The sequence below is a fragment of the Carya illinoinensis genome, chromosome 13 (genome assembly GCF_018687715.1).
Source record: "Carya illinoinensis cultivar Pawnee chromosome 13, C.illinoinensisPawnee_v1, whole genome shotgun sequence".
In the NCBI taxonomy this organism is placed as follows: domain Eukaryota; kingdom Viridiplantae; phylum Streptophyta; class Magnoliopsida; order Fagales; family Juglandaceae; genus Carya; species Carya illinoinensis.
Window position 1 is genome coordinate 8171057 of NC_056764.1, and position 142334 is coordinate 8313390.

At 35.5% G+C, this 142334-nt stretch overlaps 15 protein-coding genes across 32 annotated transcripts in view; 4 read left to right on the top strand and 11 right to left on the bottom strand.

Annotated features, from left to right (window-relative positions):
- LOC122291801 (protein SMAX1-LIKE 6-like) overlaps nt 1-5230 on the bottom strand; it is a 5797-nt gene extending 567 nt beyond the window's left edge. The window contains exons 1-3 of one of the 2 annotated variants that reach the window (XM_043099781.1): nt 3558-5230; nt 1744-1996; nt 1-1551 (exon numbers count right to left, since the gene is read on the bottom strand). The exon at nt 1-1551 is cut by the window's left edge and continues 567 nt beyond it. In XM_043099781.1, the coding sequence (XP_042955715.1) occupies nt 1-1551; nt 1744-1996; nt 3558-4708 (2955 nt within the window). In that variant the 5' untranslated portion in view covers nt 4709-5230. The remainder of the gene's footprint in view (nt 1552-1743; nt 1997-3557) is intronic. The other variant, XM_043099782.1, reaches the window with a different exon arrangement.
- Nucleotides 5231-11930: 6700 nt separating this feature from the next.
- On the top strand, nt 11931-15751 carry LOC122293020. The gene is made up of 5 exons (XM_043101630.1): nt 11931-12170; nt 12458-12810; nt 13681-13776; nt 15161-15220; nt 15327-15751. Exons 1-5 carry the CDS (start codon nt 12065-12067, stop codon nt 15525-15527), a joined length of 816 nt encoding a protein of 271 aa, XP_042957564.1. The 5' UTR covers nt 11931-12064; the 3' UTR covers nt 15528-15751.
- Nucleotides 15752-20995: 5244 nt separating this feature from the next.
- LOC122290862 (putative serine/threonine-protein kinase-like protein CCR3) lies at nt 20996-25019 on the top strand. The gene has a single exon (XM_043098531.1). The coding sequence runs from the start codon at nt 22531-22533 to the stop codon at nt 24937-24939; it is 2409 nt and encodes an 802-aa protein (XP_042954465.1). The 5' UTR covers nt 20996-22530; the 3' UTR covers nt 24940-25019.
- A 5931-nt stretch (nt 25020-30950) lies between these two features.
- LOC122290907 lies at nt 30951-31325 on the bottom strand. Its single transcript, XM_043098586.1, has one exon. The coding sequence runs from the start codon at nt 31323-31325 to the stop codon at nt 30951-30953; it is 375 nt and encodes a 124-aa protein (XP_042954520.1).
- Nucleotides 31326-32759: 1434 nt separating this feature from the next.
- On the bottom strand, nt 32760-41343 carry LOC122291450 (phosphoinositide phospholipase C 2-like). The gene is made up of 9 exons (XM_043099170.1): nt 40830-41343; nt 40370-40566; nt 38746-38881; nt 38469-38645; nt 38096-38298; nt 35286-35403; nt 33554-33709; nt 33349-33435; nt 32760-33137 (listed from the first exon to the last, which is right to left on the bottom strand). Exons 1-9 carry the CDS (start codon nt 41316-41318, stop codon nt 32835-32837), a joined length of 1866 nt encoding a protein of 621 aa, XP_042955104.1. The 5' UTR covers nt 41319-41343; the 3' UTR covers nt 32760-32834.
- A 2874-nt stretch (nt 41344-44217) lies between these two features.
- Nucleotides 44218-45600, bottom strand: LOC122292567 (probable pyridoxal 5'-phosphate synthase subunit PDX1). The gene has a single exon (XM_043100979.1). It carries the CDS (start codon nt 45486-45488, stop codon nt 44556-44558), a length of 933 nt encoding a protein of 310 aa, XP_042956913.1. The 5' UTR covers nt 45489-45600; the 3' UTR covers nt 44218-44555.
- A 2128-nt stretch (nt 45601-47728) lies between these two features.
- LOC122292934 (O-glucosyltransferase rumi homolog) lies at nt 47729-51968 on the bottom strand. The gene is made up of 6 exons (XM_043101501.1): nt 51639-51968; nt 50925-51499; nt 50199-50388; nt 49979-50043; nt 49256-49466; nt 47729-48254 (listed from the first exon to the last, which is right to left on the bottom strand). The coding sequence occupies exons 1-6, from the start codon at nt 51738-51740 to the stop codon at nt 47907-47909; spliced, it is 1491 nt and encodes a 496-aa protein (XP_042957435.1). The 5' UTR covers nt 51741-51968; the 3' UTR covers nt 47729-47906.
- A 3488-nt stretch (nt 51969-55456) lies between these two features.
- Nucleotides 55457-66469, bottom strand: LOC122291727 (E3 ubiquitin-protein ligase APD2-like). 3 transcript variants are annotated; one of them, XM_043099648.1, is made up of 11 exons: nt 66310-66469; nt 65828-66171; nt 65157-65266; nt 64932-65057; nt 64646-64742; nt 64080-64154; nt 63898-63980; nt 56948-57094; nt 56742-56811; nt 56307-56658; nt 55457-55865 (listed from the first exon to the last, which is right to left on the bottom strand). In XM_043099648.1, exons 2-11 carry the CDS (start codon nt 66168-66170, stop codon nt 55790-55792), a joined length of 1479 nt encoding a protein of 492 aa, XP_042955582.1. In that variant the 5' UTR covers nt 66171; nt 66310-66469; the 3' UTR covers nt 55457-55789. The 3 variants fall into 3 exon arrangements, with proteins under 3 accessions (XP_042955582.1, XP_042955583.1, XP_042955581.1); XM_043099649.1 differs by lacking the exon at nt 66310-66469 and having other exon boundaries at nt 65157-65263; nt 65828-66303; XM_043099647.1 differs by lacking the exon at nt 66310-66469 and having other exon boundaries at nt 65828-66303.
- Nucleotides 66470-66800: 331 nt separating this feature from the next.
- Nucleotides 66801-72584, bottom strand: LOC122291729 (protein EARLY FLOWERING 4-like). 7 transcript variants are annotated; one of them, XR_006236745.1, is made up of 4 exons: nt 71971-72579; nt 71619-71674; nt 69563-69713; nt 66801-67366 (listed from the first exon to the last, which is right to left on the bottom strand). XR_006236745.1 is itself a non-coding variant. In XM_043099652.1 (4 exons), exons 1-3 carry the CDS (start codon nt 72419-72421, stop codon nt 71140-71142), a joined length of 549 nt encoding a protein of 182 aa, XP_042955586.1. In that variant the 5' UTR covers nt 72422-72578; the 3' UTR covers nt 67458-69761; nt 71139. The 7 variants fall into 7 exon arrangements, 6 of the variants coding, with proteins under 6 accessions (XP_042955584.1, XP_042955586.1, XP_042955585.1 ...); XM_043099652.1 differs by lacking the exon at nt 66801-67366 and adding an exon at nt 71139-71181 and having other exon boundaries at nt 67458-69761; nt 71971-72578; XM_043099653.1 differs by lacking the exon at nt 66801-67366 and adding an exon at nt 71139-71181 and having other exon boundaries at nt 69671-69777; nt 71971-72578.
- A 21754-nt stretch (nt 72585-94338) lies between these two features.
- LOC122292432 (SMR domain-containing protein At5g58720) lies at nt 94339-102866 on the bottom strand. Of its 2 annotated transcripts, none has more exons than XM_043100788.1 (11): nt 102038-102866; nt 101275-101300; nt 101018-101095; nt 99861-99946; nt 98102-98334; nt 97452-97528; nt 97321-97377; nt 95915-95982; nt 95708-95814; nt 95538-95608; nt 94339-94774 (listed from the first exon to the last, which is right to left on the bottom strand). In XM_043100788.1, the coding sequence occupies exons 1-11, from the start codon at nt 102588-102590 to the stop codon at nt 94652-94654; spliced, it is 1479 nt and encodes a 492-aa protein (XP_042956722.1). In that variant the 5' UTR covers nt 102591-102866; the 3' UTR covers nt 94339-94651. The 2 variants fall into 2 exon arrangements, with proteins under 2 accessions (XP_042956722.1, XP_042956721.1); XM_043100787.1 differs by having other exon boundaries at nt 101018-101140.
- A 3375-nt stretch (nt 102867-106241) lies between these two features.
- On the bottom strand, nt 106242-108825 carry LOC122292878 (inositol 3-kinase). Its single transcript, XM_043101422.1, has 3 exons — nt 108709-108825; nt 107690-108594; nt 106242-106841 (listed from the first exon to the last, which is right to left on the bottom strand). The coding sequence occupies exons 2-3, from the start codon at nt 108563-108565 to the stop codon at nt 106584-106586; spliced, it is 1134 nt and encodes a 377-aa protein (XP_042957356.1). The 5' UTR covers nt 108566-108594; nt 108709-108825; the 3' UTR covers nt 106242-106583.
- A 1137-nt stretch (nt 108826-109962) lies between these two features.
- Nucleotides 109963-112733, bottom strand: LOC122291388 (nudC domain-containing protein 2). Its single transcript, XM_043099081.1, has 5 exons — nt 112574-112733; nt 112290-112438; nt 112119-112167; nt 111738-111880; nt 109963-110275 (listed from the first exon to the last, which is right to left on the bottom strand). Exons 1-5 carry the CDS (start codon nt 112620-112622, stop codon nt 110189-110191), a joined length of 477 nt encoding a protein of 158 aa, XP_042955015.1. The 5' UTR covers nt 112623-112733; the 3' UTR covers nt 109963-110188.
- Nucleotides 112734-117257: 4524 nt separating this feature from the next.
- LOC122292944 (vacuolar cation/proton exchanger 3-like) lies at nt 117258-120952 on the top strand. 7 transcript variants are annotated; one of them, XM_043101519.1, is made up of 12 exons: nt 117258-117634; nt 117873-117940; nt 118049-118077; nt 118187-118383; nt 118526-118738; nt 119424-119543; nt 119659-119775; nt 119873-119926; nt 120172-120288; nt 120372-120462; nt 120548-120610; nt 120695-120952. In XM_043101519.1, exons 1-11 carry the CDS (start codon nt 117344-117346, stop codon nt 120604-120606), a joined length of 1356 nt encoding a protein of 451 aa, XP_042957453.1. In that variant the 5' UTR covers nt 117258-117343; the 3' UTR covers nt 120607-120610; nt 120695-120952. The 7 variants fall into 7 exon arrangements, with proteins under 7 accessions (XP_042957453.1, XP_042957454.1, XP_042957457.1 ...); XM_043101520.1 differs by having other exon boundaries at nt 120706-120952; XM_043101523.1 differs by having other exon boundaries at nt 120551-120610.
- Nucleotides 120953-123543: 2591 nt separating this feature from the next.
- On the top strand, nt 123544-125138 carry LOC122292785 ((S)-8-oxocitronellyl enol synthase CYC2). The gene has a single exon (XM_043101293.1). It carries the CDS (start codon nt 123619-123621, stop codon nt 124750-124752), a length of 1134 nt encoding a protein of 377 aa, XP_042957227.1. The 5' UTR covers nt 123544-123618; the 3' UTR covers nt 124753-125138.
- Nucleotides 125139-125494: 356 nt separating this feature from the next.
- LOC122292778 (ABC transporter G family member 31) overlaps nt 125495-142334 on the bottom strand; it is a 17382-nt gene continuing 542 nt past the window's right edge. Inside the window, exons 2-24 of one of the 2 annotated variants that reach the window (XM_043101284.1) lie at nt 141608-141728; nt 141424-141512; nt 140436-140520; nt 139407-139569; nt 139226-139302; nt 138973-139117; nt 138291-138592; nt 137935-138216; nt 137321-137637; nt 137077-137237; nt 136843-136946; nt 136562-136718; nt 136396-136458; nt 136113-136234; nt 135687-136019; nt 135303-135593; nt 135116-135199; nt 128617-128750; nt 128275-128502; nt 127214-127385; nt 127037-127124; nt 126454-126620; nt 125495-126167 (exon numbers count right to left, since the gene is read on the bottom strand). In XM_043101284.1, coding sequence (XP_042957218.1) covers nt 125901-126167; nt 126454-126620; nt 127037-127124; nt 127214-127385; nt 128275-128502; nt 128617-128750; nt 135116-135199; nt 135303-135593; nt 135687-136019; nt 136113-136234; nt 136396-136458; nt 136562-136718; nt 136843-136946; nt 137077-137237; nt 137321-137637; nt 137935-138216; nt 138291-138592; nt 138973-139117; nt 139226-139302; nt 139407-139569; nt 140436-140520; nt 141424-141512; nt 141608-141728 — 3952 coding nt within the window. In that variant the 3' untranslated portion in view covers nt 125495-125900. Of the gene's footprint in view, nt 126168-126453; nt 126621-127036; nt 127125-127213; nt 127386-128274; nt 128503-128616; nt 128751-135115; nt 135200-135302; nt 135594-135686; nt 136020-136112; nt 136247-136395; nt 136459-136561; nt 136719-136842; nt 136947-137076; nt 137238-137320; nt 137638-137934; nt 138217-138290; nt 138593-138972; nt 139118-139225; nt 139303-139406; nt 139570-140435; nt 140521-141423; nt 141513-141607; nt 141729-142334 lie in introns of both variants that reach the window. The other variant, XM_043101283.1, reaches the window with a different exon arrangement.

The following is a 142334-nucleotide window of genomic DNA, read 5'->3' on the forward strand; positions in this document are numbered from 1 at the left end:
AAACAACTCCTCTAACCAAGCTTCCGAGTTTTCAGAGATAGAGTCACTGTCACAGTCTCCATAATCAATGTCCTCCAGATCGTCTACGGGTAGATTCAAATCCAAATAGGACCTGGACAACTTGTGTGCCCGCTTCGGCATCTCGAATATTTCTCCCTGAACCATAGAATCACGGGTCTCGGTCAGCCTCCTTTTATTTACAGACTTGGGATTCAAGAATCCTTTTCTTGGAGTTACTCTCACATTCATCCCATTGCTTCTGTCGCTATCCCCAGCAATGCATTCCATCAAGATTTGCATCTGATATCTTCTGGCTTTGAGTATTATTTCCTCAGGGAATTGCTTGGGTTCCTTACTTGAAAGGAACGTTCTATCTCCCTTTGTGATCATTGAGGCCATCACGATGACCGTATTGTTGATGCTGATTTCTCTCCCATAGGAGTCTGCAAATTTGCCCGTCCTAATCGCCTGGGACAAGCTCCTTTGGGCCAAATTATCAGCCTTATCTACATTTTGAAGGAAGACAACTGAATGGGGCTTCTTTCTCAACTCCCCAGCAATGTAGTCAATAACAGTCTTTCCTCTAAAGTTCGTACCAGAACATCCAAATTCATTGTGTCCAAATATCATGTTTGATTGGTAAACCCTGTCTTGGAAGCCCAAATCCACAGAGATTAGGCTTTCCTTGGTGCCAAACATTAGCTCAGCTAGTGCTGAAGCAATTCTCTTCTTTCCAACTTTGTCAGGTCCAAGGAAAGTAAGCCAAATATCTCCTCTGAGACTTGAGCCACGGTGCCTTCCATTACCAGCTCGGCAACAGGATATAGCTTTACTGATAGAACATATGGCTTCATCTTGCCAGCAAACCTTTTCTGCAAGAAATCTCCTAAGTGACTTAAAATCTCTTATATCAGACTGACCTCCCATATTTGGACCAGAGCAGGAAGAGGACGGGGCAACTTGGTGCGAAGTACTTTCACTCACTGCATCAACCTCAGCAGAAACAGAACCTGAAAAATTTTGAAGACATTCCTTGTCACCTGATATTTTTGAACTGTCAGGCTCCTGACTGGCCGATGCATAGAGTGTTCCCAACCCCAAATCTGTGGTCACAGAAGTGACAGGAGAAGATGATGCACAGTCGGGGGGTAGACTCAAATTGGGGGTAGGATACCTAGCAAACCAGGGGCTCTTCATCTCAATTTGCTGACTCTTTGAAACCTTATCCAGTAGCTCAGATTGAAAATTACGATTTTCAGCAGCAGAAGCCACTGGTATTTGAATGTCCTGTTCAAATGGGAAAACTTTTTGGAAGTCTGTTGGCATACTGGAGCTTGGGTTGGCATGTTGGCTTTTGATTACAGATGAATCTTTACTGCTTCCTTCCTTCCGATTTGCACTCAAAAGGAAGTCCTCAGCAGATGGGACTTGGAACCTGGCATGGGAAATATCTAATTTAGGTTGTACTTGATGGATTTGCCAGCAGATGTCGTTCCATTTCTTTTGCAGCCGCAAAATTTTGGCATTCAGTGCTTCTGGATCATCTGTGGTCTGCACTGATTAAAAACTCTTACATACACATTGTCTCAGCGTAATTAATGAAATATGGCAAACAATAGATTTTTTAACTGTTGCAACAAAAGTGCTAAACTCTGTGTGCATGTGCATGTGTTTCAGTGTTCATACGTCAGCACATATGTGCATGTAACTGAGTTAGAAATCAAACATCAAAGAGTTACACACCTTTGCCACATCCACTAATTTCTCCGCATCAAGTTCAGCCATTCTCAACCAAGAAGGAAGGCTTTCTGAGTACTGATCAGCAACAGAACTAGTTGATCCTCCCTTCTGAATGAGAGCAGCTTCTTGCTCATATTTTTCAGTGCATAGCTTACAACGTGTAAAGGATTGATTTGTGCGGCTTAATGGAATTCTGAAATCAGATGTTGTAGAGAAGAACCCACCAAATGGAACAAAGGAACCCATCAAGCTGAAAGTGTATTATGAGCATGAAACTGTGAGATCCAATGAGCACAAAAAAGTCAGAAGCCAGAGTATATATTAACTAAAACACATACATGCATGACTTGGAGGAGCACCAGACACCTAGATAACCCATATACCCTAAAAGTTAGAAATCTGTAGAGTAAAACTGATATTGTCTTCACAAAGAGGAATCAGCAACAAAAACTTTATTACTATTGCCTTTCACTCATTGTAAGATGACCTCAACTAGCTGTTGCTTTGGATTGGAAACCACACCAGCTAGAGCAGAAGACAAAAAAAAAAAAAAAAAAAAAAGATACTGTGACAAAATCATATTGGCTGTAGTAGTTAAAACAAGTGCAACTTATTCTGATATTTTTCATTAAATTTGACCGAAACCCCCTTTGGAGTGAAAAAGGAGATAAAGGCCATCTTGAAGCAAGCAGGAACACATATCAAAGTATGGTTGAGATTTGATACTTGGTTAGAGAGGGATTCCATCCAAATTAACGATTCATGAAAGCATACCATGAGATCATGCTTTTCTATCTTCTTCTTCTTCTTCACTATTTTGGTTGGGATGAATGGAAAGGTAGTTGGCATCCCTTTCCTTGAATGAACGTAATATATTTTAACGAACATAATAGATTTTATTGTCTCAGGCATTGTTTTGAGCTCGCAGATAAAATCTTTGTTCTTTTTTTTTTTTTTTTTTTTTTTTGAGAGAGAGAGAGAGAGAGGAAAGCCTACTGACCTGAAATATACAAAGAAGGCATGGATTTCATCTTAAAAAAACTTTGAATTCAGAGAAAGATTTAGGCCTGTTTTGGACAGCAAGACCTTCACATCTCATCTCATCTCATCTCAATATTCAAACACCATAAATACAAATACTTTTCAATTTCAAATATTCAACTTTTTCATTTAGTCATTACCTACTCATTACAATTTTACCAAACTTCTAAATAAAGCATAAAAAACAATTCAAATTTTTCAAATTCCAAGTTAAAAATTATATTTTAATAATATTTTAACTTTATAATATTTTTATTCTAACTTTTTATCTATTTTTTTCCAAAACTCTATAAATTATCTAAACTCAAACCATTTCACTGCTATTCATAAATTATTTCATCATTATTCATAAATTATTTCTTCTCATCTCACTATCCGAAACAGGCCTTATCATTTACAACATATATAAATAATGATCTAAAAAGCAATAAGAAGATGAACAACCATAATGCAATAAAAGAAAACAATCCAGAAGAGTAAGGAAAGAGCAAGAACAACACGTCTTTGACTGTTTATTTCCTTGCATGACATATTAGAAAGCCTCCACTCTTGTCATTTCAATTACCACTTGTGAATACAAAAGCAAGTTAGAAAGAAGACGTGCACTAGTAGTCTGTGCCTGTAAGTTTCCATAAAAAATGTATTTTCACGACGAACATCCAATTGCAGAGCCCTCGTAATCGATTATTTCCCTCGTATTAAAAACTAGTGAATCCTCGAAACAACAGACACGTGAGGAAAGAAAAAATATAGAGGAACAAAGAATGGCTTCGCACCTAGACTTGGAGCAAAATCCATCGTTGAAAGGCACAGAAGTGATGGGCAAGGGATGCAAATCCCAGTCTTTCTCTATGCTCGGAAACCGACCCAGAAGCTTTGAGTACGTCTCGTTAGTCCCCGCCGCACCCATCAGCCACAATTTCTCCCCGTGAAGCTCCAACAACCTCGTCAACTGCGAAACCACAAAGCTGACAGCCACACCCGACACACTTTCTTCGATCAACGCCTTCAAATCGCCGAAGTTGACGACAATTCCGGGCCCCGAGCATTGCTCAGCAGCACTACCCAACTCCTTAAACTTCAATCCCAACTTGTCCTCGCTCCCACCTCCATTAACAAACTCCGAAATATCATTCTCTGCGCTGCTTACACTCAACCCAGCTAGCTCAGCTGGCAAAGAACTCCCTTTACCTTTGTTTATACACTCGGTGAAGCTCCGAAGGGCGTCGATGGCGCAAGTTCCGACTAGCAACGGGTTTTTCCCAGTCTTTTTGAGTAAAACCTGAGCGATTCTTCTGGAATTCTCGTCCCCAGAAACCTCCAAGCTGAAACTACGTTGTACCGGGTCCGAATCCGTCAGGTTACAGAGGAAAATTGGCGGGAATCGAGTCCTTGAGAACCGGGTTACTGGCGGCTGGATAATTGCTATCTTTATGTCGCAGCTCCGGAAACCTGCCTCCCCTAAAACCCGACTGACGATCGGGTCGTCGAGAATGGAGAGGATAAGGTGCTTGAGCTCGACTTTTAAAAGCGATGTCGTCTGCTGCTGGCCTTGAATGATTTGGTGGTGCAGGTGACAGCTCTCGGGGTGGCGCCTCTGGTTCGCCTGGGACCGCTTGATCGCGGCCATGAGGGAGTTCGAGACCGGAGGCTCTTCGAGGGCTCTGGAAGAGGAGGGCAAGCGGTCCAGGGAGACCCCCACGGAGAGCTCAAGTGCCCGAAACTGAAGCCGTGGTGAGTACGCGCCGCTGCGTGCTCGTGCGCAGGCGTCCCGGAGAGCCGAGGGCAGGGCCAGCAAGGCCGAGATGGCGTGGAGGGACGTCGTTTGCGCGTGGCTGCGCCGACGCGCCACTGCCACCGCATCATCCAGAACACGCGCGGCCTCCTCTGTTAAGCATTGCCTGGCTGCGCTAACCGGCGTCGGCATCGCCGGCGAGCATATACTATATTTCGCACCCTATTTATAAATCTATATGTACGCGTGAGCATACGAATGAATGTTTATTTGTGAAAGCAAAGCTCTAATAAAAAATTTCCAAAGAGGGGTTTACTTCAGAAACTTTTGGGTATAGTTTACCCATAGTTTATACAGGCAGGCCAGGACAAAGATAAAGGCAGTTAAAAAAAAAAAAAAAAAAAAACCAAACTCACAAAAACATTTCCGTTTGGAAATAGAGAAAAGATAGGTTGTTTAATGTTCCTGTTGTGCATCTTTTCATTGTTGCTTTGGTTTGCATTGTTTGCGTGTGGGTCCTGTCTCGTTGGCAGAAGAACAAACGCATGGCGAGCAAGCATAGATTCTCTAATCTCCTGAGGTATATGTACCTGCTTCTTTGCTACTTTCACTGCTCCATTCTTTCACAGTGCTAACTCACCTTTTTCCCCGAGAGAGAGATGCTGTGTCCACCGAAGCAGATGGGCCAACCATACTGGTGGCACTCGGGATCAGTGTCCAGCTCTGAGAAAGATACGCATGTGGATTTTGAACACATATACATAGATATTTTCCATGAATTTTATTGTATTTAATATTAATTGTATAGAGCTCTTAATTATGATTGTCCTGTCTTTATTAGCCATATGTTGGTGCCGTTGTGCACCATTATTAGACTTATTTATGGGTTTCTGTCGATGACTTATGTTTCCAAGAATGGTGTGTTGTATTTAAGCTCAAGAAAAAATCTTCACAATCTCTCAATATTTTATACTCTATATTTTTTATAATTTTTATTATTTTATTTTTTATTAAATATTTAATATATAAATAATAAATAAAATAATTAAATTAATTTAAAAAGAATAAATTCAAAAAAAATATTAAAAAAATATCAAAAAATTAAAAAAAAATAGAATATAATGTGTTAGGAAGTTATGTAGCATTTCCCTTTCATATGCTCCCTTATGTTGTAAATTGATTTATATTATTAATTCTTCAAAAAAATAAAATAGAATGGTTAAAAGTCGAGTCTTTCTACGTCTACACACCATATCTATTAAATTAAATTAAAATTATTTTAAAAAATAAATAAATATAAAATTCATATAAAAAAATTAAATTTTTAATAATAAATTTATATTTTTTTTAAAAATAATTGTATAATATTTCTACGCATGCAACAACCAAAACAGTGTATCAATGGTGGCCCACTTCACAGTGTGGTTTATGCCTTTCTATTTTGATTTGACCAAGCTGTCAAGAGCTGATGAGTCACGAAAGGGGACAAAACTTATGAGAAACTTCCATAAATTATTCTCCTTAATCCTTATCTTCACTAAATTAAAATAATAAGTTTGGATAATGTTAGAGTCCCAACAACCTTAAATCTAATTAATTAATTTACTATATTTATCAAACTTTAAATAATGAATAATATTGACCATTTAATATAAAAATAATAATTTGGCCTTCTCCAACTCTTTTGTATATATAGTTAGACAATACTTTAACTATGAAGTAGTTTTATCAAAATAAATTTATAAATTTAACGTGATATATCAGATTATAATATATATTTTTTAAAATAAATCTAATATAACACATAAAAATCTATCAATTTATAGCTTACTTTTATATTAAAAAAAAATGACTATAGCACATCTCATATTATTGTTATAATTATTAATATATATTTATAATTTTTTAAAATGTCAAAAATAATATTAAATAGAGGTTTGAATAGTTAGTTTAAATTAGATGAATTGAGATGAAAGTTGAAAATTAAATAAAATATTATTTTTTAATATTATTATTATTTTGATAATTGAAAAAATTAAATTATTTATTATATTTTGGTGTGAATTTTAAAAAAATATATATAATAATTATGTGAAATGAGATAAATTAAGATTTATGCTCTGTTTAGAACTTAGATTAAACTAAGATTCTAATTTAAAGTTGAGTTTAATATTCAAACATATAACTCTTTAATTACTAAACTCATCTCAACTTAAAATATTTTTATATATTAGACCTATAATTTTTTTAATTCGGTAACTCTTTACACACATAATCTATAACATTTTTTAAATTTTGGTGGATATATCTTAATTTATAAAATTCACTTTATCAACTATTATTTAAGAAGAACTTCAGTGGAAAGTTGAAGATACAAACTGAGCCTAACTCTGAATACAAACAGGCCTTAAGGAAACCTAGCATCGTTAGCTACCAAATGGCAGCCCCGTACAGATTAGATTAAGCCAAATTGGCTTCTCTCTCTCCCTCTCTCTCTCTCTAGACTCTCACCGTTCAGAAAAAAAAAGAGGTTTTATGATTTGACTGCGTTTTTGTTCTGTCTTGCTGTCTATTCCCTCAACACTCATTATTTCATTTTATTTTCTTTTGTTGTTTTGCATTCTCGATCAGAAAGTTAGATATCGTGGAATATTAATAATGATCGAATATATCGTTTGGAACAATGATATTAGATTTGCATATCTATCAAATAAACCAATACCATTTGTACTTTAACATTGAATTCAAATATATTTAATTTTTTTTAGGCAAGATTACCAAAAAGAATAATATCCTCTTTTGTCACGTCTCATTGTTTGATTCTTTTTATTTATAAAAAAAAAAAAAATTATTTACAAGTTTGTATGGTTGAAGTATGAACACCTACATTTCTAACAAATTATTTACATAATATAATATAATTTAAAAAATAAAATTTAAAACTCACAGGTCAAATTTTGTATAGACAATATGTCACACACATCAACTTGCAAATAGAAGAACTCTTCACCATTATAGCGAATATATGTAGATCAATTTCATTTTTTTCTTTACAATTTTTTATTACCCTTTTTTAAACACCATTAGTTATTAGTTGTTTAAGTTTAAAATATGTGAAATAAATTTTTAAAAGTTCAAAATATTTGATATTTATTTATTGAGAATTGCTATAGTTATAAATAAATTTTATAAAAATAAATTTATAAATTAATGAAATAAATTTATTTTATAATAAAAATAATTTTATAATTTACTATATATGTCATGTGACGATGATGTAAATACATAGAAGGAAAAACAAATAGTTGACCATGTACGCATTCAAATCTCTCTCTCTCTCTCTCTCTCTCTCTCTCTCTCCTATAATGTTAAGTTTGGAAGTTTGCATGGGCATTGATGGGAGTTGGAGATAATCTTCCGTCGCTTTCATACAAAGATTACCTACCTTCTTAATGCCCTAAAAGTGTCAAACTCAGTCTCTCCAAAAAGCTCTATGCTCGTGACAGCTTGTTTTGGACTTACACGAATCAACTTGCAAACTAAGCACCCAATAATGGAGATGAATATGGGTACGTACGTTGGAAGAGAGAAACGCATCATGAATCTCCCTTTCCACAAAAAGTTGTCTATATTTGGAATTCCCAGAAGCTCCCTCCCACTCCTCCAGTCTTTAATCCAACCTGCGTCTCTCACTCCTTTAGGCCCAGACCAAACATCTCATGCTTTGGGACAGTGTTTGCTGCCATCTCCTTTGCTGTCTAATATTAAGTACTGTATGGAGTAAGAATTTCGGTTTGAGCTCAGAAAAAGGTGCTGGGCCTACTCTATTTGTTTTAAAATGAATTGACATAAAGATATCTAAGTTGATTGTCATTTTGACTCTGGTTTTCGGCACAAATAAAATGGTTTGATTCCTGGAAATTGCCATATTATGATGTAAACATGTGGAGCAGTACTTGGGATCATTAGTTTTTTATTATTATTTTTTTTTTAGAGAAATACAGTATTTTTCATGATTATTAATACTAATAACTCCTAGTCTGGTATATAAAAATGCTTCCGTCTCTTTCTAGAAAGAGTAGCTCTAGTTTCTCACTTGAAAAATAAAAAATAAATCATTTCGAGTGTTGTTATTGGAGAAAAAAGTATGAGTCTCGACTTCACATTATTCTTCATTTCTTTTTCTTATTTTGTTTCATTTCTATTATCTTTTTGTATATATACTTCTATGACAGTATTTTTTCACCCGTTCAGATTTTCTTAAATCTACAGCTCTCCAGCCATAAATAGTTGACCCGTGCCCTACCACAAAGTTTCCCTTCTGCCGATCTACTAGGATAACGCAGAATCGCGCTTAAAATGTTGAGACGTGGCTCTCACACATGGCTTTCATGCGCCGCCGTGTTTCGACAACTTCGCTGGCACACATGCCGTACTACCAGACTTCCAATCCTCTGATCTTTCAGATCGGCATGACCCCACCTCTATTCCACTGGCGCGTAGTCCTCACGTGCCACTCTAGAGGCATGGGTTGACTATTCCGTCATTGCATATCTACTCTTTCAATGCCAGTCTATTCAAATTATTATTTTTCCTAACTAGTGATCTTATGAAAGAGACTAAGGACCTCATCAACAAATATTTTAAGACTTTTAACTATAGTGCATCCGCTTGCACCGCCTCCAGTAGTGCCTTACCTTCAAAACGTCTTTTAAGACGATATCCTCTTTATAGGACTTGGATAGAGACCAAGAAATTAGTTTCAAAATATTTTTTTTTTTTTTCACCTCTTTTGCATTGTGATTGTTGTTTTGGAATGTTTTGTTGAGGAACTTCACTCTCTATAACTTGTATTATCTTTTATTTTAATAAAATTTGCTTGCTTAGAAAAATAAAAATAAAAAAAACTACTAGTCTTGTATTTCCATATATTTAAATTACTTTCTTTAAATATTCCACGAAAAATGTCCCAATATTAACTTGATTCCCCATGACTTTGGGTTCCACCTGCTGTTTCTTTTTATAAATAACTATTAATTTAATTATATTTAAGTTGTTTTTTTTTTAATATTTATGTTGATTGATTTTTTTTTTTGTTGTAAATGATTGTGTATAAACATAATATGTGTCATCTTTTAATTGTTTATGGTGTGCCATATCATTATTCTTTATCAATGAATTAGGGGACGTTTGGACATAATATACATAGATACAGAATTATTAAAAATTTTAAAACCTTTCATAATTTAATTCTAAACATAACTTAAAGATAACACTTTTCAAATTTCAAGTTATCAACTTTTTATCTAATCGTTACTTAATCATTATCTTAATACAAAAATAAATATAATTTTTACAAATTTAAAAGCAAAACATAAAAATTAATACAACTTTAACCATCTTCAAATAAAAAATTATATTCAAATAATATTTTTTATTTAATATTTTATCTCTTATTTTTTAAAACTTAATAAAATATTTTAACTCGAACAATTTAATAATTATTTACGAAATTATGAGATATTTCAAATGTCTAAAGAGCATTTAGTGTAGTCCTGACAAATATATCAATTTGAAATATCATCCTAACCCTAAGGACCAATAAACCATGAGAAATCAGTCTTTAAAAGATCAAAATACTATGAACTTAAGCAATAATTAATTTAAAAAAAATACTAAAATACATATATATTTCTTGATAGAAGAACACTATATATCTCCACATTCACTGACGTATTTGGTGTGTCAGCAAGAATATTTTGTTAAAAACAAGTAAATTGTTGTTTAAACCACCAATATTTTGTTACCGTTGACAAGTGGGGACCAAAAACTCTCACATTCGAAAGTGTCAACTTCAACCAAAAAAAGAGTGTATTATTGGCCTCATCTCATCCTCTCGAGTGGGGAAGAGGATGTGACTTCCCCCAAACAACGGGTAAGTTTTGGGGTTAACCATTAAAGGAGAAGCAAATCTCTTTTCTTGTTTTGGGATCTAAAGGTTTTATTCCATTAAAAGTTTTGAGAGACTTTGATCGATAAGATAGGGCACTTGATCATGATATGACCCCATTTTCCCTGTAAAAAGTGGACTTCAATGTTGACATAAAAAAGTAGTGAGAGAGAAATCCCACCAAAATGAAAAATGGGTCGGAATGTGGGGGGACCGATCTCTGATATTTTTCCTTTTCCTTTCGAGGATGAAATTTAAGAAGGCTGTCGTTGGATGTTGAATTGAGTTAAATTTTTTATAAATAATAATTAGTTAAGATGATGAAATAATTTTTATGAGATCTATTTAAGATATGTTTGGATATTAAAATGAATTTAAATTTATTTATAGAAAATTGAAAAAAATTATAGATTTTGCATGTAAAAAAGTATTGAGTTGAAAATGGTTGTGTGTCTGAAAGTTTTGAACTGAGACGAGTTTAATGATTTGAGAATTATGTATTTAAATGTTAGACTCAACTTAAAATTAAAAGTTGATTTTAATGCATTCGAACAACCAAATGAGACCTTTTAAGTCTCTTCAAGATTTTGCGAAAGATTCTTTGCGAACATATTCAGCCTTCCACTCACTCTATTTCTGAAAACTACTTCTCCAACTTGCCTTCTCCACGCCAATAACATATCCTATCTATATAGTACATGCTCATTTCTAATCAAACTAATTTTAGAAAATCATACAAATATAAGGAATGCGGGTTTCGCCCAAATTTTTTTAAAAATTCTTAAGATATTTTATCGTAAGGAGTCTTTAGATTTCAATCGTCGTCTTTATATTATACAATTGATATTTAACCATATCACATATAATATATTTATCACATTTACTAATCCAAACTTTAGCATCTCTCTATCTACTTTACTTTTCTATGTTGAAAGAAATGATGAATGTTGTCATATTGATGTGACAAAATACTAACTATTTGTTCTAAGAGTAGTGGTTAAGATTCAATGAATTCTAAATGGTAGAGCACATTAGGGGTTTCAAAATATTTTGATAACATTTCTGAAAATGGTTCAAGAAATTGAGATATTTCATGTAAAGTGAATAATCTATTATTCAACCATTAGAGGGACAAATTCTTTAGGAAAATGCTTTATCTCCCGATAAAGTATTCTATGGTGTGTCCTGATAAGTTATTTTATTTTAATTTTTTATTTATTTAATGATTAAAAATTATTTTTAAATGGCGTTGTGAATTTTTTATTTTTTTAAAAAATATTAAAAGTGATTAAAAAAGCCTACGAGAAAAATGATTGCACACTCTCTCTCAATAGGTCTAGTGCTACTCAATTTTGTAACCAAGTGATGTGGTAGTTTTTTGGGTCAGCTTTAGAACTCATTATCTTTTGGGCTTTGGAAGACTCGTCTTGATCCATACGAGTAAGGCCTGTAAACGTCCTTAAGCCCAATTAGCTACCTCTGCCGAGTGTTTCCAGTTCCCCATCTCTGCCCAAAACCCCGAAATACCCAAAACCCTGAGAACTTCAAGAGAGAGCGAGAGAGGGAGAGAGAGGGAGCGAAAAGCTCAGAATCTGGAAATGAAAGCCGTTCGTTTAGCTGTTCATTCCTGTCGAATTGGGTTGTTGAGTCGATTTCCGCGACCATATACAGTACGAACTCTCTCTACAAATGCGACTTCAGGAGGTAGTATCTCCTTATCTTCTGGGTGCAAATTTGTATGAAATTATTGTGCGTTGGCGAGAGAATTAATCGAATTTTTTCAATGGGTTATGTTCTTCCGAGGTGTACCATAACTGGTTCCGAGTTTTTCCATTTCTATTAGCGTTTGGCTTGATACTGATTTATTTTTCTTCTGAGCTATACCCTCACTGGTTTTGTTCTGTGATCCCAAATTTTTCTTGGTGCATCCTTCTGAGCTTCTCAAATATATATATATATTTTAATTTTGGTTTCTTGAACCTTTTGAACAGGCAGTGGGATTGCTGATAATAAGCAATCCAACTCATTTGAGTCGGCCGATGAATTTGAGCGGCGCATTTTCAGTGACTTTTCTGGGGGCGATGCTAAATCCAATTCCTTTTTCGAAAAGTTTGATAGACTTGTAAAGGGTCGCGACAGATCGGGTTACAGAGTGAGCGAAGGAAGTAATTCCCAGACATTGGATGGCCTGGATGAGAGCTTCAACACATTATCTGATGGAATGGATGGGAAGTTGAAGAAGGCAGCCACATATTTTTCGTTTGATACGGAGGAAATAGAGAAAGATGATTATAAGTTTAGACCAGATATGAATTTTAAAGAGGGAATGACTTATGAAACCAAGGTAATCTAGCATACCCAGCCTCAGGCCTCTGTTATTTTCGTATGGTTTTACCATGTTTTGGAAATGTTAAAGCTTACTCTTGAGCCGATCCTGTTTGTTCACCTGTTTTATATATTTATTTTGCCCAAATATCTTGTGAACACAAATATGTTCGTGTGTGGATATTTTTCTCTCATTTTTCTTTGGGTTATAAATTGAATCAAATGGTTATATGTGCTGATTCTTGATACGCAGGATGATGTTTGTTATATAAGATCCCATGTTGTTTTTCTTTGTAAGGTTAAACAGATAATTCCGAGCTTTTAGATGATTAGTTGAGAGGGAAAAACACCAAATCCACTTGTTATTCTTCTTGCTTTCTTTATTTTTTGTTCATTATTCGACACTTGTTATTTATCTAGGTTCTTGCTTTGATAGTAGTTCTTTCTCCGAAAACATTTGTTGATGTAGTAACAGCATAAATTAAAGGGTTTCAAATAATGAAAGCTGTAATTGCTGAACTTACCCATTAAAAAAATTGTTAAAGGGCGTCAATCCATTGGGCATTTCTATAATTTCCTTTGCTATGCGCTACTAAATATGACCACTGTATACATTGTATATATCTTTAATTTCAGTTTAGGCGTGTACATAATGAAAACTTCATTCTCAATTTTACAAGAATTTTTATGAAAGCCTTTTATTTGCTTCGCTTTGATGAAAATTCTGTTTTCCCAGAATGTATCCCAATATTTGGCCTAATCCTTCTCCTGTTGATTGATTCAACCTCTGATAAAAAAGTAATGCTGTTAGTGTTGCTATTCTGGTTTTCTTTCTACCATTATTCATCTTTAAGTTTGTCTCATTTAAGCACCACATGTATTTATACAGGATCTTGATCTTAGAAAGCCCGGAGTATGGAAACCTTCCAAAAGGCCCGAGTTTCAAGTTACTACAAAGGAAGTTCTTAAAAAAGCTGATTTCAGGGTGAGCTTTTCTCGGTTTAATAAGTTCTATCTCTTATGATGTGTATATAAATACATTATAAAATATTTACTCTTTCAAATGCGATCATGGAAGTAGGATTACTTTTGTTTTACATTGCTAGGTCTAATTATATTCCATGCTTCTGACTGATATTGATCAATATCCAAATCACAAGTGGTGAATTTGTGATTATTAGGGTTTCCATTATTGATTTTGAAGTAGCTACCCCCTTAGCAGCTCTGATCACTGATTTGGATGGACAGTGCATTTCTCTGTCTTATGTCCATAACACTGTTTTTTTTTTGTTTTCCCATCTCTTTCTTATATTGAGTTTAATTAACTATCAGTGATAGGTTCATTCCCTCGTACCATCCTTCATTGCCTCAACCCTTCCCTTCCTTTTATTCCATACTATCTTTGTTTTAGAGTTATGTCATGTTGAAAGGGATCCACTAAGAAGAATGAAGTAAAGTTAGATGGTATCAAGCTGATTGGGCTCACAAAATCTTATCCCTTTTATATTGAAGCACACAAAATAAATAATACTGGTCATTTTCCATTGGGCGTAATGAACCTAGAAATTAGTTAGAAATGTAAGTAAATAAGCCACACTGAAAAAAATAAAAGAAAAAGTACTCATATCCTTGCTGTTGCTACTAGAAATTCAGGGAACACAAGCACCTGCTTGTTTGGTGGTTACACATTTAATTTCACACGTTGGATGTGTTTGAATGTCATTATTTTTAAACCTTAAAATAACATTAAAAAAAAATTTTAATACCTTAAAATAACATAAAATATTCTAAAGAATATAAACACGTGTCCGTATTGTATCACGTTTTAGGTTTTTTTTTTTTTTTCCTGTAATTATCAAGTCATCATATTTGTATTGTACCTACGTAGGTCCGGGGTTTAACAGGGTAAAGGACATGTTTTGTTTGCATAGTCTCTAGAGTTCCTTTTCATATAAAAATAAAGGGTTATACCTTATTAGAGTTTTCAATTACATATTGGCGTGAGTTTTGTTGACCTTAAAAATATTTCTGAGTTCGATTTACCATATTCTTGGAAAACTTAATATTTTAGAACAGTAAAACATTATGTGGAGGTGGTTGTAATATCATCATGGCATGGTTATATTCAATTTGAATGCTATGGCTTTTCTCATGTTTTCCAAATACTGTTCAAGAGTAGATTTTGGCCTTTCATTGGGTCCTCTGAGTGGCTATTGAGGTTTTTCCATGTTGCCCTTTGAAATGAGTTTATTTTTATAATATTGGTTGGCAAGTTTTTGTTTCAAACCATAGTGCATACTGCAGTGTATTTTTAACGTTAAGTTAAGCAGAGTCTATCTCTTGTTGTCTTCCTTGTCTGTTCTACGCAGAATGTCAGATTCCTTGCAAACTTCATAACGGAGGCTGGAATTATTATTAAGAGGAGCAAGGTAAAATTCAAGTATTAAGAACATCATTTGGCTTCCTTCTATTAAATTTGATTGAACTTTTGTTGACATGTGCATCTTTATTTTATTTTCCTTGTTTATTGTGCAGACTGGCATCAGCGCCAAGGCCCAGAGGAAGGTTGCTAGGGAGATCAAAACAGCCAGAGCTTTTGGTTTAATGCCTTTCACAACCATGGGGACGAAATCGTTTGTGTATGGACAAACTATGGAAAGTCTTGATAAGGATTTTGAGTACGAATCATATAATGCCCATGTAGGTGATGATGCAGATGGTGCAGACCCTCTTTGAGCCGAGATTACGAGGTGAATGTTAAATTTCTATGTTCTTTTTGTTTGACAGCATCATTGAACATCCTGTATTGGGGAAAAAAAACAGAAAATGGAAAAGGATATCTGGATAATTGAATGTGTTGAATGCTTCAAACATCGTTTATGGCTGTTAGGAGATGTTCTATTTGTTATTTCATAAATTCACTGCAGTAGCAATCAAATAATGCCGTTTTAGATTTTCTATTTGCTATTGACCTATCCATCATGTAAACGCACTTCATTGATTGTTTATTTTTTTTGGTTGATTTGAATGAATGGATGCTCCTAGCAAACAGTGATCTGCGAGAACACTCGCAACTATCTCGGCTATTTCAATGTTAAAGACAATTTTATTTTTTTATTTTTGAAAAATAATAGTAAATAATAATAAAGAAAAATTCTATTGTAAATTACATAAGAAAATTTTATTTAAAAATAAAACCAGGGCCACTCATGAGGGGTGGCCCTGCCCTCACTGACCACCCAAGCGGGTTGCTCAAGGGGTGGCTGTTATCTAAAGAAGATTGCACTTTAGGTGTTTGGAGAAAATTCTCACTCAACGTGAGAGTGTATTGAGAGTCCTCTTTCTTATATATCTATTACCGAATACATGAAATTAAGAAAATATTACATAGAAAAAGAGATTTTTCTCTATTATGGAAAGAAAATAAAAGGTTTCCTAAAGTGAGATTGAGATAGCCGTTGGGAGTGTTGAGAGCTTGCGGTAGATAGTTATGGTTAGTAGCCGTTGCTTGTAATCTTTCCATATGTACATGGACTAGCCGTTGGGCACCTTGCCTTGTTTGGCTTCAATAGATACATTGCTCTGTTTATCTTCAATATGCCCCCGCAAACTTTGCCGAGAGAGAAGGCCAAGTTTGGATCGCATCAAGTGAAGGGCAGGTCGTCCAAGAGGCTTGGTGAAAACATCAGCTAGTTGTAAAGCGGCAGGAATGTGTCGAGTCTGAAGTAGTCCAAGAGCAACACGTTCACGTACATAATGATAGTCAATCTCGATATGTTTACTACGAGCATGAAAAACGGGATTGACGGTCATGTAAAGAGCACTGAGATTGTCACAAAATAAAAGTGGTGGAGAAGGGAGATGAACACCAAGATCTCGCAGAATAAAGGAAATCCATGTAAGCTCAGCGGTAGTATGGGCCATGGCACGATACTCAGCTTCAGTGCTAGAACGAGACACAGTATGTTGTTTCTTAGCAGACCATGAGATACAGTGTCCGCCGAGAAAAATACAATATCCAGTGGTAGATCGTCGGGTGTGAGAACAACCAGCCCAATCTGCATCTGAAAAAGCATAAAGATCAAGTGTAGTGAAATGAAGACCAAGGTCAAAAGTGCCATGTAAATAGCGAAGAATGCGTTTTACCATTTTATAGTGGGAAATGGTTGGTGCATGCATAAATTGTGAGACAAAATTAACACTATAGGCTAGGTCAGGTCGTGTAAGAGTGAGATATTGAAGGGCACCAACAATACTACGGTAATGTGAAGGGTCGGGAAACGGGATATCACTAGTAAGGCCTTTAGTGTGGGCCATCATAGGTGTGCCCATGGGCTTGCTATCTTGCATTTGCGCTCGTTCAAGAATTTCAAGAGCATATTTTGTTTGAGAAAGAGTGAGCCCAGCAGAAGTACGGGTAATCTGTATGCCTAAAAAATAATGCAATGGACCAAGATCTTTCATAGCAAATTGCCTACCAACAGTGTATGTAAAGTCATGTAAAAGGTCATGATTAGAACCAATTAAGAGAATATCATCAACGTATAATAGTAAAACAAGAATACCACGAGAGCAATTACATATAAAAAGAGAGGGATCTGCCGTACTACATGTAAATCCATAAGAAATAAGGAATGTACTAAATTTATCAAACCATGCACGAGAAGCTTGTTTTAAACCATAAAGAGCTTTATTTAATTTGCAAACATAGGAAGAAAGAGTGGGATCGATAAAACCTGGAGGTTGTTCCATAAAGACTGACTCCTTGAGATCACCATGCAGGAATGCATTTTTTACGTCAAGTTGGCGAAGATCCCATTGATTTACAATGGCTAAGCTGATGACAATTCTTATGGTGCCAGCTTTGATAACAGGGGAGAACGTCTCATTATAGTCGACACCATCGATTTGATGAAAACCTTTAGTGACAAGACGTGCTTTTAGACGGTCAAGAGTGCCGTCTGCCGTAAGTTTGGTCTTGAAGACCCATTTACATCCAACTACTTGCATGTCAGGAGTTCGAGGAACTAGAGTCCATGTGTTGTTTGCATGAAGAGCGTGTAATTCATCACGCATTGCCTTAGACCACCCGGCATGATTTAGTGCGGAGCGAACTGTTTTTGGTTCTTTGGGTAGGTCGAGAAGAGTATGGATATTGGCATATTTAGGATTAGGTTTCCGAATCCCATCTTTTGCACGAGTGACCATGGGGTGATTTGTAGTAGCCCGAGGGGAGAGAGGTGTAGGTGGTGGAGTGGGCGAGGAAGAGATAGGGGATTCATCTAAAGTGGGGGACACATCATTAGTGGGTGTGGTCATGGGGGGAGGGAGGGAACTAATCGCGTGAGATGTTAAGGGGATGGGGATAGGAGGAACCTGCATAGGAGTTGCACTAGGAATATCATCAGCATTAGTCATAGGTGAGCGCCAATCAACAAAAGTTGATAAAACTTGATTATCAGAAAAAGGTAAATGAAGATTACCGGGTTGTTTGAAAGGAAAATTTGTTTCATCAAAAACAACATGGCGAGAAATGAAAGTCTTGCGAGAGGTTGGATGATAACATTTATAACCATGGTGTTTATCACTATAACCCAAAAAAATGCATGGAATAGTTTTGGGATCAAATTTATTTTGTTTTGAATCCCAAGTGTAAGGGTAACATTTTGAGCCAAAAACACGTAATGAAGTATAGTCGGGATAATTCCCATAAAGCAAGTAAAAGGGAGATTGAAATTTGATGGATGCAGAAGGGAGTCGATTAATTAAGAAAACAGCTGTAGAAAAGGCTTCAACCCAAAAACGTTTGGGTACACCACTATGAAAAAGCATAGTCATACCTAATTCACGGATTGTACGATGACGACGTTCAACGGAACCATTTTGTTCAGGTGTATGTGGGCAAGAGTAATGATGAAGAATACCTTGTCTTTGAAGATGCAAGTTAAAATCATTACCGGTGAATTCACCACCACCATCAGTTTGAAAAATTTTAATTTTCTTATTAAATTGACGATCAACAAATTTTTCAAAGAGTAAGAATGCATTAAAAAAATCAGATTTTTTTCTTAAAGGGATAAACCACATATATTTAGAAAAAGTATCAACAATACAAGCATAAAACTGAAATTTACCAACAGATAAAACGGGTGCAGGACCCCATAAGTCACAATAAAGTTTATCAAAAATACCATGAGGAGTACTAGTAGAAGGTAAAAAAGGAAGTTTACTCATTTTTCCCAATTGGCAACTCTCACATAGAGAGGTACCTTTATTTTTTCCTAAAATATTAATAAAACCTTTAGTACGTAAAAAATGAACAGTAGAGGCTTGGGGATGTCCCAGCCGTTGATGCCACACTTCTTCGGGAACCGATCGAAAACGGGTGGAGAAGTGTGCTTCAGTAGGTGGGGTCAAGATGTAGAGATTACCCTTCCGATGTCCCGTTAACAATGTGCGGTTGGTTGCTCGTTCCTTAATAGAAAAACCAAGACCATAAAATTCACAAGAATAAGGATAATCAGATGTTAATTGACTAATAGACAAAAGATTTTTTGCTAAATCCGGGACAAGTAGAACATCTTTGAGCATAATACAAGAATCACCATTGCCAATAAAAGTATCACCAATATGAGTAATTTCATGAAGACTACCATCACCAATAATTACAGCATCATGTCCAAGGTAGCGACGAATATTATTAAGCATACCTGAGTTACCTGTCATATGAGCGGAAGCACCCGTATCGGCAGTCCATTCAGCATCAGTGGACGGATCATTGAGGGTCATTGCAGCTAAAGCCTGCGGGATATCGTCTGGTTGCAAACTATGGTTGAATCGTTCCCAACACTTTAAAGCGATATGGCCATGTTTGCCGCAGATTTGACACACCTCGGAACGGGTTGAATCACGTCCAGTCCCTTTGTAAGAATTATTATTTGAGCCTCCAGGATGAGTTTTAGGGCCATTGGACCGTGGGGCATGGTTAGCTGGTGGGAACCCACGACCCTTGGAATTAAAAGATTTTTGGAACCCTCGTTCCCGTGTTTTGGAGAAGGGTTGAGACCCTTTGTGGCCATAGAAGGCAACTGGCTGAGAGGAGAGTTGTTCGTGCAGCTGGGTCCTCATCTCGAACCCTTGGAGGAGCGGCACCAATTCACCGTATGTCGGCATAGGAGGTTTCAACATGGTGGTTGTAAAAGTCTCATACTTGGGGCCGAGACTATTGAGAAGAGAAAATACCTGCATCTTGTCACTCACCGGTCGGCCGATTGCAGCAAGATTGTCACAAATTCCTTTGAAGATTCGAAGATGATCAGCCAATGGAGTGGAAGAGTCCTTCCGCATGTAGGACAGCTGCTGGGTGAGTTGAAATTCCCGTTCTGGGGAATTTTGAGCATAAGCAGCTTGGAGAGATTGCCATACTTGATATGCCGTGTCCATGCCGACCACCAAGCTGAGAGATTCTTCAGAAAGAGTGCCAAGAATCCACCCACGAAGGAGTCGATCATGTTTCCGCCATTGGAGGTAAGTCTCACTCACCTCTTTGTCGTGGGTCTCATCTGGTTGGGGGGGTGGGTTCGCTTCCGTGAGGTGGGATAGAAGGTCTTGGCTTTCAGCCAAGGCCATAATCTGTTCCTTCCATAAGGGGTAGTTCCCCTGTGTTAATTTCAGTGTAACAAAGTTGTTTACTGAAAGGGAGATGCAGGCCATCGGTGGAGAAGACTCTCTTACTCTCACTTAGGCTCTTGATACCATAAAGAAGATTGCACTTTAGGTGTTTGGAGAAAATTCTCACTCAACGTGAGAGTGTATTGAGAGTCCTCTTTCTTATATATCTATTACCGAATACATGAGATTAAGAAAATATTACATAGAAAAAGAGATTTTTCTCTATTATGGAAAGAAAATAAAAGGTTTCCTAAAGTGAGATTGAGATAGCCGTTGGGAGTGTTGAGAGCTTGCGGTAGATAGTTATGGTTAGTAGCCGTTGCTTGTAATCTTTCCATATGTACATGGACTAGCCGTTGGGCACCTTGCCTTGTTTGGCTTCAATAGATACATTGCTCTGTTTATCTTCAATATTATCAACACCAATATAGGCTATTATCAACCACCTAGGCTATATATTGGTGTTGATAACTTGATGTGGCATCTCGAACGGCATGCTACGAGATTTGGACGCAAAGATCAATTTTTATCAACCTTACAAATGTGTTTTGTATAATTAGTACATATTATTGCGAACTGAATCCAAAGCCTCCTGTGTCTCCATTTGCGAAATAATTACGCTGCTCCATGTGAGCTGCCCTTTCGAGCAACGAAATGACATGGAACTTTAGAAAAATGATTGTGAGTAGGGATTGGGAGGAAGGTAAAGAAGGGACAAGCATGGCGAGGAGGCAGATCTCCGATCGCCATGCCCTATCCTGTGAAGCTCACGAGATGGAGACACTTTACTCTCAAAACAACAATGCTAAACAAGTAAAAAGAGAAAACAAAGAGTTTATAATATAGTATGTCATCTTTATCCCTAGCCGTTGTCTTTATGCTTAACACCTCTCTCTTGTAAATAAATTTTGGTCCAATATCAATTTTTAATCAAATTTGCCGATAAAGTACTCTAGAAACAAGCTGCAATCAATCCAAATTCCAGGTTGTCGCGTCGAGGAATGTCATGACAGGCAACAGTGACTCTCTTCTTCTGTGTATGGTTTTCTAACGTAGGTGTAGTTGAAAAGTTGTTCTCAGGATGCTTGGAAACTTTTCAGTAGGGTTCATACTTGCAACAGTTCGGCGAGTTAATTAATTAATTATCAAGTATTGCAATATATTATTAATGAGTAATTATCAACAGGCATATATCTAATCAAGTTGAATACGACAAACATTAAAAATACCTCCACAAAAGTCTATACGATTCCAAATGATTAGTTTAAAAGCTCAAACCACCCGTGATTTCACAGACCAAAGAAACAAAGCACCACAGTAGCCATCCCAAACAGCGATGAAGCCTTGTCGTGTTCTAGTTAAGTTGTAGTTTACAATTTTTAGACAACTCTACCTCATTTGATTTATTGAACTTAATTTCAAATTAAAAAAAAAAAAAATTGGGGTTTACGAGTACTAATGCAGGTGAAGCATCGCTGTTATGGACAGCTAACAAATGGTTCAAAGAAATCCAGGTTAGAGCATTTGCAGCATATAGCGTACCCTTAGAAACTTTCAAGTGTCAAACCAATTATCCAATCCAAACTAGCTAGCTAGCTAGGCTGGTTTCCAACGACGTTTTCTGCATTTTTTCTCATGCGGCTACTTCATAACTCTTGAGAGAGCATTGACTATTGCCACTGGAATTTTGCTGGCTAACACTACCACCACTTATTATTGTTGCTGGCTTTATACTTTATGTACCTTTTTTAAGAGCTTAAATGGGTATGAGATAGGGTGGTGTAGTATGGCGTCCAGCTTTAACCACTCCGTGCCCGCTATTAAAAATTTCTAAAAGGTCAATATTTGTTAGATTATTTGCATACTGTTTGTATTATTTTGTAAAAACATTTTTTCTGATGTGCTTTGTTATTATACATAGTTAACTTTTTAACTTCGATACAAATCTGTCCGTCACTTTTATCATTTCCGATCTCTTCTTCTTCTTCTTCTTCTTCAATTGATAGATCTTCTTCCTCATCTCTCTCTCAATGAAGAAGAAAAAACCGCTACTGTCACAATCTTTCAAATGACGATTCCACCCGCCTTCCTCGCCATCACCATCACTCTCATCCACGTATCTCTTTTGCCTCCAACCGTCGTTTACGGCCTTGGCACGGCGTCCACCACCGCAGTCGCCTACGGCACTACAACAGTCTGTGGCATCGTGGCCGCTGAGCCCACCCAGAGAATCCAATGCTACCAAAATGGCCAAATCATTTCAATCCAACCCAATATTTCCTTTGAAGCCATCTCAGGTGGCGGCAGCTTCTTCTGCGGCCTCATGTCCGGTGGCCTCAGCCTCCTCTGTTGGGACACTAGCTCATCCAACTCCAGCTTTAAACCAAAACGTATATATAATAGTAACACGGTCAAACTCACGGACCTAACGGTGGGTGATGCTCAAGTTTGTGCCCGAGAGGTCAACTCTGGAATGGTCAAGTGCTGGAGAGGAAGTAATAATGGTATTTCTAAATTCCAACCACCCGGTGAAGCATTGAGGTTTCGTGCAATCACATCTGGGAGTGGGTTTTCATGTGGGATTTTGAAGCTCAACAGCAGAGTTCTATGTTGGGGAAGTGGTTATCTCGGATACGAGATTCAGGTACAGTTTGCCAATTTGTCAATGTCGAGCTTAGTTGCTGGAGAGTATCATGTCTGTGGTTTGACAACGACTGGGAGTTTGGTTTGTAAAGGGCACAATGATTCGAATCAACTGAATGTTCCTTTTAGCTCCGCTTATCAGTTTTCTGGTCTGGCGTTGGGAGCAGACTTTACATGCGCTATTGGGGTAAGAAATGGAATGGTGGTATGCTGGGGAGGAAAAAATGGAAACGAATTTGAGAGCAATGCGATTGAAAACATTTCATTTGAATCTATTGTTGCAGGTTTAGATTTTGTATGCGGGTTGACAACGAGTAATCTGTCGATTATTTGTTGGGGACCAGGGTGGTCTAATCTCCCAAGTGAGATTCCACTGAGAAGGATGATTCCGGGTCCATGTCTTCAGGCTTCTTGTAGCACATGTGGTACGTATCCAGATTCTGAAGCTCTGTGTAATGGGTCTGGGAATATATGCAAGTCTTGCGAGATTGAACTCCCAGTTGCAGTGCCAGTGCCGCCGGTAGCATCATGGCCAGCTTCTCCACCAACCAAAGCGAGGAACAAGGTTTCATTGGCTTTTGTGGTTGTTGGATCAGTTGGCATTTTTGCGGGCATTTGCACAATTATCTTTTGTTTACGGGCTGCCCTATGCGGTTTCTTGCCCATGAATGTGCGTAATTCTGTGCAACGCCCGAGTGCTGAGGCCAATGCGGATAATGCTGCTGCTATGCCTCACTTTGGTTCTAGTGTCCCAACTTCAAGATCATATTCCATCAAGCGCCAAGCCTCTGTCACTTTGAGGAGGCAGAGAAGTGGGTCATCTATATCATCCAAAAATGGGGACAGGACCCAGACATTTTCTTTCTCAGAGCTTTCCACTGCCACCAACAACTTCTCATTGGAGAACAAAATTGGTGCTGGCAGCTTTGGCAGTGTTTACAAAGGTAAGCTCGAGGATGGCCGCGAAGTGGCCATCAAAAGGGCAGAAATTTCCGTCAAAACCAAGAAATTTCAGGAAAAAGAAATCGCATTCGACTCTGAATTGGCATTGTTGTCTCGGCTCCACCACAAACATTTAGTGGGGTTAGTCGGATTCTGTGAGGAAAAGAACGAGAGGCTTTTGGTTTACGAGTACATGAGCCATGGTGCACTGCGTGACCATTTGCACGACGAAAAAAATGTTGAAAATACTAGCAGCATTTTGAATTCTTGGAAAATGAGGATCAAAATTGCCTTAGATGCCGCTAGGGGAATTGAGTATCTACACAATTACGCAGTTCCACCCATAATTCATAGAGACATTAAGTCTTCAAATATACTTTTAGATGCGAATTGGACTGCGAGAGTGTCCGATTTTGGATTGTCTTTAATATTGGAGCCAGAATCTGAACATGAACCCATGTCAACCAAGGCTGTTGGAACAGTTGGCTACATAGATCCTGAGTACTATGTCTTAAACGTTTTGACAGCAAAGAGTGATGTCTATGGTTTTGGGGTGGTCTTGTTTGAGCTTTTGACAGGGAAGAAAGCTGTGTTCAGGAATGATCAAGACAATGGGACGAGTCCCATGAGCGTGGTGGAGCATGCCGGGCCACTCATATTGGAGGGAGAGCTGCAAAAGGTATTGGATAGAAGGGTTGGGCCGCCGGAAATGAACGAGTTGGAGGCAGTTCAGGTGGTGGCTTACATTGCTACTTCTTGTGTGAACTTGGAGGGAAAGGAAAGACCTAGCATGAGTGATATTGTTACCAATTTGGAAAGGGCACTGGCACTTTGTGAGGACCATGCAGACTGTAGCCTCTCTCCTACTACATTGTCCTTTCATTCAGACTGAAATTTCTAACCCAAAAAAGAACTCCATGTAATCTTTCTTTTTCGTCCATTTTTTTAATGGTAATATGTTTTTAACTATAATCTCCCATTTGATTCGTAGCAGATCCTCAATCTCAAATACAATATATGCAAAATGTAACCAAAGTTGCAGGCGTTGTTAATGTGTTTTGAACCTTGGTGCAGGTCAGTCATGACTAGCTAACATATTCATTGTCCTCATTATCTTGTTTTGGGGTTAAAAGGCGTTCTTCTTTTGCACCTAAAAGGTAGTGTAATGTATATCTTGTTCTTGGCGTGGAAGACCTGGGGCCATGAAGATTTATCAGAGATTCCAAGCACATTCGCTGCTAAGCATTAGTACTCAATTGGGTCAAAGATCGATCTGACCTACGTTTGCGCACATTCATACGTGGAGGATCATGATTGATTTTGAAATTTGGCTTGTGAGAGGGATGAGAGGTTGAAATTAGTGGGTCCATGCACGGGGGATCGATCAATTACAGCCTGTGCGATTAGCTGTGGGTATAATTAGTCAACTATGTGGTGATCAACGTGCGTGAGATTTTTAAAGAAAAATTCTATTCATATTTCTACACTACTCGCGTTTTTTATTTTTTATTTTTTCTTATTAAATATACAGTATATAGATAACGAGTAGAAAGTTTAGTAAAAATAAAAAAAAATATTAAATGTGACGCCCCCAAATCCCTACGCCCAAACACGGGGAAATTGAGACGTCCGGATGGTGACAACCCGGGTCACCATCCCCTCGACGGGTGCCGGGTGTGTGCAAGGCAACAGATGTGTACAGATAAACACGCAGCGGATAAAGAAGGTCATAACTAAGTACCAGAATTTCTTAACGTAATACAAGCTGTTTAAAACATACATAGATAAAATATTGCAAAACACAAATGCAGTTTTAAACAAATATAAAAGATAGCATCAGCAACCCGGCGGAGCCGCATCCTCGGGCTCAACCTCTTCCTCCTCATCCTCAACTCCTGCACCAAAAGCTACGGAACCACAAATGGTTCCGCAGGTAAGTAAAACCCCAAACACTACCAAATAAAAACACATATAACTCAAACAAGATGCATGAAACATGCCCAATGCACAAAGCCCAAAAACACCAGTTTTCCACACACGCCAAAAACCCATTTGGCCCAAAAACATATCCTTTCCGAAAAACACGCCAAAAGCCACATTTGGCCCAATATCTCGCCGGAAGTCCATCCGGCCCAATATCTCGCCAGAAGTCCATCTGGCCCACGCCAAAAGTCCCATTTGGCCTCATAAACCATTATCCAATTTTAACCGTATACGCCATGACCTCCCCTAGGGGTCATCCGCACACCCTGGCTCCAGTGTCACACCGCAGAGTACCACCACGCATGTGACACCTAACGAGCGATGCCCAGTTCCGCGCCTCCCGCGCGTGCGTAGCCAAGCATCCTCTAGCCCTCGCCAGCGAAGGGCCACGGAGTCGGTGAGTAGGGTGATGCCCGGTTCCATGCCCGGCACGTTCGTAGCCAAGCATCCCCTAGCCCCGCTCCCGTCATCTCTCTCGACGACTCAGGGGACATCACTCAGTTTATTCCGCTCCCGAGTGACCAGAGGAGCTCCACCGAGATAATAACCCATCCCGGCTTGGGCTCGTGATACACACGCACCCGTAAAACCACTCACGCCAATACACAGGCTTTTCACACAAAACCCACAAACACACGTGCATGCACCATGTAATGCCATAACAATGCATAATAAAATAATCCAATAATATAAAACAAATAAACAAGCAACTCCGTCCTCCATCCATCCGACCCCCGAAACTCCTCGGACTCAGTCCGGAATCAACAACCAACAACAGTAAATAAATTGAATGAGCGATATATATTAAAATCTGAAAATAGGGTTTGGAAAATACTTACAGCGCTATATGGCAATTTTAGAAAACAAGCGGCGTTGCAAACGGCGGAAAAACAGCAACGTCACAGTGAAAATTCACTGTGGCCGTGGGTCTGAAAAACCCACTTTTGAACGGGGACAAACTAGGACACGGGATTGATAGGGAATGGTCTAGAGGTGGTTGTGAAGCTATTGGAAGTGACGGACGGCCGTGGGTGGCGGCGGAATGGCCGAAAATGGCCGAAAATGGCAAATCGGAAAACAAGCTCGTGGGAGCTGCTCCGGTGGTCGTTGGAGGCCGGAAATGGATGGGTTAGGACGGCAAGGGACCGGTGATGAAGTGGTGAAGAAATGGTGGCCGGAGGTGGAGCGACGGCGGCGGATCGGAGTGAAATCCGTGCGCCCTTTGGAAGCTTTTTCCGGCCAAATGGCCGGCCGGTTGGGGGTGGGTTTTGGAGGGGTGGTGCACCGGAGGGAGAGGAAGAGAATGGGACCGGTGGGGGTCCGGTTGGTGGCCGGACGGCGGCGGTAAGGTAGAGAGAAGGTGGCGCCGGCGTGAGGGAGAGGGAGGAGAGAGAGAGAGCTCGGGGGGGGTCCGAATCGGGGAGAGAGGAGAGAGAAAAAGAAAAAGAAGAAAAAGAAAAGAAGGAAAAAGGAAAAAGAAGGGAAAAAGAAAAAGGGAAAAAGAGAAAAAAGGGAAAAAGATGTGAAAAGAGATGAGGTCCAATCCTCACTCCGGGAAAACGAAACAAACCGCCAAAAAGATTAAAACCACTAAACAGCTTAAAGAAATAAAACACAACCTCAAATAAATTAAATTAAATTAAAACCCAATTTTAAAAACGCAAATACATTAAAATAAAATAACTAGTATATTAATTAAATAAAAACAAATACTTCAGCGAAAATACACTTAAAAGCGGGTCATCACATTAAAAAAAAGTATAGTGTATGAGATAATGAGTAAAATAGCTTTTTATCAAATAAAAAACGTTTTTAAGTCATTCTATATTTTTTATTGTACGTGGTTTATATAATTAGATATAAGAAATGAGAAATGATATTTACAGTTATAGAGTGTACAAGTCTTATATATTTCTTTTAAAAAGTGAGTAAATATGAAATTTATATAAAAAATAAGTTTTTTAATAATGTACCACGCTTTTTTTTTTTAAGGGAGCCCGCATTTTCAAACCATATGATAATTTTTGGAGATTTTGTATTTTTATTTTAATTTTTTTTATTTAGTTTTATGAAAATTTAGGCAAATGATTAGATGAAAAGCTTTTCCCATAAATAGATTTGTTTTTTTTTTAGATTTAGAGCATATTAGGACATTTGGATTAATTATCTAAGAATTTTGTGAATAATAGTGAAATGGTTTGAGTGAAAATATTTTATTAAATTTTGAAAAAAAAAGAGAGAAAAAGTTGAATAAAATTATTATAAAGTGAAAAAATTGTTTGATTATAATATTTTAATATTATTTTTATTTTGAGACTTATAAAATTTGTATTGATTTTTGTGTTTGAATAATAATTAGGTAATGATAGATAAAAAGATTGAAAATTAAAAATTAAAAAATATTTTATATTTGATTAGTATTTGGAAATGAAGTTACGAGAAATTTTTGAGATTTTTTCTCAAGTGCAATTTATAAGAAGTTTAAACATAGTCGAAAATCTTAAGAAAAAAACTTGGATAGATTATGATATCCAAACATCTACATTTCTTTTAAAGCAAGATATATAATCAATATAGTGACATAATAATTTTTGAGTAATGTTATATGTACTTATAATTTTATGTACAAGATTCTTTAATCATTTGTTTTTTAACTCAAATTTTGAATCTCAAATTTTATAACATTTAGCATATCAATTAGGAGATGACATGTGAGGAATTAAGTTTTTTTTTATAAGTTTTTCTTAAAGACAATTAGCATTTCAAGTAACTTTTAATTGATAGTTGATCTTCAAGTTAATAGTTATAAGGCAATATAAACTACAAATTATTAGCTAACCGATTCCAATATATATATATATATATATATATATGTGTGTGTGTGTATAAAAACTGACAATCACTTTATGATCTTAATAAAAAATACCCAATAAATACTTTCTAACAATCCATATCATGTGCTCATTTCCCATGATCACGCTGTCACATTGTCAATAATAAAAAATGAAAATAATGACACGAAGCTGCATACGCAACATATATAATGAGTGGAAATAATAATAAAAAAGTCTAGTTATAAGCATATTTGTATATTAATATGTGTATTAATTTATTGTGATTGGTCAAAAAGTAAATTTTATTAAAAATAGTGCTAATTTAAATTTTAAGTATGAAAGAATCAGTATTAATAGACAGATTAGTATACGATTTTGTTTGTATGTAACAAAACTTAATAATAAATTGTGTTCCTTTAAACCGTTAAAAAAAATTAAATTTATATTTTGACAATGAATTTAAGTACTATTAATTCCTGCTTTCTAGCTGTCTAGCAAGGAAATAAGGATTTTTTTTTCTTTTTTTAATATATTTTTAGAATAATATTAGATATATTTATAGTTAGGAAAATGCTTGTGTGCCCTCTCTTTGTGCCCCCTCAAAATGACCGTTGGTCAAAAAAAATTTTTTTCTTAGTAATTAAGGAAGTGATTTTAAGTATATTGGTATTTTTTTTAATTTTTTAAAAATGTTTAAATATATTAAAAAAATCTGAAAAGAAAAAAAAAAGTGTGCGTGCAGTCAAAATGAGCGGTGCACTTTGAGCGGCAGAGTAGCACCGCTCTTATAGTTATACAAGGGTCGTATTCACTTTTTTTTTTTTTTTTAAAAGTGAGATGTACTATTAAAAAATTAAATTTTTTATGTGAATTTCATATTTATTTATTTATTTTTTTAAAAGAATGTGTGGTGCTTGTCAAATATTATTTTTTAAATATACTAAAGTATATTATAGTTTATAAAGATTAGATTATAGCCAGCGTAGTTAACACAAAAATAAAAGTGTCAACAAATTAAATAGATCACAAGGAATCTGTGATTTGAGGGTGATTTCTTGTAGAGAGTTCAATGTTCATCATGTGCAGTGGTACAAGTGATCACGTGGGACTATGTTTTTCCAACGTCAGTACTAAGGCTGACCACGTTGCTTCACTTTGACTCTATTGTATTCGGAAAAGGAGAATTTACGTAATTATTTTATAATTTTTTTTATAAAAATAAATTTTATAATCTGATATATTAAATCAAATTATATTAATTTTAATAATTAAAGTATTTCCCATTAATTAAAGAAAAAAGGGAGAAATTTACGTAAATTTCGTGTTTGTAAGATATATCTTTACCGTGCATGAGAATTTAATGACGCTGATCAAAATATCGAGTATAAAGTTAATGATGTTGGAATGCTATGACAAATAATGGTAGAATGAGATCAATTGACCAAAAAACTACTCTGCCGTTTATAGTGTACTGTTACAATTAACTACTCATAGATTTTTTATTTTTTTACTTAATAATTAAAAAAATAATTTTAAGTATATTAGTGTATTTTTTTTATTTCTTAAAAATATATAAATATATTAAAAAATGTGAAAAAAATTTAAAAGTGGCTAGCGGTCGAATGGAGCAATATTACTCAAGCGACATTGTAGCCTTTCCTTGATGAAATAATTAATTCGATCGGGTGATAATGAGTGTATATATGACAATGCATAATTTGACCATTATTTTTACTATATATAGATGTCAAAATTGCTGAGAGTATTCCCAATAGTTTCTTCATTCTTTTTTTTTTTTTTTTTTTTTTTTTACCAAAGAGCCAGTAGCCTCCCACATAGCAGCCCTGTCCCAAGTTTATTAATAATAGCCTCACTTATGGCGGAGGAATACCGTGGTAACAATAAAACACTTGGGGGTATACAAGATAGCATTAAAACAAACCCAAAACCAAGTGTAGAAAAAAAAATAAACCAACCAAAAAAAACCAACAAACCTGAAACAAAAACCAAAACAAACCTGCAAAAACCACCACAAGAAAAAAACCTGGTGCACTTATAAACCAAGAACAAAACACCTTATTAAAACCTATAAACGAATCGCTGGGATGCCAAGTTTATCAACTTTCAGAATCCCTTTGAGCAAATGAGGCACTTCATGATACGAATTCCACGTACCATTTTTCTGATCCGAAGCCATACGAGCCAAAAAATCAGCTCCTGCATTGCCTTCTCGATAGGTATGTTTTACCTTAAACTCCAAAGTAGCAAGCATCGATTGAATCTTTTCCCAGTAATCTTCAAGATACCATATACCACACCTCCCTTTTTCTAACCAATGAACCACCAGCAACGAATCTAGTTCAACCTCCACTCTTCGAATGAATAGGTCCTTACAGTATTGGAGACCATAAAAAAGACCAATAAGCTCAGCTTCATTATTAGAGCCATGACCCAGATACATACTACATAATATAATTCATTCATGAATACATACTACTTCCTTGCTGCACCACCATGATCCAAATAATACTCACAGTTCATTTATTCACAAAATAAAGATTCATGCTAATAACAAAGGCAGATTTTTCCAAGCCATCAACCGTACCGCAAAAAAAGACCCACCCAAATTTTCCTGCAAAACTAGGAAGAAGTAGATTTCAAGGCAGCAACCTAAAATAAAACACATGTTGCGAGTTGATGAATCAAGAAAAATAAAACTTTCCAACAAGGCAACACCCAAATTTTCCAACAAGTGGTTGTGAGTTGATGGATAATACAAAAAACCCTAAATATCCTACCATCTGCAAATTTGCACAAAGGAAAAAAATAATCCAAAATCACACATTCCATGCTCAAAAATTTTAGATTTCATCCACTAAATTTTTTTGAATAAAACCATCAATCATGGTGGCTCAAAACCATATACAAAACCCAACGGGAGAGCCTACCATCATATACAAAACCCTGCGACAAAAATGAACAAACTAACATATAATTTCACCAACATAGAACATTTTCGTCAGTTTCTAGATATGAGATTTGAGCCACCATGATCGACGGGTTTATGACTCAAAAATCTTAGAAGGAGAATAGAGAGGTTGAGAGATGAGAGATTTAAGCATACCAAAAACCACTCGAAAAAGGAGGAACGACGGGATATTGTTTTCATAAGTTTACCTTAGGCAATCAAGAATCAATTGTGTTGGTTTTTAGCACTTTGTGAATCGTCGCCTATGATGAGATCCAAGAGCATAACCAATCTTGTGAAAGGAAGTGAAGATGGCGCGAAAGGAACTAGGGGCTGAAATGAAATAAAGATTACTTTCTAGTTTATGTAGCAAAAGAAAAAAAAAGTAGAAGGTAAGAGAGAAATGAATAAAAAAATTTATGCATTTGTTAACAGTGCTACTGTAGCAAACTGGATATTAGTGATGAAATACATAATCTATTGGATGGCTATTTTGAGCTCTTTCTTTTAAATTTTACAAAAAGTTGGGTTTTACATAACCCATTGAGAATGCTCTTCATTGCTCATAAAACCTTAACTCGCAAAAGTTCTTAAATTTTGGTATGCAACACTACCTGATTTCATGAGGATTAAACATTCATAGCTTCCTCCCAAATTTGAATATGAAGCAAGTCATTTATTTTTTTCACCGATAGCAACAAAGAAATCATGGGTTCGGAACAAATTAATTATATATTCCTAGCTGTTAGTATTTCATTTGAACAGAGGAAGCTACTATATATGGGTTCGAAACATCAGAGATTAAATTTAAATAATTTTGCTGGTGGGAGGGATCCTTGCGCTTTGTGATGGATTAGTTTATGTACTGTGTTGCTTGTAATCTAACAGTAATATATATATATGTAGAGAGAGAGAGAGAGAGAGAGATTCAAATCACAAAAACAAATAGTAAATAAGCCCAGCCAACACATAAAATATCCGGCCCAGATCATGGATGTTTTATTAATTTGCAGGTAAAAATTCAAATCGCATAAGAAGCTTTGTAGAGTAGTATTTGTCTCCCTTTTTATTATGCAATGGAATTACTCGAATACCGGTTCTCAACTCTGATACAGGTAAGCATGTTTGGCCTCCGAAGTCATGTTTTCCTGATGTGTCGTACTCAAGGATCTCAATCCTGAGAATGGCTAATTCGGGGACCCTCAATTTGAATTCAAACTCCTCATTCCATACTGGTAGCCATTCATCCTCAATTGCTTTCGTTTGCTCCATAACTTTGTCATCTGGAACACCATCAATTCCAACCTGCAGTGAACAGTTTACTACCTCATCACCACTCGGTATATTAATTCATTTGTTTCATTTTCATCTTCCAAGCATATATGCATCTAGAGTGAAGTCAGTTTGTCATATTGAGCAAGCATGCAGTAACGTCTTGCGAAGGAAACTTAATTCTTATTTCGGCACAAACAACTTTAGAGAGAGATGAGAAGTTTCAATTAAGCATCGATCTTACTCTGACAAAAAAGTCCGGTGGTGAAAATCGATCAAAGTGCGTGTGGCGGAAATCTGAATGCCACCCTTCTCCCAAGTAGACTTTTACCTGTTCGTACCATAAAGATAACATGCATGCAGATTAGCAATGCTAGATATTACACAATGAATGAATGAAGGAAGGAAAACGAATACGGTTTTAAACACTGCCTAAAACCACAGTACACCTTCAAGATTTTCTGAATTGGTGGAATATTATTCGCTGGATCAAAAACCTCATCACTTGGAGTTACTTCCAACAAAAAGTCAGGCTTTTTCACGTAACCGCAGCCGCCATTGGCTCTGAACATTCCTTGCATAATCCAAAGGTACTTCCCATATCCCTATAGTCGAGGAAAAGCAGGGAAAAGATAAGCAGAATAGAGACAATCATTCCAGCATGGAGTTTTAGGGTCTTGGAGTAGCTGTAGATGTTAATTGAAACTTAAATTATATTTTTAGGGGAAAAAAAAGTTGTCATTGTAAAACTTATTATGTGATCATTGTAAAATCTCGAAAATAATCATTATAATCATTATAATCATCTCATTTCATTAAAATTGATCTAAAGTCATCTCATTTCATATAATCATTATAATCTTATTAAATTTTCACATAAAATATAATAAACAATTTAATTTTTTTCAAATCTCAAAATAATAAAAATATTAAAAAATAATATTTTATTCAACATTTAACTTTTATCTTAACTCATTTCATCTCGACTCACTATCCAAATAGCACTTAATTAATCATTACGGCGGTGAGTCCATCCATATATATATAGTATTCTAGATAAGTTTGAGGGAAGTATATACGGATGAGGTCGTACGTACTATAGATCATAATCAGGTGAACAAAAGGAATTAATCTAGCATTTTGGGATTGTTGTGGGTGCATATATAGATTGAGTGAAATAATGACGCGAAAAGATTACAGTCTGAATTTGAATTTACAAAGATTTGAATTTGCAGTCTTAGGCCAATGTGTTTAGTTGTTGAAATCAAATCAACTTATCTCAAACTAATCAATGATATAATCCATTATTTTTTTCAACTTTCTATAAAAATTTAAACTCATTTTAACCTATTCCATGCATTTAAACACATAAAAATGAGATCTACAAAATATTACTATTCATATATCAATTTAAATCATCTGAAATCACCTTAACATTCAAATGCAGCCTTAAACTAATTGTATGTAATATATTTATTCTATAGCTAGGGGACTATAAGCATAATTCCTAGAAACGTTTTTAATTCTCATGAAGAATTCTTTAGAAGTACAGACTTTTTCACTAGATCATCATCAAAAAATTAATGTTGTACCCTGTTTTTTATTGCGCGCAATTTCGATATTTATGATTTTGTTTACGTCATGATCTGTTAAATCTATAAATTGATTATAATTGGCATAAACACCTATTCACAAGTGATATTTAATTAATTAATCGACCATTGAATAGATAATACATATTTACAGTAGACCAAATACTCTTTAAGTGTTTTATTATCATTTCGATCTTCTCGGAAATTCGAATCGCTTTGCAGCTCAAAGGCCGAAATCTTTTAGATTACTATATATATAAATGTACTAGTTCATGATAAGGTTCAAGTTTCCTACACCAATATGGTCTAGAACAGGCGCTAGATGCATGATGCAGATCACTCATGTTGCATGCATGCTCATGATCAGTACGTAATTCAAGACTAGGACACATGAAGACTGCAGTTGATCTTTCAGTCTAGCTAATATTTAATTTTAAATAGTATATAACTGATCAAAAGTTTAAGCTAGTTGGTTGAGGCCGGGACTTGGACCAGTTTAAACAGTACTACTCTTGGGCTTAATTTAACAAAAATTAAGACATAAGACATTTGTATTTCTGTGTTAAGATGGAAGAAGTAGTGCTCTTGCCTGCATATTAAATGCAACCATTTGAGCTCCATGCATCCATCCGAGCATAGGATCGTAATTTGATGAGTCGAAGCGCAAACCTTTAGGGTACACCCTCAGCAAATTCTTTTGGGTAAACCTAGATCAGATCAGCAAAAAATAATTAGATCATCCGATCAATGTTATTGTACTAGAGTTCTGTTAGGGTAATGGATCTTCATATATATTGTCAACTTTATAATGTCATGTCTTCAATTCATTCAATTGAAACAATTAAAAGGTACTTCTTCACTCTACAAATTTTAATCCTAACTTCCTGATTCTCCCATCTAGTACCTCTCTATAGTTTCTTAAATTTCTTGCATGAATTTGATCTATTTTGCCCCATAATTGAGTATTAACATTCTAATATGGAAAACATTAAAGACACAAAGAATCTCACAAAAGATTCCACATATGGCACTTAACTACATCAGTTATTTATTTATTTTTTTCACCCCTCACCAGGGGTGGAACTACTTGGGGGGGGGGGGGGGGGGGGAGCGCTTCGGCCTCTTCCCAAAATTTGATGAAAATTAAAATTTTAAAGATGTTTTTATAAAGTAGACTATATGAAAATTAGTATCTCCCAAAATTATTTTTTTGTAACTTGCACCCAAACCAGATTTTCTGGCTTTGCCTCTACCCCCGCGTCCCAGTCCCCTTCGCCTACGTCCACTCTCTCTCTCTCTCTCTCTCTCTCTCTCCCCAACTCTGATGTATCCCCACTCATATGGACCTCTTCTCTCGCCAGAGAGTCTAAGCATACCCTGAGCTGTTAAGTCCAGGAAGCCTCTCTCTATATGGTGTTATGGGGTTTCTTCCTCTTCGTCTTTTTCGGTGGATATGGACTCCGACCATGCGAAGGTGTTTAGGAAGAACTTGAAGAGGAGCAAGATTTATGATCAGAAAGGCTTCGGTCACAAGGAGGAGACTCTGGAGCTCATGAACCACGAGTACACTAGTGAGTTTTATTTTCTTTGTCGAAATCGATCTCCAAAGACCTTGTTTGCCCATAAAACAATTATCAAAGAATAAGGAAATAGAGATTTTAACATTTTAACTATTCTCCTATTTGGTTACGTGAAAATGGAAAATCTTAAAATGGATTTGGTTTGTGTATACTTTCCAAGGAGGGACGGGATTGAGGGCTCCCATGTTAGGGACTAAAACTGACGGCGATGATGTCAAGGACGACCTCGGGGGTGATTACCAAACGTGGCTATTGGGGATAGGATGTCGACAAAGATTACCTTATCGGTAGACAACGGGGACACGAAGTGGAAAGGAATGATGGGCGGTTGAATTTGTGGGACTGACGAAGTGAGGGAAAATGAGATTATATGAAAAAAAAAAACTTGATAAATCTTAAAAAAAGAAATTAAATAAATAAACTGATGTGACACGATGCTAAATTAGTTTGTAGGATTTCTTTGTGTCTTTAACCGAACTCTTTTAATATATAGTACATGACGGCGATCGTTAAATCCTAGTACATATGAAAAAAGATCTCAAGTACTTTCGACAATGCTTCTAAGTAGGATAGAAATAAGAGATGAATACATGAAGTTAGTAAGATCACTCCTAATGATTTCTTTATCTTATCTTTTAAAATATATCATCAAACTTCACTTTTTTTATTTTACATAATGACTTTTACAATATATCATATATTAACTTATCTAATTTTTTTTCATATCATTTAAATAATATTTTTTTATTCTTTTTAAATATTTCATTTCTACCAATAAATTTACAATATCCATATATTTTTTTATATTTGCAAATTTTTTTATATACAATGTAAAATAATTCAGTCCTATACACGTAAAACAAAAGTATATAAGCCAAATAAAAATTAAAAATAAAATCAAAATATGAAAAATTTGGTTTAAAAATATTTCCAAGATATATGTGTTTTAAATGATGAACAATAAAAAAAATTTATTTACATGGTAAAAATAACAGTTAAAAAAAAAAAAAAAGAGAGAGTAAATGAAATATAAATAATAATAACAAAATTATAGAATGAACGGTACCTATTACATATAGCGGATTACTTAAACTAATTGTATTTTACAATTCCTTTACCTAATTAGATGAAACTCCGTTTTAGAGTAACTTTTTTAAATAATTTTTATTTTTTTATATAATATAAAAACCATTGAGAGTGATCTAGCTTTATATCATTTAATGTTGATTGTGTGAGTATTTTTAATAGCATTGTCCTATTTGGTTATATAGATAAGATGAAATGTTTTGAATAGTAATAAATAAAATATTGTTATAATATAATTTTTTAATATTAATTTTGTATTGGGATTTGAAAAAGTTAAATTATTTATTATATTTTGTATGGAGATTTGAAAAAATTATAATGATAAATTGAGATGAAATAAAATTTTTAATTTTTGTTAAACAAACAACCACTACAAGAAAAATGGTCTTTTGTTAAAAATTTAGTTGTTAATAGTCTTTTTGCTGTTATAAATTAATCGTAAAAGACCATTTTTCTTGTAGTGAACTTATAAATGCTCTTTAGACTCACTTCATCATGTGTTTTATTATTTATCACTTAAAAGAATCTCGATTTGCACACGACTACACATTTGAAATGACCAATAATGAAGAAGTTGATCTATGACGTGGACAAGACTGCATACAAAAATGACAAACAAGCGGACATCATTGTACCTGCTAGCTGCATAACTTAAAGTACTGCATATGAGACTGCACAATGAGAATGGTGAGAGAAGGGGTTGTTGTTGCAGTATTATAACTAGTAGTATTACCTGACGATGTCAGTTCCACGTGTATATACGGCATCTTCAAGCTCTTGCTCACTCAAGCTAAGACGTCTAACTTTATTAGGATCAATGGCCCAGATATCTTTTCCACCTTTCGGCTTTCCTGCATGAATGGCAATTAAATTCTTATATTGAGGAACAGCATTTTCTTCGCCAGTTGGATCATCCCGATCATGCGAAGCAACCTCCTGCATGCAGCCAAGTTTTCAATATAATTAACTGATCGATCTTCGTGCACTAAGCATATATGGTACGTACTTGTACGTACGTAGAACATGTATGCAATTTACGTACGAACTCTTTCATTTTCACCTAAATTTATAATGATCAGTGAATGATGGATCCAAGCTGTACGTACCTCATGTTCCCCGTTTACGTTCCAAGTCTCATCCTTGGCTGAAGAAGAAGCTTCATGGAGTTCTTTTGGTGGTTTGGTTGAAATCAAGATTTTTTTCTTCAATGATTCTGGTGAAGGGAATTCCTTTAAATGCGATTCAGAACGATATAGCAATTCTCCAAATGTTTTAGTGACCATCTAATAGATCAAAATTCCCAGTGCAGTCATGAATTAATTTGGCATATAAAAATTAATTGTACTTTGACATGATCAATGAAAAGTTGCTCGATTTACTAACCTGGGCAACTATAGATTGAAGATCTGGGGTTAGGTGGTCTTCAAAAGTAATCACAACAGGATAGTCAGAAACAGAAAAGGCATTGTCCTTAATAGCTTTCAAACATTTGATGAGTTCCACTGGACGAGTCAGAGTCCTACGTACAGCTCCAAAGAAAATATTTAAGATTAATTATGTCAGCAATAGAAGGCCGGGAAGGCACACTTTTACCTGTTTACACAACACTTTGTACGTAATCTAATTATTCTAAACTGTGATACCTTGTGTGCGCGCGCGCGCGTGAGAGAGAGAGAGAGAGAGAGAGAGAGAGAGAGAGAGAGAGAGAGAGAGCCCCTATTGAATGATAAGTAAGATAAGACCATTAGCTTGGTGGTGTTAGCCCATACTCTTAACATGACTCGTACACGTAGCATTGCCATGGCATTACAGTACTCAACATTCATATGTTGACCATGCCACCACGTTGGCCCCTTTGTTGGTGTACGAGCTTGTATAGTGCACCATATTCTCTATTTCTAAATGCAAATGCATCATATTTTCTTGATGGCGAGAAAATGCATGTCCGATCGAGTGCACATTAGTCTTAATTTGAAACTTAGGCACAGGGATGGATTTCATGATATAGATGTCATGCTTCCTAAAATTTGGGTTTCCAATAATCGCAAGATATGATTAATTAATATGCGATCCTTTGAAGAAAATGTTACAAAAGGTAGCATAGTACTTTAATTGAGCTAAAATTTATTTAATATATATAGGAATATCTAAATTTTATTGAATTAAAGTTACTCTATGAAACAAAGTGAGAATATATACTCTATGTATACATAGAACCTTTAAAATAGTGTCAACGTTAGCACTTCATGAATCTCCAAAATTTTGGTTGGATAACTTGATTTCATCTCCCCTTATTCTCCTCTATTTCTATGTTATATATATAATAATAAAAAATCTTGCAAAGTGAAGAGAAGGATTAAGAGCACTTCACAATATGTCAAAACAGCCTTACTCTTTAACTCTAAAAAACTCAACAATATTAAATTATCACTTGTCCCAAACGTTTAAACTGATTAGAAGAGTAAGATTTTATTATTTATATTATATTCTTAACACTTCGATCTCCTCATGTGGGCCAAATTCTTCATTAATGAGTGAGCCAAAAAGTAAAATTTTTGTAGGGAAAAAGATTTCTAACTTTTGAAATTATATAATATGGAGATATAGGCTTATAGCTTGTATTTTCATCCTATCAATTAACCCTCGCATGTGAGATCATAATCAAAAGATAAATAATTCTATTATTAATATGAAAATTCTATTCTCCAAAGAAAATCATGTTTAATTATATAATATATAATTAATTGATCTGAAAGATAAGTTTTAAAATTTAAACATTATAAATCAAATTTTACTATTTAAGTAATGCAGATGCAGATATGTTCTTAGAATTACTCAATTAATAATATTGTCTGCAAATTTATGGTTTGGATATTCTAGAGTTCTTAATTGAATTATTAAATCTAGAGCCGATCAAAAGGGATAGATGTATAAAATGAACCTCAGGATAAAATGAAGAGAACCTATTCCAAAAGTTATAGGCACAAATGTAAACGAAACTTCATACCCTCCATGGCGAACTTCAACACCGTCTTCCCGGTCGTTTGGCCACAGATCCAATTCAATTACTTTGACACCTTTTTTCAGTGCGGCTATGATAGGGACCTCACTGCAATCACTGCTGAGTTGATTACCAGTTAGGTAGGAATTATGGCTTGTGAATATGAAATAATGAGCAAGTGGTGCCTGCATGTCCTGGTGCACCTGCGCCCATATATTCAAACAGAAAATCTAATTTGATGAGTTACTTGAAACATCAATTTTGTTCTAGATCTATATCATAAGCTAAGTTACCCTTATAAATTGTTTAGATCAGAATTAGTGCTATAATCATAAAAATTGAGATTTCGCAAAAAAGAAATTTATAAACTAATATAATTTCATATGATACGTTAGATTTATTTACAATAAAAATAACTTTATAATCTTATGAAAAATCTAAAAGATATTATAAGATCATTAATTACCACACGACGGATAGCGGAATTTCTATCACTCAGAAGATATCGGTAGAAAGCTTCAAAACTGAGGCCCTTCCGAGGGAACACGTTGAGATGTTTGAGGCTGTTGAAAATGGCCTGGGCACTGTCCTTGCTGGCATTACTTTCTTCTTGAACCTCAATGAGGAACCTTTGCAAGTGTTCAACGGTCATGGTACCATTCTCCGAATACCGCTCGAATAGTTTCTTGATATCTTCCGGTGGTTCATATATCCGGTGCTTGAATATTCTCTTGAAACAGAAGCAGACCTTGAAATGCTGCTTAGGCAGTTTTTTACTTACGACCGGGAGGTTTGTAACGTCACATTCGTTCTCATTCTCTGAAATCATGTCCATTTGGAGGGTCAGAGAGAGTGAGAGAGGGAGAGAGATCAGGGGGATTGAAGCGGCCTGTCGTTGATATGGCTTATTGTTTCTTTTTGCTACATGGAAGGAAAACTGGCCGGGGTACTTCATTAATTGGTTCTACATTCCTAAGAATGGCGTCTGAGCAAAGCGAGAATCTTTGCTCATGCATTGCATGCTGTATAAGGAAGGCAAACGGTCCACGTTCCCTACTTTTTAATATATGCAAGAAAGCATACTGCTAGTATAACAATATTCTCATCTCTAGAGATTGTGCACATTCTCTACCTATATCTCTCGGTTTCAACTAAAGCGATGGACGTGATACTTGGATGAAAGAGATGTGACATATATGATACGTTTGAGAATAGTCTAATGTCTTTTGTATGTGGGTCCTAATAAGAGATTGCTTGTCTTTGGTTTGAACTGTAAAGGAAGAAGGGAACAAGTTGGGGAATGGTGGGGCAGAGGCAATGATAAACACCCAACTCTTAAAAGAGATTCTATGACCAAGATGCTATGATCATATTGTTTTTTAACAAGACCTTTAGGCATGCACCCAAGTTTCATGAACCAAGGCTTCAATAAGTGAAGAATAAAAGTTATCAAACTCCAGCCATTATTCCATGGTCATAGTTTTCAGGAGATCACAACGGAAAAGTTACAATGCTCTCTTCTTGGTAGATTTTTTTCCCAATTAGTGGTAATATTTATTTTTGTTCAATAAAAATAATGGGGATAGCATATTAATAACCTGGACTGTATTTATTTTTTATTTTTTGGAGAAACACATTCATCTCACACCAACCCATACTTGAGAGCCTTCTTCATACTTCCCAGAAAATAAAAAATTGTGAGCCTTTTTCATGTTGCAAAACCAAATATCATGGAGGCCGAAGACATATAAAGCCCTAAAGAATCATTTCTTGGCGGGCCTTTTTCTTCATCTTTGATTACCGAAAGAAGCTTTTTTTGCATCTTGTTCGATTCAGGGAGACCGAAAGGACCAGTCGATTCAGCGTCACACTGTCTGTATTCAGGCGTCACTTTGCCACCGACTCAAAGTTGGAAGAGCATCGCTGCATTTTTGTTCTGGGGAGCGATAGAGTTACTATTCTATTATTATTTAGTTATTTTATTATTTTTTAACATCTTTAATTATTAAGAAAAAATTAAAAAAATATATAATTTTATTAATATTCACTTTCTTAATTATTAAGTAAAATAAAAAATTAAAAAAATAAATATAAAAATAATAGTAAATGGGTAGTAATAGTGTAGTAATTTTAAGTTAGATTTGAGTGTTGAAAAGTGTTGAAGAATGTTGTGAATAGTAATAAAAAAATAAATAAAAAATAATAATTGAATATTAAATAGTAATAAAAGTAATAAATACTAATAAAAAATATATAAAAAATAATAATAAAATAATAAATAGTAATAAAGTATATGGAGAAATTCCTAACACCCAAAATGAACAAGGGAGTAAGGGTCCGGTTCTGAGATCCCAAAGGCACGGCTCAGTAAAACAAAAGGTCTGCAATCCGGAGTAAACATTGCCGGTTCGGATTTGGGCTTATTGAAATGCAGTTCCCAATCGTATTTTGAGGTGGCGCTGAACACGAATAACAAGTTTGGCAAGGCTATTTGCCCATTTGCACGTTATGTTGTTTACTAAATAAGCCTGAACAGCTCCGAAACAAACGTATATATCGCCACGAGATCAATGCTAAGTCGCCTTGAGCAGTCCACAATCCGGATGGGAGGCATGCGGTACAAACCCCACAGGCTAAGTTACATGATTGGAAAAGCTTATGTGAAATTTTGAACATTGGGTCAAGAACGTCAAACATAGAGCAGCCAGCCAAAACAAAGTTAGGAGGGCAAATTACAGGCAATGACTATTAAAAGTGGCAAAGACGAGAACAGAGATTAGTGACTCCATTAAAAAAAAATGAAAAACAGAAAAGGAAAAGAAAACATATGTTTAAAAAAAGGAAACAGCAGATGGCCTTTTTTTGAAGGTTCACATCTTCCACTAGTCAAGAAAAGGAACCACAAGAGAACCCATAATAGGTCTTAAATGCATATTAAATTAAGAAAAAGTATGGGGAAAGTGAAATGACCAAAAACTCTCCACAACACTCTCCCGCATCCCCCCCACGCCGCCCATCCTTTGCGGGATCTGAAAAGAGTGGTCATGGGGAGGCTACGGTGGAGCTGTAGGTGCTGTCGACTGTCGAGGTGGCAGTACAGTTGTCCGGTGGTGTAGATCTAGCCATGAGGGAGAGAAGACCCGTGAGGGAGAGGGCATGTGAGGGAGAGGAAGGTCGGCGTGGGCTAGGGAAGGAGGGCATGGCAGAGGGGTGGAGGTCCGGCATGCTCATGGGCAGTGACGCGCTATTGTAGGTGGCGGATCTGAGCTGCGACGTGGGAAAACTGTGCAGAGAGAGGGCGTGCGTGCGAGGAAAGAGGGAGGAGCTACGGGCCTCGGGTTTGGGGAGGAGGAAGGGCTCAATGGTAGTGTTCAGTGGCTGCGGTGGGAGGCCCAGTCGAAGGCGGCGACGGATCTGGGCCGCGATGAGGACACGCATGAGAAGAGAGAAAGGAGAGGGAGAGGAGATATGCAAGGACTGATTTAAAAAAAAAAATATATATATATATATATATATAATAAAATAAAATAAAATAAAACAAAAACAAAAAAACAAAAAAACCACCAAGGGTGTGCAATATGTCTCCATAGAATAACTCTTAAATTAAAAATAGGTCATTGTGGTCAAAAGGTAACAAAAAAAGCAAGATCTAAGCCTACCCCAAGAATCCCCATATGTGACGATTGACATGATGGTTAGTGTATCACTTGTGAGTGTCACAATTTCTCCCCAAACTGAGAGTATTCAAAACCAATTAGTGCAAGGCATCATTGCCTACGTGAAAATGTATGGCAATTTGACACAGCTATTTTCCTCAAAACACAATATGTTAAGAAATCAAATTCAAAGAGGCATTTGACAAAGTACTGTTATTTCATACCCAACAAAATGAAAGGAACAATTCCCACCTGTTATTTCCAACCAAAACACATTCATTCTCACAGGCGGAAAGCAATTAGTACATCCGGTAAGCTATCAAAGGTGATGTGACAATAATTTCCAGGATTTCATGATAAATCTACTACTTGTTTAAAAGGAAGACAATTTCAAATCTATGATCCCCTAATCGTGAACTTCCAAGCCAAAATCTATAGCTAATTCAAAGCAAAACTAATAAAATATGGCATTAATATTGTAAATCTTTCCAGAGAAGACTATACTCCTCGTCCTTAATTTCCCACCATTTTCCTTTCTACTCGGACCGGTTTGCGTACCTCTCAACCTTATCATCATTGAGATTAATCCCTACCATGGCCTCGCCCAACCCGCAGCTCACCTCCGCAAGCACATCTGGGTCACTGTAATGGGTCACGGCCTGCACAATGGCCCGCGCTCGCCTCACCGGGTCCCCGCTCTTGAACACTCCGGAGCCCACGAACACACCATCGCAGCCCAGCTGCATCATCAGCGCAGCGTCGGCCGGGGTCGCGACCCCGCCCGCAGCGAATTGCACGACGGGCAGCCTCCCGAGCTGCTTGGTCTGCATCACGAGGTCGTACGGCGCGGCGATCTTCTTGGCGAAGGTGAAGACCTCGTCGTCGTCCATGTTCCTCAGTACTCTGATGTCTCCCATGACCGAACGCACGTGCCTAACGGCCTCGATCACGTTGCCGGTTCCGGCCTCACCCTTGGTGCGGATCATCGCCGCGCCTTCGCGGATCCTCCGAAGGGCCTCGCCGAGGTTCCGGCAGCCGCAGACAAAGGGGATACGGAAGTTGTGCTTGTTGATATGATTGTCCTCGTCGGCCGGTGTGAGCACCTCGGATTCGTCCACGTAGTCGATCCCGATGGCCTCCAGGATCTGAGCCTCCACGAAGTGCCCGATGCGGGCTTTCGCCATAACAGGGATGGTCACAGCCTGCTTGATCTCCTTGATCAGCTGTGGGTCACTCATGCGGGCCACTCCACCCTGGGCCCTGATATCCGCCGGCACACGTTCCAGAGCCATAACGGCGCACGCACCTGCCTCCTCAGCGACCCGAGCCTGCTCGGCGTTCACCACGTCCATAATGACCCCGCCGCGGAGCATCTGGGCGAGACCCACCTTGACAGAGAACGGAGATTTCTTGGCGGTCTCGTATATCGCTCCATTACCGTAAACGGTGACCACTCCGGTGTCAGCCATTTCGAAAGATAGAAATTTGTGGCAGTGTGTGGTAGACGAGAGATTGAGAGAATGAGGCGGTGGCGAGAGAGATTATGGTGGATGGTATTTGTTTGGCATATGAGTTGGCTTGGGGATTTATTTATTTTATTGTCACATAATCATTTTTCTGCCTGTCGAGGAATAAACTTTTGGCAATACTCGAAAATTTGAAAAGAAAAAAAAAATATATATATATATATATACTAGGTGGGAGTAACGTGCAAAGCACGTTTGTCTAATTTTATGAAATGATTATTTGTAAAAAATAATATATATTTTATAAAAATTATTGATGTCACTTAATAATTTAAGGCATATTGGAGAAAATAAAAAAATTAGTTCAAAATATCATATAATCCAATACATGTTTATAACATCTATAATTTTAGTAAAGATGTATGCGAAAAATTTAATAAAAGTCTAACATAAACGGTAGTTCAAAATATGTGTCGTTTGATGTTTATATTATAATTCATCAATTTATGTCATCCTGTAGACAATCAATAGAGACAACATTGAAATTCTTATTTTGCTGTTGGTTGAGTCGATCAGGGACAACACAAAGTTAAAACATAATCTTTTTATAAAATTTGTGGTATAATATTTTCTATATATAGCATATATATAAATCATAAAATATATTTTGAAATTGTTGGCAGAATTTACTCTTTCTTGATTAGCTCAAGAATCACGGTCTTTGTCACGTGCCTATCATAGCAAGCCTATGTATGGAATATGACTTAGCGGAAGCTACGCCCTACTACCATGGGGAAAAAAAACACTTGATTAAACACACTTGTATTATATATTATATGAGATTTTTAAATTTAGAATACTCAATAATCTGAGTTAATGAAACGTATAATATATGTATATTATACTTAGGGATTCACGTCTTATGCACCTAATACATGTGTATATGTTAAGGAGAAAGAGAAAAATATAATAACTAATCTTTAATTACTTATTATTATATAAACTTTTAAGTATTATAATTATTAATGAGATTAATAAATCATATAACAACATTGAATGCTATCTCTCTCAACATTTATGTCTTCATTTTATGTGTCAAACCGTTAAAACAAACGGTGTTAACTTTAACGGAAAAACAAGAAAAACCGTTAAAACAAGATTTTCCGTTTCATACACACTTTTTATATATAGAAGATATTTATAGTTGTAAGTATAACTATACATTAATATATATATTAATTTAATGTGATTGATGTAAATTTTATTAAAAATAATTTAAATTTAAATATAAATAAATCAATATTGATACACAGATTAATACGCGACTTTACTTGTACGTAACAAAATTAAAAAAAAAATAAACTTATTTGGGCAACATTGCACAGGAGATGTTTTGCATCATCTCGTAATATATATTTTATATATTTTAAAATTATTTTTTATTATTTTATTATATTTTTATTAAACTAATAAAATTATTCTACTTATTATTCATTCACCACATACTTATAAAAGAAAAAATAAAAAATAAAATAAAATAAATATTGTGTATAGTATACAGAGATAATAAGTAGATTTATTCTTCACATTTTATGAAAGCAAGTTCACTTTATTAATAGAAAAAATGGAAAAATTAATTAGGAAAATATTTCTCCCACATAATGTGATCACCGGTGGTTATTTATTGAGTTTTTTTAATGTTTTTATTTAATAGTTAAGTAAATCTTTTTTAAAGAATTTGTGATTTTTATTATTTTTTAAATATTTAATGAGTCTAAAAAAATATTTGAAAAATAAAAAGACAAGATATTTTGACATATTCGGTGACTATCTTGGGGGCATCCTATTAGCACCACCACAATTAATTATTAGAAAAAGAGGAGGGGGAATGTACGGAGGGGATGATGGAAGAAGAGAGAAAAGCCAATGGTTTAGGATTTCCATCGGCTTCCACAGAGTTGATTGCCAATCTGCAACATTAGCCATTACAGGTACAAACAGAGCCCGTTGGCCCTTTGCTCATCTTTCAACCCTGTTAGGCTGCCTGCCACTCATTTCCCTGTTCTATTTGCCTATTTTTTTAAAAATAAATATAAAAATAAAAAAATAAAAAATAAAAAGGAAGATATTGGGTGTGGCGTTTCCCTTTGTTTATCTGAAAATCAATTATTTATGTGTTTTTTAACTTAATTTTACCTCCACGAAAATGAATAATAATTCGTGATAACAACGCGGAAGTGATCTGCTTGAGCAAAGTGATACCCTTTTTTTTATAGGTTATGAGGGGTGCAACACTTTTTATTACGAGCTTGAGAAAAGTGATACTAAATGTATAAAAAAGTCCTAGTAAAAGGCAGCCTACAAGAGACTATTAAAACTACAAAATTTGATCTTTGCTTTGTAGCCACAATGCCAGGCAACCTAGTTCGAACGTCTCTCTGTTTTCACCTTTTCCATATCTTCCACATCCTCCACGATTTTCTTTTTCTGTTGAATCCAACTCTTAATGAGATTGCTATTGGAAGGCTGGAGGGTGCATGGTGGTGCTTGTGAAGGGAAGGTAGTTGATTGTTCCAGAAATTGCCTCTGCTTGATATCGGCAATGCAAAGCAGGGACTCTGGACACAGTTCTTGCGCAGAATATGGTGGGACTGGCTTGAAGTCCTGCAGCTTCGAGTACTCTCTGATGAGGTGAAACATGTAATCATAGACCCTATCCATACTCAAGGATTCCATTAACTTCTGCCCTTCTTTTCCTATTTCCTTAGCCTGATCAGCCGTGTTTACCATACCGCAAACAAAAACAAAGCATTAGAAACTATGTTGTTAACACCGATGCTTAATTTATAAGCAGAAATACTGTGGATAGAACAAAAGTAGGAAGGCCAACTTAGACATAAAACTGATGAAAAATAACAAGTAATTGGAGTTCAGATAGCACTTAGGCTGCTATAGGATTTATCAATTCTCCACCCAATAAATATTTAACAAGAGTCTCTCTTCTTTTTTTTATTCTACTTTTAATTCAGACACAGCTAAAACCAAAAGGCATTAGTCTTGTTATGGTGAACAGAAATCTTTATATGGCATAAAGAGGAGCTACAAAGCGTTCAACACTTCAAATGTCATGGATCAAAGTTCACATTGTGTTCTCCATGCTATTTTTACAATGATTATGGGAATATGGGAGTCTGCACGGGCTGACATGACATGCCATGTCAGCAATTGTCAGATATATACTAATGTAGCAGTGCCACATCAGCCCATGCACGACGCTTTTACAAACTTATTTAATTATATCTTTTTTCTTAGCACGGCCACGGATACAGCCAACAGTGTTGTTCTTATACAGAAGGCTGTGTTGCCCGTGGTCATTGTCCTGCAGTCATAATTTATTTCATCATTACTCATAACACATCAATGTTGTCATCTTCATAGATGTTGGTTAAGCACGGTGCACTATGAAGCTTTAGATGACAACATCCTTAAGCGACAACGTCCTTAAGCTACAACAAGTACCACTAACCACTACTGCTACTACTATCATCCATTTTACTTTGTTTTTTTACTCTTTTTTTTTTTTTTTTTAAATTTTATTATGGTTAAAATTAATTTTTACAGAAACATTACTACCATCCATACCTACTTCTATTGCTATTTTTCTACTATTGATGTTAATCCTGATATAATCTACTATGAAGCATAAGGTGGAAATCTAAAATCAGAAACGTAAACACCCTCTCATACCACTCAGATAAGTGAAAACATACCTCAAACGGGTGTTTAGTACCCCAATCAACAGCATACTTTATAGAGGGGCATAAATTGTTAGGTGAGACAGGCCAATAGTTTTTCTTTGGAATGAGACCACGACTGAAGAAATCTTCATAATCTGGGGATATTATTAATGCTAGAGAACCACATGATAGAATATACTTCAAGCTCACGGACCAAGCATAGCCTTCGGCATAAATTTTGTACCTGCAGAAGAAGGGAGGGAAAGGGGGGGACATAAATAATCAGCTGCAAGAGGATGCACATATATACTATCAGAGGAAAATTAAACAACAAAGCAGATTTTCCTAAGGGAGCCCCCAAAGGACACCCTTAGCTTAAATGCAGAATTTATTTTACATGGATCTTAGGATGATGATGGTCAAGGTCCGAGCTTCATTGTGGCATACCATGATAAAAAGAATACATGAAACATAAGACTGGTTAGTTTTCTTTGCAAGTTTCTAGGGGTTTTTAAAATGTGCAATGCTCAGTGGCTGATTAGGGTGTCAATCTAGATTGTATACGCAATGTTCATATACATAAACCAAAGCCATCCTTCATAAACATCAGGCAGTTCATTAAAGTACAAGGGTATCCATAAGAAGAGATGAGGAAAACCCCATGTTATCCAACCACCTGGATCAGCCAATGCAGTTTCTAAGACAGTCCATTAAAGCACAAGTGTATCCATATGTAACTTTAAAAAGAGTACTTACTGGTAATTGCACTGATTTGAAAGTTTAGATTGCTCGTAGCCAATTCTTGCTTCTTCTGCCCAATCCTGTAATGCATGGTAACATGACAACATCAAAAAATAAACTTTTAGGTACTTTGTCCATCGCTTCCACATGTTTGCTTATTATTTATTTATCGTCTAAGTATCAATTCCATAAGTTTTATTCCAAGTAGAGGTCCACACATTAATTCCAACTTCACCTGACGCATGATTTGTGCGCCCCACATCCTGGAGTGATTGCATTTCAGTAACTCTAAACGAACAGGGGACTGAACATCCGGATTTCCTTTCCAATATGCTTGGGGCCACTTCTTTGACCAACTAATACGTTGAGAACCCCGTTTAATGTCCCGGAACTCTTCATCCCAGGGCCTTAAATTTGTCTCCGGCCTGTACAACAACCATTTTCATACAATAAATCCGACCATGCCTACATATGAAGGTAATGCCATTTCCAAATGCACGAGACAATGACTGTAAAAAGGTTCTCAGGCTTGCGCTTATCAAGAAAATAAAACCAGTAGCGTTTCAAACAATTAGAGTTGTACGATCATATATTCAATTAAGAAGCAACATGAAAAAATCACATTTTAATTAAGAAATAACAACTGGTTTAAACAAAAGAAACAAAACAAAACAAAAAAGGTTTTTTCGCAACTAATCCCAACTAATCTCAGGTGTCCGGAAAGAGCCTCCGACTAATTCCGGGCTACAGAAGCTTTCGGCAAGAGTTTCCCACGAGTTCGTATGTTAAGAAATAAAATAAATAATAAAATTTACGTCTTCCCCTCAGCTTCAGATTTTGGACAAATGGTGATTTTGTAGTCCAATATTTGAAAACCCCAGAAATAAATAACAACAGAAATAACGAATGATTTAAACAAAAGAAACGAAAAAGGGGTTTTTTTTTCCTCTCCAATACTTACCAACCCCAGAAAGACCAATCAGGAAACGGGATGTCGTAGTGATCCTCAGTGGTGCAATAACGAAACAGCGGCAATGGCATAGACTTGTGCTCTGTCACGTTGATACGAGGCCTATCCATACAATCAAACATCATATCCACATCAGGCACCTTCCCAGGATACCTCTTGAGAAGCAGCAACAACCCCCATATCGTAAACATCATTCGGCTCTGCACGCACGTATAATACAAATCCACGTACAGCTTCCCAGCAACGATCACGACTCGGAAAGCCGCGAATTTCTGGGCTTCCGCCAAATGGGATAGCGAAATCCCGGTCCGAGCCCATGGTTCGAGGTCGTGGTGTATCCACCGGAAGAAATCCAGGCATTTCTCGGTCGGTTTAGAGGGATGAGCTTGGGGCTGTTCGGGGATGGTGCTGGTGCCCGAGTGACAAGCAAGGTAAGAGCAATGTATGATTTTGTAAGCACGGGCTTGCCGAGTTTGTTCGAAGGTCTTGGCTGGAAACAGGTGCCACGGCGTCGGGTCTAAGTTGTGACCTGCGACGGTCTTGGTTTGGGAAGCAAAGTCGTCAACCTGTTCGATAAAATTCCACAAAAGAGAATCAGAATCCAACAAAAATGCATACAAGAAAAGGAAGATCTGGAACAGGAAAAAAAACAGAGGACGTGAATGATGAAATGCCGCAGCAGAAAATGGAAAAAGAGAGAGATACCTTATAAAGGAGAAGGGCGGTGATGGAGAACGCAGCCAACGCAGAGACGCCAGGGAGGAGATAGGAGGGCGCACGAGCTGTGTTCTTGGGGGACAATCCCATGGCTGTGGCTGCGTTGCCATTTGAAATTTGAGCTCCTCTCTTTCTACTTTCTGTGTAGGCCGTTGGGACCCAACAACAAAATCAGTCACGTGGAAGTTTCAAATCCAACTTCCAAGGGACCCGTTCCAATTCCGCAAGCAGAGGAGGCTGTTGCCTCTCCTAGGCTCCTAGCTGCGAAATAACTCTTGCCTACCTCCCCTACCCTAGAAATTGGATGCTAGAAATTAGAAGTACTACAGCTGTGAAAGTGGTGGCAAAACGTGGTGTTGGTCTGGTGCATGAAATGGATTAATTCGAACACGACTAGTTACGTTTAATGAGTTAGAATTTTAAATCCTAATATACTTTATTAAAATAATGAGATGATAGGTTCCTATCCGTTTAATCTGTTATAAATTAATTAAAAATATATCGGCATAATATGATTCGTTTCATCTCATTTATATAAATATAAATAGATTGAATTAATCTAAATAATTTATTTAACCTAATTAATATAATTTCATATAAAATTTTAAATCAAAAATATAAAATTAACTTTACAAGTATAAAATTACAATCTAAATAATAAAAACATCAAAATCAGAATCTAGAGAAAGTATAGGAGATGATCGTAACTCGTAAGAATTGACTCAACTTAAAATTGAGTTAAGAAATACAAAATAGGGTTAGGGTGTTTTTGTTTTTAGGTAAAAAAAGATATAATTTTAATTTTGAGTACAAAACTTAATAGGTCACTAATAGATCAAATTGTTGACATGTTAATGACTTGAACTAACCCATTTTAATTCAAACTTGTTAAAATTAAACACAAACTTGTTAATTTTGTGTCGTGTTCATATTGGATTAACAATTTGTATTACATATTGACACTCTAACTATAATTAATTTTTTAATGGAAATAAAATATAAATAAAAATTATTTGAACAAACTTTAAATAGACAAATCTTATATAAATTCTTGTAAAAATTATACATCTTTAAAAAATGTAAAATAAAAACTATTTTTTATTAGTGAAACCTATTTTTTATAAAATACTTGTATATGCCTTGTTTACTAAAATTTTGTACCTAGCCTTACTCCTTTTTTTTTTTTTGGTCTTTCTTAAGGAAACCTTGATTTTGTTTTTATATCCCCTAATCCTCTCCTATATTTGTAGGACCCATTTTTTTGTTTCTTTTAATACATATAGAAAAAATTTTGTTCTTTCCTTTAAAACTCTTAAAACTAAGAAAACATTTTTATTTTTGCAATTTTAATTTCATGCTTTAAAAATAGGTTCAAAAAGTGAAATTTGTTGTCGAGCAGAACCAAAGGTAATTCAGTTTCCATTCCCCAAATTGTTTTTTCCCTTTCTTTTGAATTGGATCTTTATTAGGGAATCATAACTTAGATTTGTGCCAAGGTTTCGAAAATGAAATAGAATCTTTATTTGAATATAGTTAGTTAATCAGTTTTTTTTATAATTATTTTTCTGATAATTGAACACCATTATATGTACATTTAAAATATTAGTAATGGGCTCAATAAAGTTTAGCCAACATTTGACTAAAAAATTCACTTTTATAAATTTAGCTAACTACTTTTCAACAATACCAAATAACAGACTTAACAAATCTATCATTATTATATTAAAATATTGATTTTGACATTTTTATTTATTTTAATTCTAATTGTAATTTGAATATTTATTGGTTATTAAAAAATTACACATTAATTTTTTAAAGTTTATATTATTCCAAGGGATAAAATTTTCTAACAATCTTTTTTTTTTTTTTTTTTTTTTTACAACGATCATATTTTTTATTTTTTAACAGTCATATTTTTTTAAGTATAGTATAGATACAAATTAAAGTAAAAAGTTACATAAATGATTAAATATGTTTAAGAAACAGAAACTAGTAAATGCAGAGGTAAGAATCGAAAAGCAAGTGGGAGAGGGAATTTTTTATGCCAAAATAATATTTACCTAGCAATTGAGGCTCAATAGATTTGACTAATGGAATTGATAAAAACTAAAATTATTGTAACTTTTTGAGTCAATTACAACCTAATTTTATGTTTCATAGTCAAATGTTGGCTAAATTTTAACTTTATTGAACCCACTATAGTACTATAATATGGATTTCTTTAGTGCAATATTTTACAAATCTTTTGTAAAAAAGTAAATCCCACTAATAAAAAATAATTTTTTTTTATATTTTTTTTAAATGGAGTCCATCTTTTACAAATGCTTGTATTATGCTTTTCTATTTAAGACATATACAAATTACTTTTCTAAAAAAAAAAAAAAAACCCAGGACTGAAAACAGAAAACGTGAAAAATGTGCACACGATTGGAATGTTTCAATAATACTATGTGAGAAGAGATCCATCTTTGCAAGATTGTACGTTGAAAATAAACAACATCTGTACTTCATTGTTTGAACTTTGAACCCAAAAATGGTTGAAGTTACTTTGGATCCACCATCTTACCTTTGCCATATGGATTAACGCTAGGCATAATATACGTCAATAATAGTAAAATAATTTATAAATAATAATAAAATAATTTGAATTAAGATATTTTATTAAGTTTTAAAAAATGAGAAAAAAATTTAAATAAAAAAATTATAAAATTAATAAATTGTTTAAATATAATTTTATTTTATTTTAAATTTTGAAAAAATTGTATTGTTTTTTATACTTTTTTGGAGCTTCAAAAATTTATAATAATTAAATAATAATAAGATAAAAAATTGAATATTTAAAATTGAAAAATATTTTATATTTAAATAATATTTTAAAAAAATATTTAAAAATATCTGATAATACCTTTTGTGGTGTCACAGATTTTCCTTGGACCTAGGCCTATGACATCCCTCCATAAGCAAACTGGGTCTGTCTTAAGAGTGAAATTTTTGCTTTTATGTCGGTGAGTTCTCCAAATTATTTTTGAATAATGATTCGTACAATTTTTTTTTACGAGAAATACTATTTGCAGTCGTGATTATGCAAATAACGTGCAGTTATTTTAAAAAATTAATTAATATGGGACCTACATGAAAAAAAACTAACTTTTTAATCGTGAACTCTACTCTTTTTCAAAACGATTGTGTGGCGTTTACAATTCTACGATTATATGTAGCATTACTCTTTTTTTACCGACTCTATGCTATAATTTTCTTTTTCCACGTTCTCTCCGCGCTCAAAGGATGCGTGGAGGGTTTTTTAAGTAAGAAGGTAATCATAGTATACTGAGAGTGGACCTACTCACTTGGAGTTGGACTTCTGTCTTCTTTACTCACTATTTTGATTCTTTTTGAACCCACCTATAAAAATGGGCAAACCCAATTATTTTGTTTAATGCTAGTGGTGGGTTCTATAGAGATTTACGATAGAGGACACTATATAGGAGGTTTGGTGGACATGTTTTTTCCGAAGTGGAAAATTAGATGATATTAGATCATTTAAGGTGAGAATTGAAACCTTTAATAGTTAACATCCATACACCTTATGAAAAACACTCCCACATATGAAAAGCTGTAAGAGTGGGGTGTGTAATGTGAATAGTGGCTGATTTGTAGCAAAACTCTATAGATTGTATCATACACACACCTGTGCGCTCTCTCTAAGCGTAGTTTCAAGGTCTAAACGATTTTTTCACTATGTTATTGTGACCTGATGACATGATGGACAGACAGCAAAGAAATGGTGGTAATCAAAGAGGGAAGCGTACATGAAACTTCTCAAATCATATAAACTCAGCTTCTGTTATGAAGACTTTATGTGCTATGAACACTTTCCATGCACATAATCTCATGACTTAAATGAAAGCAAAGGTACAATGGATGCACACAGCAAGCCAATCTGAAAGTTAAGGGGAGTAATTTATACCTTTTTAAAAAAGAGGTCGCATTGAGATGACAGTAAATACAAAGTATTCTTTAGTCAACCTCTACTGAGACGTTTTTTTTTTTTTTGTTGGCTTTCAACACAAGCCTAATTCAACGTTGCTTTCTAGAAGTTACCAGATAGCCCCTCCATAATACTTACTCTTGCACATAGTTCAAACTGAAAAAATCTTCCTCACTTTCTTCATCTTCCTTCGGCATATGGGACACGTTCCTGCCTCTTCTGCAATCCTGCAGAGTTAACAGATTTGAACATCTGACTTTCCGCTAAATTTGGAGAAGTTGGAAATGATTGGAAACAAAATCTATTGTGACAATGAAGATAGACTCTATTCAAAGCTCATAATTGAAATATTTTAACAAATCTAGCAATGAGGGGGCACAACAATTTATTTGGACCGCTTCATAGTGTCTATGAATTATGGTTGGAAGCTGTGATAAGTGGTATGGAGTCTAGCATTAGATTATCAAAAGTACTTTTCACTCAAATTAAGCCTCTATGGCTGCAAATCAAATCTAATAAGCCTTAATCCCAACATGTTGGAGCTGGCTTCATGACCCTTTTTTAAACAACCAGAATTGGCTACAAGCCGTTTCTAATAGCATCAAAATCCAAAGTCATAAGTTTTTAAACCTAGATTTCTTGAAGTAGCAATTGTGGTGTATATTTACCTCGTTCCGCATGTAAAACAGGCAGCACAGTGCCCACATGGAAGAAAGAAGCAGTCTCTAGGGGCATCAAAGCAAATGACACAAAGACACCGGGGATTATTGATGCTTTCCCCTTCTGTTATTTGCTGTCCCTCAATACCATTGACTGCAAGCCGGGCCTCTGGATCCTCATCATCTTGTGAAACAGAATCATAAGAGGAACCCCAACTTGAAATATCATCATCTTTGTGCATGAGCAATGGGACTTGTTCAGTTCCGAGCTCCCCTGCTTGAAATCCAGTTGGGTTTTCATCTGTGGTTTGGAACGTGTTGGAGAATCTGAAGGCGGATAAGATCAGGATGGTCATTATACCTGCATTCAGGAAGGTGGTGAATATGCATATGAACATTTCCATTTGATCCCATGAGAAGGAAATTAATGCATGCCAAAATAACCTGATCCAAGAAAATATGTGATCCACCGTGGTCCAAAAGACAGTTTGACATACCATCCAACATCAGTACCCTGACAGAATCAAAATGCGTCCAAATTAGCATAAAAATGATAAGTTTTTATAATTGAGATATAAATAATAGAAAAATCTTTAAAAAGCAATGGAATATGAATAGTATTCATAAAAGTCAGAAAGTGAGTCTTTTACCTCCATAGGATGTGGAGAAGTTAAGACGGCAACATTTCTTCCAAGAAGAAAAAGCTTCAAACTACATATATAGTTACCCAGGGAGCACTTGTAATATGCCTCAGTTGTATTATAGACTAAAGCATTTATGGACAACTGCAACTCTACCTGTATATAGCAGCATTCATAGCAGATAAATTATCTAATGGTCTGATAGTGTCTGCATGTGCATGTGAAGTACTAAAATATCACCATCAATAAGAGCTTAACTGTTATAAAACTAAAGAGAAGTGGCAAATGATTGGAAGCTACACTCATAGCCTTGCGGCACTTGTCTAGCCTAAACATCTCCAGAAGAGCAGTAAATATCCTACGGTGTTTGTTTGACCTAAACGGCTCCCGAATAATAGTAAATATTTTGCCAAAACTATGTTACGCACATAAACTCCATAAGAGCACAACTCCAAGAGAGCAGTGAATTTAATCTTAATACGATCATAAATTAATATGGTGGATCTGTTCACCAAAATATTACCAATTGCATCATTTAAGGAGTTGATACACAATATCGAAATGCATCAACAAAAGATTAAATCTCTACATACCTTTAAGGGGGAGAAAATAAATCAAACGAATTGTACTCTTTTTCCTTCTTTAAGGCTTTGTGTCACTGGATTATTCTTTGTAAGGTTTTAACGAGAAAATTTTAAAACATTCAAAGACACATAGAATGTTGTACTCTTTTTCATTCGCCACAAGCATTTCCCACTGGGTTTTCTTTAACAAAGTTTTAACAAGGTATATTTTTTGTGTATGGTCATCCAATGGGGAGCTATAAATATATGCATTTGGTGGATGACCATATAGACTACACCTTATTGTGTTTGTTGTATATGTAATTTGACTAGCACAACAAATATAGTTTGTTGTAAATTTGGGGGTTTCTTGTACATATGGGCACAACAAACTATGAATTTGTTGTGCATAAAATTGTTTGTTGTTTATATGATTTGGTTGGTACAACAAACTATCATGGAGTTGCCTATAAAATTATGTCTTGATGATCATTTGTAAGATATAAGAACAGAAAGATAAGTGAATGATATTGAGCTCTTGGAGCCAATTATATTGCAATATCTCAATTTTCTTACTTCTCTTTTGTAATCATTTACTATTTCTCTTTAGTTTTATAATACGTTATCAGCACGAGACTCTAGCCAATTGATGTTGAAAGCTATCTGTGAGATTTCTCTGATCATTGTAAGTATTTCTACAACTTTATAATGTCATTTTATAATTATCATGTCAGCATGATGTATTTATAAATATTGATCTTATTATGAATGATGTTATAATATATATTCTATGCAATACTTTTTGAAATAAAATATTATAATGTCAATGCAATTCTTATGACTTCATAAAGTTATAATTCTTTTATATTCTTAATCTCATAATATCTACTTATTCGATTTTTAATATATTTGTTATAAATAATGTTAAATCTTACAAAATTAGAATTTTTTGCTCTCGATGTTTCTGGAAATATTGACCAATCTTGGATTCTGAAATCCATCTTGATGCAATGAACCTTGGAAATACTATTCAAGAAAAGAGTGAAACGTCTTCGCCATCATTTACATAAAGAATTGGAAACTGAGTAACTTACTAGAAAGATCCATTATTCTATAGAATAGTTTGAGGGAGAAATACGAGCACCAGAAGACCATAATCTTTCCAAAGGCTCGCTATGATTGGATGTAACTGAGTTTGCAAGATTTTAAAACAGTATCTAAATACAACTATGCACTTTTCAAAATAAGCTCACAGCTGAAATCATGTGGAGAGAAAATTACTGATGAGAATATGTTAGAAAAAACATATGCCACATTTCATGCATTGAATGTACTCTTGCAGTAGCAATATCAAGAACGCAATTTCACAAAATATTATGAACTAATATCTTGTTTATTAGTGGATGAACAGAACAATGACCTTTTAATGATGATTGTGGTTACAACAAATAATTTTCCTTCTTTGCCTTATAATCATATTATATTTCAGTTATTATCTTCAAATACATTGTAATTTTCCTTTAAATTAATAAAGTTTTATATGTGTTTTGCTTTTATAAAGAAGCATGGATTTTACTGATTAATCAATTTGAAGAAAATTAGTAGAGATGTTATTCTCACAAACAGTTTTACCACAAGACATAATGTAGATGAGAAGATGTGTGGTACAATTGTCTACGAGACATAAATTTCCACTAATTTTCTTCAAATTGATTAATCAATAAAATCCATGCTTCTTTATAAAAGTAAAACACATATAAAACTTCATTAATTGAAAGGAAAATTACAATGTATTTGAAGATAATGACTAAAATATAATATGATTACAAGGCAAAGAAGGAAAATTATTTGTTGTAACCATAATCATCACTGATCAAGAAAATATGTATTTCCGTTGAAGTTCACAAATAAATCAGAAACACCTAGGTGGGTGAGATCCATTCTATTTGGAGTATAAGTTAGATCTATTGGCTTCTTGTGACCAACAAAATTCCTTTCGACCCCCTTTTCCTTTTCTTTAATGGAAGCCTAATATAGGTCTACCAAATGTTTTGGTGTACAACAAATACGTAACCAATATTCATTCATACCACATGTATAACGTTTATCCTCATAGTTTTTTACAGGCTTATTCTGCAAGCCTTTATTTTCATCATTTTTTGTCTCGATGTTGTTCCACTTCTGGTGGTATAGTGAGTTTTTCTTTTGAGTAATTTTGAGTACAGTCTCCTTGATTTTTATAGCTCTTCCTACCACATCCACGTCCTCGGCCACATCTTTATGATTATAAAATGAGGTTCCATCCTCTTCAGGGAATGAAGTAGAACCAGTTGAATGAGATTGATGATTTTTCATTAAAAGTTCATTGATTTGTTCAGCCACTAACAGACAAGATATTAGTTCAAAATATTTTGTGAATTTTCATTTTCGATATTGCTGCTACAAGAGCACATTCGAGGCATAAAATCTATGTTTTATCAATGACTTTCTCTCCACATAATTTCAGCTGAGCTTATTTTGAAAAGTGCAGAATTGTATCCAAACACTGTTTTAAAATCTTGCAACCTCAGGTACATCCAATCATAGCGAGTCTTTGGAAGGATTACGGTCTTCTAGTGCTCGTATCTCTACCTCAGACTATTCCATAGAATCAAGGGATCTTTTATATTAAGGTACTCAGTTTTCAATTCTTCATGTAAATAATGGCAAAGAAAAATCATTGCTTTGGCACAATCCTACAGGGACATTTCATTCTTTTCTTAAATAGTATTTACAGGGTTCATTGCATCAAGATGGATTTTTTTTTTTTTTTGATAAATAAATTTGAAACATGCAATGCATCAAGATGGATTTCAACATCCAATATCCAAGATTAGTAATTGTTTCCAGAAACTTCGAGAGCAACAAATTCTAATTTTGTAATATTTGACATTATTTATAAAAAATATATTAAAAATCGAATAAGTAAATATTATGAGATTAAGAATATACAAGAATTATAAACTCTATAAGTCATATGAATTGCATTAACATTATAATATTTTATTTCAAAAAGTATTGCATAGAATATATTTTATAACATCATTCATAATAATATCAATATTTATAAATACATCATGTTGACATGATGATTATAAAATGATATTATAAAATTGTAGAAAGACTTAAAGTAATCAGAAAAATCTCACAGATAGCTTTCAATGTCAAAGAACATGACATTTGGCTAAAGTCTCATGTTGATAACGTGTTATAAAACTAAAGAGAATGATTGAAAGATTACAAAAGAGAAGTATGAATATTGAGAGACTGCAATATACTTGGTTCTTCAAAAGCTCAATATCATTCACTTCTCTTTATTTTCTTGTGTTTTACAAATGATCCTCAAGATAACATTTTATAGGCAACTCCTTGGTAATTTGTTAATTCATAGTTTGTTGTGCCAATGTAATCATATGTACAACAAACTCTCAAATGCACAACAAACTCATGTGCTAACCAAATAATGACATGTACATCAAACACAATAAGGTGTAGTTGACATAGTCATCCACCAAATGTATATATTTATAACATTAACGAAGCAAAAAGAATCCATCCTTTTTCTGTTTTAAACTTGAGAAAGATTACCAGCAGCAAGTACTGAGTTTCTTTGGTGCAATTTGCAGCGCTCTAATCATGTTCTTATATAAATCTTCTTAACAAAGATGCAAATACTGCAAGGGAGTGTTTTTTTTTTTTTTTCATTTAGGGAGTATGGTGCAATCATCATTTTCAATATGGAGTTTTGGATATATGGCTTTGGCCAATTATATACTATATGTTATTGCGCAATATAGTAAACACCTTTTGGATGGATTACCGTGTGGCCAGATTGTTAGAGAGGCTCTAACCATCCAGCTAAAAAACTCATGGTTTTCAACATTGCTAAAAACCTTGGCCAGAATTCCTGATCTCAAACTTGAGGCCTCTTGGCAAAGGTTCCGGTGAATATAACATATCACAGAGCTTCCCCATTCTCTGCTTTGGGTTGAACAATCAAGTAACTCGCCAGGAATCATCAGATCAACAAAGACTTTTAATCTTCCACACACCATATCAGTCGGCACAGGTAGAAATGACCAAATCAGCTGAGAAAACCTAATGGGATTGTAGATGCAAGATTTTGGCTAGGACTAGGTGACTAAGTTGATAAATTTGAATAGAACTAGGTGACTAAAATGATAGAGTTTATCCTATCATTAAATTTGTATTTTGGATGAATGTAAATTATTTATTGACTTTATCTATAACAATATTGAGTTTATTTAGGAGTTATTATAGAACTTTTTTTTTTTTTTATAAGAATCATTTTAGAAAAGTCATATGTGTGAAAATCGAGTCCCAAGGAATCTACACTTATCTAGAGTAGAGGTTGAAATGAAATTTGTTACTGTAGAGAAGATTTATCACAAAGTGTCAGCATTCCGTCAGGAGGATTCTTTGCGACAGACTTGCTCTGTTAGCAGAGTCCTATTGAAACTAAAATTGCTTTTAGATTGTTTATTTAAGGGATCATACTGGTTAGGATTTGAGAGATTCAGATATGGATATTTTCTAGAATACTTTCCGATGCATATTTTTGTGAGAAGATTCATTGGAGAATTTTCATATTATTTCTCCTCTTAAAAAGTATGATCATGCTCCATGTTGGAGGATTGATTGGTTAAGTTTCAGCTACTAGAATTTTAGGAGAAAAGCCAATATTTGAATATTGTCAGAAGTTTTGGCTGCAACTACGGTATAGACAAATGGGTCGTTTGTCTGGTTAAGTAAGAGAGTCAATTGACAAAAATTTTGTAATTGAAAACTTGCTTGTAACTTGATTTTTAAATAATAAAATTGACTTTTCTGACTTTGGCTATCTTGTAGGGTTTTAACTTTAAAGAGTTTCCCTTCGTTACCGATCTTCGTATTATGCAATTTATTTACTTTATGTTATTGCTTAATAATTAAATAATTGCATGATTGACGACTAACCAATTGGTTGAGTGAATTGGTAGATACTTCCGTGAATACACATGGGTACCCACATGGGTGCTTGGGATACTGCCATGTGTATTCACGGAAATATCTACCAATTCACTCAACCAATTGGTTAGTTGTCAATCATGTAATTATTTAATAATTAAGTAATAACATAAAGTAAATAAATTGCATAACACCAAGATTGGTAACGAAGGAAAATCCTTTAAAGAACTCTTTAAAAGTAAAACCCTACGGGGCAGCCAAACCCAGAAAAGTCAATTTATTATTTGAAAATCAAGTTACAAGCAAGTTCTCAATTACAAAACATTTGTCAATTGACTCTCTTACTTAACCAAACAAACGGTGTCTCTACTGTAGTAGAAGCCAAAACCTTTAACAATCTTCAAATATTGGCTTTTCTCCTGGAACTCTAGTGGCTGAAACTCGACCAATCAATTCTCCAACATGGAGCACAATCACTCTTTGAGAGAAATAATATGAAAATTCTCCAAGGAATTTTCTCACAAAAATATGCACCAAAAAGTGCTCTAGAAAATATCCATATTTGAATATCTACAAATCCTAACAAGTAAGATCCCTTAAATAAACAATCTCAATCTGAAAGCAATTTTAGTTTCAGTAGGACTATGCTGATGGAGCGAGTCTATCACGATAAATCCCCTCTACAGTAACTGATTTCAGTTCAACCTCTTCTTTGGATAAGTGCGAATTCCTTAAGACTCGATTTTCACACATATGACTTATCTAAAACAATCTATAATAACTCCTAGATAAACTTAATATTATTATAGACAAAGTCAATAAATAATTTACATTCATCCAAAATGCAAATTTAATGATAAGATAAACTCTATCATTTTAGTCACCTAGTCCTATTCAAACTTATTAACTTAGTCATCTAGTCCTAGCCAAAATCTTGCATCTACAATCTTCCCCTTTGGCGGATTGGTGGCACACTCTTGCATCTACAGGGATGATACTGACAGAAGCAGCAGTTATTCCTTTTCTAATGACCACACTAAGGACCTTTTTCCTTTACCTGTGAAGAATAGCAGGAGAGAGGGTGGCACAGGATCCACCACTCTAGCTTTCTTATCCTTGACATTGGTTGTTTTCTGGCTACTAACTAGATCGAAGATTTGGTAATTAAAATTTCACAGAAATCTGTTTAATCAGTACAATACTTATTACCTCTCCTCATATCTCAACGAATTAACACTACAAATAACTTGCCATGGCCTATAATATAATCTTGTGAAGGAAAATTACAGGCTCAGATCTTCTCGTTAGGTATATGGATTTAAAAAAACTCAAAAAGTAATAAAATGACCATGTAGTGATATAGAGTGCACTAAACATTAGGAAAATTACCTCGACCTCCTCGGAGTGCAAGTTCCCCACTGCAATGTAGTAATTGGAGGGCTTTGAAATTTTCTGTTGGATCTTACCACTTCCTGCAATGTAGATGGGTTTTAAACATCATACTCACATCAAAGTGGGAATAAAACATGGTAGGTCCTCTCAATTTCCAATGGTAAACTAATGGAATTTACCAGAAATAATATTCCAAGACAGAGTTGTATTGGGATATGATGGGTCCTCTATCCATTCAATGAGGCTTTCTCTACCTGCAGATTTAACAAGAATTACGAATTTATGACAAGATACATGAACTAAAGAACATTTTTGTAACAATGTTTCTGTTCAAATCTGCAATCCAACTAACAGTTAGGCATAAAGGATAAATCCAAAGTTTGATGGATCGTCCAATTGTAGGATATATTTCTAGCTTACTGTGTACTTAGGCAATGTAAAGTTACTTGATGTTCCACTTGTGAACTACTTGGACAGCACTTGCTATATACTGCAGAACTTTGCTAGATGAAAGGATGGATCTCAATCAAATGGTGGCATTTAGAACTGAATTAAATTCTAAGCTGTTCCAGAAACACTACTCCCATTCTTCCAGCTATTTAGTTTTGCATAAGAGTAGATTCTTGATTCCAATAAAGGGTATCTGACTTAAAAAAACTGGTATCTGAATAAGTATTTCATTCTAAACAAAACAAAAGTTAAAATACCATTAAATTTAAGGATGGAATTGGAATTTAGAAAATACCTTGGGCAATCACTAGGGATAGAGGCGAGGGACTTGTTGATTTTACGTTGTATAAGATATCCACTCTAGATCCTTTGTTTAGGAAGTATATCCACTCCTACAACATGAGAAGAAGTCCAAATTCAACCCATCAATCCAAAGGTCTAGAATGCTCTAGGTGTGCATGAGCTCATGCATATATATTACTTGCAAGTACAAAACCAAAATGTGAGCGAATAAATGAAGTTTCAAAAACATCAATTGAGAGAAAAGTCAAAGAGAAAATATAGGATAGTAGGAAATGTGCCTTGTGGAGATTGGCTGGTACAAATGCCATATGTGTTTCAGTCCAAGCGATCTCAATATCCAGGGGAGGAGGTTTATAAAACCCATATAATATTGGCCCAGGTTTTGGCTCATCAACTTCCTCCACCTGTTTGTAAACAAAGGGGATTAGTGCACGGGGACAGTGACAGCAGAAATTTTAAATGGGAATGCTATGAGACTCAACATATTATCTTAATCAAATTACCTTAATAGACTGCACAAAGAATGGGTTACTTTGTATTAGGCGTGAGCAATTTGGTCCCAATCGTGTATTTGCAGATCCGAAAAAACCAAGAATCAGAGTCACGGATGCTGCTGGTGAGGAATACAGAAACCAAAACCAAACCACATCAGCAAGATTTAAGTCAGTCAAATGAATTAATCATGCAATATGCGATAAAAATTGAAAATATAAGGCTCTACTTGTTTTCTTTTTAGAAAATTTAGGGAAAACCAATAACACGAGCGAATATTAGATATTAGACCACTTATTCTGATACAGGCAAATTAAAAAATCTGTTCCGTACACCCAAAAAAACTAGATTTTCTTAATCAAACCATTCATATGTTTTAAGGCAAAAAAAAAAAAACTTCTAAAAAATTTAATTTCGTGTAGGCTTGCCCTATTCTCCTCCCTGGATGCAACATAGAGGTCCATTGGGTTCTCGGAGAAAACGTTCTAAAGTCACAAAAACTAACGAAAATTTAACCATATAAGCATTCATAATTTGCTTAGCTAGCCAGGATACCTAATCAAGCATTTTCCTTTCACTTTCCCGTTCCTCCGCAGTGTTAAAGAAGAAGCAGGGTAAAACAATAATGGTAGTATTGAAAAGTAAGAAAAGAGGACAGCGTGAATTGGGGGATGAAACTGACCGAAGAACCAAAACGTGACGAGCACAACAAGGCAAGACCATACATCATCTCTCATCTCAGTTGACGGTACATCAGATATCGATATGTTCACACGATAGGAAAAATTAGAAGACTGCTGTTGCTGTTGTCGGTGATGGTTAAGAAGGATATGATGGAGGGGGTAATGACGATGGCGGCGGAGACTACTGTCTCCATTCTCGTGTCGTTCATTTTCTACTCCCTCTTCTTCTTCTTCTTGAACGCGTGACATAGACGGCGAAGCAGAAGATGGACCATCGCCGGAGGTTGCAGCAGCAGAAGAAGAAAGCGTAGGCTCATGCTGGCCATGTTCTGGTTCGTCCATTCTAAAAAGATTCAGAGATTTGATCAATGGCTATTTCGAAGAAACGGGGATATAAAAACAAAGAAACAAGACAGATAGATAAGCCTTAGTTATCAACGGAAAAACCAAAACCCAAGATGCATATGTCTCTGTTTCTTACCATGAAACTTTCGAAAAGAACGAGGCATATTGGAAATGCAAGGGCGGCGGTGGAGAAGCTGGGAGTCAGAGACACTCACCAAGGAGTCCTCGGTCATATTCCCTCTTTATTCCTACGAATGTTAGTTGCGGGACAGTTAGGTGCCTATCACTTTAAATTCGGTTTGGTTCTGCTGGCCAATCAGAGGAAGGTCCTTCCCACTTGAGTAGCCCCACTTTTCTAGTAGAAGAATAAAATAAGAGTTTAAACGACATGACGGATAGTGATATATACCATTTGTTCCGAAATCCATTATCCATAGTAGTATTTTGACCGAGCAAAAGAAAGTCGCAAGGATTATCGGAAAAGTTCTGTATCTATCATCTTACTTTCCAATTATAATCATTAAAATCTTAAATTAGGGTCCGTGGGATGGAACAGCAGCATTGTCAATGACAATTCGTAGTGTCCCATACGACATAAAATATGGAGTAGAAGTGTGAGGCTTATAATACTCCAACCAAGATCAATTATAATTTATAAACTAATGCGAGAATGCACTGGGTATCATTGAGGACCATCTGAGACTAGTGTAAATGAGCCTAAGCCCAATGAGCCCACGTCACGAGAAAGCGCGGATTGGGAGGCGAAAGAATGGCCCATATTCCTTCATGAGTCTAAACAAAGGGAAATTGTATTCACCCACCCACATAAGACCGGTTTACTACTTCATAAAAGAATTTCTTCTTGCTGCAAAATTAAAGGGATACATGCTGTCTTTAGAGGCAGCGTGGTCACGCTATTCAACTGTTGATACCCCTCTATGTTACTTTCCTTTCCTTCCTGTTGTTGTTATGTTTGCGGTTTATGTTCAGATTAATTCTCCAATTCTTACACATTCTGCTTCCTCCGGAACATGTTAGTTGGTATTTTGCTTTTGGGACTCATCATCACCAGTGTGTTAATACCGGACATAACTCAAATCTTCCAATTCAATTACACCAGAGTGTAAAGTATTTGGGACATTGGTAGAAATATCGATATATACCCCCATTCGCCGCTCCGCTCCAGCAAAACACTGAAAAAGAATATCAGTGTGGGTTTATGAGAAAAGTGGCAAGGATTCGGGATTGAATAATATCATGCATGCAATCATATCAGACTGTCCATTAAATTAAAATCCCATTCGATATAACAGGAGGCAGAAACTAGAACTACTTCACATTCTTGCTACATTAAAGACCGAGAACTGGTGAGTTATTCATAGCAGAATCACATCATAAATCACAAATACAAGAAAGCAGAAAGAAGACGAAGTCTCTATTGCCAGGAAGGGTAAATTTGCATATAGCTTCTTACATGCACCCTTGTACTTTGGATGAAAAAAAAAAAAAAATACGAAGTCCCTCTAGAACGAAATTTTCAGCCATAAACCCACGCATATTCTCGGGGTGGACCTACAGCCAAGCTTGGGGAGGCTTCGGGCCCCTCAGCCCAGAAAATCCTAAAAATGGAAGGTTTTTTAATAACGTAGATTAAAATAAAATAAAATAAAAAAATCCTCCAAATTAAAGTTTCTGGTTCCACCTCTGCATAATCTGCTATAAAACAACTGTAAAAAAAAATCTTGAATGGCAGAATTTACTCATCCTCTAATTTGTAATATAAGGAAAACGCCCCCGTTTTGCTTCACCACATGAGAAACCGAACTCACAATGATCTGGTACCAGTCATAGCAAATCGAGACCAGCTCTTGTATTCGTCAACTCTGGACATGAAAACTGCCCTCCAGGCTCAAACTTGATGACCATTTCCATTCTCAGGAAATCGACCATTCACTATCCTTGTCTGGTTTAGTTTACCTAAAAACAATGTAAAACTAACCTTTCCTTCCACTACCGCCCATTGCCCCCATTAATTTTTTTTTAATAAAATTTATTAATCTCAATAGGTGTAGCCAAGTACTCTGGATGTATACAAGAGAAAACACCTAGTTGGGGTGCAAAAAAGATACAAGGAACAATAAACCCAACAAAACCCTAGCCCAACAACAAACCCATCTAGGAAAATGAACGTAACAAATCCCTAGCCCTAGCCAAAAATGCGCCTGCCCCATACCACCACCAGTGCACCAATGCCTATCCCACCAAACCAGATTTTGATATACCAAGTCACTGTAAATTCCCCAACACACTAGTCCTACTAACCATATACAATTGATTATGTCTTCCCTCTGGTCCTCTCTTGACTTGAAGTACCTCACTTATTGTCATAGGTGATCGCCCACGTAAGACATTTTAGCTCTCTGCTCTTCTTAGATCTTGATTTTGTGCCAAGTACATGACTATTGCAGTGAGTAGTGCTGTGAATTGGTCCTCTAATCCCCACACATTGCTGTATCTCATTTACCTTATCCAAAACCCAATTCGATGATGAATCAACTATATTGCTAATCGGTGGGAGAGATATCAAGGGACAGCATCTTCTGCAGACTCCGCTCCAAACTGTGGGCCAGGCCCTAAAAATTCCCCCTCGCAAGGCACCATTGCGAGGACCAATTATTTATGTCAGGGAACCTGTCCAAGGCAAGGCCCTTCGGACCCACCATTGCCCCCATTAATTAAACAGCAAAAATTACTAAATGTGTCCCCGTGTCAATATTTTTGACATTAACACGAATAAACTAGATTCTCTATAACATAATAGTAACAATAAACTCCAACCACAGCCTAGATGGATCCTACCGACAGTGATGGAAGCAACCAGGGGCATAACATGTTATGGATGAAGTTGATAGTGGAAATATGCGAACTGTCTCTATGGGGGGTTATTTGGAGCAAGAAATTTCTCTACTAAGGTTTTCAGATGCAACATATACAGCAGATTTATTAATTGAAGATTTTATAGCAAGAAATTTAGGTCCCGATAACCTAATCTCTACTTCTGGATCCTACTTGAAATAGTACAACTAGCATGATCAACCATGCTAACCCGGACCAGAATGTGTTTAACAGCCAGAAAACGTATAGTCCTAAACTATGGCGCTAAACCATGCCCAAGCAATGCAACTGTAAATGATTTTCCTTTAATGTTATGAAGCAGCTGAACTATCCAAAGCCGTGCCAAGAAAACAAGTTCTAACAAAAATTGAGCTGTAACAGAATAGTCTCCATCCTTTGTTTCTCAGTCAGCTATGCCTTGCAATTTCTGAGATACCATTTAACAGTAGCTGCAGTGAAAGCAGTTCAATACATGTTGGAAGTGATTAATGTACCTTAGTTTCTTTGTAGCTACTTGCTGAAATTATCTTCCACAAGCTTATCAGTACTGTCTTCTTCAAAAACACTAGTTGGACAAAGATACCATCACACCTATGGCACTTGTACCCAGATTAAAGCGTTCTCTCTCTGACAAACTTCCACTAGCTTTTTATATCAAAAGGAATGCTTGTGGTCAGTTGTGCAGCCGGGCAACTGATGGTGACAACATCTTGCAGAAAATTAGATAACGGCTTCAACAGTGACAACTTAAAATTGCCATGTATGACAGTAAAGGCAATCAGGTGTATGTACTCATGGTGCAACAAGAAGAACCATAATTGCCAATAAGTGCTGGCACAAAATTGCAACTCCTCCCCTTTACGAGAACGATATGGGGAGTGCGGTAATTCACACCCTCCTAACTGAGTGTGCAACTTACAAATGAAGAAAAATATATCCATTACCACAATAAAAAGCAAATAATAGCCTACAAAGTCAACACTAACTTTCATAATGATCAAATCACTTTGATTTGATATTATCTTGATTTAATTTTCATAATGATTAGATATTTACCTTATTTCTCCCTTCTCCATCTCTTTTTCTATTTTATTTTATTTTCTATCATGGTATTGGAACCTTTGGCTAACGTCAAGCTCGTTCTTGTGGATTATCTCTTTTAAAGTTCTTCTACTAGTTTTTTACCTCACAAAATTTTTCATCATTGCTGTTCAACCATATTTCATTCAAGTCAACGCAGTTGGGGTATCTTTACCAGCAGTGAGCCTTTTTATTAGGTTTTAGTCTGTTGTGAGCATTGTTTGAAGCCCCATACTTTTTTTTTTTTTTTTTTTGGCCTTTTGATTTGGTCCTATTGTTAACCAAGTTCATATATAGCTCATTGTCGGCTCAATCTTTCGGTCTATTGTTAGCTCTTTATTTGCTTTGGCCCATTATCAACATATTGTTGGCCGCAACTCTAGATTTGATGTTCTAGTTGCAGCCACCACATCACCAATGCCACTTTCATCATCTCATCGGCGACCAACCAATGGATAAAGGCTATACTTCAATTTCAAACTCAAGATTTCAAAATTCTTTACCTTGAGTTTGAGGTGAGATGTTAGAGATAATATTGATTTAGGTTCTGCTTGGTAAGTGGGATGAAAATTTTGATTTTAAGATGAAATATTAAAATATTATATTTTAATATTATTATTGTTTTGGAATTTGAAAAGTTTAATTATTTATTATATTTTGTATGGGGATTTGAGAAAGTTGTAATGAGGAAATGAGAATTTTGAGTTTGAGATGAAAATTTTTTGTTACCAAACCGAACCTTAATATTATCTCAATTTGATTTTCATAATGATCACTTTGATTTGATATTATCTTAATTTTTTCATAATGATTAAGATATTTACCTTATTTTATCTCAAGGTAACTTCCATATAAATAGGGACTTATGCCTCGTATTAAGTAATAATTGAGAATAACAATAGATTTAGCCCTCAAATTCCATCTCCATTCTTCTCCCTTCTCCATCTCATTGTCTATTTTAATTTATTTTATATAAGACAGCAAGTTCACCTCATTGTTCCTTGTCATCTTTCTCAACTCTGAATTCAGAGTCCTCCAGGTGATGGCAATTGATATGAAAAATAAAAAAAAAGCATATCATCAATACAATTCATAATTTAGTCAATATACAGGATAGTTATAACCCTTTTATGATTGAAACATTTGCTTTAGAAAGGAAAAGGAAAAATAAATAGAGAAAGATCTGGAGAAAATACCACATACTAAACATCACTACTTCCTCCAAAGAATATACATTAAATGCAGTACATCTCTTGAGAGATGGGGGCATCCACACACACGGGCGCACAAAGTGTGTGTGTGTGTATATGTATATATGTATCTACCAACCCAAGCAGGACTTTTATCAACAAAATTAATCAATTATTCACCATCCACAACTAAAAGGCAAATAAATTCTAAAAACAAAAAAACAAAAACAAAAACAAAAACAGAAAACAGAGAGAATAATTGTAAACAGAACATAAGTACCTCAATACGTCTGCGGGCACGCGTATATGTAGACGAGCAGTCCCGCAGCCTTCTTCCTTAACACATAAAAAACACATATCAAACACCAATTAACCACAGTTTTTGGTCACCAGCACACCCCCAACATCACCACAATAGAACTGACTCGAAGACACCAAATTATTTGCCACACGGGACAGAGAGACTCATTGACACGTTAAACCGAACGCAAAACGAAATAAAACTAGACCCAAACTAAGATCCAAACCAGAGTTTATTTATATTAACTAACACAACCAACACTATCACGAACAGAGCGCAAAGGCAAATCGAAATTACTGAAATTCCAAAAGATCTTTTCAGGCTTCCTTACTCTCTTCCTTGCCATGGACGCTACTGTTCGTGTCGTTCCTCGACGACATGATCGCACGCCGCTGACGAACAATGCTGGAGAAATTGACCGATAGATCGGAGTATATAGAAAGGACCTTGGAGATGTTGCAGTTGATCTCGCGAATCAGTTCAACGTTCTTAGCGAGATTGTCCGGAATCCTCGACTGGTGGTTCTCGTTGACCTGCTGGATCAACGTACGGTTCTGATCCAGTGCGGACTGGACCTGGAAAAAGCTCTGGCTCAGCGTTTCCCAGACTTCCATGTCGCACTCCTCCTCGTCTTCGTCCTCGACCATCTCATTCTCTTCAGAGCGCTCCTTCTTGTTCGATTTGGCGACGGTGTGGCGGCTCCAAGGTTTCGTTACGGTAGTAGTGTCGTCCATGGTCGACTCCACCACCAAAGATCCTTTCAAGCCTCCTCCTACATGCATATAATAAGTGCATAGGTCCAGACAATTGAATATGTGCGCTCGATCTCTCTGTGGCTTTTGCAGAAAAATGGAAGTGACGGGGTTTTATATCTCGAGGCATCAGACAACCAACCGACTCGAAAAGGCGGTTTTGTAATTTGTACTGCGTGTCCGGGTTTTTACCCTTTGAGTTCTGCTAAACAACTATCCACTGTAAACTCGGTTAGGGCATCCCCATTCGGCCCCTCATCTTCTTATTTTTTTATTATTTGTTGAAAGTTTTAGGATTTTCTCTAAAACTCTCCCTCCATCCGGTTCCCTAAAATGGGATTCTAATTTTCAGGGTGTACAGAAAATCTCCATCTTTGGAGACCTACTGTACATCCCCAAATCCTATTTCCTTATCATGTCCCACGTTCATCCCTCTCGACGGTTGGTGCTCCAATAATCGCCTCTCCTGCTAGGAAATCGGTATTTTTCTTCTCATTTTCTCACCCCTGTTAATTTCTTGCGTGTTTCTTGATGATGAAACATCTAATGCTTTGGAACCGATGTTTGGTTGGTGTGAAAAGTCATAGGGTTTTCTTGTAGCTATTTCCCTGGGTTATCCGTTTGGTTGCTGTGAAAATTTATGTTCGGTGAAGGGAACTTTTTTCCTGAGTTACCTATTTGGTTGCTGTGAAAATAGACTGAACCTTTGCTTTGATTTTTTCCTGAGCAACCCGTTTGGTTGCTGTGAAAATGTGAACCGGGCATGGTGTCATATTTTCTTGAGTAACCCGTTTGGTTGCTGTGAAACCGAATGAGGTCTGGCTTGCGTTTTGATGAATGGTGCCCCTGTTTGGTTGGTGCGAATTTCAGAAAATGTTTGCTGCCCTGTTTTTCCTTCTGTGATTGTTTGGGAACCCCGAAAATCATCCATGATGTTTCTGTCATATTTTCCTTTAGCTATTGTTTGGTTGCTGCGAAAATGTATACTCTTTTCCTGTGATGATTATCTAGCTCACATGTATTGTTTGGTGGGCTAGAATAGATTTATGATTTTGAATCTTTGGTGATCCAAGATTGGTTTTCAGTTGCTGTGAACATCTTTGCTTGATGAATTTCGGATCTAGATTTTTTTCCATATCTTTTTCCTTCAAAGCATGCTTCTTGGGCTGCTGTTTCTTGGTCTTTCATATCCAATGTTGAATTTGCCCCTGAATGTTGTGTTCTCTCTTCTAAATTCTGTTTTCATTATGCAATTTATAAAAATACATTATGCAATCTTTGTAACCTGTGATTATTTGAGAAGACAATTAATTCCACTACAACTACTTTCTAGATTTTAATTTTTATCTCTGATTAGAGACTTGAATGGATTAATTCCATACGTGGTGGACATTTGATCTTTATCACATATATAATAGTTGATCATACTTTTATTAAATCTTGTTGGAAATGCAAGAATGCTTTTTATGTGTAATCTTGAATTGATGGATTTTTATTGGTGCTCCAATAACATGCTGCTATTAAGAACTTGCTCTTGGTCCTTTAACATGCTGTATTCGGCCCCTTTAATTTAGTCTCTTGCTCTTGTTTGTTATTAAGAACTTGTGTTTGGAAAATGCATTTTTTGGGCTTTCGGACTCCTATTTTTTAATATAATTAGAGAGTGGAATTTCTCTCCACATAACTCTGTATTATAGAAGGTATTAATAGCCCAACATGCTCATAACTTTATGCTTGAATTGATGGAATATTGCAACTGTCCTTGGAATAAAATAGTTTGCTCATTTTGATGTTCAATTATGGGTCATTTGCAGTGTTGCGTATCTCGCAGGGGAGAAGGTTTATATTAGGCTGTGATGATAGTGTTATAGTGCGGGTTATGTCAGAAGTGTATATGGGGCCCCATCGATATGGCGGGGTAATTCTCACCCGAATTGCCATATTGCAGTTTGTGGTACTTTCCACAAAAGGCAATCGGGGTTCGGGTGAGATTTTGCAGCCATTCGATGTTGGGCTCCTTGCTTACACATGGTGTCAATATTTACACTATTCTGAGCCTTTTTAATTATTTATATATTTGATATGGATGTAGAACCAGATGGGGATGCTCGTATTTAGGATTATTTTGTTTTGCATGTTGTTTGGTATTATGGATTAATTGAGTTATATTATGTGTAAACTAAACCACAAGGCTGTGATGATGACAACCGTTTGTGGGGATACGGGAAATTTAATGGTCATTTCCCCAATGGCTAAGTAATAAGGACGACCAATAAGTATTGGCAACTGGTTGTTTTGGCCATCAGTGGGTGGCCAACTTTCCAAGATCATACCAAACGGTTTCTGAGCCATCCACCCGGACTAACACCTCAAACTTTCCGAATTTCGTTTCTAACATTTTCAATGCATTTTTAGCAATGGATTCACAAGACTATGGACATATGTACTTCACGAACCTCCTAAGTCAAGATCCTCAACTTGAGCCCACTTATGGTGGGCAATGTGGAACATCTCCAATGACCCTTGATGACTCTCCACCTCAACCCTCTAACGAGCCTATCGGCGTTAGGAAATCAGTGAGGGGTGCGAATTTCACCTCCGAGGAAGACAAGTTACTTGTCTCCGCATGGCTAAATTGTAGCCTTGATACCGTCTAGGGAACAGATCAAAAACACTCACAGCTTTGGGAAAATTTTTTTGAATACTTTCAACAATTTAAAGAAACCACAAATGAGCGGATAATAAAGTCTTTAATTCACCGGTGGTCGGTGATCCAAAAGGCCACAAACAAATTTTGTGCGAAATTAGCCCAAGTTGAAGGGTTAAATCAAAGTGGCATGACCGAGCAAGACAAGATAACATTATCAAATCCCAAAGTCCTTTACTCAAACAATTTCTGTCAACAATTATTGATTTAACATTGGTTTCTTTTTCTCTTACAAGTTTGACAAAGCGAAGGTTATGTACCAATCGCTAGAGAAATGCTCATTCCAGTTCGAGCATTGTTGGCACCTGTTGAAAGACCAACCTAAGTGGATTTGACGCGCGACAAATGAGGATCCAAAGCGGAGGAAGACGATGTCCCCATCCCCGACCCCAACTCGATGTTCTGGAGCTACAGTTGATTCAGTTTTTGATCTCGAGGCGGACCATGTGATGGAGAATGAAGTTATCGAGCCCAACCGACCAATTGGAAGGAAAGCTGAGAAAGGAAAACGAAAGGTCCAAGGCCAGCATGCAGAGGAGAACTTCCAACTCAGGAAGATGAAGTATACTCTGTTGGAGGAGTCACGCGCTCAGGAGAAAGAGTTTTTTCATCTTAAAGCCGAGAAGATGGCGTATGACAAGGAGACGGAGGCCAGAAAATTACGTCAAGAGGACGAACGACTTTGGTTGGAGGCTGAGAAAGTGGAGCTCGCGAAGAAGGAATCAGATCAGCGCATTATGATGATGGATGTGAGTGTCATGCCAGAATTGATTTGGATTGATTTATTTGTATTTGATTTCTTATTTTATGTTTGTAACAATTATATATGTAAAAATACATGTAATTAATCTTTTTTGTATTTGATAATATGTGAAGTATGATAGGGTTGTGCAATTAATGACTCAGTGACATTTTCAGAAACAAACTTGATTACCATTAATATATTCGGAAAATTGATAACAATAATGAAATACAAATGCAAGTTCCAATTAACTTAAACATAGGTCACCAATTACATTAAGGAAATAATAAAATCTAAAGCAACCCTGACTAATGTTGTGAATATAAAAGCCATTGATGTTCAATTAGATCTTCTTGAAGCTGATGATGTGCCGAGCTGTCTCTAATATCATGATGATGCTGGATGAAGTTCGTAAGCTCAGTTGTATGATTGCGCGACAATTCGGGGAGATTATCATCAAGTTGATCATATTCAATGTTCAGACACTCACTATCATCACGCTCGTTTTCAATTATCATATTATGTAGAATAACACATATTTTCATTATATTCATTAGTTCCTTCACTTTAAACATTCGGGAAGGTCCACGAATGATAGCAAATCGTTGTTGAAGTACCCCGAATGTACGCTTGACATCTTTCTTTGCGGATTCTTGTGCTTTCACAAAATTTTTCTTCTTATTCCCACGTGGTGATGGAATCGTCTTCACAAAAGTTCACCACTTGGGATAAATACCGTCCACAAGGTAATAGCCCATAGTATAGTCGTTGCCATTGATAGTGTAATTGACTGGTGGAGCACGCCCTTGGGCAAGTTCCATAAAAATAAAAGATCTCTCTAGCACATTAATATCGTTATGTGAACCGGGCATACCAAAAAAGGCATGCCATATCCAGAAATCATATGAAGCAACTGCTTTTAAAATAATAGTTAGTTCACGGATGTGGCCGGAGTACATACATTTCCAAGCTGTAGGACAATTTTTTCACTTCCAATGCATGCAATCAATGCTTCCCAGCATTCATGGGAATCCTCGTTGTTCACCAACTGCAAACAATCGGGCTATATCATTAGCAGTTGGAGACCTTAGATATTCCTCTGAAAAAACAGTTACTACTGTCTCAGTAAATTTTTTTAGGCTCCTCATTGCGGTGCTTTCACCAATACATATGTATTCATCCATAAAATTTCCAGTAACCCCATACGCCAGCATTCTAAGTGCTGCGGTGATTTTTTGCATACAAGATAAACCGAGTCGGCCAGCATTATCTCTTCTCTGGACGAAGTATGGGTCATAAGACTCTACTTCATTTAGAATACAAAGAAATAGGGGACGACTCATCCGAAATCTCCTTTGAAATAGATTCGAGGGATATACTGGATTTTCAGCAAAGTAATCACGAAATAGGTGCTCGTGTCCCTGAACATGATCACGTCGAATAAACTTACAAAGTTGGCTATTGCCACGTCGCCTTGATGACTGTCCATCCGCCTCCATGTTTTGAATATCGCTATCATTTTCAGAGGATACGTATGTCAATAATTTGCAAAAGAAAGTACGAGCCATTTGATGAAAGTAGTAGGAGATCAAAGGATACAATAGAAGTTTGGTTTGTATAGAGGAAATGAGGCTTGAGTTTGCATATTTATAGAGGAATTACTCCTATCGTTATACATAGGAGTAAAAATGTTACCGTTTGAGATAAGACAAAAAAAGTTACCATTAGAGAAAAGATAAAAAAAATTACCGTTAGAGAAAAAACAAAAAATATTACCGTTGGAAAAAAAACAAAAAATATTATCGTTCGAGAAAGGATAGAAAATATTACCGTTGAAGAAAAGTTGCAGAAATATTACCATTACATCCAAAGGTAAAAATTTTATCATCAATACGTGACTTTGGGTTTTTCATTAGAGATATTGAGTCCGGATCTAATTAAATTTGTCATCACGTTAGAAAATGCACTAATTAATAAAAAAAATTTATTTTAGTACTACGAATTTCAATTTTAAAAAAAAATACTGTATTGGATAGTCAAAATCTCAAATAAATATTTAGTAGAAAGTGATATTTAAAAAAAAATAAAGATAATAAGACAAAAGAGTTAGTAGTTAAGATTGTAAATAGAAGAGAGAGAAAAAAGTAATAAAAAAAGAATAGAGAAATATTATTTAAAAGAATAGAGATAGGGATGGGGAATGGGATGTAGGAGGTTTTTAGAAGATAAACAAATTTTAGGGATAAATTTGAGGAAATGAGTATTTGAGTTAAATTATAGGGATGGGGATGTAAAACTGGATGGGGATACTCTTATTCAACTTAGTCCATCTTATCTAATCATTATAATTTTCTCAACTTTCAATACAAAATATAATAAATAATTTAAATTTTTTAAATCTCAATTCAACTTTTTTAAATCTAAAAATAATAATAATATTAAAAAATAATATTTTAAACTTTCATCTCAACTCAACCTACTATCCAAACCGGGCCTAATCTCGGCACTAGCTTTATATATATATATATATATAATTGTCGTGCAACATGCGATAGTTATTGATAAATTATACGAAATGATCAAAAGAGAAAAAAATAAAAATTGACATAGAAATTTAACGTAGTTTGGCGATGTGCCACATCCACAGGAAACAAGCGGTGCGAAATTCACTATCAGTTAATTAGGATTATATAATGTGTATTTATACTTACCTTAGACATACATTTTGGTAAGGTTCATTTCAATTTCTCCGCCCCGCCCCGTCCATTCTTCACTTTTTCCTTCCCCCATGTTCTCTCCCTCACTCCCCTAGCTCGTGTCCTTTCGCTAGCCTCACCATCGGCCCACACCATGTGGCTCCATTACTCTGGAACCATGTGGCTCCATTACTCCAGCACCGTGTAACAAAAGTTCTCTTCTGGGTTCACCATTTCCGTAGGACTTCTCCAACTTCACCATTTCTACACAACTTTAGTCATCTGTTGGTGTTGTAGCTGCTGAGACCCACCATCTATCGTCTTATAAGGGCAAGAAATTTTTTTTGATAGGTATCTTATAAGGGTAAGAAATTAAAGAAAATGATTTTTGTTTTTCTCTTTTCATTTCATCTCTTCACTTTTAGCATTACTCATATTATGTGTTGTTGTGTTTATGGATCTACGATTTGATATTTGTTTGATCTGTGTTTTGTAGGTTTTTTGGTTGTTGATGTTGTATGTATGCCACTGATTTTTTGGTTGTTGGTAACATCTGAAATGAGTGAGATTTATTGGCTGGGACTAGTTGGAAGGGGAAAACACAGGGAAAATTTACCAGAAAGAGTTTCACAAGCTTGATATACAACATGGTATAAGGTTCATAAGCATGGTCTCAAATTCTTGAATATTTATACGTTTTACTCGCTCCTTTAAACAGAACCAGACATCCAAGATAGCAAAAGGATCTAGAAGTGGCTTGACCTTGCTGTTTTCATAACTATTTAAAGACATCGTGACATCGCAAAAATTCATATGTTTATAAATGGAAAACTAGCTTATAAATAAGAAAAACTATAGGCGAGTATGTAAGACAAGATGACCCAAAATACATCATCAAAGAAATAATTCTTTAAAGGTACACAAACCAAAGCGATAATATATCAGGGTAGAAAAAATGGTGTTATTCTCACCAAACCAATTGCAGATCCATTCTTGGGCCCTTTCTATCATCTTCATTCTCCAAATAGGAGGTTGCTCCGTTGGAAAGGGAGAACATCTTACTTTGTATGAACATCTTTTGGCTTTTGTGTGCTACAGAGCTCACACATAGGAGCCAATGGCTGCAGTGATAGCCCATCATTAACATACAAAATACTTGTTAGTGTTATACTAGGAAGTAGGAAGGCAGTCTAGATTTCATAAAAAAGAAACACGACATGTTTATAGGTTTCTGGTTTCACACCAGAAGGCATAAGGGTATTTTTTTTCTCTATTTTCCTTTCCCAGTATCTCTCCGGTCACTTTTTCGCTCTTTCACTACTAGATTTGTTTTTGTTTCTGAGAAACATTTGAGTTAACTCCCAAATACTATCTCTCAAACCAAAAATAGTCAAAACCGAAGGAAAGATATTATTTTCTCCTTTTATTTTATTTTTCACTTTTTCTCTCATTTTTTTTTTTTTATTTCTAGGGTTCCAGTTGATTGAGAATCTCTGCCACTTTTTAAAATTTGTTGTCTTGTTGGTGGTAGTGCTCCTTTTATTTTATCTTTTGTTTTATCTGTTATCTTATTGGGTTTGTTTAAAGGAAAACTCTTGTTGCAGGCCACTTGTGAACAGAACGGCGCACCAAGCTGACGTGGACTAAATGAAACGGTGCGTTTTATCTAAAGCGGGAAGATGAATTTTGCCTCTCGGTTGCCTTTTCAATTTCCAATCTTATTTTTTCCACTTTTTTCGTTCTACACTTCTCCTGTCACCTCTCACCTCCCTCTCACCTCTCACCTCTCATCCCCGTCTCAAACTAAAGATCGAAAATCCTCCCCATCAATCTGCCCTAAAACTCACTCTAACTGAAGATTGAAGCTCTTCGGATTTCCCTGCAGATTTTTTCTTCATTTTGATCACTATGGTCAGCTGGGCTCAGTGGCGTAGATATGAGGAGTTTGGAAAATCCTAAATCATAATAGCTCTCTCTCTCTCTCTCTCTCTCTCTCTCTCTCTCTCTCTCTCTCTCTCTCTCTCTCCTGCTTTTGGTTATTCGATCTATAACATAGGATATATATTCTTGTTCTGCTTATTCGATCTGTACATGCTGTTAGATTGTATTAGGATTTTTTTTTATTAGAGTTTTCCTTGTTAGAAGCCCATAATCTGTTCGAAGATGTTATTTAGGTTTTCAGTGAGAAAATTAACATCATTTTTTATGGATAATCTTGATCTGTACATGCTGTTAGATTGTATTAGGGTTTTTTTTTTTTTTTTTGGGTTTGAGGAATTGTTAGAAGCCCCTAACCTGGTTTTAAGGATACCCATTCCGTATACCCATGGATTTGGATTTGTTTGTAGTCCTGTGAATTCAAAGCAATAAAAACTAAGTCTGATTTCCAATATCTAGCTCGAGTTGCTCTGTTTGTTCTGAATCCATTTGGGTATTTTCTATCTCTGGTCCAAAAAAAAATACCATTCTCAGTCTCTACTCGGCAAAAATGATTTTTCTGCAATATTTCATATATATATATAACAAAATAACGTTCAATGATCAAAAGAAAAATGGCACAAAAGTGCTAAAATAAGTATGAACATGAATATTTTAATAGATGAATGCTTGAAACATTCTCAATGACATGCATCTAACATAAATCAAACTGAGAAATTAGTCACCACATAATCCACAGGAAAAGAACAAAGAAACCTAGTAAATTATGAAGTTGAAGGGTGATCATGAGGAGGAGAGAGGAAACCTGCTAATTCCCATGGTTCACATTTGTAGAGATCAACTTCAGGAATAATGTCGAGTTCAATTTCTTGGCAATTGATTTTTTAGGTGCCCTTTGAAGGAACTCTTAACAAGGGGCACTTAAAATGTGGGAAATTGATTATTCCTTGAGAGTGATTCTACAGGGTCATTAGAAAAACGCACTCTGTATATGAGACCTACAAGTACAGAGCATAAAAAAACAAAAATTTGCTTTTAATATTGATCATGAAGTATAAGAGAAGTGTTGTATTTGCATCTTGAAAATATATTTGTTCCCAAAACCTAGGGGCACCCAAATTTGCAATCGGTAAAAAAAATTAGTTATTCCCTTTTACAAAAATAAGTAAAAATAACTATGCCTCTATAATCTAATTTATCCAGATTGACTCTTTCATTGTCAAGCTGTTTTTTACTTCTATTTTGGGTCTCCCATATGGAGATTTATGTTAGTCTGAACTTGTTCTGCAGATTGTTTCCTTGCTTGGTGATGTGCATCTCCCCTCGGTAGGCCCATATTCTTTGTGGAACCTCTAAAAATTCAAGATATTCTACGTTTTTAAATTAGCAATATTTATTTATTTATTCATTAATCAAATCACTTTGCCACAACAAAAATAGTGTTAAAAATCCATTTTTATTGGTGGGCACAATCATTCTCATTTAAAAGAAGACATTTAAGGAGCCCCATTGAGTATAATGATATGTGAAAGAGAGTTTAAAGGAATCATCAGATACACTGGTACTAAATGATTTAGAAAGGTTGTTAGGAGCTGAGTCGATGTGCAGAGGCTGTAGAGTTGTTCATTCTAAAATGATGTTTTGATAAATGAAGTGGTGGTTCTTATTTCATTATCATCTAGATTAACAACTCACTAAAACTAGAAGCCTTGAACTTATTATTAATTTTTTTTACAAGTTACTTTTTTTGTGTATGTATATGATTTATATTATGCCTCATAAAAGCAGCGCTGGGATGTGGATATCATCATAGTAGATGAACTAGTTTATTTATGTTTGGAGTTCCATACTTTCTATTGATAGCAGTATATGAAGTGAACTTAAGTTTTCATTTTTACAAGTTACTTTTGTAAAGTATGTGTGTGCTGGGATGTGGATACCATCATAGTAGATGAACCAGTTTAGATATGTTTGGAGTTTCTTACTTTCTATTGATAGTAGATTATGAATATGAAAAGGAATGGAATTATTGGAGCTTTATTGAAATGGCCATAATAGGCGCTGTCCAAGTAGATAGGGAGTATACAAAACAAAAAACTTAATTACATTCTAAGAACCAAAAAACTGAAGTAAAAGTTTCACTATTTTGTGATATAGAAAACTTTTTTCTATGTAGATGCAGTTTTAAGTAGTGGCATTATTGTTTTAGATTCCGGTGGTGGTCGGATAGTGATATTTCCTATATTTTTTTTATTTTTGTCTCCTAATATTTGGAGTTTCTATTGATATCTGTTAATGTATCTAAGTACACTTTGCTAAAGCATTAACAAATGAGCTTCACTTCACTTCAATTTGGGGCACATAGAGAGTAACTCCTTTTTTGTTGATTTTTAAGGATTAAACTCAGCTCACCTTCGGCTGGATTAAACTCAGCTCACCCTATTGTAGATTAAACTCATCTCACCTTTTTAAGGATAAAACCAGCTCACCTTTTTAAGGATTAAACTCTCTTCTCTAAAAAAAAAACTTCTAAACCCCAACAAAAAACAATGAATGAAAAACACTATTTTTTTTAGCAATAGCATACTCCATCGTTGATTGGGAACATGTTATCTGAGGAAGATAAGGTATCATTGTCAGTTTCTTCATCTTCTCTTATTAATCATACTTTGAGAAACAACCCAATGTGCAATTGTGGGTCACCTGCTTCACTTAGAACATTGAACACGTCAAGAAATCTGGGCCGATCATTCTTTAGGTGTTTAAAGTACAATACAAAGGTACAAAAAATAATTATTTAATATTTTTCCAGTACCAATTTTAGATTGACGAAACTTTTTGATAACATTCTCAATTGTTTGTTTGTTTGTTTATACAAGAATTACCACATTGCAACTATTTCATATGGGCAGATAGTGGTCAGGAAATAGAGAATGAACTTATGAAAGTGGAAATTGAGATTTTAAGGAAGAAGGAAGAGCTCCATAAAACACATGAAGAGTTACAGAAAACACAGGAAGAGCTTCGGAAATTATTGCAACTGTTTCAAAGAAGAGAGGAAGAGGTTCGAACAAGAGAGGAAGATGTTCAAAAAATGATGGAAGAAGTTCGACATTGGATGGAAGAGGTTCGCCTAAGAGATGGCGAAATTTTCAAAAGGGAGGTGGAAGTCCGGCGTCAACGCACACATATTCGTATATATTGGGTAGCTTTTATTTTACTTTATTTGTACTTGATACGATCACATTGAGTACCACGAGTATGGAAATTTTGTGTATAAATCTGGACACTTGTTCATATTTGGTTTAGAATGCTTTGTGACTTTGTGATAATCTGTGCTTGTATTGTATTTTGTATAAATTTAGATATATGTTCAGTATTTTGGAACTTTTAGGACAACACTTTTGAATAAGTGTTGCAATTTATATATGAAAATTTAGTGTATAAATCTGGAAAGGTCTGGCATTATTAGAAATCTGGAAATTTTGTGTATAAATCTGGACACTTGTTCAGATTTGGTTTAGAGTACTTTGGGACTTTGTGACATCTATGCTTGAACTGTATTTTGTATAAATTTAGATATATGTTCAGTATTTTGAAACTTTTGGGACAACACTTTTGAATAAGTATTGCAATTTGTATATGAAAATTTAGTGTATAAATCTGGATAGGTCTGGCATTATTAGAAATTTGAAAATTTTGTGTATAAATCTGGACACTTGTTCAGATTTGGTTTAGAGTACTTTGGCACTTTGTGACATATGTGCTTGAACTGTATTTTGTATAAATTTAGATATATATTCAGTATTTTGAAACTTTTTGGACAACACTTTTGAATAAGTGTTGCAATTTATATATAGAAATTTAGTGTATAAATCTGGATAGGTCTGGCATTATTAGAAATCTGAAAATTTTGTGTATAAATCTGGACACTTATTCAGATTTGGTTTAGAGTACTTTGGGACTTCGTGACATATGTGCTTGAACTGTATTTTGTATAAATTTAGATATATATTCAGTATTTTGAAACTTTTGGGACAACACCTTTGAATAAGTGTTGCAATTTTTATATGGAAATTTAGTGTATAAATCTGGACAGGTCTGACATTATTAGAAATCTGAAAATTTTGTATATAAATCTGGACATTTCTGCAAATTTGAATGTGTTGTGTTGGTAGTGCAGGTCTGGCATTATTAGAAATTACTAAAGTTGGGATTTTAAGCCTGGACACATGCGGAAACCAATCTATATCCAAATGCATTGCATTGGACTATTTATCAACTTCATGAAATCATCTATCTCCAGCCATCTAAAACTCGTCTGTAAAAGCACTTTGTAAACATGCTTATAATATTGACAGAAGCAAGCTGAATGTCATAACATGCATGCAGTTTCCCTTCCCCTGACAAGCAAAAACAAAGCTGATTGTAAATAAATTTAAATGCGTTAGCCAATAAAATCTGCACCCAACTTGCACCAACATCACAAGCATGCAGAAAATAAACTCCTGAGACATGGGATAGAATATAAATATATTCATCAATTACTAACAGCCCTAAAGTAAATCAGCTCTTCTATACTATAAAAGTATTTACAACTAAAGTCCACCCTTTGATAAATAATTACAACAGCTCCACCCAACAAAAAATAATTACAGCATCTCCACCCATCATTATAACAACTAAAGTCCAGCCATCAATACATGATTACAAAAATAATATATCCACCCATCAAAAACTATTTACTTAAAGTTGGATTTTGATTAGCCTATCTCCACTAATCGGGACAATACCATAGTGCATGATGGTGGTTTACACTGAGCTGGTCGACTCCCCATCATTCTTCCCCTTAATCTTCCATGACTTTGTACAAAATAGTATGAAATCATCAACATTCTTGAACTGAAATCAAAGCACCCAATCAACTATATATGCTCAATCAATATCATAAATTAAGATCTTTAAAACAAAAAATGACATATCTAAGTATCATGTGCCCAATCCCAAGCTAGCTGAAAATCCATATGAATAACACTTCCTTCACATTCATATATATATATATATATGAATGTATTAATACTCCACCAAACCAGCAAGTGTAGAAAGTTCCACAACTAAATTTATTGATCATCATGATTAAACATTCTATCTGCAAAAGTTAGTGCAAAATGCCATGAACTTAGAATTATTTTTTCCCACAAGCATGCAAATTTAGAAATAATATTATGCGCATAAGCATTCGAGATACAAACCCCATAAAGTGACCTATTGTCACGGTTGTGTCCCAGGCAAGCTATCAGGCTGAGTTCCATCCAATCGAAGTTGCATCTGTAACACATATAATATAATAGTTAAAATTCAAATGAACATTTACACAGTATGTAACGTTTAGTTTGAGATTACAAAAATTAAACTAAATCATCTTACACTTTCTTGAGTCTCATTTACCGCAAAGCCTAACTCGGTAGCACAAAAGTCCGACACTTCGGTAGTATTTTGAGGTTGCTAACAATACATAAGCAAAATATTAGATCGAACTAAAGTTTAATACCATATCATTTTCCCTAGCATTAAAAACCCAAATGTAATCTGAAATGTGACACTTTGTTGTGTCCCAACATCTGTGGAACCAAATAAATTTCTTTTAGTTCCAACAATTTCACTTTCTATTCCATGCGGCTACAAAGGAGAAAAATAAAATTATTTCTATTAAATCATAAAGAACGATTAACAGTAAAACACACATTCTTGAAGCATTTGTTAATTGAAAAGAGTGGTTAATTGAGTTAATTTATTTACGTTTTTCTTTCTGAGTAGCCTTCTTTGTTGTGGGTTTCACTCCCTCAATCATTGATTTTTTTCTGAGAGATGACGGTCTACTTTTTCCTCTCACTACATGGGAACTCAGTACTTTCTTGGAACTGGCAATTGTAGTGGGCACGGTAGTTGTAACTACAACCTTTGATGGCGGGTTGTTGGTGCGGTAGCTTAAGTTCATTGCATCTAATTTAGCTAGCATATCCTTAGTGTGCTCATCACATGAAGATGCATTTGTAGCTACTTCGTTGCATTTCTTGATGATACGTGAATATCTGCTAACTTCAGGCCTCTCATCAACTATGTCATAACTATTTCGTATAAGAGTATAAGTTCTTTTTATGTCTTTCCGCCATCGATCTAGTATGTACTTTTTTGGCACCGAACTAACTTTGTTAACTCTCATAATACCTAATACATGTCTACACAATATCCCTCTCATCTCAAACAAGGCACATGAACACTTCACCTCACATTCAGCCTCATTAAAGTACACCGTGTGGGTAACCTCCTTGATGAAATCATCAACATTCACTTCATCTTCTATATGTTATATTGCAATTACACCATCCTTCCGGTGTAGAGTTGGAAGAGTTGCAAATATCTCTATTACTTCTTTCTGAACTTCTCTAAATTTATTGTAAGTGTATATGTCTTGAAAAGTCTTCTCAAGTGGAGAGGGAGAGACGACGGGAATTGTGACATTGAATGACTGGAAGTCCGCCGCACTTTCATTCTCAATCTTCTTCCTCAATGCATTATTGAACTGATCGACAAACTTTTTTAAGTTTGTCTTAGCATGAACATACCCATAAAAAAAACATTCATATTCTCACTTCATTGGGTTGTACTCATTTTAGTCCAGAAAACTTCTTTCATGAATACCGGTGCCCAATACGTACGCTCAGTGTATAAACTCTTCAACCAAGCATTATCCTGCAAGTTGTACTTTGTAATTAACACTTCCCAAGACCCATCAAACTCCTTTACTATGTGAGAGTCATACATACAATTTAACAACCTAGTTTTCAACCCAGTTTTGAATGCACCATGTGAACCTAGCTTCTCAAGCAATTTTTTCAAAATGTGCCATAAGCAAAATCTATGTCGACTATTTGGAAAGACAATGCTTATTGCATTTTTCATGGCTCTATCTTGATACGTGATAATAGCCTTAAGAGTTTCACCGTCCATACAATTACACCAAGTCTAAAATAACCATGTAAAAGTTTCTGTACCCTCACTAGAAATTAATCCTGCGCCCAACAAAATTGATTGGCCATGGTGGTTTACACCAACAAACAGTGCAAACGACATCCCATATCTGTTTGTCAAATATGTCGTGGCGAAGGTCACAACATCACCAAAATATTTGTAGACTACCCTACTTCGTGCATCCGTCCAGAATACATTCCTCAACCGCCTATCATCATCTATATCTATTAGTGAAAAGAATCTGTCATTTTTGTATTGCATCCGTGCAAAATACTCACGGAGGACTCCAGCACTACCTTTTCCAAGTCGAAGGTGGCATATCTTGTCAATATAATTACGACAGTCTTTTTCATTGAATGACAAGTTCTCAAACCCATCTGCTTCTTGCACAAGAAAGGCAAAACTCTTATTCATTCTTATCCCAGCTTGATCATTTATATCTAACACTCTCTTAACGGACTCGCTCACTTCTCTATTGCAACAAAAAAATCTCGACTTTTGTGGACTTAAGCCGTGATTATGGGAATTATTTACACTTGACACCTTGAACACCCATTTTTCCAACGTCTCATTTATTTTTGCCTTACAGTCTTTCTTTGATGTCGGACGTGGCCTGGCAACATTTGATGTACAGTTCCGTGCCTTCTCACTCCAAGCACAACCCAATGTGACATATCTAAGGCTCCCATCCTCAACCCTATGGCTCCTTTGAGTTATTATCCCAAAACTGCATTGTTGCCCATATCTTTTATAATAAGAAAGTAACTCCTCTTCATATTTAAACACCATCCCCAATTTCGGCTCCTCAACGATATTGGCCCCCTCAGATCATCATGTGAGGATTCAACAGTATCATGAACATATGGCGTAGACATACTTTTTCCAGTAGGGTCAAGTGTGGGATTTTGGGTTTCATCGACATGGTTTAAACTTGCGGAGTATAAACCAATCGAAGGGTTAAGTGATGAGAGAAATGGGGCAGCGGATTTCCTTGCAGTTTACACCCATAAAATGAATTAAATCGATTTCATACATGGTTAAAAATAAGTGTAAAATCTGCTCAAATGAATTTATCACCTGACTAGTTTGTGTAGATGGCAACCATGCATATAGTTTGAAAAATCCAGGTAACATGGTATTGGTATCATCTAAGGATTATGAAAAAATATATATATTAATATAGCCTCACATCATTTGATTGAGTTGATTTAATATTAGTACATAAAAATTATTAGATAAATGAATCTTCTCTTGGTTTAATATTCATTTCACCGGGTTGGTAGATTGGTTGACGGATTTGCAATTGGAGACGTTGATCCCAGTGGATAGAATGGTATTGCTATCATTTGTGGAACAAAATCAGTCATGATAAAGTCACAAAAATTGAATTTTAAATTTGCTCAATGAGTACCTGGGAGGGAGGATTTGTAGATGGATTTGTTGCTGGCTCTGCTGTAGAATGTGTTATAGGACATGCATGGTCCTTCCCTTTCTCCATCTAAAGAAAGCATTAGAAAATTAAAAAACTTTCTTCAGTATAATTTTATTCAAAGGCAATAAAATAATTACAAATAATAATAAAGCTGGCAACTTGTTCTCTGTTAATCAAATTGCACTGAATCCTCCCTCCTTGGTTGTAATTATGAATAAGAGATATTAAAAAAAAACATCTAAGTTCAAATTGTGTAAAACCGGAAGAAAAATGCTAGTATGCTTCGAAAATGTTCCTAAAATATAACTTAATTACATGTATATCTAAGAAAGTTAATGAATTAAATGACACGCCTATACCCTCAAAAGAATTCTGGTACCTCAAGCATGCACATCAATCATGTAGCAAAATAATAATATAATATTATATATTGCATAAAATATATTTTTATTTTTTTAATGTTTTGCAAATACACAATATATTACACTAACATTCAACAAAATATATTTGCAAATACACATTAAACCTGAAAAACTACATTTTCACCAAATGCCGATCAACTAAGCATCGTGGACTTGAAGCATCTCTATTACTAGAGAATGGCTTGTGTATAATAGCCTTCCGATGGTTTTGGATAGACATCGGGTGGTCCTTGATTTGTGATAAAATATCGTAGATAATTTATTACAAATGCCAATTAAATTTTTCCATTCAAACTCTTATAGGTTTATATAGACACATATATACAACTCATGCTACCGGACCATCTTAAACTTACTCCTCAAATGACCATTGTGACATGCCACCACCACATACGTAGTGCTACATGATTTATTATTAAAAAAAAAAAAAAAAAAAACATACTCAAAACAAAAATGTGTAAAAAAAATTAATATTGAGAGAAAGTTTGAAATTTGGATTTCCTCTAAAAATTATGTTTATAAAAGTATTAATAAACCACGTGACACCACGTAGTGATGCCACGTCATATATATGATCAGCACTAAGGTTCATATATATATGGCTTGGTAGCATTATTGTATATACATATAAATTATGAAAATATTATCTAAATTGAAATAATAGAAGTTATAATTTCATTTAAGAAAATAAAAAATTAATCAAGCATCGATCTCATAAATAGATTCTAACTTAGTTAGCAACAACGAGCAATCATTTATGACTAAATTGTTCCTATTGGATGGTGCTGAAACATGATTTGGATTTAAGACATAAGAGTTGCCCACATTGTTAGCCATTGCCCCCAAAGTCAGATTCCTTTCCATTCACACCCTACTCACCTTCCTTTGATGAAGAATATTTCTCTTCTCATTTAAGCATTCATATAATATTCAAAGCATTTTGTTCTCATTCTCTTAACAATAATATTAAACCAAACATATAGTTCACCATTCCATAAAGTAAAGCATTATGGGGGTCTGTGAGGCTAGATCTTTTCTCGGGATAATTCTTTTGGCCGGTGGGAATAGTTCATGGTTAATAATTCAGCTTCAGGTACAACCGACCATTGACATGCATGAACTTGGGAAGATAATAAATAAATAAATAAAGTGAAGCTTTTTTTATTTTATTTTTTATCTAACCATATGATAAAGTCTAAAAAATATTGGGCTTTTTTCAAAAAATAAAAATAAAATAAAATTTTGTTTCGCCATGTCCATTTGTACTCCATATAACTTTGTGGAGAAAAGGCAAAGCCAAATCCTTCGTTATTACAACAACCAGGAACTAAATGCAGTTAAATAAAAGAGTTTATACCTTTTCGAGAAGTGGTCGCGCAGAGGAGCTGGTTGTGCAGTGGAGGTCGTCGTGCAAAGGAGGTGGTTGTGCAGTGGAGGTGGTCGCGCGAAGGGAGGTGCTTGCGTAGAGGAGGTGGTCATGCGGAGTTGGTCGCGCAGAAGAGCTGGTTATGTAGTGGAGGTGGTTGTGCAGTGGAGATGGTTGCGTGAAGGAGGTGGTTGTGCAATGGAGGTGGTCGCGCGAAGGAGGTGGTCGCACAGACAAGGTGGTGTTGATGAGATCGTCGAGCGGAGGAGTTGAGGCTGGTCGCTCGGAGGAGCTGAGGTCAGTGTCGCTCGGAGCAGCTTGAAGACGACCTGGGAGGGGAAAATGGCTGAACAAGTGTGCGGAAGAAGTTTTCGTGGGATCGCCTTTTTTTTTTTTTTTTAATTTTCAGCTGCCACGTCATCATTAGTGCGCAATTTCGTCCGCCGTCAGCTTGCATGTAGAAGTACTCTTGTTTAAAAGTCGGTCAAGTCTCAGATCTGTCAATTCTTTCTCTTCATTTTCTTCTCTCTTGCTGTCTTTTTATTGGAGATCATCATTTGAATCTGATTTGATGCTTTCCCAAGCGAATGGGAATGGAAAACAGTTTTTCATCTCATTTATAGTATACTCGGCAATAGATTTGTTGAAGAATTGGCAGCTTCTGGAACAGACATGTAAAACCAATGTCCTATGAGTTTTATATTTTATTCTGGTTTTGCAAACATCAAAATAGTAACAAGTATTTTGATCACCCAGTGTTTCTAGTAACTAAATTCAAGATTTATCAAAAAATTTAGAATGTGGGTGACTTCTGAATTGGTCAATCTGCTTGAAAATTCTTTAGACTGGTTGATGTTTGATGGGTAATAAGCAAATTCTGGACAAGTTCAAATGTGAGGGATCCATGCCATGGATTAAAAAAAAATAAAAGAGAGAGGATAATGAATCCAGGTCATCATGATGAAAATTTATCAAACAGGACTGGACCTACTTTGGAATCAAAGTGTTATTCATCTTTGAATATTTATAAACAATATAAGGTTTGATATTATTGTCCCCTTTTGCACGTTTATAAATCTTCTTGAAAATTTGCCTTTTGTAATGTCTTCCTTTTGTAAATGGGTAAATGTGTATTCGTCAAAGAAATTTGCCTATACATCCAATGGTTACTGTTATGTCATTGTTGTTGGTTTGAATTACTCCCCACCCATGAAGGCTTCAACTTGTTATTATGGTTGAAATCTTCTTATGGTGCCCATTTGAATTTGACTTTATATGTTTACTGTTGAAATGAGAAGCAACATAGCTGGTGCTTGCATTTCACATACAAAATTTGGCCTGAAATTGGTATATGTCTTGAAACCAACTGCATAGTATACCACCCAGCTTATGTCCATGAGATGGTGACAGTATGGTTATGTGGATCAGTAAGGCAAACTGAAAAAGAAAAAACAAAGCCAAATTGAATTTTAATGATATTGGCTTCTTGTTGTTGCATTTACAAATTCAACAAAATTACATATTGTGTCAATAACACCTGGGTATATTGATCAGATGGTATCTGCAGGAGGCATGACCTTACAAAGGCCTTTAAGAAATTGCAGTGCAAGAACCTTATTTTTGTAGGAGAAAGTAGTAAAGTCCACATAGAATCTGTGTATATGAGTGCTAGAATGGGAAGAAAAAGTTGTGCTCTTGTTGAGGTAGCACGTTTTTCACACCAGTTTCCTCTTCCTTTATATATTTTCTCACTCAGTTTTCAGTTGTGGGAATGGGATAATTAGCTCTAAAAAGGATTATTAACATGCTTTTACAGTCTAACATGAGAAGGATAATAGCACGCATGGAAAAAGAAAGAAAAATGAAAAGAGAATGACACATTGGCATCTAGTACAGTTTCTGCTGCTATGAGATGATCAACTAGGTCATTTAGGTGTGAATTCTTATCGAATCAATTCATTGTTGATGGTCTCTAACTTTATGATTTTGTGACCTCTGATTTTGGATCAAGAAGCCAAGGAAAAAAAAAGGTCAACATTTTAGAATTGGTAATTTTAATATATATGATTCAAATTCTTGCTTTGAATAATGTTGTGCTTATAACTAGAGGACTCCATGTGTGTATGGCACATTATTATTCTATACTATATACATTGCTTTAAATAATTTTTTTCCTTAGTTGCTACAGGTATATACATTGAAGGTTCAGCATGCAAAGTACACTAGAAGTTCATAGGCCTGCTTTCTAACGAGAGGATTGATGCCACTATCCAACTGTGTCACTGCAGTTGAGAAATTTGGAGTTGATCAATTTGAAAAATTTGATGGTTGATGAGTGTCATTGTAGCTGTTTTGATAATGGTTAAAAGTGTGATTGTAAATGATTTAATGGGTTTAGTTTGTAAATGGGTTTAATTTTTGGGTTGTGATTTGGGAGCTTTGCGTTGTTAACTATATCAAGGGGAATGCGTAGAGTGTAGAGTCCATGTTGTAAGCGGTGTCCGAACTCGAAGGGCAGATTTATTAGAAAAAATTTAGTTGTAAACACAACTGTATTAATCTAATATAATTGATTAAAAAATAGATTTTATTGAAAATAATGCTAATTTAAATTTTGAATATGAATGAATCAATATTGGTATGCAGATTAATACGTGACTTTATTTATACATAATAAAATTTAATTTATTATTATTATTTTCATGAATACAGTTATGTTATCATCTAAAACTTAACTTAGGCGAATTTGAATAGTACGAGTATTTTATCTTATCTCATAATTATAATTTTTTAAATTTTTATACAAAATATAATAAATAATTAACTTTTTTAATTTTTAAAATAATAATAATATTAAAAAATAATATATTAATAATATTTTATTTAACTTTTAACTTTTATCTTAACTTACTATTCAAACAACACCTTAGATAACTCGATACCATACGTTGTGTCATGTGATTTAAAAAAAATACAAAAACATATATTCAAGTTAATAAGACATCTTAAAATACAAAAAGATAAAAACTCGAACTTTAAATTATCTCTACATTTTTATTTTTTTTTTTTTTTTTTTTTTAATAAACCACGTGACATAACATTATAATCAGTCAAGAAGGTCATTTAAGGTAAGTTTCATATGGCTAAGTAGAATTATTCTTTATTTATTTGAAGTTTTCTTAAACTTTAAGCAATAATCTGTCAAATTATTGAGGCAAGCGAGGTAGCACAATCTAAAGCATTCAGTACTAATTAAAAAAATTAAAATAAGTGTGGTGTGTGAAGTGTGAGGATGACAAGAAGAATTTTCCTTAAAAAAAAAAGTAGTGCAGATCTTGTCATTTTCTATAATTCAAAAAATTCAATTTAAATAAAGAAGTGGAAAAGCTCCAACATGTAGGATTACATATGAACAGTGACAAAAGCAATGCACACTGGAGTCTGGAAGTTTGATAAGAAACGAACAATATAAATAGCAATGGCCAATAGGTTAGTGTAACTTTTAAGTGATCAGGGTCAAGTATCCTGTCAATAAACACTTGAGATTAACGCAAAATTTAACTATAAAGACAGATTTAGATCTCATCTTACAATAAGAGAAAGATAGACACATGAAGTAAACCACACATTATCTATTAAGTAGTTAATGCTGGCCGAAGTAATCACTCTGGGCCCTAGAGTATTGGTCAATAACTCTAGTGACCGCAGCTTAACCTCTCAGCACATTTACAAGTAAGCTGTCTAACTCTCTTTCAACAACCTAATGGAAAGAAAGAGTTTCTACATTGATGTTATTATAACCAATTTGGGCCCTAAGCAAGATCACTATGAGACATGAGCTTCTCTATTGTTAGACAACAAACTCTGATAAGAAAAGGAAAAACTAGAGGTGAGTGCTAACTGCTAAGTAACTAAGTTGGTAAATTTACTCTGTATCACTTTCAGAATCCATAAAAGTGAAGTCTCTGGATCCACTGAGCTTGATTAGCAACGTTCCCTGGTTCTCCTCACTCCATTTTATACCTTCCTTTTGCATAAGTGTGATAACCTGCGTGCAGCATCCAGGGGTTAGATAAGAGTAATGATACAAACGCAAGTTCTTTTCTCTCTGAAGATGAAGCAAGATCTAACAGGCAAACTGTGAAAAGATTAATAACAAGAAATTATAACCACTAAGTCAACTCCAGAAGGCCAACATGGTAAACTTTATTTACACTGTTGATCCCCCTGCCACATATCAGGAATAGGCTTCATTTATTTCTTTATTTCAAGTAAACATCAAGGAAAATATGTCAAGGGTAAATGAAATGAGTTCTTATTCCATGGAATCATAACTCAATAAATTCTTTACCAATTAAATCAAAACTAATGGAAAAAGGAGTTTAGCTCACTTATGAATCGCAAGAGCCCAGATGGCACTATTTTAAGCTAATGAGGTGTTCTGTATAACTCAAAGTTTGCGTGAGTGCTCACGCTCGCTGGGTTTGGCTGGCTATCTATAGCATTGCTAACCAGTACATTCGTGTTAAACACTAGGTTGCATGATGGTGACACCAAAAGTTGCTAACTATTCTGTTATTGGCACTATCTAATGTATTCCAAAATCGAAGGACAACAATAATCTGGAGCACATATAATTCTCCAAAATATCCAATTTAGTCGTTTTGCTACAATGCATACCAAAGGTTAACTACAATTCCAGTATGCAACAGCCATACAAAATATGCAGCCCCTCTTAACTTTTTCGCCAATATTTTGCAGTGTAAGATCCAACAAAATAGAAGAAAGTCAGATGATTTGGAAACCCATACCGATTGTTTCACCTTTGACTTCCCTACACCATGGGACCCACTTCCTGTAATAAGCCTGAGAGTTTGAACCGCTGGTAATCAAATAAATAGAACATCAGAAAGTGCAAGCCTTATTTTGTGTGAAACAAGGATAGAATAAAATAAATAACGAGGGAGCACCAGACACTTACAGGGCACATATGAGCCAAGCAGGAGGAGAGTTTTTACATACTGCATTGCTTGTTTGACATGTTGCCCATGTAAATCAATTGTAATCACATTTTCTATGCCCTTGTTTCTGCAGATTGGAAGCAATTGCTTAGTTAAATATAGAACAGGAAGTTATAGGTAAAATGGTAAGAGAACTTTGATGTTGCTCTTTTAAGCAATGCACCAACCTAGCTTTAAATATATCATGGCTTGCCCTTTCATCCGCCTCTCGATCCAATTTTGTTTGTACCTTACCCTAGGCAAATGGAACTTATCTGGTTAACCACCTAGAGTATAACTAAAAATGAATAGAAAAAAATCCATTAAGTTAAAAAAAAAAAAAAAAAAAAAAAAAAAAAAAAAAAAAAAAAATCTAACTATTTGAATTCTGTAAATTCTTACAAATTTGAATGTAAAGATAAGGATCTATCAGCATCTGGATTATAAGAAATGAGTAATTTCTAATAAAGAATAAGATTCCCATAAAAAAAGTGAAACAAAGTATACAAGAAGTATACAAGAGAAATATCTAACTAGAAGAAGTGAAAAGATAAAATATATCCTCAAATTTAGAATTGAAGGAAACATTGAGTTCCACCACCTTCATCTCCATTCTTCAAAACCCCCTTTTTTGTCTAATGTTGAGGAGTCTCACCAAGGTAGCCTTAGGACCCACCCGTGGTAAGTAAATCCCAAATACATGACTCCTCGCATAAGAACCATGCATCAGGCAATCGAGGCAAACTCCTAGGATCCGCTTTTGACCAGTCTTCAAAACCTCTTTCACTATGTTCTTCCCAAAGACACCACATTAAACAAGACGGGAATCATTCTCCACAGCATCTTGCCTAGAAGACTCAAACCACGCTTTCCAACACGCAAAGATATCCACCACTCGTGGCATGAGCCAACATATTCAAAAAAGGCCAAACATACTCTAACTAGAACAATTAAGTTCTTTTTAGAGTATTAATCATTATATTCCATAGTCTATTAATTCATATATTTACTTGAAGTTCTATTCTATATTTATATTCATTCTGAATGCTGAGATGAACTATTAATAACAAGGGAAGTTCATGGCGGAGAACAAGACAGCAAGCGAGCATACCTTGGCCCCCCATCATAATTATATTCATTTGATTGATACATGGACTTACCATTCACACATTTTATTATGAAACATACTCAAGAGTCAAGACAAACAAAACATACAATTATGACCATGACAAAGCAAGACCTTTTGCCCATAAGCCCGACCATAATACGTGATAAGCAACAATTGGTCCTCAAGACCATTAGACTAGCAAATCAGCCAAAAATTAAAATTACAAAAGCATATAAGAATCAAAACTAACAAAACTGCAGATTAACTGTGATCAAGAGTGCTCCAATAGGAAGCCAAATCTAAAAGGTCAAGAGTTCAAGGCAGCCCTTGGCTATTTGCCGTAGATAAGCTGTAAATGTCCGAAATTGAATTATTATAATGTTTCTAGGTGTACAATAAATCCATCATAAAAAATAAAATAAAATGAATTCCAATTACACTGAAGCATAGATACATTAAATTTACAATGTATGAAGTAGAACAAACCTGCTCAGAAAGGTAGGCCGCATGGTGTCGTTCTCCCTTGGAAAATGCCACTGCAGCCTGCAGAATGTCCTCGTAAGATTCTTTAAGTCAATAATTAACCAGAATTGCCATGAAAACCAAAAACACCCTACTTTCTGATTGTAAGACCTCATTGAATCCCAGTGCTGCTGCGAAGTCTTTCTGAACACATGATATTCGTCTCCTTTAGCTACAATTCCAGAGAAATCCCCATGGTAAAGAGATTGATACGGCTGACAAGCACTTATTACACAAAAATGTGCTATCAAATTGCTTGTATTCAGTGAAAAGTTTTAGAACAACTCACCAAGAAATAAATGTTAAAACTGTGACCAAAAAGAAGTGCTTTAAATTCCAAAACAGCTATTGAATATTAACACTCAGATTATAACAAAAGAAGCACTTTTGAATAGGAGTTGACTTTGTGCATCCATGCTACCACTGAGTGCGTACAGAAAATACAAAGTAGCTAATCACTTCTGCTGATAGAACACAAGATAGTTTTTTTTTTTTTTTTTTTTAAATACAAGTAATGAAGGATTTTATTGATGGTTTTTCTTTCTTTCTTTCTTTTTTTTTTTTTTTTTTTGACAGTAAATAAGAATTTTATTGATGAGAACTAGGGATGGGTTTTATTGATGAAAATAAGAACACTAAATAGTGAAATGACAATAAAAAGATACGAGTAATTATTTTTGAAAACTAAAGATATGGACACACGATAGCAAGTGCACTAAAGCATTACAAAGCTAATGATGAGTACCACAAGTATCTTGCTGAGGTTCTGCAAAACTAGAAGGACAAACATCAAACCGAGGGCCCAGTGACTGGAGTTTCTTTACTACATTTTTCCAATTCATTGTCTTTGGTTCATGGTCAGGACTCTTGGAGATGTGAAACAAAGATTCCAACACCTTTTGAGGTAGATCTAACTCAGTACTTCTTTCATTTGGTGTAGAATCAGCTTCAGAACCGGCAAGAACCTTGGCATAATTCCTAAAGTGAAGAAAACAACATGGCTTGTAGAATCAGGTTCTCAGCACAAATATCCTCAATGGAGAGAAATTGATATTGCACTTTGACCGATATTAACTAGGACCACCAAATTGATTTGCAATTCTTTTATATTTTCAACAGATCCATGCAAAGATGTAATCATTTCACGAGCATGAAGAATCTGATATCATAATAAGTAGCAATGAGCATAAGCTAGTAGATCCTACATGAAACCAAATTTGAACACTCAGATTAAGAAGTACTCATTAGTTGTGCACAATATTGAGTAACATTGGAGGGCTACCGATTAACCAAACACATCCACAGTCCACACAAACTTGAGGATTTCTTTTCCAGTGATATGGAACCTCACCAAGGCAGGGCCATTTGGACCTACACTTGGGGAGTAAGCCCCAGTATATGACCTTATCCATTAAAACCATTTATCAAGAAATCCGGTGAGACTCCTAGTGGGAATCGAACCTAGGGTGTTTGAGTCTACAACTCATCCCAAGCCCACCCTTTTGATCACTAGGCTGCACCCTGACGGGTGGTCACACAATCTCGAGTATTTGATACAAAACTCAAATGTGAGGACTCACTCTTTTTCTACATAAATTTTTTCAAACTCAAAGATCCTCAAAAGAAACATCTTTCTGTTGTTTATGAGCTTAATTCTTATTTGATCTGCTTAGTTGATATAATCTTCTTCTAAAAACAAAAACTTTATATAAACCTCAGCCTTCGGCAAAATACGAAGAATTTACTCCTTTCAGGGGATCCAAAACAACTGCAGTGAGGTACTGTTGAGGGTCTATAATAAAGCTGTGTGGAAGATGATCCCTATATGCATTATGTGGTGTTTGTGGCAGGAGCGCAATGATTTCACGTTCAAGGACAAAGAGAGATCGATGGAGGAATCGAAAGCTTTCTTTACTAACTCTTTGTACTTGGGCCATTGCTGTTGACTTTAACGGCCTAGATTTTCATGGTTTTCTTATCTCCATTGCTCCTACTTAGTTAGGGCAAACTATACATTGTATCAGGCTTTGCCTATTCTTTGATTAATAAAATTATTTCACTTACAAATAAAAAATCAAAAAAAAAAATCAAAAACTGTTGAGGGTCTATAGGTTCCCAAGTACTAAAACATCACCTCACCTGGAGACTAGCTAGATGGAAAAATAGAACATCACACAAACAACAGTTAATGAAATCTGTTTAGACCATAACTCAAATTTCCTATATTAACCTGTATTTTAATTAATTCAAAATATTAAAATTGACGCTTTCAGCTTCTTGCCTCCCAAACTATGAAAACATGCATGATCAAGCCATATTGTATGTGCTATACAAACCCTCATCAACTTTCTCCCTTATTTCACTCTAAGTTCAACGCCCAAGTCCATGAACCATAATAGCATGCCCTCTGCAGCCCTTCTAATTGGGGAAAAAAATGGAAACTTGATAACAACATCCACAATAATATTGAAGCCACAAAAGTAAAAAAATCCAGAATGAAATACCTGTGACCATTGCCCATAGACCATATATTATCCAGAGCTTCACTTTCAGATGAACGAGAAGTGCAATCAGAAGCCCTATCTGTAAACTGTTACAAAACTTTCTAAGATCACTAAATAAAGCACATAACCAAACAGTGAATTCAAAAATGAAATATTTCCATTTTACAGAACTGGATTATAAAGGAAATTATGACTAAAACATGCTACACCATCAGTGGTTAACCCTTCACAAGCAGGATAGGGGACGATGCGACTTTGGTTGCACACAGAAAATTACGCTACATTTTTATTCACATGCACTTTTGTCTTTCTAGCTTTTTTCACAATTGACTAAATATCACAAATTCATTAATTGAGAACTCCCCCAGAAATTTCTTCATAATTAATAAATTTGGTTTAAAAATAAAAAACTATTGATGCAGAACTGGATAGACAATTGCAAAAGCATCAAAATCCTGGAACTAATGTCCATTTGTAAAACAAGAAGGGAGAGAAAACAAAGGGTTTTTGGAGAGATTTGACACCAAAATAACAACATATATAAATGCAAGAAGCCATTACTCTTCTAGGAAAGAAATGTCCAGTAACCTTTTAATGGGCATATAAAATCAAACTCAAAACCATTGACCATTCATTTCACCCCAGCCTCCATAAACTCAATCGGCCAATCTTGGAGAAGGCCATTGCCAAGGAAAGCTGAGGATTCCTGAGCCTCTCATGTGGAAGACTGTATGATAGCTCAATTTATTATACAATATTAAACTGCAAATACAAGTGATGGCCAAAATACGAAGTCCTAAAAGGCATAACCCACAAACTTTCTTAATAAATTTCATAGTCTCTCAAAACTAAAATGAAAAGATGATATGCATTTTTTGTACATGTGACCCAACAAAAACCAAAAGGATAACAATTAAATAAGAGAGATATTATTCATCATCTTTTTAACCATATTAACCCCTAGTGTGACATCAAATGATTGGAAAACTATTTGTTATCTTTTATTTATATGTCAACTATTTAATGCCACATCAAAGGATTATGAAAGGGTGATAGATAAAAGAATGATTAATAGCATTATTCATTAATAAATTGGCACAGGAACCTTTAATCAAGAACCCCCAAAAAAAAATCAACCAGTAAAGTAACATACTTACACTGTCTTTGCGCTCAATAAGAAATCTTATATCTTCCTTATAGTTAATGGTATTGTCAAGGTATCTACCATTCCCGGACTGCTCAAAGGTGGAAGCAGAAAATTCAAGCAATGCATCCAAGGCCTAGGAAGCAAATAAACAGCAAATCAGTCCCTTTGTTCCTTTATTTAACATCAAATGTAAGATATGCATAGTTATGGTCCAACATCATTTTGAAAAGAACTTAAACAAAATCTAATTCATAATACTCAAAATACCTTTTCAACATCGTATCCACATTGACCTGCAAAAATAAATATTTCCGGATCATGCAATAAACAACTAAAAGTAAGCCCCAGAGTACAGTGTCCAAATCAATCATATCTCAAATCATTCAACCACGAAGAATGCCTCTCATGATCAAAAAGAACAGTGACAGATATCAGAAAACACATTCAAATAGAACTTCCTGAGTACGGTGTCCAAATCAATCATATCTTAAATCATTCAACCACTAAGAATGCCTCGATCGAGAGGAACAGTGACAGATATCAGAAAACACATTCAAATAGAACTTTAGACAGACTCGCTGAGGGGTTAAGGGACTCGCCTGTGGGAGGGGGGACACTAGAAGGAGATAGACATATGATGGGATGAGTGACTGATAAAGAATAGAACTAAGTGAGAACGACATTAGGATGAATAATTTAACAACTTAAGTCTATCTTATAAATGACCGAGAACTACATACATAATATAGGTGCGCACATGCACACATGCGCGTGCGAGTCTGTGCGAGTTTTTAACTTTTTATAGCTGAGGCTAAAGTTGAAAATGAAAATAGCTTGCATTAGAGAATAAAACCACAAATACTTCTTTTCCATAACAGTATCTTAAGGCTCAAAATGAAATTTGGGTGAAAATAAAAAAATAAAAAATAAAACTAGCTTTCAACACATGGCATGGGAAATAATTAGCAACATCCCAACTAAACTCATGTCTTTCAATCCATTAAGGAATAAAATGGTATTGGGTACTCACAGAACACGTCTCTAACAACAGCCATGCTTAGCTCGCACTCGTCTCCGAGCATCGAGCACAGAAACTGCTCTGCCTCTTTTGTCTCAAAGAAACCATTTTTAAGCCCTTTGAACCTATTCGGGTCCCTCCTTATAGGCCTCGACTTCACGTACTCCTTCCCCAACACCGTCGAAACCGTCCCTGTCGCCGCAACCACTCTTTTCTGCTTACGCCCTCGGAAGCCCTTCTCATTCACCACGTTCTGAACGCAGCCTGTCTCAACAAACCCCTCTGATGAACCCGACGAGCTCGCACCCGAAGTCCAATTGGCCGACGGGTAATCGGCAATATCCGGTACTCTCTCTCCGAATATGTGTGCAGCTTTGTCCTGATCTTCGTTCACTTGGCGGTAGGAAGAAATAGCGTCGTGTAAAGAAGCCAAAGAGAAGGCCTCCACTAACGCCTTGGGTACCTTTCCCTCTTCGTCTTCTTCGTTCGCCGCTACATCGTTCCCAACGGGATTGGACGTTCCAAGCCTCCTCCTCCTCTTCGTCTGCTTCGCGTTCTTCATCATCGCACCTGATGAAAGGTCGACGACCGGAGCCGCCCGAAACACCAAGTTGGTGAGGGCGCCAAAAGAGGACTAGTTTTTTTTTTTTTAGCCTTTATTTAGGGAACCTCAGAGGTCGGTATTGAGGTGGTCGGAAACCGCAGAACGGAGAGTCGAGGAGGGTGAAACGGAAAGGGAAAGTGAGAAGTTCGGGTGAATTTATAATTGCGGGAAATAACGGCTAGGAGGTGGAAGAGGTTAAAAAGCTCAGCGAGAGATTCATTGTTCGGCGCAACTCAGGAAGAGATTCCTCTATTTATCAAGCGAAAAGTGTCTTTTGACCCCACACGCTCCACGGGTACCAAGGAATCGGTGGGTCACGCTCGCATGGTTAGCCACAGGCCCACAGCCCACACACGCCATTCCCACGTGAACAAGGACACGAATAGAATTCTAAATTAAACAAAGCTAATTTGCTCACTCTAAGTGAAAATAATAATAATAATAATTAAAGAAGTAATTTTTAATATATTAATATTTTTTATATTTTAAAAATATTTAAATATGTTTAAAAAATATAAAAATAAAAAATAAAAAAAAATAATTTTAACTTGTGTAGCACTCCCCACAGTGGGCAGAATAGTAGCACGGTTCTTCTAAATTAAGGTTGTTAAGAGTCTAAAAACGCTTCATCTTATCTCATATCATCATTACAATTATTTTAAATTTTTATATAAAATTTAATAAACAATTTAACCTTTTTAAATTTCAATTCAATTTTTTCAAATCTCAAAATAATAATATTAAAAAAATAATATTTTAACAATATCTTCTTTAATTTTTATTTTTTATCTAAAACAATTTTATTTCATCTTAGAATCGAAATCAGCTTTAAATCTACTTTCATTAAAAATAAAATTACATTAAAGGAAAGGAAAATGCTTTGTGATCAAGAAGCATTCCCATAATGGTCCCGTTATTTATTTAATGATTAAGTAAGTATTTTTTTTATAATATTATAAAAATAAATAAATTATTTAAGAGAACTGAAAAAGTGCATGAAAAAAAAAAAAAAAAAGACTAAATAAGATTCTCGATGACTTTCTCCCGTGCTACACGGTGCAGCACTGCCCATAATTAGTAACAAAACTAAAGACAAATGAGCAATCATAATACAAGGGTGATTATATTATAAAGAAATAGTATTTTTCTGTTTTATAAGATAAATAAATTTCCTCATTTGTTTTTATATATGAGTTAAAATTAAAGTTAAAAATTAAATAAAATATTATTAAAATATATTATTTTTATATTAAAATTTAAAAAAATTAAATTATTTATTTTATATTACATAAAAATTTAAAAAAATTATAATAATTAGATTAGATTAAATTAAATGAAATAAGATAAAAAAAATTTAGTAAAAATAAAGGTTGCATTTATAACATCGTCCTTTTAAACAAATACAAATGAATGTTACAAAGACAATGAAAAGGCATCAAAACAGCTATTTGAACAAATAATTTCATGAGATGACGACACCTACATGCTCCGTCGGTAGAAGTGGGGTCTTTTAAAAGTAAAAATGCTAGGTAGACCCAAGCATTTGCACCGATGGGTGCTTCTCTTTTTGTTTTTTTGTTCTTAACTCTTAAGAAATGTATTAAATTATTATTTTTTATTTTTTACTTTTTTTTTACAAATTAAGAAATATTTTTCTTAGTGTTTAAGAAAAGAATATTGAGTGATAATCAGTTGTTTGGATCGATAGACCTTTGGTCTTCGTAGAACTGCCCATTAAAAAGATGGGTAGAACTAAAGTCATAAACAGATTTTATAATAGTAAATTTATAAATAGACATTAATTCATATGATATGTTAGATTTAATTTATAATTAAAATAATTTTATAAGTTAATATATTATATTAAACTTATGAATTTATAAATTTATTTTTATAAAATAAAACTTTTATATATAATTATTTTTGTGTACTATTTTATTAATATGATTAATTATATAATTTATTTAATATAAAATAATTATTTTAACTAATTATATAAATAAAATATATAATAATAACTATTCGTAATAATACTCTTTATAAAATATCGTTGTAGCAAAATTATTTCTCCCAAGAAATACCAAAACTGAAGTCAACAAAGTCGGCAAAGGCGGCCAACGGTTGGGTAATATTATTGAGAAATACTTTTTGCAGTCGGCAGATGCAGTCGTCGTGCAGTTGGTTGTAAAAAAGTGAATTAATACGAGACCTATATGAAAAAAAAAATATTTTTTTAACTTTTTTTTATTCATGTAGGTCCCCCTGAATATAAAAAAAAATTTATAATTTTTTTTATTCATTCCGTACAGCCGACTGCACGCCGATTGCATTTGCCGACTGTATATAGCAAAGCCCGTTAATTCCTGTGAATCCGTCTATATTTATTTTTTAAAAAAGTCTATATTTATTATTTGATTGGAATCTATTGCCACTGTAATAGGACATTTCTTGGTTTAGGAGAGAGAAAAGGATAGAGTAGAGGAGTAAGATATTCGAGGATGATTTTTGAAGAGCTCCTAATTTCTGGGATTCATTTTTCTCTCCTAAAATCATTGTGTCATTGCCCAACACAACTATAGGTTACTTAAATCCAAAACTATCATCCATTGCTGTCATGGACAAACATTGATGTGCTGGAAAGATGACTTTCATCGTCCTTAAGAAATAAATCCATTGGTCAGCAACAATTAACAAGGTTGTCCAGTCAGAAGAAAGGGTGTCCTCCATCCAAAGGGAATGTGGTGGTCACCACACCTTTCGTCTTAATGCTTTGTATACTTTTATATGATGCATGTGGATATTAAAAAGAAGTGGCATCGAATAAAGATTGAAAACATGACAATTGGTCGACTTTTTCATTAAAAAAAAAAGAATAATTTTATTTTTAAATTAGTATGTAGAGTACACTATTTACGTATGTTAAGATTTAACTTTTAAGATATGTTCAAATTTTAAGATATCTTTTAAATCAAATTATGTCACGTAAACACTTTTATAGGTGTGTTCTTCGCATAAATTTATAATTAAAATTTCTCAAAAAACAAATAGACCAATGTTAAATGGAAGAAAATTATAATAAGACGAGGCTTTTAATGTTATCTTCATTTTCTAACCTACATATCTAATAATTTGATGTCATTGTCATGTTAAGCCTTAAGGAACCGAAAGCGTTTTAAAAGTATAGAAGTCACCGTTTCATTATATAATTCGTTCTATGTTATATTTCTTTTTTAAAAAAACACAATTATACACTAATATGTGCACCAATCTAATATTATTAGTCTAAAAATAAATTTTATTAAAAATAATACTAATTTAAATTTTAAATATAAAAGAATCAGTATTAATACGTAAATTAGTATGCAATTTTACTTGTACATAACAAAATTCTTTAACTAATAAATTTTATAATGGACTTATGTTCGCTTATCCATTATTTCTTTATATGGCCTAAATATGTTTTAAAATACTAATACAAAATAGAGATGAAAAGAGGAAGGAGAATAAACAATAGAGAGAGAGGGAGAGAAAAATTCATAAAAGAAAAATGATAAACACGTCGTCACTTTTCACAAGACTTCATTCATCTATTCTTCTTGCTTCTATTTATTGTTTTTGCAATGAAAAAAGACCTAAAATGGGCGTAAACTGAATGAGTAGGTCACCATCTTCCTGTAAACCTTCGTTAGCCGTCAGATGCATGGCAGTGATGGCACCTGGAGCTGATGTATTGCAGTCCAGCCCAGATGCGACCCCATACTGACATGCACAAAACTAAGAAGCTTTCTTGCTTAAAAGGCATTTATATTTACAGCTTCAAGTTGTCATAAGGGATTTCGAAATTTATGATTGAAGAACCAACAAAACTGCAGAGACAAATATCTATGTAGGAGCTGAAGTATCCGATACAAAAAAGAGAGATGTCCTGTCCCCTTTGGCTCTCCGATCTCCGTGTCATGGTTTACCGTCAACGCAATTAATGTTTTCCTCATGAATAGAGTTAAGAATAGCCTGTTCTACTGCTCTGGAAGGAGAGCTTGGAAGATCCCATTGACATTCCTGAACCATACATGTGGGTATTAATTTGGCTGCACCAAGGGATGCGTGGAACTGTTCATGCCCTGCTGGCTTCGAGAACATCCGCTCATCATCGTGTCTTTCGTTGCCGCTGACGCACTGCATCTTCCTCCTCTGCACTTCATCCTTTACTCTCTGGAAGGAAGAAAGAAACACACTGTTGTGTTATACCATGCTTAAGGAATGAATCATACTCATTTCTCAAGCCAACATGCAAAGTTTAAAGAAAACTACAGCTGGTATGACAAAAACAAAGAACCCATAAGAAAATTGAGATGCTCAATATCGAACATCTTATGCCCCCAAGCGACAGAAGTTATGAAAGTTCAAAGGTGGACGTTGTAATTAGAATCAGGTGATGTGTTATTCCAACAATCTTATATATGTTAACGAGCAACAGTAGTAATTTGCACACTAAACCACCAACCTCAACTATACAAATCGAAATAGAAAAGAAACAAGGAAAAGTCATTTAATCTATCACGTTAAGATACCAGAAGTTACCACATCACAAACATTGAGAACAATTCCCATCCGTAAACTTCTGAGGTGGTATGTTTCTGAACAAGTGAATTCTATGGCATGAGAATCTAGCCCGAAGGGAACAGACAGTTTAAAAGCTTTTTGGCCAGATGATGACTTCTCATTAAAATGCCAGCTCTAATTAAAGGTGCCCCTCCAGAAGCTAGACCAAAAATTGAGTCGTTAAAGATAGTGGCGGCAGAATTTTATTACATTCCTAGGTTCCCGTGTCTTCTTTCCAATGGCCAAATATGTCTAACAGATGCCGCTCAACTTATATGCTCAAAATCCATAATTTTCTTTGATCAGATATATATTTTCTATCCGTTCCATTCGTCACCCCACAGTTGAAAGCTAAGCTCCAAAACATAAAACATTAATCAGATAGAAAGCACACATGCCGGCAACAAAAACATTGGATACCATAAGAAAAAGAAGAAAAAGGACTTTCAGAAACAAACCTGCAACAACCTCGAATCAAACATGGGCAACCCAATTTGGCCCACAGTCAGCGACCCAAACAAGTTCCCCACCAATGCAGCATCAGGCACAGCCAGTCCATGAACCAGCCCTGCCGCAAACCCACCTAAAAAACTATCCCCAGCTCCCGTCGGATCGACCTGATTCGCGGCGAACGGGGAGATTTCCAATTCCCCGTCCTTCCAATACACCGTGCACCCGTCCTTCCCATGCGTCAAAACCACACAGCACCACTTCCTCACCTCCTCCAAGTCCATGAACATGGCCTCGTCCTCTGAGGCCTTCAGGAACCCAATACGCGGCAAGAGGCGAAAGAATCCGCTCTCCCTCAACTCCAAGAGCCTCACGGTCCCATCGACGCCATCGAAGTCGCGAATCAGCGCCTGGATATCCACGAACACCACACTACAAATCTCAAGCATTTGCTCCAGCGTCTCGGGCGATACCTCGCCGCCGACACCGACCGCCATCCCAAAAGCAAAACTCGTTTGAGGGAGATCCGACGGTTGAATTGGGTCACATGCGGAGACCCGTTTCAAGACCCGGTCCCCGTGCCCGTTTCCGTCGGCCTCCGAGTCGAAATGCGCGTGGAAGAGAGTAGTTCTCGAGGTGGGTATGACAACTGGGCTACGACCGCTCATGTAGGCAAAGTCCGGCCCAACCTTGGAGACCAGAGAGTACGGGACCGATAACCCCTCGAGCACGGCGGAGATGAAGGAGGCGGCCCCGCCGAGGGTCTCGCCTACGACGACGCCGTCCCGGATGAGAACGTCGTGGCAGAAGTTGCCCACAACCAGACAAGGGCGAGAGAGAAGGCTTGGCTGCGTGATGTCCGAGTCTTTGTGGTCTCTCACCATTGATTGGGATCGTAATTCGACCGTGCGATCTGTGGGTGAGTTTAGGGGTCATTGGTACGAGAGACCATGAAAACCCAGAGGAAAATGATTAAAAAAACAAAAGGAAATACGAAAGAAATTTTACGAAACCGAAGAAAACATACAAAATGGCGTGCTCGCGTGGTCGGGTCTGTTTGGAAGATTGAAATATGTGTCGCGCCGCAGAGGGGTTCTGTATACGACTAACTCTTTGGTGTTGCGGAATTTTTATAATTTCCCATCTCAAAAAATTTATACGATTATAATAAAATTTATCAATTTTCACGTGTCAGTTTAAACTTTTGAGATAAATAGTAATTTTATATTCACAAGATTGTACATAGCAATAGCATCATAAGCCAACCTTATATAAAACTCTAAGATTATACAAGAGTCTTGCTCAACTTACAAGATTTCGCATACAAAATTCTTGTATAACCTTAGAGTTTTATATAAGATTGGCCTAAAGTGTCTATACCATGTACAATCTTGTAAACGAGTCTCACACTCTTGTAAACAAATCTAACAAATTTAAAAATTGATAATATAATTTTTATGTTATCAGTTTTTAATTTATTATTATATATATATATTTTAATTAAGATTTAATTATATAATAATTTATAATAATTTAGATCTAAAAATTATAATTTTTAGGTATAATGAGACATTAGAATTCTTGAAATGAGCGGGAGGCAGGGCGGATGAGTTATTTGCCCCGCCTCCCGGCACCAGGGTCCTCCTGCCTCCCGAGGGCAGGGTGAGAGGTGGAAATACCAATCCCACATATGCGGAGGCAGGTTGCAGGAAAGTGGTGCCCCCACCTCTACATATGCATATAGCACCCCTAAGTGAATGAGAAGGATCTGATCTTTGTTCATACGGAGAGCCACGAGGCATCCAGAATTATTTTTTTATTGGTTAGAGGGTTGAGATAGGAACGAGTTGGCTGACTGTCTTTCATTGTTTGCTTAACTTTGGACAGAACCTATTTATAAATCTTTAAATTTGATTCACTTCGGAGGAATCGGATTCTGATGCAATTACAACCTCATTCACAGGACACTTCTATTGCCACAATCAATGGTTTCGAATGTGATTGATTCTGCTTGATGCCGTGCTTCTGATCCTCTCGCAACCTCGGGGGGACTCAACGTTAAGCTGCCTCTGTTCGGATTTAACTATTCTATTTTAGTGTAGAACTTAAAGTTATAAATAAAACAAGATTCATTTCAGCATCTACCAATATTTTCTTTATTTTCTTGTTTCAGCACAAAGGCAACTTATTCACCTTCGAGTACAGCTGCTACCTTCTCAACGCGAACTCCTATCCATGGGATTGAACTTACGACTTCTAATAGACAGGCAAGTAACTTTAGTTGTGAGGAACGCAGGGCTGCAAACACTCATAATGAATGGCACACAGGATCCTTCATGTTACATTTGTAATCAGGAACAGTAAATTAAAATACACAAGCAATTAGAAATTCGGGTGATGTTAATTCACTTGTTACAGAGATTTGCAAGTGGGAAATAAGCACATGGAACCACTTTAATTATCTCAAACACACTACTCCAAGCAATCAATGCATCATACCAAGATTGTTAACCAGTGCGTATTCCACCCATGAAGGTCCTTGGATCAGGACAGGCCCCAGAAAACTGAGCTTGTGAGAAGTCAAAACCTGGGTTCTGCAGAAATAAACAATCGTTACTGGAACAGGGACAAAAGAGAACAATATAACATGTTTCACATGATGGAAGAGAACAATATTGGCAAATTCATTCATATCCGCCTTCTAAGATCATTTATTGTATGTCGGGTGACATTACACATGGCATGGCTCATAACAACGAGTCTTGATGAGGCATGCTAACCAAAGTAAACACATCACAGTTTTAGTCTACCAAACAAAAAAAGTCATAGATTCAAATTGGATTCAAAAGTGGAAGTATCATGCACAACCAAATACAACATAAATAGTCTTAAAATATAACACCAATTACCCAACTGTACATGGGTATTTCTGCTGGTAAAAGTACTACAACTAGTGTTTGCATGAATGCCTTCAATAATGTACGGCAAAATCCTATTCATGCCTGAAAGATTGTCTCTTTATCTTCAATACTGTAAACAGCTTGAGAAAAGATAGCAACTTCACTCGGAAAGGTAGAAAACTTTTCTCTAATGTGATCATAACCATTATTTTAGCTCTCTGTGTCAAAGACTTATCTATCATCCTAGAATAATGCACTCTAGTCAGCTTATGAGTGGTGATAGTACTATCTACATACAAAATTGAAATTAGGTTATTGAAAGTAAACTTCCCTGAAGCTTACCCAGTGCAATTACTCTCTCACTAACAGCCCACCAGAAGATTGTTTAGACAATAGAATACATGTGAAACTGGCACTTTCTAAAGATGCAGCAGGATGAAGAGACAAAGTATAAGAGATGTCCATGGTGAATAAAATCACCATCCAGTTTATACAGCTTGATGCAATCTATTTTGAATCAGAGGCATATCCAATGTATGGGAAAAAAACACAATCGAAATGATGCCAGAGTTTTAGTTAGATTCAAAAAAGTTTCTATTATCATAATCTTGGGCTGCAGAAATTGCCAAAATTGCTTTTCTATAATAACAATCTCACAGCATTACTGAGCTCACAGAAGTCGCAAAAAAGCAAATCATTCAAATACATCAACCCAATGAGCTCAAATAGAGGAAGGTGTAAACGGACTTCCAGTTACCGCAAGGGATTGTAATCTGAGGAACAGTGCAAGCGGGACCAGGCCTCGGAAGTTTATTTAGTTTCATTTTTTGCGATGATGTTTCAGAAATTCCATTCCTATTTAAAATCAATCTCCTTAATCTGAGGTACCAATAATTGAACAGCTAAAGTCACCCAAGTCTTAAGAAAAACTGGTTTAAATGAGGTTCATGGAGGATCATTCATGCTAGTATCCATAAGGGGTAGAGAGGAGGGGCATGGGATTAAAATGGGAAAAAGTAACTACAACACTCTTGAACCGGCACTACAAGCAACAAATGTCAAGACTAGAGATGAAACTCACAAAGATACAAACCAACTGATGGACCCAAACAAAATATTCATCAAGCATTATCCATCATGAGTAAGCACAATTTACCTCTTCTTGAAATCTCTGAAGCATGAGACGCTTCTGCTCAAGATCGGTGGCATAAGGATCCAGCTGACCCTGACCTAATATGGGTGAAGACCAGGTCTGACCTTTGTCCCTCTTGTCTAGTGTTATGTGCAGTATATCATCCTCTGCCAAGCGACAAACCCAATTTAACATCTCGAAAAAACTATAATTTACAATAATCAATTGTTGAAATCTTTCAGGGCAATGAAAACAAATGCAGGTTGTTTATCATTGGAGACCTCGGAGAAAACAAAAACTCCATTCACTTGAGCTAAACAAAATCCTCAAGAAACTATGTTCTGATTCCGTTTCTATTTTTAGTTTCGGGAAAAGAGTATAGAACAAAAAAACAAAAAGTTTTACCTAGGGTCCAGAAAGAAGAGTCCGTCTTCACCGGACACGTAAGCTCTTGCTGAGACATCAAACCCAGTAATTCAAACACATCAATGAACGTTACGAACCTACACAAACCCATTTAATAGAATACAAATCAAAGCAAAAGAAACAAATAGTTTTGCGGAAATTGAAACCGACATTGAGGTACGGAGGGTTGCCCTTGATGCCGACTTCGACGTGCTTCGACTGTATCTTACAATAGAATCGTTTCGGATGAACGTTGGGCGGAAGGTTTATGTACAAGTTCACCTCTTCCAAAGTCTGATCCCACTCGAACACCTTCTGATCTGAAAAACCAAATTGAGAATTTATACAAAATCCGGACACCGTTTCAATCGCCGAAACCAGAATCAAACAAAACCAAGAGATTGATGAGAGAGAGAGAGAGAGAGAGAGAGAGAGAGAGAGAGAGAGAGAGAGACCGTTGTGGACGAAGCTATGGCGTTTCTCCGGTGCCAATTTCTCCGCCATTTCTTCTATTACTTCCACGGGTGGTTTTTTTTTTATTTGGGTTCCTCGTTTCTTTTTTCGCGCGGTTTCCGCTTCCACTGCGTAAGTTTGGATATTTGTGAACTTGCCCAAAATTTCGTGGGCCTATTTACTTCTTCCGTCTCTCTAATTAGATTTTGTCCTTTGACCATTTCTCAAAATTATAAATCAAGACTTTCTACTCCAAAGGAGTTTAGAGTAGTCTTATAATTTATTTGTAGATATATCATTAAGCTATTAATTTTTTTACGGCTAATTTCGTAATTAAAACCTAATCAAGAATGCTAGTTAAAGATTATAGATGGCATAGGATGTGTATCAAATTGGAAGTAATGCAAGGTGAAAACAAATAGAATGCTGCTAGGGTGCCGCATAGCAGTGACTGTTGAGCATGCCCTTAGACAAAAAGTCACATTTTTAATTTCTTCTCATTTTTTTATTCATATTTTTTAATACTTTTAAATGTTTTTAAAAATATAAATAAAATATCAATACGTTAATAGTGACTTCCTTAATCAATAAGTAAAAGAAAAAAAATTAAAAAAAAATTAATATATGAACAGTCAAAATAAGGAGGCAAAATGGAGGTGCAAAGTAGCATTATTCAAAAAAATATGAGAAATATAATGACCTTTTATATATAGTTATAGCAAATAAAAGACAAATTTGTTTAGCAAAATCTCTTTAAACTATGCTTATGTTAATCTTAACCTAGATTTGCTTATCCACATTGCCTACCTATATATATATATCAAGCCTAAATTGGGCTATTGTTTTAAAAATATTAATTCAAAGACTATGACTATGAGTAGTATCACATCCGTACAATAAGATGTAAGATATATGTGGTATATTTCTTTAATTAGTTTCTCTAGAGAAACTAATTATCATTTCCATTTTTGTCATTTTGTGTCATGAGAGTAATGCTCAAGGTTGGGGAAATTATCAAATGACTAAAAGAATTTAAAAAAAAAAATGAATTTGCCTTTTTATATGTTGTTGTTCATGTTGAAGTTTCTTAATGATTGAATAAGAATTTTACAATCTAATTATAAATGGCGACTTTACGTGTCTCCATAAACCATATTAATGGGGTTAATTTTAAAAAGGCAAAGAAACATATTGAGAAGCCGACAAGCTAAGCATGGAAGCCTCCAAAGGTACCAATTACACATAATTGATGCTTGTCTCAAATGATAATGAAGTGGATTTAGATTAAGGTTAATAATATAATTTGGTAGAGAAATGTTTTAACCACAAAGAGATTTTTAAAAAGTAAATTACGTGATTTGATTTAGTACATTAAATCTATTTTATTTCTACCATAAAATTATATATAAGCCATAATATATATATATATATATATATATATATATATATATATATATTTATATTTATATATATAAAGCAAATGACAAACTATTAGTAATATATATGCTTCCTTCCGATCCATAAGGTTGGGCGCTATCGTTGGTTAATATCTTTTGTAATTTTCTAATTCAAACGTACAACTTTATAATTTGGAAATTAAAGATCACATTCAACATGCAATCAATGTACATGATCTATCTTAAGTCACGAATGAAAGTAAAAGCTACGTACGTACGTACTGTATCAATGGCAGGCACGGACGATATGCATTCTTCCTAGTTTCGCAGCAAGTGTTGTTAAAATGGCAGTATACAGAAAACCCCACACGATCGGATTATTAGCACATATATATATATATATATTTATATATATCTATTGTGTAATATAGGGGTCACCCAGTTTGGACGGCAAGTGTATATATATAGGAGAAAGAGAGTTTTGAGGAAACTTCCTCCAACTTTTAATTTGTTGTTTATCTCAAAGGTCAAGGATCATCAAGCCCTTCAGTCTAGACATGCATATAAATCATTGCATGGCATGCAGTTGATCATGCATTCGGCCTCTTTGTCCTTTTTTTTAATATGATTAATCTGAAAGAAAGAATACTAGCACATGAGCCGTTTGATTCTGATCGTGAATCATGATCTTCGACCATTCCCTGAAAATTCCACGAAATTTCTAACTTTGGGGTGCCGTTTAAGGTACCAAATATGCTGCTCGATCCCTAGCTTATTAGTTATCCATCCGACCTCATTGTCCTACTAATTTTTCTTTTTTATTGTCTTTTTTATTTTGTCTCTTGGAGGATGGGGGTGAATTTCATATATAGGATCGTCGTCAAGGGGAATGATACTACGTGCCTCGAGATTAATTTTTGTTTTTCATCTATTGGAAGATTGTTTTCACTTTTCATTCATTTGATAGTGGTAAGAATTTGGAGGGTATATTTTTCAATGACATATTGGATATTAATGGAAATATACATTCTTAATTTATTTTTTGTAATCAGATTAGCATATATATATATATACTATTATATGATTGTACCTAGTATTACTATATATAATAATAATAATAATAATAATAATAATAATATTTGAAAGATTTTACGCTACACACCATGCATAATTTGATTTAGATAATAAATTTTAAAAATTGAATCTTACTGTTGACATCGTGTTTCGCATGCTCTTGACTAGACCCTCAGTAGCTCGAGTCTTCGATCATGGGAGACAGAGGGGGAGAAAGATTCATCGTTGGTCTCGTTGAGATGGTGTTGGGTCTAGATCGATGCTGCGTGGGCCCTTGATGTGCTGGGCTTGGATCGGTGCTATGTGGGCCCTGGTTGATCCAGTGTGCCTGTACAGTATCTATGCGTATATTTATGGTGGTAAACAGTAGATAAATGTTAAAAAAATAGAAAAAAATAGACATGTAGATTTATGTGATTTAGCACTAAGCCTACATTCTCAGTGACTTGGGAAGAGGAGAATCCACTATAATATATTTGATTTACAGTTTTTCATGGTCTCTCATTCTCACCGTACAATAGATTTCATAGATATTTCTTCCTGGTCTCGACTCCATAGCTGGAACCCATGTCTAGAGATTGAAGAAGCCTTTCCGAGAAGTCTTACCCCTGAAACCTAGCCAAAAGTCCATCAGAAGGATCCCTCGAAGTCGTAAATCCTTTGTCTTTTTTCTCATGCCTTCTCTTTTTTATGTCACATCATATTACCTTTATGTCCTGTCTCCTATTTTCATCTTGACATCCTAACACCACTTTACATTCCCTTTCTTATCTGTCATATTTTATTTTTTTTTATTTTTTTTTTTAGTGATGACCTTTTGATGGACTAAGTTTTGAGAACCCTCTAGGCTTGTGATATTTTAGCTTCCAATACTTACAAATCAAATCATATCACATAAATATTATTTGGTATAAAGGCCTTCAAATAATACTATTTATATATATAATAAAAGTAGAGAGAGAGAGAGAGAGAGAGAGAGAGAGAGTAGGCATGCATTTTGTCTACGAGATTGTTAGCCTAAACAGCAAGCCAAAGCAAATCTGGAGATAAGATGCTAGCTGTACCAACTTAAGGAAAACGTACACATCCCAGAACTCTAGCTGTATATACAATGCGTGCTTGATCAGCAATATTATACGTAATAATCATTCCACATCAGGCTGGCTAGCTGTTCACTACTATTTATTAATATAAATGATTTATTATTTTTTTTATTACTATTTACTATTTTTTCATATGGATCATATATATATATATATATATATAATAACTAGTTCGGATCATATATATATCCCTAATTATTTTTTGGGCAATTCCATATGGACTATATATATATATATATATTAATATATGAACATGAGTGGTAATTATAAATATGTTTAGAAACACAATAATTAAAGCATCTTGTACTCCTGATCCATATTAAATGGATAACGGAGTGTCAGCTAGAGTATCCAAAAATCTCGCATGCATGTATTAAATAATTAATAATCTCCGTATTATATTTTTAAATAATATTAGATATAGTTTTAAGTTTATAAATAATCCCGCATAATTATTTTAAAAATTAAAAATATGAAATCTAATATTAAAATAATAATAATTCTTTCATAAAGGTCATAGATTTTCACTTTTTTTCAAATGTAATATGCAGGATTTACATAATCTAATTAGAATTATAAATATTATTTCTCGATTGCTTCCTTTCTCTGATTGGATGATTAGTTTCAAATAAAGAAAGCCGAAAGAATCACAATGGCCTTAATCAATCAATAGTTTTCTTCAAAGGTGAAAGCTCGAATATCGATCGGTACATGCATGCATGCATGGCATACACATCACAAAACGATATATTAGAATTGCAGCCGCCTTCAGGTATCAACACGTACAGTGCATATATAATGAATCTATAGTACAAACAAACTCATCCCCTGTACGAACAGTTATTCTAGGATGCGCGCTTAATTTATACCACAAAACTTAGAACAAGTGCTGTCGATCTATTTTCGATTAATTAGCACGTAGCAATTCATGCTGTAGCAACAGGTACCACTTCATGTTGTTACGTGGAGCGTCATGCAAGAACCGAACCAAGGTCCGAAAATTCCCGGAAACTACCTTAATACTCAACAAAAAAAAAAAAAAAAAAAACAGTGCCTCGAAGCTTTCAACCTACAACAAGCTTGTCCTATATATATAAATATATATAACGACCATGAATAATACTACAAACGGAGAGTAATAGTACTTTCGACGTTTCTCAGAATCACGTGGATATCGATTCTGAGATACCATTCCACCATGGATTTGCAACCTGATGAGTCGACCTTGAACAGCATGGAGAATGGAGAACCGAAGGGCTCGATCATGAACAAGGAGCTCATCATGATCAGCGACGGGAGGTCAGCACAGAACGTTTCGTCCTCCATTTTACGCAAGAAGTCGGATCCGGCGCTTGTATCGAAAATTAGGTTCAAAATGCTTAGACAGATGTTGGCAAATTTGCAAGAGGTGGTCCTCGGCACCAAGCTTGCGGTGCTCTTCCCTGCCATTCCTCTGGCAGTCGTTGCAGATTTCTATAACTTTGGCCGAGTAAGTGCATGGTTCCCCACTTTTGGATAAGGCCAGTGTGGATGCTTGCTCACCACAAACTTCAAAAACTCAAAAATCTTCATGATTTTACGAAAATATTTTTATTTATTAATTTCTTACACCCAAAATCTTCATCTTATATATGAATTGTATATAATTATGATGTGTTTGGTTTTTATATATTTAAATATAAATGTTGTTGATTGATATGATAGCAGCTAGCTCTTTAATTTTGTAGCCATGGATATTTGCTTTGAGCTTGCTTGGACTCGCCCCGCTTGCTGAACGTGTCAGCTTCCTCACTGAGTAAGTTAATATATAATTTCCAAAGTTAATCACATTTAATATGACAAATGTGGGAACATTTTCTAACGTTTTTTTTTTTTTTTTTTTTTTCCCCTCAACAAAACTCAGGCAAATTGCATACTTCACTGGCCCAACGGGTATGTTTTTTCTCATGAACCCCCATTCCTTATACATCAGTAATTCGGATTTGAACCCAACTTCATTGAGAAAAATAGTAAAAATTAATATTAAGCACTGGATTTGCAGTTGGAGGGCTTCTGAATGCAACATGTGGGAATGCAACAGAGCTAATAATTGCATTATTTGCACTTCACCAAAATAAAATACATGTTGTAAAGTACTCCCTCTTGGGTTCCATCCTTTCAAACCTTCTTCTTGTTCTTGGGACCTCCCTCCTCTGTGGAGGCTTGGCAAACATTAGAAAGGAACAAAGATATGACAGAGTAAGAGATCAATTAATATTAATCCTGTTTGTTTTGGGCCTTTTAAGCAAAACCATTTTCCAAATTTACAAGATGGCCGGGGATCTTAATAATTAAAGTACCTTTAATTTCTCTTTTAATTAAATTCTGTTTGGTTGGACAGAAACAGGCTGATGTAAACTCTCTCCTTCTGTTGCTTGGATTGTTGTGCCACCTGCTGCCATTGATGCTCAAATATGCCGGAGGGATAGGAAATTCCACAGCTCTCTATACCCTTCAGCTGTCAAGAGCAAGCAGCATTATCATGCTCATAGCGTATATTACATACATCTTCTTCCAGTTAAAAACCCATCGGGAATTGTTTGATTCACAAGAGGTGATTAGTACAATTCTATAACCTAAAAATAAAGAAAATATTATATATATATATATATCCTAATTAACATTAATATTAATATTCATTCGGATTGATCATTCTCTGTCCCCTTTATTTATTAATTTCAAGAAATATTATTCTGGTTATAAGAATATTAATTAAAAGATTAAATTAATATTATATATCTTAAATTTATATATAGAAGTCTTCTCATCATGTAGACCCAGCTCTCATGTAACGGTTGCTTTGTAACGGTTGCTTTCTCGTGAACACGTGAAAGTCACTCTCATGATATTATTAACCGTTACGTAAATTAATATTGAATCTTTATCTATGTACCATATTACCCTTGTGATAAATTTCTATTATTTTCACGAGTTTACTCCTCATTGTCATCTATTATTTTTTTCCCCAGTATTACTGATCACATTCCGAAAACTTTACCATACAGTCCTAGAGCTGAGTTAGCGCGTAAGTCACACGCACTTCCTTGAAAAAAACTATATATGATCTGTTATTAAAAAATAATTTCTTCATGTGGATTTTAGATTTATCTACTTTTTAAAAAAAAGTGTACAAGACTTGTACATAATCCTAAAGCTACAAATATCATTTCTCTAATACATATAGTGTAAAATGTAAGTACATGCCTTCTAATTTTGACACATGATTAATATATGGTCAGGAGGAGGAGGAGGAAGAAGAAGAAACGGCAGTGATAGGATTTTGGAGTGCGTTTGCTTGGCTGGTTGGCATGACAATTATCATAGCTGTGCTATCCGAGTATGTTGTGGGAACCATCGAGGTATAATATATCTATCTATGATCTCCACACGCAGTCCTCCGATCCCGATCGAGGTATATAGATAGTGCATGCATGCATACTTTTAACTTTGTTATCTTAATTTGTGATCAATTAGGCTGCATCAGATTCTTGGGGAATCTCTGTTAGCTTTATCAGCATAATTTTGCTACCAATCGTTGGAAATGCAGCAGAGCATGCTGGATCAATCATATTTGCATTCAAGAACAAGTTGGTATGCATGCATGCTTGATATCTGATATAGTACTTTTCCTTACTGATCATAGGAACTACCTTAATTTGATCTGTAAAACATTGTGGGTATAATGCAGGATATATCTCTGGGTGTGGCTTTGGGATCTGCAACTCAAATTTCCATGTTTGTGGTGAGGACCCTGAATTATTAACCCAAAACTATCTTGTAAAGTACTAATCGAGATCTTCTTCACTTTCTTAATCGGATTGGACAATCCAAAGCATAAAGAGATAAACACAACATTAAATGATGTAAGAGATAAACACAACATTAAATGATGTAAAATCCAGATAATGTGTGTATATCTCTCCAGAATTGAACATTTAGGAAGAAAAATCCTTCACCAAATTGATATATATGATCTAACAATTTCAGGTTCCTTTAAGCGTAATTGTTGCTTGGATAATGGGTATCCGCATGGATCTAGATTTCAGTCTCCTTGAAACCGGTTGTCTTGCTTTCTCGATAATTGTCACAGCCTTCACTCTACAGGTTCATTACATGCACGTCAGATTGATATCCTTGACAAGTTTTCAATCATCAATAAAACCAATACATAATCAATTATTTTTCAGGATGGAACTTCCCATTACATGAAAGGAGTAGTCCTTTTCCTATGCTACCTTGTTATCGGTGCTTGTTTTTTTGTTGATAGCATACCACTGAGTAAGTACTTCACTAAAAACTATATTCTGTTTTGTCTTTCACTCGGATAGTTATGCAGACTGATCATCTTTTTTCAATTTCTTAGTAGATGAAACAACTGGCAATTTAGGAGTCAAAAAATCCTCTGGAGCCTTGACTGCATGACCTGGCAAGCTGCATGGCTATGAGTCTATAATTTCTTAATTTATTGATCCATTTTGGTGAAATACTGATCATAAACTTTAATTTCCAGTTAAATTATAGAGAGTTGAGGGCCAATTGAGAGCTCGAACAAAGGTGCTGGCTGGCCAGAGGTTAATTTGCAAGAGAGGGAGAGAGGGGTGGGGAGTTTTTAAAATTTGAGGTTGGAGAAATTAAGATGGGATGTCGATGATGTTGAAGATGTGCTTGTATATAGCTCAATTTGTGTCTTTCCAATAAGGGTTTTTGTTAATTTCAAAAGTTAGTTCATATAAACTGGGCTGCTGGCAAATGGCAAGTGCTTTCTCTATTTCCTTTTCTTTTCTTTTTTTTTTATTATTTATTTTTCAACTATTTTTGTGATTATCATTTATGCATGTTTTAATTTGAGCTATTTATTAAGTTTCTCTAGTGGAAGAATTCCATAGATTTTTTATATTATATTAAAAAAACATATTATAATAATTGACTAAAATTCTATAGAATTATTTATTCCAAATATTTTTATTTTTATTTTTTGCAATTAGAAGAAAGATATATAAATGTGTAATCTACATAATATTAATTACATGAAAAAATTTGAGGATCTAGTATGAGAAGATTCAGGACTAATTTGAATTCTGAGATAAGATGAGATGAATTTATACGAAAAATAAAAGTTAAATAAAATATTATTAGAACATTATTTTTTAATATTATTATTGTTTTGAAATTTAAAAAAAGTTAAATTATTTATTATATTTTGTTTAAAAATTTTAAAAAATTTTAATAATAAAATAAAGTGAGATATTTTTTGAATCTGAACTAGCATTCACCAAAATTAAAAATTAAAAAAAAAAAATTGGAGGAGAAAACATTGGGCATTAATATTTGTTGTCTGAATATAAAATGGGCCAAGAAAGCCCGAGTTGTCTGTAGTGAAGGGGAAAGTTTCACATGTCTGCTGCAAGTTGGCCCGGCTTGCTCGCTTTGTCTTTATTTGTGGACTGACTCGCTGAGCTTTGTACTGTATTAAGGTCCATTTCAGATAGACAGACAAACCAGATTTATGTGCGGCATTCTCATATGTTGTCTTTAGAGAAGAAACTATAAATTGTCTCAGATTTGTCCGTTTTAAATTCTAATTAAGAGAAAAATACAATTTAGTTTTGTAATGTGCATTTATTACATCTCTAAGTTAGCAAAAAGTTATAATGTATATATACCGTTTATTATTACTTATTTTCACGTTATTTTAAAAATATATTTTAACGGTTAAAATGATTGAGTGTAGACAGAAAATACTAATCCCCCTACTCGAATAGCAGGAACTTCAATGCACCTCATGTCATATGCTCATATTAATCAGATAAATGCTCAAACAACTTTCTGAGGAACGTTATTATATATATATATAGAGAGAGAGAGAGAGAGAGAGAGAGAGAGAGAGAGAGAGAGTTGTTGTCATTAGAGTTCTTCAAACTTGGGAGGATGGGTTAGGTAGCTACATAAACATGTGTAGGATTTATAGGGAAAAAAGCACGAGGATTTATTAGTTTATCTTCCCAGATGAACGGCCTGCTCATGCAATAAATGTATGCATATATCGTAAAGTTATGTTAGACTGTCGCTCAACAATGAACGTTAGGCGTGCCGCTTAACACAATTTTAAGTTTTTATTTTTTTATAAAATTAAAAAAATACATCAATAAATTAAAAATTACTTTTTTAATTATTAAATTAAAAAAATTTAAATTAATGAGCGGTCAAATGCCCTCTTTATTCTAAATCATAAGCATCAATGGCCACGCAAGTTCCACCTGTATTGTGGCCCAACCAATCAGCAATCATTTCTTTAAAAAGCAATAGAACAGAAATTAAAGAAATAGAAAAATGTGTTTAATTTGTTGAAGTCATGGAATCTTTGTGTTTGAGCTGTACCTATTAGGGGAAACGTGGTACTTAGCCCCTGCATGCATATAGGGAACTCTACCTTCTTCTTTTTTTGGTTGAATACTACAGGGAAAGCCTCGACCTTTGACTGGAAAACCTACAAATTTAATCAAACTATAATATAATATAATATAAAACTTTGTTGAAGCCGCAAGGCCGGCAAAGTGACGGCCAGGGGCAGAATCTGCCGGCAGTTTAGCCATTCATCAAGAAGGTTCTATATATGTACTGATCTATGGCAGCCAATTGGATGTTGTTAATTTTAATAGTGATGGATTTGTTTTATCATCAAAGGAGAGCTATTTGAAAAAAGAGATGTTGCTTGTCTTATTACAAGTAGCAGCTTATGATAATTGAGTAAATAACTTGAAGCGCAGGCTTTGAAAATCCTGTGAGAAATTCTACCTCAAAAGAAGGGAGGCATGTTGAGGAATAATTAATCCCACGTTGCATGGAAGCAATGTCTTAAGCATGTTTATAAGTTATGTACAAACTTCTTTCGTTTAACTGGTTTTATGAAATGAGTTAGACTCATAAATATTAGAGTCTGCTACTGGATAAATGTTAGCTCATACTATTAATTCCGTGACAATGACAAGTAAAATTATTAATCTACACGTGATGGAGGGTGTTGAAGAATAAATCTTACAGTGAACAAGGTTTTATGCATCTCTATAAGTTATGCACCAGACCTCTTTGGTTGAACTGGTTTTATAATATAAGTTAAGCCCATAAATTTTTTCAAGATCTCGTTGAGCATTAGACCCTTCTAAATGACGATTTAAATCATATCATTGTGTTATTATAATAGAAGGGTACGATAAGCAGACAACTCTTTTATATATATATATATATATATATATATATATTTTACAGCTTTATTTGAAATTAAGAGCAATTTTATAAAAATAATGATTTATACTTTTACGATAATGATGTCTATATATAACAGAGCTTGTCCACAAGAATCACATATAACTCAGTTTTTTCACATATACAGATGGGTCAGATCTCTAACTGAGGCAAAGATATCAAGTTGCGCCAATGGCAGCTGAAGAATCTGGCAGCACTGAGGCTGCCATGAACCATGTGGCAATCATCTTTGGGGTGACGGGGCTAGCAGGGAAAGAGCTTGCAAGAAGGCTTATCTTGAAACCCAATTGGAAGGTTTATGGTATAGCTCGAAACCCTGAGATCGTACCCTATATAGAGAATCCCAACTTTCAATTCATTTCATGTAATTTACTGAACCCCTTGGAAACCCAGCAGAAACTCTCTTTGTTGCATGATGTTACCCATATTTTCTGGATCACTTGGGCAAGCCAGTTTCCCTTGGATAGCCAAGAGTGTTGCGAGCAGAACAAGGGTATGATCTCCAACGCCTTGAATGCCATTCTCCCCACAGCAAAGGCATTGAAACATGTGTCACTCCAGACGGGCATGAAGCACTACATCTCATTGCAAGGCCCTTTTGACATGAAAGTTCGTTACTACAATGAAGAATGCCCGAGAGTGAGCACAATCCAGAACTTTTACTATGTTCTAGAAGACTTCCTCGAGGAGAAGTTGGCGGGTAAAGTGGCTTGGTCTGTGCACCGGCCTGGTTTGCTAATTGGCAGTTCCAAAAGGAGCCTGTATAATTTCATGGGGAGTTTATGTGTGTATGGAGCCATTTGTAAACATCTGAATCTACCTTTTGTGTTTGGAGGATCAAAGGAGTCTTGGGAAGAGAATTGCATTGATGGCTCAGATGCTCGGTTGGTGGCTGAACAGCACATTTGGGCAGCCACCAATGATGCAACATATTCCATGGATGGCGAAGCTTTTAATGCAATAAATGGCCCAAGTTTCACATGGAAGGAGATCTGGCCTGCTCTTGCAAAGAAGCTTGGTGTAGAAGTGCCTGAAGACATGTTTTTGGAGGAGTTTCGGTTCTCAACAGGCATGGCTGACAAGAAAAATGTCTGGGAGGAGATTGTGAAAAAGGAAGGACTGGTTCAAACAGAGATGGAAGATTTGGCAAATTGGGAATTCCTGGACATCTTGTTCCGATGCCCATTCAAACTGTTGGGGGCTCGAGACAAAGCTGATCGGCTTGGTTTTACAGTAAGGTACAAGACATTGAATTCAATCATGTATTGGATTGATTTCATGAGGGAAGAGAAACTCATTCCTTGAGAGATAAAAAGGCTTTGACTTCATTTTGGATCAATTACCAAAACAGGATGTGAGCACCACAAACGGCAGGTATATTGCAGAAAAATAAACAACTTTTGGCAGCTTGTCTTTTGCATGTGCTAGTTGACTGCCCTCCTTGTTGTTTCCTATTTTATGAGCATACAGATTTTATTACCTAATTAAATAAATGTGGATGCCCTATTTCCCACCCTTTTATTCCTCATCGTGTCTTGGAGGGGTAGTCTGCCTAGAACCTAGCTTATGTTCCATGTAGCCAACCTTTTTACTTCTATATTTCATGCGGAGGAGCTCCACAAAATGCTCCTCTTTTATTTATTATTTTCTATATAAATGCACAATCTACTCCTTGTTTTGGGTACTTTATATATATTTGTTGTCTGTACACTGTACAAGTAATATTATGTATATGCAAATTCTCCATGCCACTAGCATTTTATATATTTTTTTTCCTACACGATATGTTGGAGCTTGAGCAGAGTTTCATCCTTGACTTCATTTTTTAAGAACCAAAAAAAAGAGTTCCCGATTGGATGGGGAGGATGAGGAATTTCTTGGTTCCTCCTAATATGCTATTGACAGCTTGACATTGTGCAGGAACTTATAAATTACTAAGAGAGTTGGATTTTTGTATCCTTTGGTCTATAAATAAATTAGACAAAATGAAAGAATGAGTCTAATGACTCGAGCTATGTGTCATGTCATGCTGGCAGACTCATAGAGGTGAGGATGAACAGTAAGACACTATTATTAATCCAAGTCCTATAAATATGTGCCTGCACCCATGCAAATCTCTCCTTTCTAGACGATCAATTTTAGCACCATGTGTAATTAAATCAGACTGATCGACAGTAAATTTTATTATTATTATTATTATTTAGTTTCGGAGTAATAGTAATAATAATAATAAAATGAAATTGAAGATGAAGTGCTTTTGTGGGAGCAAATCTCTGTATTTTCAAAACTATATGAAAATACTAGGATTATGGAAAAATGAAGTGAAAATTAGATCTGAATGATGTAGAGCACTCTCTCAACAAGAAGTAAATTCTGCATTTGAGTTTGTTTGTCCGGTGCAGGACCAGTCATTCAGCTGTGATGTTTGTTCAGAGCCATATTCGGTGCTCCGTTTATCTTTTCTGGAAATTGAGGACTTTGACTGAGAATGCAAAAACACTGAAAAAGAAGAGACAGAAAGCAACAAGCACCGCTACCGAAACTCCTATCATCCCAGGGCCATAGCCAAGACTAACTTCCAAATACTCTTTCACGCTGCCCTCAAATCCGTCTCCAACAATCTTGCTTTCCACATCACCAAACTGAGACGAGATAATGCCCCGTAGGGTCCAAGAAACTGGGCAAATGTAATAGAACCAGATCCACCATCCAGGGATATACTGAAAGAGTATTAAAAGATGTAAAATGCATTAGAATGGCTCCAAAAAAAGCGCCCCGGGCCCCCCGCCGCCGGCCCGGGGGGGGGGGGGGGGAACCAACAAAGAAATAAACATTTCTAAACAACGCCTAAGGATCGTGTTTTTCTTTTACTCCATGCTGAGAATTTTCTCAGCATCTTGACTGCTTGATTGATTGTTGTTCCAGTTCCAGCATTTGCTTACTTAATTGGTTGAATTCATGAATGAAGCTATAATTTGCGGTATAATGTACATTATATTTACTTACCGGTTTCGGCACGAGAAAACCTGAAAGGAGGTTCCATAGAGAGTAGAATGCAGAAGAAATGACCGCTGCTAGGTGTGAAGAAGGTGTAAGACCAACGGCCATTTGGCCGTAAAAGGTGAAGTAGGTGAATGTAAGGAACATAAATAGAAGATAGAGGAAAAACTTTCCTGCAATACAGGAGAAACATCCAGTTAGCTATCGGCATTTTAATAAGCATTATGCGCATGGAACATCGGAAAATAATAGGACGAGCCAGGTGCCGGCCTTTATTATTATTATTATTGTAATTTTTCACTTTAAAGAACAAATTACACAATTGAATTCAATGTATATTCCATAACCGAACCCAAGAAAAAGGGCTATCCTCATTCAGACACTCAGTCTGTTCAATCAACATCTAAAATAGGACGTCTAAGTAGCCAAAATAATTCCAGACATATTCCAGAGTTAAACAGAAGGGTGAATTATTTGTTAATAACTAAAAGCCCTAGAGAAAAAAATCAATGAAACTATCAGTATTAAACAGAACAGCAATCATCAAATCCACAGACCAAGAAGCAACTACAAAGAAAATGGATATTACCAGCTGTCCGTTCAAAATCAATCATGAAATAGGTAATGAAGCCATATAGTATTGTCTGCGCAAAAATGTATGGAATCTCCACAAGGCCCTGTTAATGTGTTGTCAAACTATGTATCAGCAATTACCAATTGAAAGGAGTATAATATGCTAGATTTTTCTGAGTTTAATGACCCTTACCTGGGCTGCTGCATAAGCAATTGGAGAGTACATTCCAGCTGCTCTCTCTCTATAGAATACTGTCCTCTCAATTGAAACAACCGGTTGTACTGAAGATGCATTGTTGACTCCAAGAAACAAGCACGAGGCATAAAGAGCTCCCATAGCCGTTAGCAAGTCTTGAGTTGAACTCCTAACAACATTTATATGTTTAATAGTTTAATAAATGATAAAAGATCAATCAGGTACAAATGAGGGGCTTAAACTTTAGAGATTGTCTTTACTGCCAGGAAAGAGACGGCAACAGAGGATATTATTTGCAGGGGTTGAAGTACAGTCCACCAAAATGGAGCAATCCTTTGAAATTTTTTGAATAGTAAACGGTGTTATCCGTATTAGCATCAATTAGAGCATGTATTGGCCTAGTCAAAACCAAAGCCAAAATTTGCCTAAAAGTTAAAAATAGATATTTTGGCTAAAAGTCAAAGCCATTCAAGTATAATCCCATGTTGGACTAGGTAAAAATAAGCAAAAATAATAATATAATTTTCTAATAATACTTTTTTTTAAATTTTTTTGTTCATATTTTGCCACTACACTAAGCATATGTTAATTAATAATTTAAAAATTATTAAATTATTAATTAACATATGGTTAGCCTTAACATTAGAATGCAAACAATCAGAAGTTTGGAAATTAAATATGGGTTTGATCTGTGAACAGTGACTAGCCAAGTTTGAATTTTAGACTTCACTTATATTTGGCTAGTCCAATACAGTCCTCTAAGGTACATTCACTTTTGACTTTTTTGCTCAGGTAAGGTTTCATGTTAAGTGCAAGACTGCTTTCAGCAAAATTTATGAAATGTATGGATTGATACCAACCCTTTGCCTTCCAAAGTCGTTAGTCTAGCTCCAAAAGAATATAACTTAGCCTAAGATTATTGTTTGTGGTTTTTAAGTAACCAACCCTATCAACTCTTGAGAGATCAATATATCTCGACAATAAAATCGAATAAAAAAAAAATCTAAGGAAGAGGTTGTTAAAGAAAAGGGAGACGAGAGATAACAGACATCATTTACCTTCTTGAGCCAATTTTCCAGAACACCGAACCCAATATCAGTGCGCTAATTGTGGTAAACAATAACCTCATGGCATTATATGTCGGCGTTCTCCAATATACAAGATTTTGTTTCCATATGCAAGTTCGAAATTGGGCGAACAAGTCTTGTGAATATGTGGAAGAAAACACCAACGCTTCCGAGCCAGCAGGTGGAATACTGAAACGCTTAATGGAAGTTTCCACTTCCCTAAAACAAGATTAAAACAAATTATGTTTATTGCATTGGCATAAAAGTAAAGACCAATAAAAAAACCAAGACAAAAATTCGCAAGATCTTGCCGCAACAAAGGATTATGTTCACCTGTACTGCTCAGAATTCCTGTAAATGTCTGCGAAGTCTTCACCAATTCTGTCTTCAGCAGCAGTTGTAGTTACCTCAAGCATCCAAGTTGCTGGATTGTAACCACTGGGAATTGGAGGGATTCCACTAATACCCTGCATAAAAAAGGGGGGGAAATTGAGACAAATTTCGCATAGGTCAACAGATTAACATAATTTGATCAGCTGGCCTCATGGATTATATAAAAACAGAGTTCTGGAAAATCTGTCGGTTATTTGGACTGAAGTTCGAGGGAAGAACCACATTTCTGAACCGAAATATGGATTACATTCAACATGAAGTTCCCAATATAAAACTCTCAGCTTGATCAATAAATACATCAGAGAGAGCAAGCTATGGTAACAACCCATAACCCATTATGGTACAAAATAGGATACGCAAAAATAAAGTTCTCGTGTGCATATCGAAGTTAACCATTTGCGTGATTTGCAAAGATGCCAAATGATAAAAAGGTAAAAACAATAGAAACCATATTGATACAAGATGAGTATGAAACGCTAACCTGCTCAGATTAATCTAATCAGCCTAAGTTAAGCACGAATTGGCAATGGGTCTATGGTACCTGTTCAAACTCGGCAGCATGCATGGGCCTATACGGTAGGTAGAGCCGTACCAAACTCAGTTATTCGTGACAATTCGATTACTATAACTTTCATTATTTTCATTTTTATAGGAAACATTCCAAATTAGTCATTGGATTTTTAGGTTACTAGAAATCACTACTGAAGCTGTCAAATTTGATACAACTTTCTCATGGTCATGGGCGCATCGGATGTGTCGTGTATGGCATGAAATTGCACACGTAACATACCACTAGTATAAATAAAAGCTAAAAAAGTTGGAAGCGAAGTAGACACGACAGGGTGATGGAGATCCAAGAAGAGTTATTCACAATGTCACTAGGATGGCTAGGCATGCCAAGGCTATGAGGGTTCAGTGGGTAGCATGCATGGCTCAGGTGGTGTGGCGTTAGGCGTTAGGCGTCTAAGACAAGTACAACTAGAGGAGTTTCATGTGTAGCTAATTCCTTAATTTTAGGAGTTGGATGACAAGATGACAAGAATATTGCATGAGAAGATGGAAAGATACTAAAAAATAGGGGTGAAGACACTAATCGTGGTGGTGGCCGGTCATGATCCTTATATTTAGGGATTTATTTCATTTTAATATGTTTTGTTATTTCCTATTTTAAGTTCTAGTTAACTTCCTTTATTTTAATTATTTGATGTTGTTTCTCTAAAAATAGGATTCCTAGAACTAAGGAGTGGATCAAGAGTGAGATCTAGATCTAGATCTAAGATAAGGGAAGAGAGAAGGAGGCAAGGTGGCGCCAACCCTAGGGGGATCCTCTATTTATATGTTGCTTGCATTGTTATTTCATCAATTATGTTATGTTATTCAATAAATGAGAATTTTCTCTTCATTCTTTTGAGAGTTAAGTGCTAATCCGAGCTAGTCTTGATTTTCGTCAACAAATCAACTTGGATCTTTTGTGTTGCCTTGAGGTTACCCTAGATCTAGCCAATCAACAAGCAACAAACCCTAGATCTAATCACCCAACACGCCAATTACAAGTGAGCAAGAGTGAAGCTTCCATCAATTGGTGTTTTTATTGAGAGAGATCCAACCCAAGAAGCAGAAGCCATGGCTGATTGACAACCAATTCATAGGGAGCATATTGAGAATATTGAAGCTGCTTTGGAGGCACAACAAACCACCACCAATGAAAGGTTTGGAATGATTGAGGAGGTGCTCCATCAATTGGTAAATCAAAGGAGGAATTGAGAAAGAAGATGCCATAGAAGACAAGCCGATAGTCCAGAGGGTTCCATTGGATCTAGAAGAAGCCAACGTCGCGAGAGGGTGGATGACTCGGATTCATCTTCTCGAGATTCCTCAAGCACTCATGAGAAATCAATAGAGGCAAGTGAAGGAGAAGAAGGGAATTGTGAAGAGATAAGAGGAGCACGTAAGGAAGGAAATTCTCAAGCCAAAGATGGACTTTCCAAAGTTCAATGGTAATGACCTGAGCACGTGGATTAGTAGACCCAAGCAATATTTTGAGCATAATCACAAGGAGGGTCATGCAAAAATTTCCTATGCCACTTACTTCCTTGAAGGAGAGGCCAACCAATGGTGGTAATGGATGAGGAAGATGTATGAGGCTCAATGGAGGGAGTTGAAGTGGAAGAAGTTCATCAAGGAGCTTTTGAGGAGATTCGGGCCAACCGAGTATATAGATTATCATGAGACTCTCTCAAAGATCAAGCAAATCAAATGTTTAAGAAATTACCAAAAAGAGTTCGAGTATTTGTCCACTAGAGCACATGGGTGGTCAGAGAAGGCCCTTGTTGAGACCTTTGTGGGTGGCTTGAAGAGCAAGTTGGCAGCAGAAGTGAAGCTTAAAAAACCAAAGACTTTGATGCAAGTTTTGGAGGTTGCTTGGATCAATGATGATCAACTTTAAGATCTAAAGAAGAGTGACCGGTTTGAAGTGAGAAAACCATCCCCATTGGTTTCCAAGAGTGATGCAAACATGACTTATGGCAAGGACTTCTCACCGAGAGGTCCTAGTGGAGGTGCATCAAGCGAATCCAAACCCTTACCCATGGGGGTGAAAAGGCTATCTTGAGATGAGATGCAATGAAGAAGAGAGAAGAGACTTTGCTTCAATTTCAATGAAAGGTTCACTATGGGCCACAAATGCAAAGGTAAGCAAATCTATTTCATAGAGGTGGAGTCCGAGAAAGAGAAAGGTGTAGTGGAGGAAGAGCAAGATCAACATGAGGCCGTGGGGGGAGACCCTCAAATTTCTATTCATGCTTTGGTGTGTGTTATCGGGTCTAAAACAATGAAAACACCAGCACTCATCGACAAGATGGAGGTAACGGTTCCTATTGACAATGGTTCATCTTTGAACTTCATCAATTCAAAGGTGGCCGAGAGCTTGAGGTTGCATATGACTTCTATTACTCTATTTGAGGTCAAGGTAGCTAGTGGGAAGAGGATGATGTGTAGAGAAGTATACAAAAGTGCATGTTTGAAAACACAAGATCTTGAGATTGTGGTAGATTTATATTCTTTGCCAATTATTGGGTTTGATGTGGTGTTGGGTGTGCAATGGTTAGAGGAGTTGGGGAAGATTGTGTCGGATTATAAAAAAAAATGACTATGGAGTTCATGATAGGGGACAAATGGGTGACCATGAGAATGAGAGGAAGAAGAGGATACAAGGTCGTGGGTCCTAATAAGAGGGAGAAAATCTTGAGGTAAGAGGGGCAATGTTTTGTTATCACATTGGCCTCCCAACCGAGGGGCTTGAATGAGGATCATGAATTGGAGGATGGCGGCTTGGAGAGGGAGTTAGGGGTCAAAGTGCCTCTTGATTTGAGGGAGTATGTGAGAAGATGTGACACTTGCTAAATGGTGAAGGGTGCGAGTAGCAAACCCAAGGGGTTGATGCAACCCTTACCGATCCCTACTCACTCTTGGCAGGATGTTACCATAAATTTTGTAGAGAGCTTGCCACTCTTAGATGGATGTGATGGGGTGTTTGTAGCCTATGAAGTTGGGAGTTCACCAAATGATTTGGTGGATATGGAACTTAGAGAGAGGGATGAAGTCATGAAGGATCTAAAAAAAAATTTGGCATGTGCTCAAAATCAAATGAAGAAGCACTTTAACAAGGGGAGGAGTATGGAGTCCTTTGAACCGAGTGAGTGGGTATTTCTCAAGTACCTACCAAGAGAGCACAAGGCACTATCTAAGACAACATTAAGCAAGTTGGGGGCTAAGTAATTTGGCCCATATCAAGTGTTGGAGAAGTACGAATAGCTTGCAAACAAGTTAGATCTATCGGTCAGGATTCACATTCACCCTATTTTTCATGATTCATGGCTAAGGAGGAAGGTTGGAGATCCAACCAAGGTGGTGAGTGAGATGCCCGTGATGGATGAAGAGGGAAGAATAGCAATCTAACCTGAGAAGATCGTGGAGTATAGGCTTGTGAGGACGGATGGCCAAGTAAGAACCGAAACCTTAGTTTAATAGAAGGGGCTTCCATTCAAGGATGCTACATGGGAGAGTGTTCAGGTTCTCAATGATTAATTTTCAGATTTGGACCTTGAGGACAAGATCGGTGTTGAAGGGGGGAGAATTGATGGAGATTCGAGAAGAGCCATTCGCAATACCACTAGGATGGCTAGGCGTGTCGAGACTATGAGGGTTACAGTGGGTAGCTTGCATGGCTCAGGTGGTGAGGCGTTGGGCGTCCAAGGCAAGTGCAACTAGAGGAGTTTCATGTGTGGCCAATTCTTTGATTTTAGGGGTTGGATGACAAGATGAAAAGAAAGTTGTATGAAAAGATGAAAAGATCCTAAAAAATAGGGGTGGAGGCACCAATCATGATTGTGGCCGGCCATGATCCTTATATTTAGGGATTTAATGCATTTTAATATGTTTTGTTATTTCCAATTTTAAGTCTTAGTTTATTTTCTAGTTAATTTCCTTTATTTTAATTATTTGATGTTGTTTCTCTAAAGATAGGATTCCTAGAACTAAAGAGTAGATCAAGAGTGAGATCTAAATCTAGATCTAAGATAAGAAAAAAGAGGGGGAGGCAAGGTGGCACCAACCCTAAGGGGATTCTCTATTTATATGTTGCTTGCATTGTTATTTCATCAATTATATTATGTTATTCAATAAATGAGAATTTTATCTTCAATTCTTTTTAGAGTTAAGTGCTAGCCTAAGGTAGTTTTGATTTTTGCCAACAAACCAATTTGGATCTTTGTGTTGCTTTGAGGTGACTTTAAATTTAGCCAACCAACAAGCAACAAATCCTAGATCTAATCACCCAATACGCTAATTACAAATGAGCAAGAGTAAAGCTTCCATCTTAGGGTCAGGTATTCCCACCAATGCTTCAGTGGGTGTGGGGGCAGCCCCTCCCTTACCTCTTTGAATGGTGGGTGGATGTAAAGGATCTCTTAAAAGCTCCCCTTTATAACGACCTGGGAAAATGTGTGGCGGGGGATCCCTCACTCTTTCTTTATTTCTTTATGTATTTTTCTCTTGTACAAATGGCATGTCATATCTTTGGCGTGTATATGTTGCGCACCGCATGTGACCATCACGGGGACATGACATTGATTCGATTAGGGTTCTTGAGAAAGACCGAGTAAAAGGACTAATGTACATGTAATCTTAGGAGAGCTTAGGAAATTTTTCATCAAACTTGAAACTCCAAAATAAGAAACAAGTTAAATAACATTTATTCCTATTAAAATCTAAGGTCTGTTTTGAAATTTATCCTATTTATCAATTATTTTAAATGATACACTCTAATGTGTTCGATATATATAGATTAAACCATTGCAAACACCCTTTCAAAAAAAAAAAAAAAACCATTGCAAACATGAGTATTGATTTAATTTAGTGATGATATTTAATTGACGCGGGGAAATTTTCACTTCCTTGTGTAAACTATACAAAACTATACAATACGCAACCAGGCCACTAGGAGACACAGTCACACAAGGAGGGCATTCCCGAGCCCTTATAGAAAGCATAGGACAGTAGCCACTGCTAGTTTCTCGGGGAAACTGCCATATTGGGCATAAGTTTTTTACTTTATTTTATTAGGTGAGGTATTTTTAAAAAAAAACTTATATTCAGTAAGTATGAATTTCAACTTGAGAAAAGAACAGAACCAAATGGACTAAAAATATATATATATATATATATTTTTACATAACCGGCTAATTAGCATCCTCAATAGATTATCCAAAGTTAAATGACACTTTTGATGATCGAAAAATAAAATTAACTTTTGGCTATTTCATTCACATAAATCTCCACATTAAAATAGTTATTTTTTTATTTTATAATAATAAAATAATATAAGATGAATTTGACTTTATCTATTCACATCAAATTTTTACATTAGATTATCTATTTATTTATTATATAGTAATGAGTAATTAATAATTAAAAAAATTAATTTTTTAATTATTATTTTATTTTATTTTATCATATTTTACTGTTTTATTTATAAGTAATTATATTCTAATTAAATTAGTAGTCATGAGTAATATGAAGTAATAAAATAAATATTTGCTCCTTAAATAGTAACAAGTAAATTTGGTTTTACTTTTACATGTACTGTAGCTCAAAGTCAATAAATTTGAGTTTGCATTATGATATTATCCATTGCAAGCATTTTTTCATCTCTAATAGCTAAATGAGACTTTATTTTTACATTTGGATAATCCATTAAGATGCTCTCCTCAACAACAGTAGACAATATTCTTGCAAATTGAATATTACAGTCAGTGTTTTAATATCTCGAGCAATTATGAAAAATAGGTTACCTTAGATTCCAATCAGTCATATTTCTATTTTAGGCATGGAACTGTAGAAATTGCGAACTATAGAAATTGCGAATTGGCAGAAATGTTACCTGAAAATAGTTTACCATTACTTGTGAGTTGACACCAAGCTTCCCTCCGTATGTTACTCGCCCCCCTCGTTTCATAAGAAGTAGCTGTGGAGATAACCCCAAAGGTTCAGACACTTTTAAGAAACCAACACATAAAATATCGTTCTCAGACAAGCTGTCTATTGTCTATGAAACAAAAATAGTTTACCTCATCAAATGCTTCAAATATTTCGATGCTCGGTTGATGTATTGTGCATACCACAGTTCTCCCAGTATCCACAGTATTCCGGACAGTTCGCATGATTATGGCAGCTGCTCGTGCGTCCAGTCCAGATGTAGGTTCATCCATGAAAATAATGGAGGGATTTGCTACAAGCTCCACTGCCATTGTTAAACGTTTTCTCTGCTCTGTCGATAGGCCAGTGCTACCAGGCAAGCCAACCAAAGCATGCCGTAGCGTATCAAGCTCTACTAATCTCATCACTTCTTCAACGAACTCCTGCAATGAATGATAGAGATATAAATGAATGATAAGAGATATAATGCAATGGAAACAATCCAATATGATATGAATTCTTATGCGGAAACTCACATGTTTTTTCTCTTTGCTGACATCCTTTGGGAGGCGAAGAGAAGAAGAAAACCAGAGAGACTCCTCGACTGTCACTTGAGGAGAATGTATATCATTTTGTTCGACGTATCCTGATACTCTGACAAAAGTTCGCTGCCCTTTTGGGTAACCCGATATCTTAATATCCCCCTCTACGTATCCCCCAGTTTTCCTACCGGCAAGCACATCCATCAAAGTCGTCTTTCCAGCTCCACTTGTCCCGACTAAGGCAGTGAGAACACCAGGTGAGAATACTCCACTTACATTGGACAAGAGTTGCAACTTCTTCTCCGATACACCTTGCAATCTCATTTCCTGATAGACTCAAAATATTGTTTTAAATTGTTTGAAATATAGGAAAGTGAGCACTGATCAAGAATATTTGGTGGAAGAAATTGACAAACACACCTTCGGCATATCAACAAAGTAATTGACATTATGAAAAGTCATTGTTAATGGTTGAAATGGAAGGATCATGCCCTTCTTTTTGCTGCCCTTTGTGGCAGATGCTGGACTAACTGATTCGGAACCTTGACCACCCACTGGATAAAAAGAGGTAGAAATTAATACGAGTTACTCCTAAAATATACAACTGCTACAATCCGTTCCTAGCTAGGAGCACAATCCAATAAATTCTACAATAATTGAATGGTGAATATCATTGGTAAAGTTCGTAAAAATCGCTGACTACCATCCGCAGCTGAATTCTCCTCTGTTGCATCAAGTGGGATCACTGCCTGTGCTTTCCTAAGGGCTGGAGCAGAAGATTCAGAGGTATGAGATTTTTAATTGGCACCAACAACTTAAATAACCATTAAAAGTGTAAATAAACACTGAAAAGCTTCTTTCAAACTTACGATTCAGGTAGGTCAAGGCCCACGTCACAATGTTGTTGAAAAGAAAAGCATATAGTATTAATACACCAACTCCAAGCCAATACCAATAATCACCAGTAGGTAGGCTATGTGACTGGAGAACGTTGTATCCAACTGTATTGTTCCCAATAGACGATCTCTGCAAAGAGAATTTCCAAAAGCATAAAACTACGAAGTCATCCAGGACATGAGATCTTCAAATATGGACTGCTATGAAGCAGCAGAAAACTGCAGATGTGTATCTATTAGCCCAGAGAGCATACCTCCATCCACCTTGTGGCCGTAAATTCATTCACAGAAATTGCACGTTGTGCATAGCTCAGCGGTGACACCCAAAATGCCCAAATCCACCAAGGCTTAATCATTGCTGAAAGAACAACAACGTAATCATCGACAATATAATCGGGGTGTCATAATTAAAATTATTAAAAAAAAAAAAAAAAAAAAAACAAAACAAAACAAAACAAAAACAAAAACCGAAAAAAAACAAAACCTACAATGTGGAATGATGAACCCGCCCAACAAGAATACAACTAGAATTGCTGCTGATCCAAATGTATTCGCAAGGACCATATCTCGAGCAATAGAAGCCATCATCCGGAAAAGACCCAATGCCATTTGGTGTACAGAAAAGAGTAGAAACATGAAACGGAAAAACCTGAAACATTTAACCTATATGTAACTCGTACATAAAAATACAAGCAGAGAGAACGTCACCTACTAAAGTAACAAAGAAGATACCTTCCCGCACCAGGGGCAAAACCAACAGTGTAGTATACAACACACGACCACACAACAGCTTCAAGAATGGAGTAAGGTAAGCGCAGAATCCAACTTGTGAGAGACCACGCAGATGCAGGATGAAAGAGATTATCTCTTTGCTTGTAGAAGACAGGGAGCCGAGCTATCATGAGAGACAGTTCGGAGAATCCATTGAACATCATATGCACCAGCCCATAAAACAGGCAAGAAAGATAAAGATTGCCATTCTTCTCATCTGTGGGGTGCACTCTTGTTCGAAAGAACATTGTGCATGTGACAAATCCAACAAATGCTACCTTTCATATGTAACAGATTAATGAGTCTCAAAAAAAAAAAAAAAAAAAAATTAAGAGAACTGATATCCCAAATTATAAGACTTTCATGCCCTCTAAAAGTTTTACAGTACATTCATCAAATAATTATATAGCAAATAGGTAACTTATATTGTGTGGTCTCAGAAAAAAGGAAAATGAGCTCAAAAGAATAAAGGGAACGTCCACTAATGCTAAATGGCTAGACGCCATAAGCTATTGAGCTAGACGCACACACCTACGTTTCTACACAACTTATGTGAGTGAAAATGTGAACATTACCTGGCATGTCCTGAAGGTATATAGGAAACGATGCCTGCTGATTAACAGGAGTTCTCGTCGAAAACAAGCTTTAAAAAGCCCAAATTTTGATACAGCAAATTTCGTCTTGGACAAAGCCGAAGGATGACTCTTAGATTTATCATATGGAACAGAGAGAGAGGACACCAGAGACCTTCCAAATCTGGAACTTTTAAAGGCTTCTGCAATTTCTGGAACAGAAAGAAACGCGTATGGTTTCGAAGAATTAACCCAGTACTGAGCTTGGTCCTTTCTAGATGTGACCTGGGAATATACCATGTCAGATAACTACCTCGGAATATCGAAAAAATGAATTTTCTTTTGAGGAGATTCGATACCTCTTGAAGGAAATCTGCAACACCCTTACGCGGTGGTAGTCCAAAACCTAATGACTCAAAGAATTCCAGCACTTCTGCTCGAGGGCCTTGATACACAATATATCCTTCTGATAGCAGTACCAGATCATCAAACAGCTCAAATGTCTCCGGTGCAGGCTGAAGAAGGGCCATCAATACCGTAGCCTTCATTTGATGGACAAAATTCCTTGTGCATTTTACAATTTGGTATGTGGTAGAACTATCAAGTCCTGTAGATATTTCGTCCATAAACAGTGTTTTTCTTGGCCCAACGACCACTTCTCCTGTATAAGAATAACACCAACCAACCAGATACATAATCAAACGATTTTAACTCTTATAATAAAAAAATTAAAAAAAAAAAAAATCAAACATATACACGCCACTCAACAAAGCCTTGAGTATATCCTATATTGTATTTTTTGCACATTGGTGATTGCTTCTTAATAGACAAGTTAAAACTAAGTTCAGCGATCCTGCACATTTCACGACAGGAACATAATACTCGATAACTACGTAAGTACTTATTTTATTACTCTTTGTTCTCTGAACTTTGACGGCAGTATTTTCAGTGCCACTTTAAGTCTGGAAACTTTCGTTGAATCTGATGTTAGGAACACAGGTAGATTGTCTTACTAGTTACTACGAAAGAGAGAAATGAGACCTGTTGTGACTCTTTTTCTTTGGCCACCTGAGATGCCTCTGAGCATATCATTACCAACCACTGTCTCCGAACATATATCAAGACCAAGCACTTTCAAGACATAATCTGTTGAAATACTATGCTTTTTATTGCCAACTGAAGATGCCTGTGAAATCAAATTATTTCACCATTAAATCGGTATAAAAGCAAAACACATGCATATCATTCATCCATAAAGGACAAAAAAAAAATACATTCGCATAAAGATGAAAACCTTCATAAATGCATCAATGTCGGGACTTGGCCGGATTTTCCTTTCCTTCTCTAAACGACCCAGATCTTTCATGTACCCTACACACATTGTCGAAATAAATTGTTACTCATATAGCTTATGTAACAAACGGTTATATCATGATTTACACAGATGTCATAATGACAAATTAATGAGAACAAACCTGCAAATCCTTCGCTTGCACCTTGACACCTAGCAGCAAAATCAAAGGTTTCTCGAACAGTCAGCTCTGCAATGTGATTATCTGTTTGGCTGATGTACGCAGAAGTCCTTTGAACGCAAAATTCGTCAAGGTTATGTCCATTATATGTAATATTACCACTTCTCTGAAAACCAAAAATAAGATAAAAATATATATATATAAAAATATAAATCAAGTAAACAAAGAACGGGCCAGGACCGTTACTAGCATCCAAAGAAAAGTCAATTAGAGAATGACTATGAGATGCTCCTCAATCTTTACATGTCATATAGCATTATATAACCAAAACTTGAAGCATTAAAATATCAAGTATTGAGCCGAGTTTTGGTTATACTGACAAAGATTGTCCAATTATAAGTTTTATATAGTGTATTGACTTGAGGCAATAATTAGGCGAAGAAATTCTAATTGTTAGAACATCTAGTAATGAAGAAAATCCTAGTGCTAACAATTATTGATGGGCCGGGGCCTTTGCTTAACGTCATGATATCTACTCTCGTACAGTTATCGATTAAAAGATGAACTTAAAAAAAGAGTATAAAGATAGGACTAACCCCATTACTTCATGATATAACGAAAAGCATATATTTTTCTAAATGGACTTCTTCTTCTTTCTTAATTTTTGGCGATAGATAGTATAAGACCAATCTAAACATTTTATACATCATTAGAACATCTTAAATGAAATATTTTCATTATTTTTAATTGAATGTCTTAAATTATTCCTGAGCACTACACGAGTCTGCCCCTAATTTACTCTAATAACGAGGTCATTTGCAGCTCTTTTCTTGTGTCATACCCCTTAAAGATTTACTCACAGACATTTACGAAAAACCAACTTTCAAGGCCAATATGGTAAGTAACTACTAGCAATAACTAAAGGAAATATTTATGCAATAGGAATCTCAAAACATTTGACGCATGAAAAATTGAAAATAACGAATCCTTCAATGTCGTGGATATAATTGCACCAAGTAGGCAAGTGCTAACCTTTAAGTTGCTGTCAAGTTTCCCCGCGAGAGCTAAAAGCAAGGTGGATTTGCCAGAACCTGGAGGTCCTAAGAGCAAAGTCATCCTACAAAGGCCGAATCAGCTTGTTTGGTCAATTCAAACAAAAACACATGAAAGTAATGAATCCCTCTAACACAAACAGAAAAGAGCATAGATACGCCAAATGTTAGAACGTGACAGTTCTTGCTTTTTGGAAACTACTCTTAAGGTTGACCTACTTGTTTTCCTTTTTGTCTGCATGTCACCAGCTTTCCAAAACCACAATGAAATTAAGGATAATTAAACTCTTAGGTTGCGTTTGGTTTATCAACTCATCTCATCTAATTATTACAATTTTTTTAACTTTCAACATAAAATATAATAAACAATTCAATTTTTTTAAATTTTAAAATAATAATAATATTAAAAAATAATATTCTAATAATATTTTATTCAACTTTCAACTTCTATCTCAACTCAATAATATTCTAATATTCTAATTCTCAACTCAATTATAATATTCTAATAATATTGATTTGTCTATAGTTAAGTATTAAAAGTATCCTCGCATAATAGTTTGGCTTTTTGAAATGTGAAGTATTTCACTTTGTTATGCGCAAAATTAAAGTACTTTTAACTTCAGAACCAACAAGGGAGAAACATTTGGAATGCCTATATTGCTCAGATGAAAAGTATTTAGTGTAATATCAGATTGACGCTCATTTTGTCCCCATTAGCAGACACTGAGATAAGGCCGCAATCTTCTTTACACAATGGTTCACTAAGTTTAAAAAATGCTCTCATTACTACTAGTACGGATTAAATTCATGATCGAAGTTTACTTGTAAGCTCGAGTATGTAACTTTTTTTTGTATAACTTTTATGTTCAATAACAGAGCATGGTTCAGTTAGTAGAGAAGATTTTCTTCTTTTTTACTTTTTTTCTTTTCTACCATCAGTACAAGGGAAGGAAGAACTCTTGTTATACCTTCCCGGTTTCACGACACCATTGATGTTGTTCAAGATGGTTAAGGAGTGTCGCTTTGGTCGAAATATCCGTAGACTAGTTAAAATTCGCTGCATTCAGAGAATTAAGAAAAAAGATGTAATGTGAGGTCCAAAAGATTTAATTATAATGCATTAAAATCCAGTACAGTAGAATAAAACTCGACCTCAATGACGTCACGAGAAGCATTAACCAAAGTAGGCAAAGCTCTTGAACCGGTTTGAACATTGGCCTCAATTTTCAAGTTCTCGTACCTCACTTCCACCGTCGGCACCTCCAATCCGACTCTTTTAATGAAGAAAAAGCATACGTAATTAATATAATCGGAGAAATAAACAAGAACTGCCCGATTGTGAAGTTCGAATATCATTTACTTAACGAATTATCCAGTTACGAAGATATCGAAATCGAATTTCTGGATATAGAGAAGTTCATACTCTGTACAGTACAAACAGTTTACAGTTCTCATCACGTAAATCCCTATTTCTATGTATACCATGTGTAACTTAATTTTGTATAGTTGCAGACGATATTATGCATATACCACTTTCTATGTATGGATTGATCGTGTTTCCGTGTATTAATTGATCTTTTATAGTTGCAAAAATGGAAATCACAGATCGTCTTCAACTATACAAAATCAAGTTATACACGGAAACAGATCTCGAAGTACATAGAAACAGGAATATGCGTGATAGTTTTTTTGGATTCAGATTGCATTTGAGAGTCTAAACTATCTGATATACAATTTCAAAATATTTTAAAGAATTTAATTGAAATAAAGATTTAAAAGGATACAGAATAATAAAAATCATATTCTGGAATCCGGTTTGGTTGCAAGAAATTGAAAAATCGCAAAAGCACCGAAACCAAATCAAGAAATGATAGAAAGA

Bases quoted from the DNA above. Each gene is read 5' to 3' on its own strand.
- LOC122291388 (XM_043099081.1), bottom strand. From the start codon at position 112,622: ATGGCGGAGAAATTGGCACCGGAGAAACGCCATAGCTTCGTCCACAAC. The intron at 112,439-112,573 runs GTCTCTCTCTCT...TTGGTTTTTCAG, and splicing joins CCATAGCTTCGTCCACAACG to ATCAGAAGGTGTTCGAGTGG. The intron at 110,276-111,737 runs GTAAATTGTGCT...TTATTTCTGCAG, and splicing joins TTCAGAGATTTCAAGAAGAG to AACCCAGGTTTTGACTTCTC.
- LOC122290907 (XM_043098586.1), bottom strand. From the start codon at position 31,325: ATGTATCTGGGTCATGGCTCTAATAATGAAGCTGAGCTTATTGGTCTT.
- LOC122291727 (XM_043099648.1), bottom strand. From the start codon at position 66,170: ATGGACGAACCAGAACATGGCCAGCATGAGCCTACGCTTTCTTCTTCT. The intron at 64,155-64,645 runs GTATTTTCTAAA...TTAAATCTGCAG, and splicing joins ATCCCTAGTGATTGCCCAAG to GTAGAGAAAGCCTCATTGAA. The intron at 56,659-56,741 runs GTTATTTTGGCA...TCCTGAATGCAG, and splicing joins CACATATTTTCTTGGATCAG to GTATAATGACCATCCTGATC.
- LOC122292432 (XM_043100787.1), bottom strand. From the start codon at position 102,590: ATGATGAAGAACGCGAAGCAGACGAAGAGGAGGAGGAGGCTTGGAACG. The intron at 98,335-99,860 runs GTATTTCATTCT...TCTTCACTTTAG, and splicing joins TCTATGGGCAATGGTCACAG to GAATTATGCCAAGGTTCTTG. The intron at 97,529-98,101 runs GTACTCATCATT...CTGGAATTGTAG, and splicing joins ACCTCAGCAAGATACTTGTG to CTAAAGGAGACGAATATCAT.
- LOC122291450 (XM_043099170.1), bottom strand. From the start codon at position 41,318: ATGAAGTACCCCGGCCAGTTTTCCTTCCATGTAGCAAAAAGAAACAAT. The intron at 38,299-38,468 runs GTACGTACAGCT...GGCTGCATGCAG, and splicing joins ACGTAAACGGGGAACATGAG to GAGGTTGCTTCGCATGATCG. The intron at 35,404-38,095 runs GTAATACTACTA...GATCTGATCTAG, and splicing joins CGTGGAACTGACATCGTCAG to GTTTACCCAAAAGAATTTGC.
- LOC122292878 (XM_043101422.1), bottom strand. From the start codon at position 108,565: ATGGTGAGAGACCACAAAGACTCGGACATCACGCAGCCAAGCCTTCTC. The intron at 106,842-107,689 runs GTTTGTTTCTGA...TCTTCCTTCCAG, and splicing joins TTGATTCGAGGTTGTTGCAG to AGAGTAAAGGATGAAGTGCA.
- LOC122291729 (XM_043099650.1), bottom strand. From the start codon at position 72,421: ATGCATGTAGGAGGAGGCTTGAAAGGATCTTTGGTGGTGGAGTCGACC. The intron at 71,675-71,970 runs GTAAGGAAGCCT...TTATGTGTTAAG, and splicing joins CGTCCATGGCAAGGAAGAGA to GAAGAAGGCTGCGGGACTGC. The intron at 67,367-71,618 runs GTACTTATGTTC...ATTCTTTTTCAG, and splicing joins GTGCCCGCAGACGTATTGAG to TGTTTTGCTGGAGCGGAGCG.
- LOC122290862 (XM_043098531.1), top strand. From the start codon at position 22,531: ATGACGATTCCACCCGCCTTCCTCGCCATCACCATCACTCTCATCCAC.
- LOC122292944 (XM_043101518.1), top strand. From the start codon at position 117,344: ATGGATTTGCAACCTGATGAGTCGACCTTGAACAGCATGGAGAATGGA. The intron at 118,078-118,186 runs GTATGTTTTTTC...CTGGATTTGCAG, and splicing joins ATACTTCACTGGCCCAACGG to TTGGAGGGCTTCTGAATGCA. The intron at 119,927-120,171 runs GTGAGGACCCTG...TAACAATTTCAG, and splicing joins CTCAAATTTCCATGTTTGTG to GTTCCTTTAAGCGTAATTGT.
- LOC122292934 (XM_043101501.1), bottom strand. From the start codon at position 51,740: ATGGGATTGTCCCCCAAGAACACAGCTCGTGCGCCCTCCTATCTCCTC. The intron at 50,389-50,924 runs GTAAGTATTGGA...GTTGTTGTACAG, and splicing joins GATTGGTCTTTCTGGGGTTG to GCCGGAGACAAATTTAAGGC. The intron at 49,467-49,978 runs GTAAGTACTCTT...CTTCTTCTGCAG, and splicing joins TCAAATCAGTGCAATTACCA to GTACAAAATTTATGCCGAAG.
- LOC122292567 (XM_043100979.1), bottom strand. From the start codon at position 45,488: ATGGCTGACACCGGAGTGGTCACCGTTTACGGTAATGGAGCGATATAC.
- LOC122292785 (XM_043101293.1), top strand. From the start codon at position 123,619: ATGGCAGCTGAAGAATCTGGCAGCACTGAGGCTGCCATGAACCATGTG.
- LOC122293020 (XM_043101630.1), top strand. From the start codon at position 12,065: ATGAAAGCCGTTCGTTTAGCTGTTCATTCCTGTCGAATTGGGTTGTTG. The intron at 12,171-12,457 runs GTAGTATCTCCT...CCTTTTGAACAG, and splicing joins TACAAATGCGACTTCAGGAG to GCAGTGGGATTGCTGATAAT. The intron at 13,777-15,160 runs GTGAGCTTTTCT...TGTTCTACGCAG, and splicing joins TTAAAAAAGCTGATTTCAGG to AATGTCAGATTCCTTGCAAA.